The sequence below is a fragment of the Schistocerca nitens genome, chromosome 8, assembly GCF_023898315.1.
Source record: "Schistocerca nitens isolate TAMUIC-IGC-003100 chromosome 8, iqSchNite1.1, whole genome shotgun sequence".
Lineage (NCBI taxonomy): Eukaryota > Metazoa > Arthropoda > Insecta > Orthoptera > Acrididae > Schistocerca > Schistocerca nitens.
The window spans coordinates 398,539,305-398,683,483 of NC_064621.1; the positions used below are offsets into that span (position 1 = coordinate 398,539,305).

Genomic DNA, 144,179 nt, shown 5'->3' on the forward strand with positions numbered 1-144,179 from the left:
CATCATTTTGCAGGAAAATGCTCAAGCACGTACAGTGCAAGCTGTTACTAATTTGTTTGACTGACGCTACTCCACTCCCCTAACTTAAGCCCTAGTAAGTTCAATTCAATTTCTAAACTGAAGGAAACACTTCATGGCAATCACTTCAGAACTGCTACAAATTCGTCAGGCAATAGACCGCACCGCTCGAACTGTCAACACAACTGGCACTGCTAAGAGTATCCTACGACTTCCACATCACTGGCAACGGGTTATACACAATGCTGATGACTACTTTGAAGGTCAGTAAAACTTTAAAACACGTATCTATTTTGTACGAGTTGTAAATAAATAATTGGCACTATTAAAGTTCCAACCCTCGTATAAACTATTTTTGAAGTGCCAAAATGTACTACAATAAATAAAAATCTATAAAATGCTGCACTGTACAATAAACTTGAGGTGAGACTGTTGCATTTCCTGAAATCCATCGCCTGTGGCCTCTAGCCTGACATGGAGCACCTCTGTCCTGGGTCCATGGATAAGCCATGAAAATCCACAGCATTATGCCACACACAAACAGATCCAGCCTGCGGGCAGATCGGTGAGACGAGATTCGATGGGCAGGGCCTGTACATTAGTGACAAATGATGAGCTTCAGATCGGCAGGTCTGATCCATTAGAGAAGCCCGCAGAAATGGCCTGCGGTTTTGGTCCATTGCAGAAATCCCCTTGTGTGGCCAGCTATTCACATGTCACAGACACCATGTTGATGAAGTGAGACTGTGGTGATCAATTCATTCAAAGATAACTTGCACAAATAATCTGAGAATCAATACTAATGAGGATAGGCAGCAACTCATCATAAAGATTATCGCTGAGCAGCTACAGTCAGATATGTAGAAAAGGCAATCAGACTCTCATAATTAAATTTTCAGCCATAGCCTTTGTCAGAAAATGAGGGCGCACACACATTCACACAATCACTCAGACACAGCTCATGCACACGACTGACATCTCAGGCCACAATATCAACAATCACTGAGAATTAGATCCAAACAAACCACTCCTCACACCTCCCTGCCTCTTGTCGGCAGCTGCTAGGCTAGCGGCAAGAAGTGGTGGCTGCACCGACTGCAAGCTGAGGGGAGTGGTAGGAATGTAGCGATAGGGAAGTGGCGCACATTCTCAGCTGCACATAGCCAGTGACAATGCTTGTCATCTCAGTAAAGAAACCATTTCATCTACTGACACAAAACAAGATTTTTTGAGTGTCTTCTTCAAATTTCCCTGACAAGTTTGAAATTCCCTGATTTCCAGAACTTGTGGCAACTCTGGCTCTGGTTAAATATAAATACTACATATGATGGGCAAACCTAGAAGTGAACTTTTACTAATGCTTTTTACACATCAGCGTGCTATTAATTCACAATCATCAGCCATGAGCTTTGGTTGTACCAATTGTCACAAAATCAAATTCTACACCAGAAAGCATTTTACTGCAGCAGTTGTTCACAAGAGGCAATAATGTCAGGAACTCTAGAATCTAGTAACTACTGTATTAAAGCATCTTTAGCAACTCAATATGATCACTTTACTCTTGTTCACCTTACTAGAATACCTGGTTTTCACAACTGGTATTTCAACAATTCACAGAAAGCCCTGGAGGCCATCATTTAACCATCAAGATGAACACATATTTCTGTCAAAACTAGGTTTAATGGTTTGAGATTCAATAGATGTTGATAATGAGGATGAAACAGAAATTTGTACAGCAACTCAGCAATATGATACCTGCAGAGGTATCTGCAATGATATTATTATTTAAATAAATGAGTAATTTATTGATACACATGATCTTTCCCTCAGCTTTTTGATTGATCTGATCCAATCACTTTGTACATTAACTTACCAGGCTTTGCCTTTCATTCTTTCCTTGCTCTTTGCTGGCTCCAACCTCTATCCATAAAGTTCAAGAGTTTCTGCACCCCCCCCCCCCCCCCCCATCATTTCCACATCTCTGACAGCTCTTTTTATTTCATAATACTTAGTGTAAATAAACAGATTTAATTAGAAACGGACAATCTCAATTGTGTTAAGACAGACTACTCGGACAGCAATCTAGTGTAGCTATCAAACTTACTGAAACAGTCAAAAAGCTGATGTCAAGAAGTTCTAATCGATTTTGTCAACTTGCTCTGATTAATTTGTTTGGCATGTTACATGGAAAAGGTTAACATGGAATTGAGGTTTTGGACACCAAAATGGACCTCACCTACTGACTACTTTTTTCAGCTGAAAAATAATGACTTATGAATTTGTAACAAAACATTAACTATTTGAAGCTTTTTTGAGTTTCTTCTAATTCTCATACGTGATTAGCTCTGATGTCATGATGCGTGCGTCATATAATGAGCCCTAAGTGGCAACAGTGAAAATCCTGGAAAACTGAAATGTCTCTACGCTGAAATCAAAATCGTAGCGTAGCTCAGTCAAACAGCAATTCACTATTGCATTTATGTCAAGCAGTCAACTGTTTATTAGAGCAAAAACTGACTTTCTTTGGTACAAAACTGTGTAGTTTTTGCATATTAACAAGCGAAATAAATGGAAAAGTTATTCTCATTAAAATAAAAGATTTCTATGCATTGCCAAAATCATTTTCTATTAAACAATGTCCACAAGCAAGGAGAAACAATGAATGCTGTAAGACATGACCAAACTTGTATCCTGAAAGGGATAGCACAAAGACAGAGAACTTCGTCACTAATGTATTTCTTTTCCATCCATGTCATCTAATTTATGATTCCAGATGAACTACTGCCTCTACTGTTACTTCTCAGTGCTTTTAGGGTCAATCTCATCTATCCTGTTTTAGAAACCCATGCTTCTGAAGGACACAGCTCCAGTACTTTTTTCCAAATGAGTTAAGAGTCCTTATATAAAACGAATCAATACATTAGGCCAGCTCATGATGCAAAAATATAGGCTTCCCATTTGTATTTTCTTGTGTGCATACAAATGTGATGTAAATACAAAATACTGGTATTTACAAAGAATACCTCTGGTTGTATATTTTAAAACTCTGAAACTACTTGAATTCTAGCTTTGTAAAAATGATATGACACCAAATTGCGTATTAGTTATAACTAGAAAATGAAACGCAAGATTGGTGTGAATGCCACAGTACAGTAATGTCTTTTCAACGAGGAATTACTCTCAACACTGATTCAACTTTTGTTCACTTTAGTACTGCTGATACTACATGGAAATGACAGCTGCTTAAATTTTATTCCAGTGTATGAGGATTTCCTTAAACATACAAAGTATATCAAACATACAAAAATTAAAAAAAGAAAGCATTCTCTAGAAATAGAACAGGAATGAAACATAATTTTAATAGCTAAATGAAAGAATTAATTAAATCTGTGAAAGAAACTTAACAACAACAATGGGTTGACCTGTACAACTACTTAAGACTTCATCTGGAAAATAGGTGTAATCATACATTACTATTTACACTAGAACTGTGATGAAGTACAGCTGAGACACAGACATACTGTAATTCAAACTGAGAAACAGTGAGTATTTTTATGGGTGTATTCTTCATTTACCATCCACACCGAAATAGTCTTTGAATACATAGCTGCAGTTATGTTCTGCAAGATACCTATAAAATTCACCCATGTCCATGTGATGTTCCTGAGATTTTCCCTTACCAGATTCAAAAGAAATCTCACGAAAACTGGGAAATTTCCGAAGTTCATCCATTTCTCCTCCATTTAACTTGAATGTTTCCTTCTTCTTACACATGATCTTTTTCCAGTTCATGCTCTTCACCTGGAAATTAATCATACAAAAATTTGATTAAAAACAGAAAAAGTTAGAAATGATGATGTATTTACTGATTTGTATTTCTGTGACTCTAAGATAAAAACACTTATTTAATTACATGGAATAATTTCATCTACATCTACATCTACATGATTATTCTGCAATTAACATTTAAGTGCTTGGCAGAAGGTTCATCGAACCACAATCATACTATCTCTCTACCATTCCACTCCCGAACAGCGTGCGGAAAAAACGAACACCTAAACCTTTCTGTTCGAGCTCTGATTTATCTTATTTTATTTTCATGATCATTCCTACCTATGTAGGTTGGGCTCAACAAAATATTTTCGAATTCGGAAGAGAAAGTTGGTGACTGAAATTTCGTAAATAGATCTCGCCGTGACGAAAAATGTCTTTGCTTTAATGACTTCCATCCCAATTCGCGTATCATATCTGCCACACTCTCTCCCCTATTACGTGATAATACAAAACGAGCTGCCCTTTTTTGCACCCTTTCGATGCCCTCCGTCAATCCCACCTGGTAAGGATCCCACACCGTGCAGCAATATTCTAACAGTGTACGAACAAGTGTAGCGTAAGCTGTCTCTTTAGTGGACTTGTTGCATCTTCTAAGTGTCCTGCCAATGAAACGCAACCTTTGGCTCGCCTTCCCCACAATATTATCTATGTGGTCTTTCCCACTGAAGTTCGTAATTTTAACACCCAGGTACTTAGTTGAATTGACAGCCTTGAGAATTGTACTATTTATCGAGTAATCGAATTCCAACGGATTTCTTTTGGAACTCATGTGGATCACCTCACACTTTTCGTTATTTAGTGTCAACTGCCACCTGCCACACCATACAGCAATCTTTTCTAAATTGCTTTGCAACTGATACCGGTCTTCGGATGACCTTACTAGACGGTAAATTACAGCATCATCTGCGAACAACCTAATAGAACTGCTCAGATTGTCACCCAGGTCATTTATATAGATCACGAACAGCAGAGGTCCCAGGACGCTTCCCTGGGGAACACCTGATATCACTTCAGTTTTACTAGATGATTTGCCTTCTATTACTACGAACTGTGACCTTCCTGACAGGAAATCACGAATCCAGTTGCACAACTGAGACAATACCCCATAGGCCCGCAGCTTGATTAGAAGTCGCTTGTGAGGAACGGTGTCAAAAGCTTTCCGGAAATCTAGAAATACGGAATCAACTTGAGATCCCCTGTCGATAGCGGCCATTACTTCGTGCGAATAAAGAGCTAGCTGCGTTGCACAAGAACGATTTTTTCTGAAACCATGCTGATCATGTATCAATAGATCGTTCCCTTCGAGGTGATTCATAATGTTTGAATACAATATATGCTCCAAAACCCTACTGCAAACCGACGTCAATGATATAGGTCTGTAGTTCGATGGATTACTCCTACTACCCTTCTTAAACACTGGTGCGACCTGCACAATTTTCCAATCTGTAGGTACAGATCTATCGGTGAGCGAGCGGTTGTATATGATTGCTAAGTAGGGAGCTATTGTATCAGCGTAATCTGAAAGGAACCTAATCGGTATACAATCTGGACCTGAAGACTTGCCCGTATCACGTGATTTGAGTTGCTTCGCAACCCCTAAGGTATCTACTTCTAAGAAACTCATGCTAGCAGCTGTTCATGTTTCAATTTCTGGAATATTCCATTTTGAGAAACACATAAATGAATAAGTAATACTCTTAATTCAAACTCCACAGGTTTCAGTACCAATCAGAAAGTATTAATGGTGTCTTTCATTGAAGCTCACTATAGCAAAATCGAGCTGATCACGTATTAAGTCATGGCAGGTCAGTGGGGACAAAATCCGAGGTCCAACAATAATAATACGAAAATATTGCAATCGTAAAGACAACTATTTGCTAGACTGATATCATTAAACAAATCAAAGGTTCTAGTCTAATTATAAAGATGCACAGAATTCATAAATTAAAATTTTAGGAATATAAGGAAATATCACTCCAAGGTTCTGCAAATTTTAGTGAAAAATAACCTGCCAAGAAGCACTGCTGCAAAAATTATATTCACTCCATCAAGGAATTTTACAAGGTCTGTCTGGAAAGTAATGTCACTAAGTCCATAAAAAATAATTTATTGATCAGAACAGTATAATCCATCCAAACAGAACTCTCCTGAGTCAATACATCTCCACCACTGAGAGTTCCAAGTGTAGTAGGTGTCCTGGAAGGTCTGGGTGAGAGTGTACTTATGACACATGTAACAGCAGCTTTCACACTGTCAAAGGCCTCAAAACAGTGTCTTTCGAGGGCACCTTGAGACAGGAAACAAAACCAAGGCTGCCAGAGAGAGATCAGGAGTGTAGGAGGACTGGGCCAGTGTTGCCACATCGGCTTTTGATGACATAATTGCTCACCAAGACGGCGGTGTGGCTGCATGCATTGTCTTGATGGAGCTTCCAGGTAATGGTGATGTGTGGTTTGATGTGCATGACCCTTTTCTTAGCTTCTGAGCACTTCAACATAAAAGGTTGCATTGACAGTCTGTACGGCTGGTACAAACTCAACATAAAATAAGATAAAAGAGATTAAGGCTCGTATGAAGGCATACAGACAGTCATTTTTCCTGTATTCTATTAGCGAGTGGAAAAGGAAAGGAAATGACTAGTAGTGGTATAAGGTACCCTGTGCGACACTTCAAACAGTGCCTTGCAGAATGTATGTGTGTAGATGGTGGACGATACCACTAGCAGAAAAAAATGGAGTTGGAATTATTTCTACACAATTGTGATCATCAGTCAAAATTTTCGAGATCTGTTCTGTCTACATTTTCTTCACCCCCAATTGTTCATTTATAGTTCTGTGGACTTTGGTTTGGCTATATCCAGAGGCTGAGCTATCAGACGAATATTTATTCTTGCCTTCATTCAGAACTCCTTACACACACACACACACACACACACACACACACACACACACACACACACACACACACACAGCTTTCACCTTTTGACACTGAGGGACATCCACAGCACGTTTCATCACTGACATTATTCTGGCTTTGCTAAAAGGCCTTGTGCCACCGAAACACCAGCTGTTGTGACAGACATTAATTCTCAAACATTTGTTCAAAAATTGGAAATGTTTCAGCAGCAGATTTCCCAATTTTCAGGCATAATTTCATTGAGCAGTGTTCTTCCAGTGAGCGCTACATCACGGTTTGAACTGGACCACCAAACAGGAGTTCACATAGGGACTCATCCTGACTCTTCAGGATCCTGGAGGAATTTATGGTTATTTGAGTTGGGAAGATAACTATTGCTACCACCTACACCGGGAGGGTAGACCAAGTACCGATGAATAGGAGTGTCAGATTTATAAGTCAGTGACACTACTTTCTGGACAAATCTTGTAGTATTTACCAACTGATTCTGTCCAGAACACTCAGTGGCTCTTCTTCATTAGTTACATTTCTATTTCAGACAATCAGAGCATAACAGGTAATGGCTCCTACTATGAATATGAGTAGTTGTTGTCGTTGTTGTTGCTGTTGTTGTGGTCTTCAACTGAAGACTGGTTTGATGCAGCTCTACATGCTACTCTATCCTGTGCAAGCCTCTTCATCTCTGAGTAACTATTGCAACCTAAATCGTTCTGAATCTGCTTACTGTATTCATCTCTTGATCTCCCTCTACAATTTTTAACCTCCACACTTCCCTCCAGTACTAAACTGGTGATCTCTTAATGTCTCAGAATGCATCCTGCCAACTGATTCCTTCTTCTAGTCAGGTTATGCCATAAATAATTTCTTTTCTCCCCAATTCTATTTAGTACCTCCTCATTAGTTACATGATCCACCCATCTAATCTTCAGTATTCTTCAGTAGCACCACATTTCTAAAGCATCTAGTCTCTTCTTGTATAAATTGTTTATTGTCCATGTTTCACTTCCATAAATCTATACTCAATGTTAACAAATTTCTCTAATACAGAAACACTTTTCTTGCCATTGCTAGTCTACATTTTATATCATCTCTAGTTCGAACATCATCTGTCAGACTACATTCCACTACACTCATTTTGATTTTTTTGAAGTTCATCTTATATCCGCCTTTCAAGACACTGTTCATTCTAGTCAACTGCTCATCCAAGTCCTAACCCATCCTCTATGAGAAGTCATAGGGTCAGTATTGTGTCGCATGTTCCTACATCCCTCCAAAATCCGAACCGATCACCCCTAAAGTCGACTTTTGCCAGTTTTTCCATTCTTTTGTAAAGAAATCGTGTTAATATTTTGCAACCATGACATACTAAACTGATAGTTCAGTAATTTTCACACCTGTCAGCACTAGCTTTCTTTGGAATTGGAATTACCAAATTCTTCTGGAAGTCTGAGGCTATTTTCTCCTGTCTCATACATCTTGTGCACCAGATGGAAGAATATGAGTACATAGAGTTAATGAGTACTAAAGGATCTGAAGTTCACTGCTATACACTAGATGTCACATGAATACCTGGGTATAAAAAACTAAATAAACCAAGGGATATTCAATTCTTATTCGATTGAGAAAATATCAGCTACATATTAGAAACATTTTGGAATCCACCTGGAAGACCATGAAAGCAAACTATTTTATACCAACCAGCAGGCCAATGCCACTTGCGAAGAGAAAAATCCAATTTCTGAGCACAGCGAGTTCTTATTGTGCATTCAAAGATAACACTCAGAAAAAATTGCACAGTGGCAACCTGGAAAAAATGAATGATGACTAACTGACAACCTCAGCTGCTGACAGGTGTTGTTGTTATACCTCGATGTGGACAGCTGAAAATGTGGGCCCCGACCGGGACTCGAACCCGGGATCTCCTGCTTACATGGCAGACGCTCTATCCATCTGAGCCACCGAGGACACAGATGAATAGCGCGACTGCAGGGACTTATCCCTTGCACGCTTCCCGTGAGACTCACATTCCCAACTGTCCACAATTCTAGATATGTATTGTACCTTATAGACATTTGCCCACCCACTCATTACTCGCGCACGCGCTGGCGATTCCCGTATGAGTTTGGGCAACCTGTGCGCATTCGCACAGACAAAGGTCAATGGCTAGGTAGCCTTTTAACTATATATACAAAGACAGTAACTTGTTCTCGGAAGAACAGTTATTGTTGATGACCGTGCAGCTTTTCCCTGAAATAAATGATGACTAACTGACAACCTCAGCTGCTGACAGGTGTTGTTGTTATACCTCGATGTGGACAGCTGAAAATGTGTGCCCCGACCGGGACTCGAACGGGGCACACATTTTCAGCTGTCCACATCGAGGTATAACAACAACACCTGTCAGCAGCTGAGGTTGTCAGTTAGTCATCATTTATTTCAGGGAAAAGCTGCACGGTCATCAACAATAACTGTTCTTCCGAGAACAAGTTACTGTCTTTGTATATATAGTTAAAAGGCTACCTAGCCATTGACCTTTGTCCCCTGCAGTCGCGCTATTCATCTGTGTCCTCGGTGGCTCAGATGGATAGAGCGTCTGCCATGTAAGCAAGAGATCCCGGGTTCGAGTCCCAGTCGGGGCACACATTTTCAGCTGTCCACATCGAGGTATAACAACAACACCTGTCAGCAGCTGAGGTTGTCAGTTAGTCATCATTTATTTCAGGGAAAAGCTGCACGGTCATCAACAATAACTGTTCTTCCGAGAACAAGTTACTGTCTTTGTATATATAGTTAAAAGGCTACCTAGCCATTGACCTTTGTCTGTGCGAATGCGCACAGGTTGCCCAAACTCATACGGGAATCGCCAGCGCGTGCGCGAGTAATGAGTGGGTGGGCAAATGTCTATAAGGTACAATACATATGTAGAATTGTGGACAGTTGGGAATGTGAGTCTCACGGGAAGCGTGCAAGGGATAAGTCCCTGCAGTCGCGCTATTCATCTGTGTCCTCGGTGGCTCAGATGGATAGAGCGTCTGCCATGTAAGCAGGAGATCCCCGGTTCGAGTCCCGGTCGGGGCACACATTTTCAGCTGTCCACATCGAGGTATAACAACAACACCTGTCAGCAGCTGAGGTTGTCAGTTAGTCATCATTTATTTCAGGGAAAAGCTGCACGGTCATCAACAATAACTGTTCTTCCGAGAACAAGTTACTGTCTTTGTATATATGGAAAAAATGGTTGGTGTGGTTCTCTTTCTGAGCTAGATGTATTAATTGCAGTTTTGTATGTTCATGACTTTTTTGCCCCAGGGGAATTGAAATTTGTGGTGTCATCTGTAATACACAGTGGGAGTTGCAAAGCTGGCACCACCAGAGGAATTATTAAGAGCATCAGACAAGCCCAGCAGCCACTAGTCACAGTGGCCCCTGAAGCCAATGCCTCCAGAAAACTTCATGATGCTGCCAGCACCCCAGGTCACTACTGATGTATTCTCGGCAATTCCTTTTTAGCAGTGTTACTCATGATCTGCGGAGCCTACTACAGAGAGAGAGAGAGAGAGAGAGAGAGAGAGAGAGAGAGAGAGAGTCACAATGTGTTACTACACAAGGACTATTAATGCATTGGGCTCAGAGTACTTTGTCCAATGTTTAGTCACCCTCAAGAATTGAACAGCCTACACACGGGCTTGCTTCTAAACCTCAAAATCAAGTTCTTATCAATAAAGGTATTAACTAAGGAGTGTGTCACAGTTGTTTCTTGTTTTAGGACATAACTTCTCTACTCCAGCATATCCTTGCTTATGACGTTGTTCCTCCTATGAATGGCAATGGATTGGATTGATTGGGTTAAAGGAACCAAACTACCAGGTCATCAGCCCCTCCATCCTATATGCATCAAGCCAGTAGTAATCCTCAGAGGGAAGGACCAGAAGACAAATCCCAATGAACACGGTCATAACCAGAATCAATAAAACTAAGAGATAGAAGCAGGCAGAAGTGAGAAAGGGGTAAAAGGGTGGAGAGAGGGGTGAGTTGCTCCACTCATTGTAGAGATGGGTCGAACACGTTCATTCCCGTGAACTACTTCATTTCACTCTTTCCCGTGAAGTGCTCAAATGAAGTAGTTCATTCATGAAATACGGAAGCCTGGCGAAGTTGCCCAACTGGAGGCCACCAGGACATATTACATGATGAGAAATGCACCCTCTGCATCCAACCAATGTTTCTTCACCATCAACTACCATAAGAAAAGAAGCAACACGCACAAGTTGATAAAATCTCAGGAATGAGATCAACAATGATGCGACAGTAAATAGACTAGAAATGTCACAGAATAAGAAGAGTTAAAAAGGTGGGAAGGCAGGAGCCAGGCTGGACCACCGAGCAATGGCAGCCATGGGGCCCCCAGGTCGGAAACAGGCAGTGGGGCAGCAATCAAATCCCTCAAGTGATCGATGAGGCTACTGTGCCCTACCTCAAAGAGCAGCAGTAAACATTTTCAAGAGTAAAATATAAAACTAGATACGCCAATTTGGTGAAGTTTACTAGCACCAGAGGCAGGGTGTCAGCAAGTTTAAGATTTCATCATATATTGGCCAAATTAGGGTAGTCTAGTAGGATGTGAGCTACTGTCAGGCGGGTACCAGACAGTGGAGTGACTCCTCATAGGACACGAGCATGGGTCAGCCAAGTGTGAACAATGTGAAGCTGACAGAGAATGGTAGAGGAGCATGAAGCCACATAGTCATGGTCCACTTTATTGCTAGCAGTTTGCTCAGAGAAACCAGAGCACTCCAGTCTGTGTTCCAGGCCTCCAAAAACTGATGGTGTAGAGCCACCCGAAGGTCCAGTTGCTGGTACCCCCACCTCCAAAATCGGCATCCTGGTAGCCAACTGACCAGCAAGGTTTGTTCCCTGGGATCCCAACATGACCTGTGGTCCAGATGAAGATGACTGACCTTCCAGGGTGATGGAGGTCAGGAAGAAGGTACTGGATAGACACAACCAATGGTTGTCAAGGGTAGCACTGGTCGATAGCCTGAAGATTACTCAGGGTGTCACAGCCAATTAAGAATGCCTTACTGTTGCAAGAAAGAACATGGCTGAGGCCTCTTTCATGTAACTTAAACTTACCTGTTGTATTAGAAACCTTCAGTAGCTGTGCAGTTTCACTGGATCACTACCTGAGATTGCTGTTGCAGGACTTATCCTTAAAATCAATAGCCAGAAGCTTTTCTTCTAAGTTCAAAATTGCAAGTTCAATAACCTTTAATTACTTCTTTCAGATCCTACCAGTAATGACCAGGTCTCTTACAGTCTATAATAATGTTTAAAAAGAGGTAGTTAGTATGAACATACGCGAAGCTTAATTGTTCTTATCTATTCAGAAAATAAGAGTGCACACAGTACAGAAAAAGTGATTACAAGTTGCTTCACACTCAATCAAGAGAAAAAATACATCACAAATATTATTCAACTGTACCGAAACACACACATTTTGATGTCTACTGCTCTTAACTATAAAATATGTTCTCTCAGCCTGAATTAAATGAACAGAGAGGTAACACAAATAGTTCCTGATGCTGGTCTAAAAAGCTAACTGAAGCTATATCAGACCAAGATTAAGAGCAGAATAAATGAATACGAAAATGAGACTAAATGAAGACTAAGAGCAGACTGACTGAAATGGCAGACTTAGAATTATTCACTCCATGGTATTAATGGACTTGGTTAATTTATAATAGTTCAAAATTTTGTAGGTTAGAATGTTGTCTTTCGTTGTCTACTGACTCTGTATTATTTTTTGTTTGTGTATTTATCAATTTAGTAATTTTAGGTAGGTACTCTTGTTCATGACTATGTGTGTCCCTAGATTCGGAAATCTAGCTATCAAAAGCTTATTAACATATCCCAGAAATGTAAAGCAGTTTGGCTAAAGCTGGCACTGAGAGTTCAGACCATGTGAAATCTTTTACTAACAATACCTTTTGAACTAATTAAGTTTGGGGTAATGTAAATACAGGGCAATTATAATCAAAATTTCAAATCCACTGTAGAAATAACACCATTGGTCAGAATGATGTCAAACTGCAACAGAATATTATCAGAGAAGGGGGAAAACGTATGGCAGAATAAAAGTAAATAGTTACAAACTGTAGCAACAGGTGGCGGTGTAAGCATCATAATCTAATAGTGTTCGACTACAAATGACAAATGAATCATACAGTAACACCTAAGGTGTATGTTTGACGTTAAACAAATGTATGCGTGGGTGTACAGGTGTGATACTGTTAGTTATGTCAGCCCATCCACCACAGCAAGGTCATATCACATCGGATGGGAAAAATTGGTTTTTAATTATCCTGTGGCCAAAAACTACATAAAAAGCATCACATCGGTTTTTAATTGTCTTGAGGCCAAAAACCCCAAAAAAAGCATCAATCAAAATCAAATTGAATTATTAATTTCTGTGTGATTGACACAAAACATGTTCAATATGCTGTCCACCATTTTCTGAAACAAGTTGAAATTGAGATACAGCATGTTCTACAACTGATCAAAGTGTTTCTGGGGTCACATTCAGAATATGTTGCGCAATGCATGCCTTCAATGCAGCTAAGGTTGCAATTGGATCACTGAACACAACATCTTTCAGATAGCCTCAGAACCAGAAGTCACACACATTAAGATCAGGTGATCAGGTTGGCCAGGCTTTAAGGAAATGGCACCTGATAATTGTAGCATTTCCGAAATAGTGCTTCAGCAGCTGCTTAACTGGATTTGCAATGTGCGGAGGTGCCATCTTGTATTAAAATGATCCCATTCACGCTGTTGGAGAGCTGGAATGACGTGGTTGCGCAAAAGACACTCATACGCTTACCAGTGACGGCATAGGTAACAGGACAGGAAGCACCTGTCTCTTCGAAAAAATATGGCCCTATGATAAATGATGCTGTAAACCCGCACCACACAGTGACCTTTTCAGGATGAAGTGGTACTGGTTGATTTGCGGGTGGATTTTCCGTTGCCCATAATCCACAATTCTGTGTATTGTCATATCCTGTCAGATGGAAGTGGGCTTCGTCTGTTCACAAAATCTTCCATGACCAATCATTGTCCACTTCCACACAAGAAAGAAATTCCAGAGCACAGGTCTCTCTTGCTGGCAGGTCAACAGGAAGCAACTCGTGCATAGGGATAATTCTGAATGGATAGCAAAGAAGGAGGTTTCTTAGGACTTTATGCACAGTGCTCATGGGTATGTGCAATGTTCGGGCAATTCTCTGTGCACTACACGTTTGCGCACCACCACTCGTCTCCTCCTTTACTGCTGTGGCCACTGTTTCCATAGACATCAAATCAACTTGTTTCCTCCCTCTACCAGGCTGCACACCAAAAGAACCCATCTTTTCAAATTTTGAATTGTTTTCTCCAAACCCATGGCAGTCATCGGACCAACATCTTTTTTCAAACTCTTCAGTGCCCGGAACTTCTGCAGAGTGACGTGTGCACAGTCATCATTCTTTACAAGCAGAGCACAATCCTGAAAACAGTCATGGCGAAAGTCGCAGACATGAAAGGAGGAAAAGCCATGTACCCAGCGTGTTTATACCAACTTCAATGGGTCGTGAGCATGACAGGTGTTTTTATTTATGTATTCTGACACATACAGTGCCATCTGCCATCTACTGATCAATTATCACACATTTTTTTTTTCTTTTGCCATACCTTTTCCCCCTTCTCTAATAATATTCCACTGCAATTTGACGTCATTCTGACCAGCGGTGTTATTTCTACAGTGTTTTGCAAGTTTAACTTTAATTATAATCACCATGTATGTCACTGAAAAGAGGAAAAATAGCTCTTCAACTTGAAATTAGTCTCTCCTGTTGAATTTATATTTTAGCATATAAGATTTTTCCCACGGTTAGATGTACAAAGTTTTATAATTGCATTAACTTTTGATTGCCATCATTTCTGATAAAACCAACTAACTCATTGCAAACAGAACAACACACTAAATGATCTGAACACCAAAGTTTTGCAGGAGGGGGAGGATGGGGGAACATGCTTACTGTAGGAACTTTAACACCGCAATTTCGAAAAGAAAATTAGCGATAATTTTATATGGCCCGTAATGTTTGATACAGGAGTGTGCTAAAAGCAGGATGGTGTGAGCCAACATGCTTCGTCACAGCTTGAACGATGGCCACCAACTCTGCTGTGAATACACTGCATCCATTTGGCAGGAAGTTTAGGTCACTGCTCCTTGCACGTGTGCAGGGAAAACTGGTTCAGAGGTCAACCATAGAACCGTCAGTGTATACCACACTAGACACCTCGTAGCTTGTGTTGTCAGCTTCCGGACCCAATATTTTTCTGGATTACTTTTATGAGGGGCATTGTCTGTTACTTGTCATGGACCTACAAAAACACATTTGAGCTGGTAAAGTGATGACAGTTCTTGATTTTAACACAGACTGGACATTCACCATTGATGATGGTTGTTATCAGCTGAGGAAGGCTGAGAACTATGCCTAGCCATACCAACTGTTGTTCTGCAGCATTCTGTAACAACTCCCTAAACCATCTGATACAGCATTTATTTACACCAGAAGATGGAAACCGGTTCTGTGCATCTCTAATTGAATTAAATAAATACAGCTACAGTGGACTACTGGACTATTCATTTGGTTTTATATTTTAATAGTTTTAACATCTATCCATAAACACCTGTTAGAATGTATGAATTAGTCAATCAATTATGTGTAACTACTTTGGCTGTGGCTGCCCTAGTTTTTAAATTATCTGTTTAGAGATTCTGACAATAAGAAAGAGGAATGAGTCAAAAACCATTCACAGCTGGATGCACGTTTTATTGCATACAGCATACAAGCTACACAGTGTAGATCTCATTTTATTACAAATGCAGGTGCAAAGATCTCTTGTTTACGTTCAAAGTTACTCCTGGATTTTAAAGCACAGACAAATGTCGCAGCTGCCCATTTTAAGTTTTTTGGATGAGGAAGCAACTGGGTCAAACCAAAAAAGTGACAGTGGTTACCCGAATTGAGGGTTCTTGAAGTGTCCTTGTGGATTTTCACACAGTGATTCTATGCTCTGTGATGCCATTGCTCAAAATGTGTCTGAAACATGCACTTGTGCTGCAATTTTGAAGCTTCCCAACCCCAGTCTTCAACCTGTACTGCCAATAATAGGTTCATAAGACAGTCATGTGTGATACAGATAAGACTTCTGGTCTCTGGCTATATCAGTGGTTCACAGTGCTCACATAGTCAGTCAAATTGTCAATCAGGTGAGGCGCATTAAGCAATGACCATTTAAAATAACAGTCACTCCCAGCTGAGGTGCGCACTGTCGTTTCCCGACTAATGACAGAAAATTTTGCCCACAGTCTTTTAGTGAGCATGATCACCAACAGTATCTGTTCTGGGAGTTCCAAGTGATTTGTGTGTGGCAAGCTGGGACACATTAAATCAATTTGTTTATGATGATGTATTGCCTTGTGGCAGTCAGATTCCCGCTCACAGAGTTCTGAAACAGAAGTTAACACATTATCAGCCAAGCCTTCCGTAAACCACACATGACTAGCCCCTTGAGTAAACAAGAGCATGGTTCCAAGACAGTGGTTGTCGTGCAGGGGGTGAAGCAATTGGCAGTGATTTAATTACAGTCAACAAAGTCTATGTACATTTACTGGAGGCTCAGCATGCTGTTGAACTGCAGCTAGACTCAGATGCTCTGATTACGCTACTGAACATGAGTACTTATGAGTTGTTAGGGAGCCCTCAGATGCAGAAGCCTCATTCCACACTGTCTGCATATAATGGAAATGATATTCCTGTCTTAGGTGCCTGCAGCCTGCTAGCAGCCTTCCAAGGTGTGACAAAAACAGCATCTTTTCAAGTGTTGTTTTCCCAGGACAGTCCAAAAATTTTTGGATTTGATTCCTTTGATTAATTTAGTATTTAAATTCAAGGCAATGTGCTGCAAGTGAATTCTACAGTGCCTCAATTGTGTGACAAGTAAAGTCAGTTGTTTCAGGAAGGACTTAGTAATGATTTGGAGCCTCGTCTTAGTCTTAAGAACAATTCTCAGTCAAGATTTTGACATGCTAGGGGTGTCCCACATGCAGTTCGCATTCACGTCACACAGGAGTTGCTATGCTGGCAGGACAGTGGTGTCATTAAACATGTTTCAGCAAGTTTGTGGCCATCCTCCCTGGCTGATATCAAAACACTGTCAGATGGATTATGGCTCTGCACGGATTTTGAGTCTACAGTCACCCTAAGACAGTGCTGGACTCCTTTCCTCTCCCTAGGCATGATGAACTCACGGACAATTTGGGACAAGGCCAGTTCTCTTTCAAAATAGATTTGCAGAGAGTATATCAGCAATTGCAATTGAATAAGCAGACAAAACATTTTTCTGTAATCAATACTCACATAGAGTTATTCTCGTTACAATGCTATTGTTCAGCACTGTGTCTGTTCCAGCCATTCAATATTTTTTTGGAACACTTGACAGCTAGGTCCCTCAGTGTCAAACTGCGTTGATAACACTGATAACACTGAGGTGTTTGGTCAAATGTCTGGAGAAAATTTGTCAAATTTGGAGCATCTCTTCAATGTACTTTCCGGTGCTGGCTTCGGGCATAACAAGGAAAAGTGTTCAGACAGAGATCGAATGTTTAGGTCATGTCATTAAAGCTCAGGGTATTAACTTTCTGCAGTTGAGTTGTAAGCTACTGATGACTCACCAGCACCTCCAATGTTCACAAGCTGCACACAATGATGGGCAAGTTTACATATTACATATTCACCGCTTTACCTCCGAGGATGTCTCCCGCAGTCGGAGACGAAACGTCAGGAGACAGTTTTATACTTCGACCACGGCCTATCAGCCCGGAAGTTTTAAGTGAAGACAATACCGGCCATGAAAGTTTACATTGTATGATCATATTACATAATGTTCATCCCTAATAAAGCATAGATTGCTATTCTACTGCACAGGAAGAATTTTCCTTTTGTATGGTCCACAGAGTGTCAGCATGCTTTTCAGCACCTCAAGGACGCCCTTCTCTTTGGTCAATGTTTATTCATTTCGATCCAACCAACCCTATCATGCTAGAAGTGGATACATTATGATATGGAATTGGAGCAGTGCTCTGCCAAAGAATAGGGTCTGCAGACAGGGCTGTTACTGTTGCTTTGAAACAAAACTCAGCACAATTATAGCCAGCTAGAGAAAGAGGCACTTGCCATTACTTAAGGGCTTACTAAGTTCCATCAATAGTTGTAAGAGTGAAAATTTTGTATTGTCACAGACCACACATCACTGATGACTCTTTTCAGTCCTTATATGCTTGTTCTGCCAATGACAGCACAAACGTTGCAATGGTAAGAAATTTTGTTGTCCATTTATCAATATGAAATTCCATATGGGCTACAGCTCAGCATTCCAGTGCTGCAATTGCTCCACCTGGGTCATTGTTTGCACGAAACAACCAGCTCAGCACCACTGTATGTCGTTGGGTATGGATGCACAGCCACCGTATGTGGCTGGGTATGGGTGCACAAACTGAAAAATTGACTGCCCACTGTATGGAATATTGGAAGCATCAGATTGCTCAGCTGCCGTGTTTCTCTGACTGACCTGGGCCAAGTGGCCAATGACATAGTCTTCACATATATTTTCTGGGACTAACAGGGGGGGGGGGGGCTGAATGTTTTGTGTGTACATTTAATACTCACATGGGTAAGGTGTGCTCCTCTGACACATGGGACCAAGCCCTCCTGAAGTTTCTGTCGACCTTTCGCTCCTTGCCATGTGCTATTGGTGGAATTATTACACAGTCATGGCATCACACCCTCCTGCACTCTCCGCAGATATCCTATATTCCACCACATTACACCAAGTTTCACCCCCAGGACAACATGTTTCACAGATTGTTCACTAAGGGTCACTGATGGCAGTACCATGAATGTGTTAGGCAGGGCCTCATATACAGTACAAGGATCATCAGGATTGCACCAGAACCAAATATGTCACCCTTGGCTGCATGATTCTTTCACAAACTTTTTGTTTGCAGACTCAGTGACCTACAGAGGCCCGCAGCAGTAGCTGTCTTTGTCTTCCCTTAGCCCAGAACAGTCGCTGCCTCTAGTCGAGGCACTCCTGGAGTACAATGTCGAGCAGCCAGCTCTGATGTCGCTGGAGGTCCAGCAGCCAAATTTGCTGCCTGTTGCAGTGCCATCTAGCCACCTACCAGGGCACCACAGAGGCTCCAGCTGTGTCCTTGGATGCCTATTCAGCAGAGTCAAGAGCCTGTGGATACAGCCGCGCATCCTGTGTTTGGTATCTCTTGACGTCCCTACATGAATGGAGAGGCATCTGTCATTGGCAGCCATGACAGATCCACTCCCCTCATTAACATCTGCATCCAAACAAACCCACTGTCATTGGTACATGCCTCAACAGTACACAATGACAATGCAAAGGTTTGGGGACACCATCAGAGGAATTATTAAGGGCATTGATGCCAGCCCAGCAGCCGCCAACCACAAACCACAATGGGGCCTAGAGCAAAATGCCTCCAGCAAGCTTCATCATCGCCACTGGCCACTATTTACATATGCTCAGCAGTTCGTTAGTGGGTGAAGCAATCTGTGTTCAGCAGTATTAGTCACAATTCACAGAGCCTATTACAGAGAGAGAGAGAGAGAGAGAGAGAGAGAGAGAGAGAGAGAGAGAGTCACAATGTGTTAGGACAAAGACTGTAACTGCATTGGACTCGAGAGTACTTTGTTTGGTGTTCAGTCATCCTCAATAACTGCACAGCCCACACACAGGCTAGTTTCTATACCTCAAAGTTAAGTTCTTATCAATAAAGGCATTAACAACTGATTAAGAACGTTTTTTTTTTTTATTTTTAGTGCAGAACTTCCCTACTCCAGAAAATATGATACAAAGAACTGACCACTTGTTCTCAGAATACTGAGAGAAACATTTTTTGGTAACAGAAAGTCTAGAGACAGATTTAGAGGCATCACGAAATTTTATTCTTTGATACCAGGAAACAAAAGGTCAATAAAAATCCAAAAGAGACACCTCTGCTTTGACGTCAGAAATTTGGAACAGTTTCACTGAAAATTGTTCCTTGTTTTACAGCCTGGGACAAAATATCACAACTGATGAAAGCTCTTTCCCTACTAAGGTCAGATGGATTTAAAGAAAACAGGTCTAACACCCAAACAAGATTGGCATCATATTTTGATCAGCAGAGGATGTAGACAAGTATATGTTCAGTGGTTTTCTGCATCTGGAAAGGATGAACATCAACCAGAGAATCAATTTCAAATATGTCCCACACAAATTTATATAACGACAGTCAATGTTTTCAGAACTGTTGATGTCGACTGACGTTTTATGAACAGGTATTATTTAAGGTCGCACCTTGAAATGCCGATCATGATCTATATAGCAGAGGTATTGGGGTCTCCAAAGGCTCACTTGCTTCAGCCTAGCTGTCCTAGACGTATCTACATCCTACATAAGTCACAAGCAGAACTACGAATATGCCATATTAGGCTTTGCTGAAGTGCATATTTTGTGTGTTTTATCTACATCTACATACATACATCACAAACTCAGGTGCATGGTGGTGGTGGGAGAGGGGGATTACCATGTACCGCTACTAGTCATTCCTATTCCTTTTCCAATTGCAAATAGAGCTAGGGAAGAACGACTGTCTATATGTGTTTGATTGAGCCCTACTTTCTGTCATCTTATCTCCATGGTCCTTATGTGAAACGTGCGTTGAGTGATGTAGAATTTTCCTACAGTTAGCTTCAAATGCCATTTCTCTAAATTGTCCTAGAAAAGAAAATCTCTTTCCCACCTCTCTAATACCAAGGTGTCATTCACACCTACTGGTAACACATCTAGCAACCCGCTTCTGAATTGCTTCTATGTCTTCTTTTGATCTGATCTGAGTGGGATGCCAAACACTCCAGAAGTACTCAAAGAAGAGTTCTATAAGTGGTGTCCTTTACAGATGATCCACACTTCACTCAAATTATCCTGATAAACTGAAGCCAAACATTCGTCTTCCCTACTAGAATCCTTATGTGCTCGTTTCATTTCACATTGCTTTGCAACATTACGCCTATATATTTAATATACATGATTGTGTCACGCAGCAAACTACTAATGTTGTATTCAAACATTATGGGATTGCTTTTCCCACTCACCTGGATTGACTTCCATCTTCTATGTTTACAGCTAGCTGCCATGCTTCACACCTACTAGGTATTTTGTCTAAGTCATCTTGCATCCTCCTATTCCTACACCCCCATCTACATAAATAGCAGCAAACTTCGGTACACTGCATGGCAGAGGGTACCACGTACCACTACGAGTCATTTCTTTCCTATTTCATTCGCAAATAGAACAAAGGAAAAACAACTATCTATTGCCTCTGTACAAGCCCCACTTCTTTGTGGTTCTTACACAGAATTTACCCATTCAAGTTTATGAAGCATTTCCGTAATACTTGCATTCTGATTGAACTTACCAATAACAAATCTAGCAGCATGCCTTTGAATTGCTTTAATGTCTTCCTTTAATCCAATCAGCTGGGGAACCCAAACACACTAGCAGTACTCAAGAATAGGTCGCACTAGCATTCTATGTGCTGTCTTCTATGAGCTACACTTTCCCAGAATACTCTCAATAAAATGAAGTCAAGTGTAGCCTTCCTGAATACCAACCTGACATGTTCATTCCATCTCCTCCCCAACTACCAACCTGACATGTTCATTCCACTTCATATCTCATTGCAGGGTTACACCCAGATATTTAATCGATGTGACTGTGTCAAGTTGTGCATTACTAATACTCCTTGTGAACTTTACAGGATTCTTCTGCATTCATTTAGATTTTTCTACATTTAGAGCATGCTGCCATTCATCATACCAACTAGAAATTCTGTCTAAATTGTCTTGTACCCCCTACAGTCACTCAATGAGGACACTTTCCCATAGACCACAGTATCATAAGCAATCAGCCATAAATTGCTGTTCACCATGTCTGCCAGATCATTTACGTATATAGAGAACAAGAGAGGTCATACCAAACTTCCCTGGGGGCCTCCTGACTATACCCATCTCGATGAACACTTGCCGTTGAGGATAACGTACTGGATTCTATTACTTCGAGATGCTCACATATCTGGAAACCAAATTCGTATGCTTGTACCTTTGTCAACACTCTGCTGTGGGGCACCGTGACAAATCTGTCCACAAAACACAGGAATATGAAATCTGCCTGTTGCCCTCCATCCATGGTTTCTATGATATCAGGTGAGAAAAGGGTAAGCTGAGTTTTGCAGGAGTGATGCTTTCTAAAACCATGCTAATTTGTGGACAGAAGCGTTTCTGTCTCAAGGAAATTTATTATATTTAGACTCAGTATATGTTCAAGAATTCTGAAGAAACCAATGTTAAGGATACTGTTCTGTAATTACGCTGGTCCATTCTTTTACCCTTCTTAAATGAAGGAGTCACCTGCACTTTTTTCCAGTGACTCGGGACTTTGCCCTGGGCAAGAGATTCACAATAAATGCAGGCTAAGTAAGACGTCAATGCCACAGAGTATGCTCTGTAAGAGTGAATTGGGATTCCTTTTAGACGTGGTGACTTACTTGTTTTCAACTCTTTCAGTTGCCAGGGATACCTATTTCTATGACCTCCATGTAGGAGCCTGTGGGACAGTCAATGACGGTACATTTATATGATTCTCATTCATGAACCAGGTCTTAAACGCAGAATTTAAAACTACAGCCTTCCTTTTGCTGTCTTCTATTGCCACACGAGACTAATCGACAAGTGACTTGATAGAAGCCTTTGACCCGCTTAGTGATTTTACGAATGGTCAGAATTTTCTCAGGTTCTCAACAAGATTTTTCACTAAGCTATGATGGTGGAAGTTGCTGTATGTTTCACGCATTGATAATTTTAATGATTCACAAATTTCTACCAACTTTCACCTGTCAACATTTGCGCGTTCTCTTTTGAACCAAGAGGACAACAATTTCTGCTTCCACAGCATTTTTCAGAGGTGATTATTAATTCACAGAGCATCTTTTCCACTGTTCAATCCACTAACTTGGCACATACGTCTTCAGAGTTCGGTTAACGATTACTTTAAACTTCGCCCATAATTTCTTTATGTCCATCGTATTGGAACTAATTAATGTCCATTCACTGTCTAAGTGGTGTAAACAGGCATGGGACTCAATGGCCTGTTGCAAGATTTGAATGTGAGTTCTCTGCTGAGCATGATAAGAGGATGGTGGAGGGTGTGTCCACGGATGGCTCCTGATGACAGAATAACTTCATCAACTGCATACAGTGGTTGTTGGCCCTGTGGCCAGGTTTTGCTTCCACTTGCAACAGTCTCGGCAGCAACGAAGGCGGCCTCACATGTGTCCATTGCTACAACTGTAACTGCGCTGGCATAACTGGAACCTGCTGCAGAGACAGTGGAACTACGGCCTTGCTGGGTCGTACTGCAGCAGCTGGAACCACTCGCCGCAGACCTCTTTTGTGTTCAGGGAGAGGGGGGGGGGGGGGGGGGGCGGCAATGGGAAAGGTCAGTGCACTGTCTCAGCGACCATCCCCAGCAGTGGCTGTCTGGCGTCGGCAGGCCACGGTCCTCCACTCCAATCCCGGCCTTGGTGTTTGTGGAGGCAAGGTCTAGGATGATGGCAACAGTACATTACCACAATGCAACCCAGGTGATGACTCCCATTGCAGACAGCTGCCTGCTGACGGCATTTGACGACAGTGACAGTGATGGTTACAGCGATAGTGTCACTCTGATGCCTCCTAGAAGGGGACATGCATTATGACATGACTGTTATGACGACTGCAATGACAGTGATGAATGAACTGTTGGCAGTGCTGAATGACACTGTCTCTGCATCACTCCAATGCCTCACACAGTCAATGATGAGTTAGCCACTGGTCCTTAAATACGGCTTTCTGGTACTGATGTCTGATTCTTCCTCCCCAGTAGGTTGGAGGAATACTCTGGTGTTGCTCTGCTGACAGAACTGACCCAATTATCAAACTCAATGTTGACGCCCTAGCATGTGGTGCACTACTTCTTGTCACATTCTGCGCTGGTTGGTGACACAGTGTTCTCCTTTGTGTTGTTTAACATGGAGCTCCGCCGACCCACTTGGGTCATGGTACCATACCACTGAGCTGTACAACAGAATGTAAAACACATACAACTTCCGGCTGTCAGTATTCCTTCACGTTTTAACTAACTTCATTACTGTAAAACTCTTGCTACCTTTAACTAACTTAATAGCTCTAACCTTTCAACACTCTACAGTGGGATGCTGACAACTGCTTATCTGATTTTTCTAGCATAAATACTCCCCTAGCTTTCTTGATGGATTTATTAATTTTAGTAACTATCATCACTATGATATGATACCTAATTCCTGCCACTATACTAACACCACCAATAAGGCCAGACCTATTTGAAGCTACCAGGTCTAACATATTTCCATTGTTTGTGAGCTGTCAAGGTAGCTGCAGAAGCAGTTTTTGGAAAACATGTTTAAAAGTACTTTACAGGACTGTCTGTCCGTACTCTCTGAAATGAATCTATTGGTGTCCCAACCTACAATTGGTAGGCTTAAATTGCCTCCAACAAATATTGCACAATTTGGCTATTTTTGCACTACTGAGTGTACACATTCTTTGAATAATTCTAAAACTGTCACAGTGGATTGGGTGGCTGGTAAAAACATCCGATAATTAAACTGAATTCACCAAGACCTGTTACAATGAGTCCAGATAACTTCACAGTCAGACTGAATTTCAAGTAGATACCTGGGTAGCTGCCTCCTTTGTGCAGTGCACTGCTGACCTATCAAGGGGAGTCCTACAATTTTTCACCCCATAACACAGGTCTAGAAATATGCAGCCAAGACCATCACTGAATAGATGCAGCTTTTGCTGAGACCTCCACTTGAGTCCAAACCAAAGGACCCCTCTCAGCTCTGGGTACAATGCTGCAAATTGTGAGCTCTGCTTGTGCACCAGGTATGATGCCAGCAGCCTTCACCATTTCCTACAGCTGCCCGTACAAACTGAGGAAGGCCTCAGAGCCAAGGCAACAGACGTCATTGATGCTGATATGAGCCACAACTTGGAAGACGACTGCACCCTGTATGCTTGATTGCCACCAGCAGGTTGCCCTTCAGATCTCGGATGATGCCCCCCAGCAGAGATACCAAGTGCACACTGGCTTGCTTTCCAGCCTTGGATGTGATTTCCCTAAGGGAAATGTCTAATGTTGGAGTTCCTGATAACTAATAAACTCCTTTCCTTATGTGACAGCTGGGACCTTGCTGAAGGAACGGTGTCTGTAAACTCACAGAATAAATGGGCAAGGCCAGATGACCAGCCTCTACACTGACTTTCTGCATTGAGCAACGCGGACTTGTTACAACCCACAATTGAGTTTGTGGTGAGTGCATATCCCCTTCTATGGATATGTCACAAGGTACCTTATCAGCAGAGCCAGTGGGTGAATCAAGTAACACCTGAGGTGTCCCATGTATCGCGGCAGATGCTTCGCCATCGCTACACTCCGAGGCAGCAACCTGCAGATAGCTGATCATTGCTAAAAGTGTATTCAGCTGCTCGCAAACTGTGCCCATCTTCTCCTGCATTCACACACAGCATGCACATGCCCTACCCATCTTACTAACTTAAGAATTAAACAGAAAAGCTAAATATGTGACTTGCTAGTCTCCTGGTGCTTCACCAATGAAGGATGAATGCTGATGCCTATGGTCAGGATGGCACATTCCCAGACGATGCTGCATCATCACTAAACAGCTGCAGATTACTGTCCACCCTGCCCTTCAGGTCATTTACATATACAAAAAATAACGTGGGCCCGATCACACTTCCCTGGGCCACTCCTGGCAATACCCTCATCTCTGACAAACACTTGCCATCAGAGGCAACATGCTGGGTCCAATTTCTTCAGAAGTCTTACAGCCAATCACATACCAAGGATCCTATTCTGAATGCTATTACCTTCATTAAAAGTCTGCAGTGGGGCACTGTGACAAATGATTTTCAGAAATCCAGGAATATGGAATCTGCCTGTTACCCTTCATCCATAGGCCGCAGGATATCGTGTGAAAAAGACAAGCTGAGTTTCACATGAGTAGCACTTTCTAAAACTGTGCTGATTTGTGCCGCTTTTCTGTCTCAAGGAAATTTATTATATTTGAACTGAGAATATGTTCATGAATTCTGCAGAAAACTGGTATTAAGGATATTGGCCTGTAATTTTTTGAGTCTGTTCTTTTACCTTTCTCATACACAGGAGTCACCTGCACTTTTTTTTCCAGTTGCTTGGGGCTTTGCACTGGGCAAGCAAAGTAAGGGGCCAATGCCAGAGCATACGCTTTGTAAAAATGAACTGGGATTCCATCTGGACCTGGCGACTTATTTGTTTTCAGCTCTATCAGTTGTTTCTCTATGTCAGGGATGCTTATTATGATGTCATTCATATGGAACTCTGTGTGATGGTCAAATGACAGTATGTTTGTACAATTCCCCAATGTGAATAATTTATTATAGGCCTATGTGAAATTTAAAACTCTGGCTTTCCTTTTTCTATCCTCTAAAATCGCAGCAGACTGGTCAATGAGTGGCTGGATAGAAGCCTTCAACCTGTTTATCTGTGTTTATACATTATTATAACTTATGTCCTATGAATAAATGGTGTTTCACTGCACTTGCACATTGAGGATCTTTTAAATGTATCATTATTGGCACAATTTGTTGGAAGAAAATGATGGGGAATCTCCTATCGGTGGTTAAAGAATTTTCATTGTTTTTATACTGTAACTTGCATGTAATGAAAGTACCCCATTTCAAGGCAATGTCGCATTGCAGATGTATTAAAAACTTATTCTTGGTACGCTTTGTTATGACCAAATGACAGTTAATGACATATCGGCATTTGGGCCGTGACATAACCTAAGCTTGTGAAATCACAGTAGTTTAGTGGATTTAGCCGTGGAAGTGTAGACAACCTCCTAGATGGTGTACCCCGGGCAACGCTGTAACATGGCACAGCGGCGAAAAGTCTACACATCCACGGCGGCTGGACGCGACAATGCCTCCCGGCCCACACAGAGGCAAATAGAGCAGAGTATTAGCATGAAGAAGCTGAACGTATGCCAGTTCAACATAGAAGGCTACACGAGGACCAAGGGAGAAATCCTCGAAAAGATCTTAACAAGAGAACGAGTAAGTGTCGTACTCTACAAGAGACCCACCTCACAGATGAAACCATCAATCGACTCAAAATACCATGATTTACAGCTGTGAGCTACACTGGACACGACAAACATGGCATAGCCACCCTAGTGAAGAACGAACTCCTAAGGAATTTGGGCACCAAAGTGGTACCAGCAGAGCATGCGATAGGCATAAAACTGGGAGAGATGACACTGTATAATGTCTACAAACCTCCATCACAGAAATGGCCCACAGGTATCCTACCCGAGGCTAACCACCCAGCAGTTTACGCTGGCGATTTTAACTCTAAGCACACCAGATGGGGATACCCGAGATCCACAGCTGAAGGAACTGGACTAAGTGACTGGGCAGACAACCGGGACCTACACCTCCTTTTCGACCCCAAGGACACAGCGACCTTCAAATCAAAGGCGTGGGGCACAACATCAACACCTGACCTGACCTTCGTCACATGTGGAGCAACAGGTACACCCGTGCGAGCTATAAGAAGGGTCCTCGAGGCGTTCCCCCGAAGCCAGCACAATCCAGTAATAGTGGAGATCGGACTATCAATCCCAGTCATAAAAAGCCCCCCAATCCCCCGGTGGAACCTGAGGAAAGCTGACTGGAATAAATACCAATCCTATGTTGAGAAAACGATAAATCGGATACCACCAAAACCTGAGAACTACAAAAGATTCGTAAACTTAGTACAAAAAGCGGCCCTAAATGCAATTCCACGAGGATCGAGAAAGGAATACACCCCCTGCTGGACGAAAGAGTGTGAAACACTACTGGAGGAATATGAGAAGACTGGGGACGAGGAAACTGCAGACCAACTGATCAATGCCATGAATGAGGAACGTAGGAGTAGATGGAAGGAGGCGATGGAGAATCTAGATTTTACCCACTCCAGCAGGAAGAGCTGGGACCCGCTGAGGAAATTAGGTGGTGCCACAGCGCCTAACAGGCCGACTCTTGGAATCAGCACATCTGAGATTGCAGCTGTCCTGAAACAGACCTCCAAAATCCAGCTAAAAACAGCCGAAAAGAGAGAAATTTCCCAAGAGCTAAGCAGTTTATTGCTTAATAACCCAACCAACATGGGCATTGTAAAAGAAGTGGAGACAGAAGAGATATCCCAGGTCTTGAAGCTAATGAAGACAGGAAAAGCAGCCGGACCTGACAACATCCTACCAGAATTCTTAAAGGAATTGGGAACTTTAGGAAGAAGGTGGCTGGCCAAACTTTGTACGGAATGCATAAGCACGGGGGTTGTGCCTAAGGAATGGAAAGAAGCAAAAGTCATCGCAGTGCTGAAACCCGGAAAGACTGGAGATAAACCTAGGAATTACAGACCAATATCCCTACTATGTACCTCCTATAAATTATTCGAGAGAATATTGATGACTAGATTAACTCCATACATCGAAGCCAACCTCCCAACATACCAAGCGGGTTTCTGAGCAGGTAGAAGCTGCTGCAATCAAGTGCTGTCCCTCACAACCTATATTGAGAAAGGTTTCCAGAACAAGATGAAAACTGGCCTGGTCCTCATAGACCTCACATCAGCTTACGACACAGTATGGATTGAAGGGTTACTGCTTAAGCTAACTAGAATCATAAATTGCAAGCAGACTTACAAACTACTCAAGAACATACTAACGAACAGGAAAATCAAGGTCTCACTCCATGGCACGAACAGTAAGAGCATGGTTCTGAATAATGGTCTGCCACAGGGTTCGGCACTAGCACCCGCTCTCTTCAATCTATATATAGCTGACTTGCCAGAAACTAAATCCCGCAAATTTGCATATGCAGATGACCTGGCCATCGCATATCAGAGTAAAAACTACAACGATCTCGACGAAACACTGAATGCAGACCTTGAAGTCCTGAACACCTATTACTCCAAGTGGCACCTACTTCCCAACCCCAACAAAACAACCAGCACTATAATGCACCTCAACAACAGAGAGACACACAGAAAATTACAGATATTTTCGAATGGCCAAAGCATAAGACATGAGGATAAGCCTAAATATTTGGGAGTGAAACTAGACCGGACCGTAACGTACAGCTCACACCTCGAAGACACAAAGCAAAAACTAAAATCCCGCAATGCTATCCTTTCAAAACTGGCTGGAACAACATGGGGATGTGGAGCGAGTACTTTGAGAACTTCAGCACTAGCCCTTGTCTACAGTGTAGCTGAATACTGTTCACCAGTCTGGAGGAGAAGTGCACACGTATCTAAAGTGGATGTCCAGCTGAGGGAGACAATGCGAATAATCTCGGGAACACTCAGGGCCACCCCCTGTGCATGGCTTCCTGTACTAGCGAACATAGAGCCTCCAGAAATCAGGCGATCGCAGCTAGCCCTAAAAACTACAGGAAAATTATATACAACCCGGACCTCCCTATCCACCAAGATCTGACACCGACAAACAGGCTTAAATTCAGATCACCCTTTTGGAAAATCGGTGAAGAACTACAAGCCTTTGAGCCAAGAACGGCCTGGAATGAAGTATGGTCGGCAAGTGAATTTAAGAACAAAAATTTAGTACACGATCCGAACAAGAAGATTGATGGCTTCAACCTACCAAGAAGAGTGTGGACAGCTCTAAACCGGGTCAGAACGAGTGTTGGGAGATGTAAACACCTGATGAACAAGTGGGGCCTGGCAGACAGCGCTGTATGTGAGTGCGGTGAAATACAGACAATGGACCATCTACTCGTGTGAAAAGTGTATGGCTATGGTGGTGAACTCATGGACATACATAGACTCAGTGACTCAGCCATAGAGTGGCTCAAAAATATATCTAATATAGTGTAGAATTATATTGTTTTCTTTTTTAGTATATAGTGACAAGAATATTGTAAATTATGCCTCTGTGATGCCGAACGAGTAAATCAATAAAATAAATAAATAAGCCGTGGATAACAGAGTTATGGAATTAAAGTTCACGGGTTTGCCTCCTGCTCCCTCTGAATTTATTTTATTCACTTTCGCATTTTTAAAAAGATCCTGATTGATACATTCTTAGTAAGTTAATAAAAGTATGTTCCACAATATTAGATGTTACATACATACAAGAGCTCATTGCTTCATTGTGTCAACATTCTTGAGAATATGGACCAACAAAGATTGTTTTCCGTATCACTGCTTGATTTGATCATAATTGAGGTGGTTAGAAGCAAAGGGGAGTAAATGACAAAATCAAACATATGGAGATATATGTACAATACTGTAGAGGAAGAACCAATCTCTTTGGCACCAAAGGGATATAGCAGCATTGGAAGATCTGAACTGCTTCTTAGCTGTTTTTGAAGAAATGGTTAACAAGACATTTTTCCTTTTTGGATGCAAAGAGATACAAGTGCACATACAGGTCTTTGTTTCCAAATGTTTTGTACACTGTTGTCACCAGATGATTTGATGGATTAGAATCTGGCACACAGAGGTTTTTGCATTCAAACCATTAAATTAGAAGACTGGAAGAAGATGAACATATTAAGAAGAATGGAGATAATAAGCAGATTGGCAGTGAAAATGCCAATACTTACGGTTCCCTGAGGAATTTAAGGTAACTTCCCGTCTGTAATGATCCTTGTTGCCTTTAGTTTATTTTTATTTATTTATTTACACATCAAGTTCTGTAGGACCAAACTGAGGAGCAAATCTCCAAGGTCATGGAACATGTCAGTACATGAAATTACAACAATGGAACAATAAATAAATAAAATAAAAAAGTAATAACTAATAAAAATAAAATGTTTATGAACCCGAAAAAAGTCAAGCCATAAGTAACTCTTTAGTTTCGATTTGAAAGCATGTGGATTACTGCTAAGATTTTTGAATTCTTGTGGTAGCTTATAGAAAATGGACGCAGCAGTATATTGCACACTTTTCTGCACAAGAGTATTAATTGAGTAAAGCTGCTTATTCTTGGGAATAAGCTAATATTGTTAACAAGAGATGACAGTATGGAATATACATATTGAGCGGCCAATGTCAAAATACCCAGACTCGTGAACAGGGGTCGACAAGAGGTTCGCGAACTTACACCACTTATTGCCGTTTATGAGCCAAAAATATCTTTTAGAATGGGAAGAGTTACCCCAAAATATATCACCATATGATATAAACAAATGAAAATAAGCAAAGTAGAAAAATTTAATTTTGTGTCGAATGATCAGTCACTTCAGATACCATTCGAATAGTAAAAATGGCAGCATTAAGTCTTCGAACAAGATCCTGAAGGTGGGCTTTCCATGACTGTTTACTATCACCCCGCAAGGAAATCCTTGAAAAACAGCCAGTTAATCTGTATCCTGGTAAAGGATACAACATCAAGGTTGGAACCAGAAAATAAAAATCATTAAGTTTTGAACATATATTGTAAAGTACACCTCACTGCTGTTGTTGTGGTCTTCAGTCCTGAGACTGGTTTGATGCAGCTCTCCATGCTACTCTATCCTGTGCAAGCTTCATCATCTCCCAGTACCTACTGCAACCTACATCCTTCTGAATCTGCTTAGTGTATTCATCTCTTGGTCTCCCTCTACGATTTTTACCCTCCACGCTGCCCTCCAATGCTAAATTTCTGATCCCTTGATGCCTCAAAACATGTCCTACCAACCGATCCCTTCTTCTAGTCAAGTTGTGCCACGAACTTCTCTTCTCCCCAATCCTATTCAATACCTCCTCATTAGTTACGTGATCTACCCACCTTATCTTCAGCATTCTTCTGTAGCACCACATTTCGAAAGCTTCTATTCTCTTCTTGTCCAAACTGGTTATCGTCCATGTTTCACTTGCATACATGGCTACACTCCATACAAATACTTTCAGAAACGACTTCCTGACACTTAAATCTATACTCGATGTTAACAAATTTCTCTTCTTCAGAAACGATTTCCTTGCCATTGCCAGTCTACATTTTATATCCTCTCTACTTCGACCATCATCAGTTATTTTACTCCCTAAATAGCAAAACTTCTTTACTACTTTAAGTGTCTCATTTCCTAATCTAATCCCCTCAGCATCACCCGATTTAATTTGACTACATTCCATTATCCTCGTTTTGCTTTTGTTGATGTTCATCTTATATCCTCCTTTCAAGACACTGTCCATTCCGTTCAACTGCTCTTCCAAGTCCTTTGCTGTCTCTGACAGAATTACAATGTCATCGGCGAACCTCAAAGTTTTTACTTCTTCTCCATGAATTTTAATACCTACTCCAAATTTTTCTTTTGTTTCCTTTACTGCTTGCTCAATATACAGACTGAATAACATCAGGGAGAGGCTACAACCCTGTCTCACTCCTTTCCCAACCACTGCTTCCCTTTCATGCCCCTCGACTCTTATAACTGCCATCTGGTTTCTGTACAAATTGTAAATAGCCTTTCGCTCCCTGTATTTTACCCCTGCCACCTTCAGAATTTGAAAGAGTATTCCCGTTAACGTTGTCAAAAGCTTTCTCTAAGTCTACAAATGCTAGAAACGTAGGTTTGCCTTTTCTTAATCTTTCTTCTAAGATAAGTCGTAAGGTTAGTATTGCCTCACGTGTTCCAACATTTCTACGGAATCCAAACTGATCTTCCCCGAGGTCCGCTTCTACCAGTTTTTCCATTCGTCTGTAAAGAATCCGCGTTAGTATTTTGCAGCTGTGACTTATTAAACTGATAGTTCGGTAATTTTCACATCTGTTTACACCTGCTTTCTTTGGTATTGGAATTATTATATTCTTCTTGAAGTCTGTGGGTATTTCGCCTGTCTCATACATCTTGCTCACCAGATGGTAGAGTTTTGTCATGACTGGCTCTACCAAGGCCATCAGTAGTTCTAATGGAATGTTGTCTACTCCCGAGGCCTTGTTTCGACTCGGGTCTTTCAGTGCTCTGTCAAACTCTTCACGCAGTATCTTATCTCCCATTTCATCTTCATCTACATCCTCTTCCATTTCCATAATATTGTCCTCAAGTACATTGCCCATGTATAAACCCTCTATATACTCCTTCCACCTTTCTGCCTTCCCTTCTTTGCTTAGAACTGGGTTGCCATCTGAGCTCTTGATATTCATACAAGTGGTTCTCTTCTTTCCAAAGGTCTCTTTAATTTTCCTGTAGACAGTATCTATCTTACCCCTAGTGAGACAAGCCTCTACATCCTTACATTTGTCCTCTAGCCATCCCTGCTTAGCCATTTTGCACTTTCTGTCGATCTCATTTTTGAGACGTTTGTATTCCCTTTTGCCTGCTTCATTTACTGCATTTTTATATTTTCTCCTTTCATCAATTAAATTCAATATTTCTTCTGTTACCCAAGGATTTCTATTAGCCCTCGTCTTTTTACCTACTTGATCCTCTGCTGCCTTCACTACTTCATCCCTCAGAGCTACCCATTCTTCTTCTACTGTATTTCTTTCCGCCATTCCTGTCAATTGTTCCCTTATGCTCTCCCTGAAACTCTCTCCAACCTCTGGTTCTTTCAGTTTATCCAGGTCCCATCTCCTTAAATTCCCACCTTTTTGCAGTTTCTTCAGTTTCAATCTGCAGTTCATAACCAATAGATTGTGGTCAGAATCCACATCTGCCCCTGGAAATGTCTTACAATTTAAAACCTGGTTCCTAAATCTCTGTCTTACCATTATATAATCTATCTGATACCTTCTAGTAGCTCCAGGATTCTTCCATGTGTACACCCTTCTTTTATGATTCTTGAACCAAGTGTTAGCTATAATTAAGTTATGCTCTGTGCAAAATTCTACAAGGCGGCTTCCTCTTTCATTTCTTCCCCCCAATCCATATTCACCTACTATGTTTCCTTCTCTCCCTTTTCCTACTGACGAATTCCAGTCACCCATGACTATTAAATTTTTGTCTCCCTTCACTACCTGAATAATTTCTTTTATCTCGTCATACATTTCATCAATTTCTTCATCATCTGCAGAGCTAGTTGGCATATAAACTTGTACTACTGTAGTAGGCATGGGCTTTGTGTCTATCTTGGCCACAATAATGCGTTCACTATGCTGTTTGTAGTAGCTAACCCGCACTCCTATTTTTTATTCATTATTAAACCTACTCCTGCATTACCCCTATTTGATTTTGTATTTATAACCCTGTAATCACCTGACCAAAAGTCTTGTTCCTCCTGCCACCGAACTTCACTAATTCCCACTATATCTAACTTTAACCTATCCATTTCCCTTTTTAAATTTTCTAACCTACCTGCCCGATTAAGGGATCTGACATTCCACACTCCGATCCGTAGAATGCCAGTTTTCTTTCTCCTGATAACGACGTCCTCTTGAGTAGTCCCCGCCCGGAGATCCGAATGGGGGACTATTTTACCTCCGGAATATTTTACCCTCACAGAAGACCACATATCATGAGTTTCTGATTTCAGATCATTCTTGTATGGAATGTTTTATACTACTGCCCTCAATGACGACATGAATTTTGATTCCATCGACTTAAGATGATTGAACCGACAATTGCGAAGTTCAGCAACAATACAGCTGGATGCATTGTCAACACCTGCTAACAGAGAAATGTTAAAACCTGCAGCAGTTACTTCCATTTGTGCCTCCAATTTACCATCCATTGTATATAAATCTTAAGAACAAACCAAACATATCTGTTTCCCAATCATAAAGATCACCAGCAAGTGGACCACCAAGCACATCGATCTGCAAATGATTTGGTGCCTTCGAATGATGCTATGTGGGGCTTGGAATAGATATTTTCTGCAATAAAGCCAATGGGAATAAATGTATGCATATGTGCTAAGAGCTTGCTCACAATAAATGCCCCAAATGAACACACACAAAATATCAAACTTCTCAGGTTTAGAACTGAAAACATGAAAAACATTAAGCATTCTGTGAAGCTGACATACCCACATTAAACATATCTCCACATTGCACATTTTAGTACAATATGTTGTGATAAACTGTCGGAAAATATGACATTGGTGAATAAATGCGCTACCTATAGAGTTTATCTTAAAGTTAGCTTTTGATGTGATTTAGTAGCTGATTATGAAAAGGAAAGACAATACATGAACAACTTTTGGCTAGGGTGTGATGATGTAGCTCAAGGTCTACGTTAGCCGCGATCAATAAATGTTGCAGCCTTTCCCAGTACAGAAACCATTAGCCAGGCATGGTGACAACCATAATTATTCACATTTTGACACCTGGCTGAAATGTTGGAGAATAAGGGTACCAGCCTAATGGGTATACTTAAGCATTAGAGAAGAGGGAATCCCCATCAATAATAATTTCAAAAGCACCGCTATTATTACTATTATTATTATTATTATTACTACTACTACTACTCTCATATCAGATACATACATAAAACACAATTTCTACAACTGTTTGCAGATCAGCACAGTTTACATAATCTTTGATCAAACTTTGGCCTCTTCCAGTGCATTTCAGTTGCCTGGTGAAGGTCATCATCTATGCAGGTGGCTGGACACAGTAAACACTGATGCATATGTTGGACAGTCTCTTCTTCCCTGCAGTCACATTAGGTTTTGTTTTCTTCAGTGTATCCCTATTTTGCCACATTAGCGAGTGATATGCCCACTCTTGACCTCAGCCTATTCAAGGGCTTCCATACAGGCCACTTCACATCATGACCATGCAGTAAAGAGTCTGAAAATCTTTGCCAGCCAGGAGCCTGGGATGTCTCAGCCCTCCACAGTTGCAGGTGGCTTCTTCATCAATGGTTGTTAGTTTGTCTGATGTTCCGAGGAAACTTTTTCTTGACCTTTGTTGTAGTGGGTAGGCTCATTGCCCAGGCATGAGAAGCATTTTTTTTTTTTTTTTTTTTTTTTTTTTGCTCCAGTTCTATTCTTTCTCTATTTGCTGCTATCTCTCTTCGACCACGAGGTGGTGCAATTCCTGCAAGGTGGTGGAGCCATTCAACTGGAGTTAATTTCAAGCAGCCTATGTGTCGCTTTCGGCATATGTTGACTTGTACCAATCAGGACAGGCATACTCTGCAGCGGAGTAGTATAATGCCATTGCAGAAGTTCGAATGGTTTCAGATTGGCTGCCCCACTCTGATCTGGTCAGATTTCTCAGTAGGTTGTTCCTGGCGGAGACTTTTGATTTGAAATTGATACTGTGGTCTTTGAACATCAGAGATCTGTCAAGTGTTATTTCTAGATACACTCCTGGAAATTGAAATAAGAACACCGTGAATTCATTGTCCCAGGAAGGGGAAACTTTATTGACACATTCCTGGGGTCAGATACATCAAATGATCACACTGACAGAACCACAGGCACATAGACACAGGCAACAGAGCATGCACAATGTCGGCACTAGTACAGTGTATATCCACCTTTCGCAGCAATGCAGGCTGCTATTCTCCCATGGAGACGATCGTAGAGATGCTGGATGTAGTCCTGTGGAACGGCTTGCCATGCCATTTCCACCTGGCGCCTCAGTTGGACCAGCGTTCGTGCCGGACGTGAAGACCGCGTGAGACGACGCTTCATCCAGTCCCAAACATGCTCAATGGGGGACAGATCCGGAGATCTTGCTGGCCAGGGTAGTTGACTTACACCTTCTAGAGCACGTTGGGTGGCACGGGATACATGCGGACGTGCATTGTCCTGTTGGAACAGCAAGTTCCCTTGCCGGTCTAGGAATGGTAGAACGATGGGTTCGATGACGGTTTGGATGTACCGTGCACTATTCAGTGTCCCCTCGACAATCACCAGTGGTGTACGGCCAGTGTAGGAGATCGCTCCCCACACCATGATGCCGGGTGTTGGCCCTGTGTGCCTCGGTCGTATGCAGTCCTGATTGTGGCGCTCACCTGCACGGCGCCAAACACGCATACGACCATCATTGGCACCAAGGCAGAAGCGACTCTCATCGCTGAAGACGACACGTCTCCGTTCGTCCCTCCATTCACGCCTGTCGCGACACCACTGGAGGCGGGCTGCACGATGTTGGGGCGTGAGCGGAAGACGGCCTAACGGTGTGCAGGACCGTAGCCCAGCTTCATGGAGATGGTTGCGAATGGTCCTCGCCGATACCCCAGGAGCAACAGTGTCCCCAATTTGCTGGGAAGTGGCGGTGCGGTCCCCTACGGCACTGCATAGGATCCTACGGTCTTGGCGTGCATCAGTGCGTCGCTGCGGTCCGGTCCCAGGTCGACGGGCACGTGCACCTTCCGCCGACCACTGGCGACAACATCGATGTACTGTGGAGACCTCACGCCCCATGTGTTGAGCAATTCGGCGGTACGTCCACCCGGCCTCCCGCATGCCCACTATACGCCCTCGCTCAAAGTCCGTCAACTGCACACACGGTTCACGTCCACGCTGTCGCGGCATGCTACCAGTGTTAAACACTGCAATGGAGCTCCGTATGCCACGGCAAACTGGCTGACACTGACGGCGGCGGTGCACAAATGCTGCGCAGCTAGCGCCATTCGACGGCCAACACCGCGGTTCCTGGTGTGTCCGCTGTGCCGTGCGTGTGATCATTGCTTGTACAGCCCTCTCGCAGTGTCCGGAGCAAGTATGGTGGGTCTGACACACCGGTGTCAATGTGTTCTTTTTTCCATTTCCAGGAGTGTATTTTGGAGTGCCACAGTGTTCCAATTTAACCCCTGACCATTCTATCTTGAGCTTGTGGGTGGTTACCTTGTTTCTCAGATGGAAAGCACTCTTTTGTGTCTTTGATGGGTTTGGTTTAAGCTGATTTATTCTGAAATATTTTGACGGATCTCCCACGGCACTCTTTCCAGTGATTTCTATTGACTAAAAGTTTGTGCTTTGGGCCGCCAGAGTGAGAACATCAGCACTTAAGAAATTCGTGCAGCTGAGGACTACGGGTTGGTCGTTACGTGTATATACTGAACAAAGCTGGAGCCAACACACTTACCTGGGGAAGGCCATTTCTCTGTAGCCTCCATCGGCTATGCTGTCCAAGTCAACTGATTTATCAGTTTTACTCTGTTTAAGAGCCTTCTGTAATTCATCCATTGTAAATGGGGTGAAAAGCCATTATTTTCCTCTTGCTCAGTTCTTCGTAGTTTTGGTTTTTTGGATTTATGGCTAGGGTTCCCATTTAGCAGTAGCTGGTGTGCTATTTGGTTGGCAGTGATATTTTTGTATGTAGTGGTCGTAAGCACCACTATATGAAACTGCTGTGATGAAGTATGGAGACACAGTCTTGTATGTTTATCAAAAAGCAAAAATAAAAAAAAAATGTTTTATTCTCTGAACACATATTCAAGTGCATAATTAGGAATGATTGGAATATAATTCCAGAAACTGCAGAATTTTATAATGAAACAAAATATGGTGTGTGTGCACTGAATGAGATGGCTAGAAAATATTCAGTGGAAATGTCCTCAGAGAGGAGTACAGTGCAAGTGTTTTACAACATATTAGAGTTTGTCCACCTGTGTGAAGATCAGCTTGGGTTCCAGAGAAATGTAGGATTACATGAGGCAATACTGAGCCTATGATTTATCTTAAAAGATGTAGTCAAGAAAAGCAAACCTACTTTTATAGCATGTGTAGGCTTAGAGAAACCTTAAGTTAATTTCATGTACCATGGATCATATGTCTGATTAATGGTAATGATGTAGAATAAGTCATTTTACATTAACATTACATAAAACGCAGGGAGCAAAAGTTTATTTACAACTTGTACAGCAGCCAGACTACAGTTATAAGAGTCGAAGGACACGGAAGGCAGCAGTGATTATGAAGGGAGTGAGGTAGAGTTGTAGCCTGTCCCTGATATTATTCAATCTACACATTAAGCACAGTAAAGTAAAGCAAAGACAAAATTGGAAAGAGAACTTTAGTTTGGGAAGAAGAAATAAAATCTTTGCGATTTGTTCATGACACTGTAATTCTGTCAGAGAAACAACAGCTGAATGGAATGGATAGTGTCTCAAAAAGAGGTTATAAGATGAGCATCATAAAAGTAATACAAGAATATTAAAACCTAATCAAATTAAATAAGGCAATGCTGGAGGTATTAGATTATTAAATAAGGCACTAAGAGTAGTATATGAATGTTGCCCATAAAATAACTAACGATGACCGAAGTAGAGAAGGTATAAAATGCAATATGGCTACGGCAGGAAAAGCATTTCCGAAAAACAGGAATTTAATAACATATAATACAAATTTAAATGTTGGGAAGCCTCTGCTGAAGTTATTTGCCTAGAGTGTAGTCTTGTACAGGAGTGAAATGTGATACTACAGAAGAATGCTGAAGATCTGATGGGTGGATCAATTAATTAATGAGGAAATACTGAACCAAAATGGGAAGAAAAGAAATTTATGGCACAAATGGACTAAAAGAAGGGATCAGTTGACACGATATGTCCTGAGGCACCATGCAATCATCAATTTTTGTGTGTGTGTGTGTGTGTGTGTGTGTGTGTGTGTGTGTGTGTGTGTGTGTGCACGTGTAATGGAAATATCAAAGATGATGTGACTTACCGAACGAAAGCGCTGGCAGGTCGATAGACACACAAACAAACACAAACACACACACAAAATTCAAGCTTTCACAACAAACTGTTGCCTCTTCAGGAAAGAGGGAAGGAGAGGGAAAGACGAAAGGATGTGGGTTTTAAGGGAGAGTGTAAGGAGTCATTCCAATCCCGGGAGCGGAAAGACTTACCTAAATATCACTTAGACTCAGTCATAGGTAAAGCTGGTGGCAGACTAAGTTCATTGATAGTGTAGTACATCACACCTCTGCCGGCTGTGACATAACTCTTTCTGTTTGGTTTCATGGTTTTATGTGGTGTTTTCACCTTTATTTTTCTCATTAGATATCCTTTACCATTGATTAGGTGCTCACTTGGGCAATTTTATCTATGATGCTGTCTCATTTTCAGCTGTCTTGAAATAATAATGAGAAATACAGAAGCAGATGAATTTTGTCTACTGGTGGATGTTGAGCTGACTGAACACAATTTGTGACACATACTAATTTTTGTAACAATACTAAATAAATTGTAAGCTTCAAAATATACATTAATTAATAATGTATTCACAGGTTATACTTTAAGTTGCGAGAAGGACACACACCCAGAAAGGAACAAAGGCATTTCGTCTACCAGATGCTGCATGGCATAAGAAAGTAGGACACTGGGAGCATGCAATCAGTACAAAGGACATTGCTTTCAAAATGTTCTTAAGACCTGTCCTAGAATATTTCTCAGGAGCACGGGGTCCATACCAAAAACGCCTATAGGGGATAATCCTTAATGTATGCAAAGAAGGGGAGGATGAATTGTCATAGATTTTTGACCCACGGGATATGTCACTGTAACTGGCAGGTGCTTGAAGATTGATGCAAACTATCCCAGGACATACTCCTTATAAAGTGTTGAAGTAGCGCTCTCTCGTCAAACCAACTCAGGTATCTGAGAATGAAGTCTTCTGTGATGGCACTGTTGTATAAAACATTCTCCAACTTCTTACTGCATCAGTTCAGGGTAAAACCTCGAGCTTTCGACAATTTTGCTCACTGTCTTTGTCACGAGCAACTGACTGTCAAAATTGCAGCTGTGGTGACCTTATATAGCCCAAAGATGGCTTCTGACTTATTGGTAGTTACATCATGCTGGCACAGATGGTGTCAATGTCTGCACTGGTGGCGCCACTGTTTCTGCAGTAGCATAAACATTGCAACAAATACCTATGGCTCTTCTCTGCCCCTAGAGCTCCTTTCTGCACTGCTAAGATTATATACGCCACCACGGCTGAAGGTTTTCTTACACATTATCATTTCTACAGTGTCTTTAATTATAGAATTCCAGTGTGTGGAGCCTGGGGCAAAACTTTTGTTTCATCAAACATTATTTTATGTTTATTTATGAGGCTATGCTCAGCTCAGCAACTGCAGATTCCTCCAGTTCTCGATTTTTAATACGCCGCAACTACTTCCGAACACACAAGGGATGTTGCAAATCCTAGGAATCCTGAGGTTGATATTGTCCTTAACAGGGCGTAGCATCTGCTTTATCTTCTCAGGAGTTCGGAAAATAGATCTGATACCTCGTCTTCCCAGGACTCTACCTATTTTGATGGATGTAACACTGCAGAAAGTAACGAGTGCAATCGGTGGCTCATCATTTGAATGTCCAACATTTTTACATTTCCTTTTCTTGGAGAATGCTGACTTGATATCAAGTGATCCATAGCTGTTCTTTCGGAACACATGCTTCAGGTGATTAATTTGGGAATCCAAGTGGTCTTCATCAGAAACGGCTTTTCCTCTGTGTACCAATGTATTTAAAAGCTGCTCTTTTCTGGACTGGGTGGAAATACTCTGGGCACTAAGAGACAAAGCAGTGTGTGTTGACTTGCAGTACAATGAGGGGCTAAGACAGCCATCCCACTTTCGTTGTGCCAATGCATCTAAAAATGGCAGCCTTCTCTCTTTCTCTGACTCGACAGTGAACTGGACATTTGGGTGCACGCTGTTTGTATGCTCGCCCCCGTGGGCCAGACCATAAACATGTCGTCAACATAACGGTAAAATGAAGATGATTGATGGGGCACTAAATTTAATGCATGTTCCTCAAAATGTCCTCTGGATTCCTGGGGTATACAATATCCCATGTGAGTGTGGAAGAAATTACATTGATCAGTCATCTGAACCATTTCAGACAGCTGTGCAGAACATCAACAGCAAATTAAAAATCAAGAAATGAAGAAATCTGCAGCTGCTAAGCACAGCCTCACAAACAAACATAAAATATTGTCTGATGAAACAAAAGTTTTGTCCCCCACTCCCATTCCCTATAATTAAAGAGGTTGTAGAAATGAGAACATGTGAGAAAAATTTCAACCGTGACAGCAGATATAGTCTTAGTGGTGCATGGAAGCGAGTACTCGATGCAGAGAAGAGCTGTAGCTATTGGTTGTGATGTTTACACTAATGCAGGAGCAGCAACACCACCAGCACAGACATTAACCCCATCTGTGGCAGCATGATGTAACTACTGAACAATCAGAAACCGTCTTTGGGCTAAACAAGTCCGCCACACAAGAATTTTGACAGTCAGTTGTACCTGCCACAGACAATCATCGAAAGCTCAAGGTTTTGCCCTCAACTGACACAGCACGAAGTCTGAGAAGTTTCATATATTTCAGGAAGTGGTAAAATCCATTTTTCACCATGTATGCTATTGCTCTAAAATTGAATTACAGATAAAACTCATTGATGATACTCTCAAATCTTATCCCAGGAAACAACCTGGATGCAAAACCAGAAATCCATGCTCTGACATAGCAGAAGATTAAGGACGTGGGAATGAAAGTAACTTAGAGGAAACTGAACAAACTGTTGAACATAACTCTAGAGCTCGTGACTTCAGATGAAGTAAAAAGAGAGAGAGAGAGAAAACAAGCAGCCTCGATGCTTGGAAGATTATACAGTGGTAGTCTTGCCTTGAATGCAGAAGCATTTGTGGAAAACTTACCTCAGAATACTGAAGATGTGAAGTGTTGGCATGATGAAGAAGAATGGACAAACACAACAGAAGAAGAACGCGATCCTCTGTCACATACTGGAATTTTGACTTATGTGTCGGAAATGAGGTCATATTAGGGCACAATGCAAAGTTAAATGATCACAAAAGCATAAATGTAACAATTCTACAAATTTAGCAAAAAATTTGCAAGAAACACATGGAACTGAAAATAGGTTTTTTCTCTCAGCTGTTACAGGAAGTCTTTCAGGTGGCAAAGCAGAGTAGTTTCTAGGCTCCGGGACAACAGAACATTTAGTTAACTCCTATACGAATAAAGGTTGCCATAACAGATACATTTTTGTTTTCCAGAAAGGTTGGAGAAGTTGATGTTGAAAGCACTATTTGTGGAAAGAATTTCAAATAAAAATAAAAGATGTTCTTGTAGTGTCAGGTTTACTAAATAATTTGTCAGTGTGCAAATTAGAAATAGGAGGATACAGCATTGTTTTTGAAAATTCTGTGGGTTCAATTCAAATGTGTGTAAAATTTATAGCTGTAGCTAATAGAAAGGATTCAAGCATGTATACCCTTTCGTTAAAAAGTACTAGGAATACCATGTGTAGCACTTGTGTTTCAGACAGTGATAAAGACTTGTAGCATAAACGCTTACAACATTTGAACCTTGAAAATACAAAGAACCTTCATTATCTAGCAGAAGGCCTGGGCAAAATAAAATTTTATGCACAGGTAAATAAATATCTGACCTACACAGAGACTAAACAAATACAATTACCACATATTCAGACTCATAGTCCAGCCAAGTGTCGACTTGAACTGATACATAGTGATGAGCTTGGTCCTATAACAGCTGTCTCTTTTGATAGAAAGAAATATATAGTGACTTTCACTGATGATAAACTCACTTTATAGCAGCCTACACTCTTCGAACAGTCTGAAGTGTTCCATTATTTTAAAGTATACTATGGAGAGCCTACTGCTCATTTTAGTGGGAAAAATCAGCTGATTTAGATGTGACAGTTGTTGCGAATACATTTCTTAGGAAATTGGGGAATCCCTTCAAGAAAATGGAGTGCAGTCCAAGTTTACCATTAGGTACACACCTCAGCAAAATGGAGTGACAGACGACTAAATTGCACTATAATTGAAAAGGCTCATTTACGAAACTTCCTGGCAGATTAAAACTGTGTGCCGGACCGAGACTCGAACTCTGGACCTTTGCCTTTCGCGGGCAAGTGCTCTACCAACTGAGCAACCCAACCACGACTCATGCCCCGTCCTCACAGCTTTACTTCTGCCCGTACCTCGTCTCCTACCTTTCATTCTAGAGGCTCATTTACGATTCTTGGGCATAGACTTGGAAAGCAGTTATGGTCAGAAGTGGTGTTGGCAGCTCTTTTTTTCATAGTCCAGCTTTAGATAGAGGAATTCCAGCAACAGTGTGGTATGGAAGAAAGCCAAATCTGAAGACACTGCATGTGTTTAAGTGAATCGCATATCTGCTCATTCCCAAGGAACAGTGTCACTACCCAGTCTTTTAGCGAAGTAATATGTGGTAGTGAGAAAGCCACCATGAAATAATTGCATTAACAGATGCAGAGCGGTAGCCACAGTGTGCCAACATGTGGGTCAAAATAACAGGTACGCAAGGGTAGCACAAGCTAAGGCTAGCCGCACTCACTGGACAACTGCACCACACAGAGGGATTAACCACAGCAGGTGGGTCAGTGTAACCACACCAGGGCAAGTCTCTTGTTACAGGTGATGTGATTAAATGCCAGATTTTAGTGAAACAAATGTGCCTCGGAGTGATATAAATATGTCTGAATATTGAGGCAAAAGCAGTCTCATCGCCGGAATCCAGTTCCTTGTGGAACTTAGTGCCACAGCACTGTCAGTTGGCCACCCACACCTGCTGCAACCAGCACCGAGGGGCCATTTCAGGCACCATCACCAATGGAGAAGTATCGTGCCAGTGATATTGCGACCATAGACTGCAGAGGCCACTGGCTGTCCATAGGCCTGCTATCAGCAACACAGAATGCTTAAGTAGCAGAATTTCACTGGGGCAGAAGCTGTTGCCTATACATCAACATCAGCCAGAGTCAACAGAGTGTGAGACATTTTCCCTCACTGAGTCACGACAAAGCATGTACCGAGAATAAATAGAGCCTTCTTTACAGTGTTTCTACTGGGTCCTCCCACCCTCCACCACCACTCACCCCTCCTAGTGCAACTGCACTCTTCAGGAACTACTGACAAGCAAGCTTAACACCAGATCATCAAAATTTTTCATGACTGGATATTACCCCAAACAACAAAACACTCTACTAGGAAGAGGTGTAATTTTTGAAGAAGATAAGTTTTTATTTGAAGATGAAAGTGGTAACAACTGGATATTGAAGGAGACCGTTTAAAATGGACGGCAAAACACAGAACACAGCAGAAGATTGAGGACATCAGAATGAAACTAACATTGAGGAAACTGACAACCCCACTGAAGAGATAACTCAGAGCCCATGACCTCAGAAGAAGTGAAGGACACAGAAAAGCAGTAGATTAACAAGGAAACCTAGATACTTGGACAATTACGCAGTGTTATCTGTGAACGCAGAAGTATTTGTGGGAAACTAACCTCAGAATTTTGAAGATGTGATGGAGTAGCATGATGCAAAAGAGTGGACAAAAACAATACAAAAGAACTGCACTCTCTGTTATCTAATGCAGCTTGAACTTATGCACCACTTTCAGCAAATAAAAGAACCATTGACAGAAAGTGGATGTTCAAACTGAAAAGAGATGCGTCTGGAAATACTGAAACATATAAGGTGCATTTAGTTATTAAAGGATGTGCTCAGGTAAAAGGATATGATCACAAGGAGACAGGCATGTGTTTCACTATCTTCCACAGAAGAAGAATATATTGCTTTGGCAACAGCTACAACATACACCCTGTGGCTGAAGAATTTTCTTGAAGAATTTAAAATACCTGTGAAAACTTCAACAGTTTATGAAGATAATCGGTCATGCGTACGTCTATTACAGCTGCGGGAACATAGATGACTGAAGCATGTGGATATTAAATACAATGTCATACATCAGCAGTGTAACAAAGGACATTTGAATTTTCAGTACATTAGATCTAAGGAATAAGTGGTAGATTTTAACGAAAGCAACTATGAGTGAACAGTTCGATATATTGGACCCAAAGATGGAGACAGTGAAACTTGGAATTAATTACAATTTAATAATTGTGCTTTCATTTCTTTTCTTTCTTTTTTATTTATGTGCTTTTTCTCGGCATGTTTTTTTGCTTCTGTCTGTATCGTGTCTTCATGGTTGTAATTGTGATAACTAATAAATTACTTATCTTAACACTCGGTAATTTCTAGTATTAAAACCACTAAGAGTCATGAACTAGTTTTATGTGAGAAATCTAGGAATTTACATAATCCAAAATGTGTTATTCTAATATAGATTGTGAAGGCAAGATTAGATTAATTAGAGCACACATCACGGCATTTAAGCAAACATACTTCCCATACTCGATATGCAAAGGGAATGGGAAGATGCCCTAATACGTGGTACAAGAGGAAGTACCCTCTGCCCTGTATTTCACAGTGGTTTGCAGAGTAAGAGTACAGATATAGAACAAGAACAAAAGAGAATCAAATACTGACCCCTGTAGTACACCTGCAGTGGTTACTCCCAAGTCTATGTATACATTGCCTGGGTTTTTTAATGCGACACCCAGCATTTGATGGTAAAATTTTCTCTATCAGTAGGCCATGTCATATCCCTCTTAAAACTTTTTCAATGCTTGTCATTTCAGTCCCTCTGCTGTGCCCTGGATGGCTGAGCACTGATTATTCAGCCATCTATGGTCACCTGTGAAGTTGGTTGGTTGGTTGTTGGGATGTTTAAGGGGGACTAAACAGCTAAGGTCATCAGTCCCCCATTCCAAAAACAGGCGAGACAGGGTCACGAAGCAGGTAAAACCCTAGAGGGAAGGAGACTCCCCCCAGGCACTACAAGAACACAAATGCAACAACGAACACTACAGACAAGAAGAGGACAGACAAATACCAGACACTAACATACAGAAGAAAAGAAGATGGCTGGAAACTGGTTGACTGACCGCGAGACAAAAAAAAGGGAAAGAGTCAACCAGCAGACTATACACCAAAACAGCAACAAATGTAAAGAGACGCGAGGACAAAAGACACAGAATGGGAAGGTGCAGGACCTCCCTAAATCGAACCATAAAAAGGACTACCACGGATAAAATGTAAAACATTGTCAGCCATGGAGGCATCGTCAGATAAAACCAAAGCCAAAGTGCCCGGGAGATTAAAAGATTGCCGGAGTGTGCGCAGTCGAGGACACTCCAGCAAAATGTGGCCGACCGTCAGCCGGGACCCACACCGACACAGAGGGGGATCCTCCTGACGCAACAGATGGCCGTGCGTCAGGTATGTATGGCCGATGCGCAGCCGACACAGGACCACCGAGTCCCTGCGAGAAGCCCGCAGGGAGGAACGCCACACATCGGTCGTCTCCTTGACAGCCCGCAGTTTATTCGGGGCTGTCATGCCACGCCACTCAGCAGCCCACATCCCAAGCACCTTACGGTGCAACACCAGCTGCTGGTCGCGAGCCGTAAGGCCGATCTCCAAAACTGGGGCGTCGATCGCCCCTTTGGCCAACCTGTCGACACGTTCGTTCCCTGGGATGCCAACGTGACCCGGCGTCCAAACAAAGACCACCGAACGTCCAGAGCGGGTAATGGTGGAAACAGACTCCCGAATAGAGGACACCAGAGGACATGAGGGATAGCAGCGGTCGATGGCCTGGAGGCTGCTCAGGGAGTCACTGCAGATGACAAGGGACGTACCTGAGCAGGAACGCATATGCTCAAGAGCGCGCAATATGGCCACCAGCTCTGCAGTAAAAATACTGCAGCCAGCCGGCAAGGAGCGCTGTTCAACGTGGGCGGCATGAGCAAAAGCGTAGGCAGTGCGACCATCAACCAGGGAACCATCGGTGTAGACAGGCTCACAGTCCGAAAATGAGGCGAGGAGCGCAAGAAAACGGCGACGGAGGGCCACAGGCGGAACCGAGTCCTTGGGTCCCTGTGCCAAGTCCAGACGGACGGACGGACGGGACAAGCACCAGGGAGGCGTAGGTGCACGGACCCGGAAGGGAGGCAGAAGAGGGAATGATCCCAGTTCGGACAGCAGGGACTGGACACGGACAGCTATGGAAAGCCCAGACCGAGGTCGCCGTTCAGGCAGGTGGAGGACCGAGACAGGGAAAAGCAGGCGACGATTGGGATGGCCCGGCGAGCAATGAACGTGGACAGCATAGTCGGCGAGCAGTCGATGGCGGCGAATCCGCAGCGGGGGAACCCCGGCCTCCACCAGTAGACTATCCACGGGGCTCGTACGAAATGCGCCAGTTGCAAGCCGAACCCCACAGTGATGTATGGGGTCTAACAACTTCAACACTGAGGGTGATGCAGACCCATAGGCCAGGCTCCCATAATCAAGCCTGGACTGCACAAGGGCTTTGTACAGTCGCAACAGCGTGCAGCGATCCGCACCCCAAGATGTGTGGCTGAGGCAGCGGAGGGCGTTGAGATGCCGCCAGCACTTTTGCTTCAGCTGAGTAATATGAGGAACCCATGTGAGCCGGGCATCAAACACGAGTCCTAAGAAGCGGCAAGTGTCCACCACTTCAAGCAGGTGGCCGTCAAGGGAAAGTTCAGGATGAGGGTGGACCGTCCGACGCCTGCAGAAGTGCATAACTCGAGTCTTGGCTGCAGAGAACTGAAAACCGTGAGTCAGAGCCCACGATTCTGCCTTGCGTACGGCTACTTGCAGCCTGCGTTCGGCGACCCCCGTAGTCGTGGAGCTAAATGAGATGCAGAAGTCGTCGGCATACAAAGAAGGAGACACCGACGACCCCACGGCTGCAGCCAGACCATTAATGGCCACTAGAAATAACGAGACGCTCAACACCGAGCCCTGCGGGACCCCATTCTCCTGTGTATAGGATGAACTAGAGGCGGCACCGACTTGTACCCGGAAAGAGCGATGCAATAGAAAGGTCTGAAGAAAAGCCGGGAGTCGACCACGAAGACCCCACTCATGCAACGTAGCAAGGATGTGATGCCTCCATGTGGTGTCATACGCCTTCCGCAGATCGAAGAATACGGCAACGAGATGCTGACGTCGGGCAAAGGCCGTACGGATAGCAGATTCCAGCCGCACCAAATTGTCCGCTGCAGACCGGCCCCGACGGAAGCCACCCTGGGATGGAGCGAGGAGACCGCGCGATTCAAGGACCCAACACAAACGCCGCCCCACCATACGTTCGAGCAATTTGCACAAAACGTTGGTGAGGGTAATGGGACGATAGCTGTCCACCGCCAGTGGGTCCGCATCGGGCTTCAAGATGGGGACAATAACACCCTCACGCCATTGCGACGGGAACACGCCCTCGCTCCAAATGCGGTTAAAGATGGTGAGGACGTGTCGCTGGCAGTCCCTGGAAAGATGCTTCAGCATCTGCGCGTGTATACCGTCTGGTCCTGGTGCCGTATCAGGGCAGTCGGCGAGGGCAGCAAGGAATTCCCGCTCGCTGAAGGGAGCATTGTATTTCTCAGAACGACGCGTGTGGAACGATAACGGCGTCCGCTCGGCTCGCTCCTTTAGAGAGCGAAAGGCGGGGGGATAAGTTGCAGTCGCAGAGCTCTGAGCAAAGTGCGCAGCAAGGTGTTCAGCAATGGCGGCAGCGTCCGTGCAGACAGCGCCGTCCAAGGAGATCCCAGCGACACCCATAGGGGTCTGGTGTCCATAAATCCGCCGTATCCGGGACCACACGAGCGAGGGGGAGACACGAGAGCCCAAGGATGAAACATACCGCTCCCAGCACTCCTGCTTACGCCGTGCAATAAGACGACGGGCGAAGGCACGGAGCCTCTTAAAGGCGATGAGGGTCTCGAGAGACGGGTGCCGCCGATGACGCTGGAGGGCCCGCCGACGGTCGCGAATAGCTTCAGCAATCTCCGGCGACCACCAGGGTACAGCCTTCCTCCGAGGGAGTCCAGAAGAGCGGGGGATGGCAGCCTTGGCCGCCGAAATGATGGACGTGGTTAAGTCACGGACCACATCGTCAATGTCACCCTGCGGGGGAGACTCAACGGTCGCCGCGGAAGTGAAACTCGGCCAGTCAGCCCTGTGGAGAGCCCAGCGGGGCAGGCGCCCAGAAGAATGACACTGGGGCAGTGACAAATAGATGGGAAAATGGTCACTACCACACAGGTCAGGATGCACTCTCCAGTGGAGAGATGGGACAAGGCCGGGGCTGCAAAGAGAGAGATCGATGGCCGAGAACGAGCCGTGGGCCACACTGAAATGTGTGGGAGCACCGGTGTTCAGGAGGCTAAGGTCGAGCTGAGCCAACAAATGCTCCACGGCACGACCGCGGTCATCGGAGACAGTCCCACCCCATAGAGGGTTGTGGGCATTGAAATCGCCCAGCAACAAGAAAGGTGGCGGCAGTTGTGCTATCAGAGCAGCCAGGACATGCTGTGCGACAGCACCATCCGGTGGTAGGTAAATACTGCAGACGGTAACAGCCTGTGGCGTCCACACCCGAACAGCGACAGCCTCTAAAGCTGTTTGTAGAGGTACAAACTCGCTGTGTAGAGTGTTAAGGACATATATGCAGACGCCACCAGACACCCTTTCATAAGCTGCCCGGTTCTTAAAATAACCCCGATAGCCACGGAGGGCGGGGGTTCGCAGTGCTGGAAACCAAGTTTCCTGGAGAGCAATACAGAGGAAAGGGTGAAGGCTGATAAGTTGGCGGAGCTCAGCTAGATGGTGGAAGAAACCGCTGCAGTTCCACTGGAGGATGGTGGTGTCCATGGCTGGGAAAGGCGTGACGGGACTGGGAAGGCAGATTACGCCGACAGGTCACCTGCTGCCTCCGATTGAGCACCCGCGCTAGTGTTATTCATGGCGTCTGAGGGACCGCCGAGCTCGAGGTCCTCAGCGGACGCCAGAATCTCCACCTCGTCCTCCGAGGCGGAGCTTGTAGTAAGCGGTGGGACAGGTGCCACCGCAAAGTTGGTATTCTTGGGGACTTTCTTCTGGTTCTGTTTCTGTTTCGCCCGTTGTGCCTTCGGTGGTTCAGGCTTGGCGGGCTTAGAGGGCTTCACAGGGTCAGTCTCAGGGACAGAGGACGACCGGGAGGCCCTACGACCAGGGGCTGGTGGTTGTTTGAGCCACTTGCCGGTGTCTGCTGTCCCGCTGGTCGGAACTTGTGAAGGGAGGTCCCCAAGGGACCCCTTCCGTACGAGAGTAGCCGAAGAAGTCTTACGCTTCTCCGGCTGGGAAGGGGGGACTGATGTCCCCGATGGTTGGGAGGTTGTTGCTCCTGGAGAGGATGGAGCAGGAGCAACAGGGTGTGAAGTGCCCCCCACGAGCAAGGGGGCTGGTGGATGCTGACCGATCTTAGAGCCGATTCGTGATGATGGCAGAACCGTCGTTGCAGCAGCGGCGTAGGTTGACGTCATTGCCACAGGATGGAGCCTCTCATATTTCCGTCTAGCCTCGGGGTAGGTCAGCCGGTCCAGGGTCTTATATTCCATGATCTTTCTTTCTTTCTGCAATATCCTACAGTCCGGCGAGCAGGGGGAATGGTGTTCTCCGCAGTTAACACAGATAGGAGGCGGGGCACATGGAGTATCGGGATGCGAAGGACGTCCACAATCCCGACACATGAGGCTGGAAGTACAACGAGAGGACATGTGCCCGAACTTCCAGCATTTAAAACACCGCATCGGAGGAGGGATATATGGCTTCACATCACAACGGTAAACCATCACCTTGACCTTTTCGGGTAATACATCACCTTCGAAGGCCAAGATGAAGGCACCGGTGGCTACCTGATTATCCCTCGGACCCCGATGGACGCGCCGGACGAAGTGAACACCTCGTCGTTCGAGGTTGGCGCGTAATTCATCGTCGGACTGCAGAAGAAGATCCCTGTGGAATATAATACCCTGGACCATGTTGAGACTCTTATGCGGCGTGATGCTAACTGAAACATCCCCCAACTTGTCACAATTGAGCAACCTCCGTGACTGGGCAGAGGATGCCGTTTTGATGAGCACAGAACCAGAGCGCATCTTTGACAAGCCCTCCACCTCCCCGAACTTGTCCTCTAAATGCTCCACAAAAAACTGGGGCTTAGTTGACATAAACGATTCTCCATCGACTCGCGTGCACACAAGGAACCGGGGTGAATATTCTCCACCGACTTCTTTTGCCATACGTTCCTCCCATGGAGTGGCCAGGGAGGGAAATGATCGCGGTTCGTATTTCCTGCCGTTGAGGTTAGACCTCGATCGCTTAGAGACTGCTGGTGGAGGCCCACCAGCGAGAGATGATGTACCACGCTTCATTGCGGGTCATCCACCCTGATGCCACCTACTCCGACCAAGGGCCCTCCCCACGGGCGCCACCCAGCCGCAGCAATAGCCACCTGGCAGGATGGCCATTGCCGGGAGTCCCGATGCCCCAGGGAGATGGGCATCTACTCCTTGGCATACGTGGGGAGTTAACGGCGCAGGCATCAGTAGAGCGATCCCTGTGTTGTCAGGGGGCTACAACCAAGAGGGTACATGGCGGCCCCACCACAACGGACTGGCTACCGTGCTGGATCTTAGGTGCAAAACTGACCAAGGTCGTCGTCGCAGATAAAAGAAACACTGCAGAGTGCAGCGTGGTAATTGCTCAAGAGATCGAAAACGAGCGGGACACCATTGCAACGACGAGAAAGCCGGCTAAAGGTCTAATTGCACGACGGATACAGTGCACCATGTAAGGCGCCCTTCCCCAATTGGCTCGCTCTTCGGAATAATTTAGAAATATGGAGGTCAAACCCGAGAGGGGACCATCACGTAAGGCCGAAACATGTGAGACTCCTTTTAGTCGCCTCTTACGACAGGCAGGAATACCGCGGGCCTATTCTAACCCCCGAACCCGCAGGGGGCACCTGTGAAGTCCTGAAGAAGGTGCCAACAGAGGTATCAAAATGTTGACCATGGAATTTGAAGAGGAATACGATACAGCCTACTGATAGAATATTTTACCATAAATGACAACAGCCAAAAAATCTGCAATGCCCGCCAGTTACTACCAAGATTTCTGACAATAATATTTTAATTTCTCTAGAATAAAATGAACTGTGCACAAAATACTTTTTTTTCTAACCCACAAATACTGTAATTCATTGCTCAAACAGTACACACACGTGGAATACAAGGTAAAATACAATTAGCAACACACATTTGACTGGCAAAGCTCTACACTCCAGTGTACATATTCCCTAGTTCCAGAAAGGAGTGCAGCGGGCAGGCTGCACAAGGAACTGCTGTCCTATTAGCAGGATGGATGGCCTCTTGTGACCGAATCAAGCACAAACTTCATGTGAAAACTATGAAGCAGCTCACACACAAAATTGGTAGTTACAGCACTCCTCTTCCTTTGCGAAGAAATGAGCACTGTGCTCATGTCCATTTCTTTCATAGTCGACGTAGGTTGTTGAGACAAGTGACACGCTGCCATCAGTGCGTAGGGTCGGAAGTCGAGCAAGCGCGGACGGGTCGGCTCCTGCACCCCTGTGAGAGGCCATATCGTAGGATGGGTAACGATGGTGCAGCATCCATTTCCATATCTGAGTCCAAACCCAGGGAGAGAGGTTGCAGCGAAGATCATGGAACAGGCGCTGCTGAAAGTGATGGATGCGGCAGCAGCAGAGCCGTTAGCTGCGACAGTGCAGGAGAGGAGTCCCACCGTGGTTCCCAACAGCTGAAGGGGGGCACCCACAGTGGAGCATAGTTCTGAAAACATTGGCGGCAGCAGCAGCAGTGGAGAAGGTCAGGGCACTGTAGGAGACGACAGGGCAGACGGCTGATGTGAGAGTGGCAGAGGCGCACCCTGTGCGCAGCTACTCATGCAAGGCCATAGCTGGTTGACATGTCGCAATGCCTGCCCCTCGGCCATGAGAACAACACAGAGGCTCACCCACAGTTATTCTCGATTACCACCAGCATCCATTTCCACCAGCAGTCAAAGCCGCAAGCTCAAACAGCTGTGCCAAGCTGGAAGTGTTCCGGTGGATGGTTTGGTGCCAGCCAAACCACACATAGCACGGTTGGGGGCTGACAACCGCACAACAACTCTGCCGGACTGTTATCGCCAACAGGGTAGAACCTATACGAACTGAGGAATCAGTCAAGAGCTTCTTCTAGTGGCACATCCAAAATGCATTTTTTCATTACAGTCATAGATGTTCACACTAGTCATTCTGCTTTCCCTTTCAATGGAGGGTGGAAAGGAAGAGCCGTGATATGGCAAATACCATTCCTTTTTAAAAAGTTTTTAAATTCTTCCTGAGATATAAACTGGGGACTGTTGTTGGTAACTAATGTATATGGAACACCTTCCATCACAAAAGTTTTTGACAAAGCAGAAATGGTTGCTGTTGCAGAAATGGGCAGATAACACATCACATATAGAAACTTAGAATATGCACAAATACAACAAGCCAGTAGAAATTTAAAAAAAGGTCTCACAAAAGGTACATGAATTGGTTCCCAAGGCTGCTGTGGATCTGGCCACGGTGACATAGAAGCAGGGGAGCCCACTTATGGGTGGCATACTGTGGGCAGGCTGTAACAACTCACACGATTCCCTTTCAATGCATGGCCAAAGAACGTATCTGTGTGCTAATGCTTTTGCATATGACATACCCTAGTGGTCCACATGCAATACACCCATAACCTCACACCAAAGGGAGGAAGAGGAGGAGGAGGAGGAGGAGGAGGAGGAGGAGGAGGAGGAGGAGGAGATTTCTTTAATGTCCTGTTGAAAACGAGGTCATTAGAGACAGAGCAGAATCTCACATTAAGGAAGGATGGGAAAGGAAATAGGCCATGCCTTTCAAAAGGAACCACCCCAGCATTTGTGTGAACGATCTTGGGAAATAATGGAAAACCTAAATCAGGATAGTCGGACGTGAGTTTGAACTGTCATTGTCCAGTGTGCTAACCATTGAGCCACCTCACTCGGTTCACACCGCAGGGCAGATGGGACTACAACCCGAGGAGTGGTGTCAACTGTAGTTAACAGCAGCATTCTACTGCGAACAGAAATACTATTTTATACGGCAAAATAATTTCTCAAAAGATCGGAAGCATAGCCCAGAGGTTTGTCCAGCCAGCCATGTTGCACAAAACAAACAACTTTTCTTAAAACAGGATCTGCGTCTACTGCAGCTGCAATTTTAGTGCTAGTAATAGGAAAACAATCTGCAACATTTTGAGCCTCCACATCTAAATGAAAACAAAACGATTCCTTTTTATCAAACTCTGGATCCGGACCAATTGGCAACACAACAAGGTGTCAGCATCTGCATGTTGTGCCATAGGTTGAAAATGTATCTCATAATTGTATTGTGACAGGAACAGATCCCGCCACTGTAAGTGACGTGCAGCTTTGTCTGGTAGGCCTAAGGATGCCGAAGAGTTAAAAAGAGACACCATTGGTTTGTGGTCTGTGAACCTGGTGAAACTTAGACTTATACAGAAAAACATGAAATATTTTTAGAGCACATACAACTGCCAAAAAGTGTTGTAAACTAAGAACACTGCAATTAATTGCTAAAACAGTACACACACACATGGAAGACAAAATACAATATAATTAGGAATACACAAGCGGTCAGCGGAGCCTTGCAATTCAGCCTATATTTCCATTAGCTTCAATAGGGGGTGCAGCCAGCAGGCTGTGCACAAATCTGCTGTCATATTAAAAGGCGGGGTGGCCTCTTGTGGCTGAATCAAGCACAGACTTCACGTGTGAACTATGAAGTGGTGCACTCAGAAAATTGGTAGTTACAACACTTTTGGCAAGTCCTGTAAAAAGCCAGTTGACAACAGTTGGTTTCTTTTATAATCTGATTCATGCACAGAAAAAATAACTTTTTGTGGGGAAACATTTTAGAAATAAAAAATGGATCCAAACATCTTATTCTTGGATGTGTGTGATATTGTTCTTGCATAAACAGTATTTTACAGTACAATTACAAAGGAGTTAAGCATTGAGACTGCTTGGTAGTTACTAATATCTGTCTTACTACCTACCTTGTAAAGGCATCTGACAGTAGTATATTTCAGCCTGCCTGAAGATGTATCCTGAGATACTGATCTATTGTACTGTGTGGTGATAGCTGAACTTACAGTGTTCCGAGTGCTGCAGTACAGGCTGTACAAAGTGCAAGATGCTGTATCATCATAAATAAGTTCATTAACTGATGTGCTCACCGAGTGTGCTTGGGAGGGGTGGGGAGTTCCATTTTCTGCCACCAAGTGAAAACATGGTGCTATATGCCATCAGAATGTGAAATGTTTCCTGTTTTGACATCAATATGTTGTTTGTTGCATGGCACTGTGTGTGATTTCTTTTGCGAAGTGACTGTTGGTGTCAAGGTTTAACAATGTTGAAGTTTTCCATACCAAACACAATGGCTACAGAGACAGGCTGTGCTCTGCTTGTAAAGCTGTTTTATCAGAATGGTAGCAAAAGCAGTGCTGTGTTCTGGGAATACTGTCAGAAGAAACAGCTATAAAGAGACCCCACATCAATAAATGGGCTAGAGAAAACGATCAAGAAAGTTGAAGAAACAGGTGAATTTGATGGTGCACCAGGGAGAGGGAGATGGCCCATTCCCATGGCAGTTGTTGATGATGTTGCTGTAGCTATAGCTGACCCTGCAGCACATGCCTCAAATTCTGCAGCCAGTGCTGGAGCAGCGTTATATGAATTGTCTCTCCCCTGGTCAAAAGTGCAAAAGATTTTGCAGCGTATTTTACACTGGTATCACTACAAGACTCAGAATATGCACCAAATAAAGCCCCAAGATGAGTGCAATGGTGTGACTTTGCCCTCTGTTTTTTGGTGCACATGGAAATGGATGACGTGACGCTGGCACACTTTAGTCTGTATGGTGCTGTGAATACACAGAACTGTTACATATGAGGTCCTAGTCTGTCACATGCTGTGCAGGACTATCCAATGCACTCAGGTTATGTGAATGTGTGATGGAGTTTCAAAAGTTCCTTCATTCTCAGTCCTATTTTCTGTGAGGAGTTGACACTTCATGAGGCTGTTAGATGTACAGTGACATCAGCACATTATAAGGACATCGTGTGCAACACATGTTCCCGGCTTTACAAGAACACAACTGTGTCCACACCATTATGTTCATGCAAGACGGGGGGACACATGTTGCTAGCCAAGTGAAAGATGAGAAACATTCAGTAATGACCACACCAGCTCTAGGGAATTTTGTTAACACCTGTGAGCTTGTTGGATTGAGTTTTTTTTTTGGTGCAAGTGCGCCAGATGTTTATGTTCATTCTGTGTGTGGCTGTGTTCTGTGACATTATAAAAATATATTTTTGTTACGGTTATGGTCATGGTGTAACTTTTGGTTGCAATAAAGAAAGGAGCAATAAGTTATTTTTACTCCAATACACCGTATTTCACTCTGATTTTCTGCCAAAACATAATTAAAGACATCAGGTTCTGTGAATTCACTGCTTTTTACCAGAGTTTTATTTGTGTGAACCATGATGCTCAAGTTCTGGAAGCGTCATATTTCACTGGTCTGTTGTGGAAAACCTTTGTTTTCATTTTGATCTGAGTATTATAAGTTTGACTTACATTCAGCCCACACGAATATGGGTAAATTGAAAATGTACAGTATCCAGAAATTTGATGGTAAAAATTTCCAAATGTGGAAATATCAGCTGCAAATTATTTTTTGTGCTGAAAAAGTGCTCGATATTGTCGAGGGGAAACCGAGGCCAAATGAAGCTGGTGAGAGTCAAACTGCTTGGGATGACTTAAATGCAAAGGCGATGCTCATTCTATCTACTGCAATGGAATTTGACCTGTTATGACGTGGACAAATGCAGTGGAAATGTGGGCCAGACTAAAGACTATTCATGAACAGCAATCCACAGTTACTAAAATGAACTTTAAGTAGAAATTTTTTGATTACAGACTGTCACCATCAGACACAATCGCACAACCCATCAGTCAAGTTGAGTCCTTGGCACAAGCATTAGCTGATATTGGGGAACCTGTTACAGAAGCTGACAAAATGGCTAAAATTTTGGGAAGTCTGCCAGCAAAGCTGCCCGGGCTCATGCGCTGATGATCAACAAACGTTCAATAATTTGACTTTAAGGTTATTCAAAGAAGAACAAAAACTTTTACAATGTGATGAAAACTCAACGGCCTTTGCAGTAGTTAATGTGGACAAATCACGCAAGTTCAATTCAACTACCGGCAACAACAGTGCGTCTAACATAGTAGAAAAGACATTGAATGTTGTTATTGTCACAACAAGGGACATTGTAAACCTGAGGGCATAAAACTTTTAGCAAAACTTAATACGAAAACTGATACGCCTGAGCACCAAGCTTTGAGTGCAGAACATGCGTACGTTTTTGCTCCAGGTTGCGAAAACATTTGGTTAGCTGACAGTGCTGCAGAATGGCTGAATTGAATGAGAAAACATGTCCATTCCTGAGTGTGCATGCACTATGTTATTAAGTGCTGACTTGTCTCACGAATTGTGGGCAGAGGCAGTAAACTGTGGAGCATATATATATCTTACATGGCCAGCCATGTAAAGCAAACAACAATGTTGCGCCGTATTCTTTAGGACACATGAGAAAGTTTGGATCAGCAGCATACGTATACATTCCTGATAAATTTAGATCAAAATGGGATAGTAAATCAAAGAAACCAATCATGGTTGGCTATGAAGGGTACATTACTAATTATTACCTCTACAATCCTGAGTCAAAGAATATTACAATCTCCTGCAATGTCTCTTTTAATGAACAAACACATAGCTTAAACAAGAAAAAAGATGTACTGAATTTTACCTGGGAGACCATGCTACAGAAGATGTTCAAGAGGAATCTGAATAGTATGATCCTGGTGAACAAATGAAAGAAAATCGAAGGATGAATCTGAGAGATCAGGCTAATCTGCAAGCTCCTGCTCACTTTTGGGACCAAGATATAGCTTGTTCAGCCATTATCTTTGAACCTCAAACTTTTGAAGAAGCAATGGCATCGAAAAGGTCATCAAATTGGAAACAAGCAATGGAAGTGAAATGACATCCTTGAAGAAGAACAAAACTTGGGATGTAGTACCATTACCTCACAACTGCAAGGCAGTTGGACGTAAGTGGGTCTATCGTGTGAAGTAGAATTCTGAGGGAAAAAACTGACCGCTTTAAAGCTAAATAATGTGCAAAAGGTTATTCACAACAAGAAGGCATTTATTATGAAGAGACATTCTGTCCTATGGTCCAATATGATTCAATAAGAGTTTTATTAGTCATAGCAGCTCCACAAGATATGGAAATTAGGCAGTTTGATGTTAAGACTGCATTCTTGAATGAGGATTTGAAAGAAGAAGTTTCCATGGAGCAAACAAAAAGTTTTGTTGTAGAAGGCCCAAATAATGTTTGCAAACTGAGGAAGAGTCTACATGGACTCAAACAATCATCACATTGTTGGAATCAAAATTATTTGGCTTTATGCAAATGAATGCAGATAAATATGTTTTCCATGCTGTAACAGATGGCACTGATGCTTACCTGGTACTTTATGTGGATGATGGCTTGTTTATTTGTAAGTCTCCAAAAATACTGGAAAATGTTTTGACAGCACTGGGATCAATGTTTGAAATTACTGTGGACAATGGAAGATACTTCTGTGGACTGGAAATTGAACTCAGCCCTTCTACAAAAGAAATCTATATAGGCCAGCAGAGATTCATCAATTATTTACTTCAGAGGTTCAACATGGATGATTCAAAACCGAACTCCACTTCTTTTGATGTTGGAACCATGTTGCACAGTGGTAAAGGAGACGGAAAGCAAACCTTATAGGCAGGCAGTCAGCAGCTTAATGTTTGCAGCAACTGTCTCACGGTCAGACATTATGTTCGCTGTGAGTAGGTCTTTACATAATCCGGATCTCGATCATTGGCATGCTGTTAAAAGGACTGTGAAGTATCTACAGGGGACCAGGGACCTGACCATAAGGTACGAAGATGACTCTACTGGAATGGAGGTCTAACTCAGATGCCGACTTTGCTTGTGACTGTGACACTTGTTGGTCAATAACAGGCTATGTGAGCTTGTTAGCAGGTGGGCCTTTGACATCGTGTTCACGTCGGCAGAAATGTGTAAGCAGATCAACAACAGAGGCCGAATACATAGCAGCTTCAGACGCTGCTACTTAAGTAGTTTGGTTGTGCGGTTTTCTCAGTGAACTTGGTTTTCAGTTAGACAAACCTATAACACTCCATGTTGACAAAGTGTTATTCGCCTGATTAAAAACACAGAACATCACAAACACACCAAGTGCAGTGACATTAAATACCATTATATATGTAAAAATGTTGAAAATAATGAGATTGATGTCTGTTACGTTTATTCTGATAAACAGTTGGCAGACTTACTCACAAAACCTCTAATTAAAGTGCGGAGCCCCAGGGATATCTTGATACTTGAATTTTATTCGACGTCCAGCTCTGGTGTGCGTCGGGTGTCTCGGGGATTACCGAGCATTAAACTCAAGAACCATTCCAGATAGATACGCAGTACCTAATATACAGGACTTCACATGTGCTTTGGCCATCGCGAAAATTTTTAGCGTCCTCGATTGCAAGAAAGCATACAACCAGATACCGGTGGCTCCAAGAGATGTTCAGAAGACAGTAGTGATTACACCATTTGGATTATTCGAGTTTTTATTTATGCCTTTTGGCCTTAAGAACGCAGCACAGACTTGGCAGCGATTTATCGACAAGGTGATAAAGGGATTAACATTTTGCTTTGCTTATCTTGATGACATCTTGGTTTTCTCTCCGGATAGTCAAACACATGAACAGCATCTGTGTCAACTTCGCAAGCGTCTATCTGACATTATAGTGAACCCGCCTACTGTAGACTGAAAGAAGAATTAATTTCTCGGTGTGTGAAGTCAGTCGACATCAGAGTCAAACAAGTACTGTACCAAGAGAAATGGGGAGATAGGACCCCGTCAGAATACTGGCGTCATTTACACAGCCTGGTAGATAGATCGACAGTCTCTGATAGACTGTTACTCCACGTATGGCAACAACAGCTACCAATGCAAGTAAGAACTACACTAGCTATATACGACGAAAGATCAGTTGACAAACTGCTGCTCGCTGCAGACAGAATCTACGAGACGCACGAGCCTACTGCAACAGTCGCAATGACGTCAACAGATGCCAAGTACGGTAACTACCATTACCAGCAAGACCAAACTGACGATATAACAGTAAACTCGGCCGCGGTCACAACGCGACAAACAACAAAAAGTTCAAACGAAGTTAGAGATTTAAAAACTGCAATAGAGGATTTGCGAGCGCAACTACGCACGCTACAGCGACCACAAGTTATCTTTAAGCGCACGACAGACCGGGCTGGGCGTGAAACACGAAGTCAACAAGAGGACAAGCGTAAGGTGTGTTGGTACCATAAACGTTTAGGGAGAGATGCTACAAGATGTACTTCACCATGCGCCTACTCAGACAACCAAGTTATGCACAGAAACAGTGCAGTGTTTTCATGTCAGCGACAACAGTCGTCAATACATATGCCTCCTGCTTCGAAAAGATTGTATGTATCAGACGTACTTACGGGTACAAGGTTTTTGGTGGATACCGGGTCAGACATTAGTTCGCTTCCTGTCAGCCATGCGCCACACAACAAAAAAGACATACAGCCACGTTTGAAGGCAGTGAATAACTCGGTGATTAACACGTACGGATGTAAAGTGTGCAAGATTGATGTGGGTTTTTCCAAACAGTTTACCTGGTCTTTTGTGATAGCTGGTATATCAGAACCTATTTTGGGCACTGATTTTCTGGCACATTTTGAGTTGTCGGTCGACTTACAAGGAAAACGTTTGTTAAATCTGACAGACAACAGTGCAATATCAAGCACTAAAGGGCATACAACTTGTGAGAAGCTACAGGCGATTGGCAACTCTGTAGCCGAAGAGCTACATGACGAAGAGAAGATTTGGAGATGTTCTGACTCCAGATCAGTAGGTTGCGTGTTCATATCACGTCGGGGTCACCAATTATGTAGGCGACTTGCCTACAACAAATAATTGCATAGCCGTCCGGTATCATGAGTTAACGAAAACATATTTATTCGTGAAAACTCACACTGAGAAGAAACTAGAAAAACAACAGAGAAGTAACAAAAACTAGGAGATCCTATAGTCTTACGGCAAAGATAAAAAACAACACATGACCAAAAAAAAAACTCTCTCGCACTTTTGATATCACTTTGCACCAGACATGAAAAATATCACTGCCACAATATCAAATAGAAAAGCTCTGTCAATGATCTCAAAACAAACTCAATAAAACAAGAGTGGGTGTGTCAACAGCAGTGAGTTTGTTGTATTGAGGGTTTTTCTTGTTTTGGCTTCATTTTCAGTTTTCATGGTGGGAGTGCGCCAGAATATTTATGTTCATCCTGTGAGTGGCTGTGTTCAATGACATTCTAAAATTATATCTTTGTTTTGTTTTGTTGTTACGGTGTAACTTTTAGTTGCAATAAAGAATGGAGCAATAAGTTATTTTTACTCCAATATACTGTATTTCGCTCAGTGATTTTCTACCAAACATAATTAAAGACATCAAATTTCAAGATGTGTGGACTTCCAGGTCCATTACCTAAATCCACGTGACTTCTGGTTGTGTGGATACTTGAAACACTGTATCTTTTAGGGATGTGCCCAGGCTCTTCCTGATTTGAAGGACAACATGGCATTTTTTTTAGGACAACATGGCATTGTAACTGCACTGGATACACTGAAAGCAACTGTCAAGCATGCCATGTTAAGGAAAAGGATGTTGCTGAGTCAAGAGACCATATTGAACACATGTTGTCACTTGTGACTGTATCCTAATAAATGTACTGAAACTACCATTAAGTGTTTGATTGTTCCTCCCCTTTTCCTGCACCTATACCACATTCTAATTGCTTACAGTACCATATTTTCAACCAGTGTCAGAAAGTGAATCTACTATGCTTTTCAGCATACTCTTCGAGTGCAACAATAAATGAACATACCTATCCTGCAATGTATATGGGCAGCACTGCAGCACACTGAGCACTGTCCATTTAATTATAATAATCTAATATGTGACTGAATACATGAATACAGAATAGGACTTTGGTAATTTACTCAAGGCATCAAGCCTGTGGAAGTTTTTGTTATTGAGAGAATTAAGCACAATCTTAATTTTTGTGGCAGAGCATGAAGTAAAACTTACTACAAGAAGCGGATAGGGCATATTTGACAAAATTTGAAAATTTCCTTTATTTGCATAAACTTGTAGCTGAGTTCAACTCTTTGCACTATGTAAAACTGTCAAACATATACTCATTGGGACATGATTTCACTGGTTGTTAATTATCATAAAAGATGCAGAATGGACATATCTAGCACAGCTGTTCCCTTTCTGCAAAGTAGAAAATGTTGTCGTGGTTCACTTGAATCCATGTACATCATTTTTTCCCCTTCTTGCTGTTACTATTGTGTAAAGTGTAATATTAAATTTATTAAAATGTTATCCAATGGAGAATAACTGGTGTGTGGTAAGAGAAAGAATAATAAACAGATGAACTGAAGAAATGTTATTAAAAATAACGGGGAAAGATTATATAACATGGAAGGGAAAGGAATTATAAAATAGGCATCACACGTGATTCATTTTCTGCTTAGTGTGGCTGACAACAGTACATCATGAACTGCAAAATACTGAGAGCACTCGTTTCAGCCAATTTAAGGGGCTTTGGAGCTATTAAACGGCTCTCCAGGAAGAGTAATATAATATATACAGTGGAAGGACACTGTGAGTTTATGAAAAAAGAGTGTCTGGAAATTTCTACATCATAATGACGAATTCAGGCAATGATCTAGCTTTCAAGAAATGGTGGCTCAGGTGCTACAAAAAGGTGTGCATCAGATAATATAGCAGGATAAGGTATTCGTAAGGAAAATAAAATTACAAAAGAATCAAGGCTTTCGTGGTCACTTGTTGACAAATTGCCTGTAGGCTTCTTTCTTGGGTTCTTTGGCTGACATTTGTTTGATGATTCTTCTGATGTTTCACCAACTGAGTGGAAGGTATTATCAAAGCTGTTGTTCTTGAGTACACTGGTGGATTACCCAAGGACGCATTTTCTCTGAACTGCTACAATATCCCTCTGAGTCTACCTCATGAGAAATCTTTTGTAACTGGTAGTGTTCCACTACTGAAAAAATGGTGAAGAACGTGCAAAAACTTGCACAACTTATTCCTGTATAATACAGTGAGTTTAATGAGACACTTTTCAAATGCTCCACTGCATTCACAGAAGAAGAGGACTGTGAACGAGGAGAAAAACTGCCCACAATTGCCATATTCATAAGTTTTTTTCTGAAGATTCTTATTAGTTTTGATCACTTCCTAATTATATCATTTGAAATAATATTATAAATGCTTTTTCTGATAGTTTATTTCATCACACACACTATAAACTGCAAAATGGTTATAGGTACAATACAAGTAATACACAATAATTGTCTGATACATCACATGTCGGAGTAGTTTTCCTTCAATTATTGTGACAAAGCGTGACTGAAAAGCTGCAAAAAAGTTTCACATGCAAACTTTGTGTATCAAACTATGCACGGCTTTTTTCGTGCCCACTGAAAAAAAAATGGCTCTGAGCACTATGGGACTTAATATCTATGGGCATCAGTCCCATAGAACTTAGAACTACTTAAACCTAACTAACCTAAGGACATCACACAACACCCAGCCATCATGAGGCAGAGAAAATCCCTGACCCCGCCGGGAATCGAACCCCGGAACCTGGGCGCGGGAAGCGAGAACGCTACCACACGACCACGAGCTGCGGGCTGTGCCCACTGAAAAGTTTTGCTTTAATCAGATATGTCATTTCTGCATCTTTTAGTTCAAAGGTTTTAAATGTTTTGCTAATGGCTTTCGTTAACAAGTGGAAGTGAAGAACAATAGGCTACACATAATACACTAGTCAGCACTTGAGAACTGTGGGTAAAGGAAAACAGTTCACCACTTCAAATTGTTTCAAACATGACATGAACTAAAATATCTACTTTTTACAAATTACCTTTTGCCACCATTCACCACAATTCATAGAGGAACCTTCAGCGCAAATAATTCCAGGTTTTCCAGGAAGGCAAAATCCTGTGATGTTAAATTCATGAGCAAGATCCAATACTTCTCTCCTTTTTATTTTACTGTAAATGTGATGAGAATATATCCAGTACCGGGTAAACAAATCTTCATCTTCGCATATTTTCACTTGTGGTTCTGGTTTAATTGCAACGTAATAATGAGTAGCATTTTCTTGAAGCCAAGAAATTGCGGAGCAGATACAGATTTCACCTCGATCAAGATCAGCAATAAATTTGCTAAGGTCAATATTTAAACTGTGTTGCTGGTTTCTGCTGAGTTTGTCACTTCTCACAAAAATATCTGGCTCAGTAGCTGGATAATCGTGTGGGAGGTTCACACAGACTTCGAACTTGGCCTTAAAGAAAGAAACGTAACAATAAATAATATGGTTACATCCTTCTAGCTGGCTAAGAACTAACGTTTTTAAATGCGGGTACGTACCATATCTATAAATAAATTTATACTAAAATCTAAACGAGGTGGAATGATAGAACACCTTCCGTCCACAAACTCATTTATATCGGCTATAACGCTTGGGTCATCCACACAAAATTCTCCTGGATTTGAAAACATGGACTGTAACATTTCAAACTCCGACAATTGTATGCGAAGCATTTCCTCGAGGTTTCCATTGTCTACTATCTGAGTTATCTGTTCTTCCAATTCTTTAAAGTCCAAGAACTCGCTGTCATCGTAATCACAAGACATAGTTATACCGAATAAATTTCGCAAGCCGCAACTTGTAAACAAATCTGAGGTTAACGATAGGGCCACGTGGAGAGCATATATCCATTTACGGTCTCTTAATTACCTGGCAAGTACTAAACAAATAGAATGCGATAGCTTAAACCCAGTAACTGACAACACAATGTATACACTGCCACTACATTTATCAGCCGCGCGACAACATACGCCTGTCGCACTTCAACCCACGCACAACTCCTCCCAAAGCGAATAACAATATTTACACCTGCTCTGAAAGATATTCACAGGATGCAGTTGACGCCCACTCTTTCCGATAGCAAAGCAGTTAGTTTGTGGATTATGATTCGACCAGTTACCCTGCAATTCTGGGAGAGGTAATGTACTCAAGCACAGACATGTATATCTTCCAAAATACTAGCCTACAAGGTTTTCATCCAATGAACGTTTCATTTATTTATTTATCAATTCATGAGAGCTTTCCCCCTCTGACAGATATTGTTCTGCATGATTCGTCCCGACGCTACTAATCGTGAAATGTTCAGTTCTAATTGCATTGTGTCCCTAACAGTAATAGACGTGATGTTTCCACAATCCCATTGATGGAATAATAATAATAAACTTAATAATAATAACAATAATAATTATGCATTGAGATACGTAGTAGGCTAAACAGCATGCGGTTATCAGACTCATTGTTGAAAGGCATAATTAGTGGGACCATGGTGATAACACATACAAATGATAACCGATTTTGGATATTATTCGCGAAGCACGTTGCTAGTCCTACTGGCAACGTAAGGCCTTAACGAAATATGATGGACCTGAACGAGGCAGAATAATAGTTGATACTACTCTATGGGACCATTAGAGCAGGGTACAAATAAAACAGGTTTCGCATCTAGTAGATGAAGTTGTGAGAATATATTCACGCCCATCATGTGGAAGGGATTTCTTTCAAAGCTGACCAATCTTCCATTTTTACGATTGTAATACATAAGTGCAAATATTTTCTAGAGGACCTGTTGCAATTGCTGTTGATGATTAAGATGCCAGATACTGTACCACCTGGACTACATTTACCAAATAAAAAACGTATGCCTCTAACCAGGATCGAACCATCAACCTCCTGTATGCTAACCCAACTGTATAGAATGACTAATATCTGCTGACAGATGAAGTTACCATACATGTGGTTACAGCATTTCCAGATAGTGACACTTTAACGTCCTTTTCCTGCGAGATGTACTCGCTGGATGAAATTTTGTGAGAGATTTTTTTTTTTCGTTGCTGGCATTCGAGAAATCGCGCTGCGAAGCCTGAGTGTGTGGATTTCGCTTCACCCCGTATAAAAACTTTTCTGGCTCCAGCAGAGTAAATCCAACCTCATTACGCCATAATTTACATGTGTGAAAAAAGGCATAGTATACAAGAAGTTGCTGTTTTGCACTAAGATGTGTTTTTCATTTCCAGTTTAGTTACAGCACACAGAATAGTTTTCTGCATAAATCAGCCCCCTTTCTCTCTTCTCTCTCTCTCTCTCTCTCTCTGTGTGTGTGTGTGGTCCAGTTCAAACTGATGTCAAAGTGAGTACTCAGTAATTTCATAGTCTTTGCCAAGGCATTTATTACCTCTAGGGAGAATACTATACTCCCAGTTTTGGTATTGTTTAATGTTAATTCATTTGCCTTAAGCTTGAAAGATGTCTTCTCCATCATAGGTTAATTCATTCCCTCTGTAGCATATGTGACACTATGGGAAGTGATAAAAGTGATATTATTTGCGTATATTACTATTTAGAATGGTAGCAGGCTAGGCAGAACATTAAAATAGACAGTGAACAAAAACGGGCCAAGCACGATCCCAAAGGTACTCTTCTTATTAAATTATATTGGACGTGACTTAAGAGGTGTTGTTATCAAAATATTAAGTTAGGTGCTTGTTCAATATTGCCTCAAAGATTTAAAATATTATTGGAACTATAGGTATGGGTCTATAATTTTGTGGAGATCCCTTTTTATGCAAAAGTGTAATTGAAATTAGCTCGAAACAGTCAGTAAAGGCACTTTCCTGAAACATCCATTATATAAGGTAAGACAGGAGATGACATACTATTTCTGTTATTTTGTTGTACAGTATAATGGAAAGGTCATAACAGCCTTCAGTTTGCGAGTTAATGTATTTTGTTACTTCATCTACTATACCGTTAGGGGAAACAGATTTCCATTCAAAATCATTATTATTGTGGTGGCTGACTTCAGATTCTGCTCCCAGTGAGATTGTTAAGGCTGTTACACTGTTATTATTGGCTACTGTCTCATCATGTACAGTATATTTCCCTGAATAGACAATGCATTTCACTAATCGTAGAAAGAAATATCATAGACTTGTAACTTGTATTAACCATTTGAATGTGATGTTACAACATTCTTATGAAGAAACTTGAATGAAATGAAACTGAAGACACAATTAGAAAATGATAATGTATAACACAAAACACAGAAGTCAGGCAGTTTCATTTATTTATTCACACGTAAATCCATTCCTGAAGGACAGACATCAGTGATGCAGAACGAGTTAATTATAGATTAATAAACTGATGTAGCAGCTGTAGACCACTTTTGTCAAGTAAACCAGCAACAAATTGCGACTTGTGCTAATTTAGTGAAACTGATAATTACAAGAAATGCTTGTAAAATACTATATGAGAACTGCAGCTGGTTTCAGAAAAGACACTGATGCCCCTCTTACACTACTGAGCGGTTGTTTTTCAATAACACTTCAAATGAAATATTTACATAGTTTTTCACAGGGCAACATCAACTGTTTACAGTATACCAGAGTCAACGCCTTTTAATTTAGTGTTCAAATACAAGCGAAATTTAAATCCCTATGACCAAGTTATAGGAGAACTTATAAGGCATGCTTTTAAGCTGTTTCTTGACCTATGTTTATGAATAACTTGGATACCTTTTCTTGCGAGAATATAAAATTCCATTCAGAACCCTTGATAAGAAAGCATAGACTATATGAATATCAGTTTTTGTTGCTGAATTGTAAGTTGTCAACTTTACACTTTTTTCCTTATTAAGTATGTTATAGAACAAATCCTCTTTTGGCCTTATCTCCATTCCTCACAAGAATACAATGTGGGACAGTATCGAGTGAAAGTATTCTAACAATCCTGTATGTGAGTCGACAGAAGGAGAGACATTTTTAAGCATAAAAATCAGACAGAACTAAGCTTTGTGGTGCTATTGTACCTCAGTTTATTATCGTTCTGGATTCATAGGAATTTCATAAATAGATCCTTTCTCTGTAGGTGAGTACTGATCTCTGCTTCTGGAATCTGCAGCAATTTTTATTTCTTTGTTGGGATCAATGTATTTAGAACTGATCAACTTAATACTGATTGATTCGAAGCCAAAGGATTACACTTGACTGAAAACTCTTTATTCAATGAGAGTAGGAGGCTAGCTGAACTGTAACCCAGAGCGACATTGCAGAATATAAAAAACAAGGAACATAAAAACACAGGAATAAACATTGCACATGGAGAAGGCACAAGCACACGCGAAAAATAAAAAACCGACGTCCCTATCGACCGGGCGTGGAATTCTTTTAACAACCGCAGTTCACTTACTACACATGAAAACACAGCGCCTCTGGCGCCTGGCGTGGAACTACCTTGACAGCTACGATTAAGCTGTTACACCACATGACACTCCACACACACACACATTCACACACACACACACACACACACACACTTCACTTCCCTGTACTAACACATAACTGCTGTCATTTCAGACGTTATGTCAGCCCTCTCAGCGGAAGTTGAGCGTCGGTATCTAGGAAATGGGCAGGGAAGTGGACTTGCGTCTGGAGCAGGTCGTCCACGTCGCTCGATGTTCTGTGGGCGGCTGCGGCGGTGGCGGCGCTTGCGGCTGGGCGTCTAGTTCATGAAGGTTCTGAGGACTCCACTCGGTAGTGGACGGTGATGCCTCTTGAAAAATATACACAAGTTTGACTCAGTTCAGACAAACGATTGTTGGCTTGCTATTCACCAATATGTCTGATGTCTGCATTCTTCTTTGCAACCCGCGGTATGGGTCAGTGTATGGAAGTAGTAACGGTGATTTTACGTCGTCGGTGTGGAGCATGACATGCTAGCAGTGATCCAGGTTCTGATACACACAACAAAGAGGCGTGCCATGATGTGAAATCTTTGGAGGATAAATCTGTGCAACGTGGTCCCACAGGAGATGTAAGAAATCTGGCTGATCTAGCGAGGAAGTTTACAGTGTATCAGTGTCGACGATTCGCCAGACAGGTTTATAAGTTGTTCGTAGCCCAAGTAGAATCGTTGGAATACCCAAAGTCCATGTGTTTTCGTGGTACATGGGCGCCGCCTTCAAAGAACAATGCCAGTGTTTGACCATGCCATTGCTAGCGTGATAAAGACTGGTGGTGGTGGAATACCCAAAGTCCATGTGTTTTCGTGGCACATGAGCGCCGCCTTCAAAGAACAATACCAGTGTTTGACCATGCCATTGCTAGCGAGATAATGACTGGTGGTCTTATTGTGGGCATACCCACAAAACAGCGAGCTGCGGCAACAAGTCCGACTCAAACTGGTCGTTAGTGATATGCTGCAGGCACCCAAACTTCGATGACACAAAGGTAGAGGCTGACGTTTCGGCCGTAAAGTTAGTGGTTGGCACAACCTACGGCCAGTGGCTAAAACAATCGATGATTTTGAAATGGTAGCGTTGACTTTCCGATGGAGGAAGCGGTTCCACAACATCTAGGTGTCCAAGGGCGATATATACAGTTATATCTGGAAAGTCACCTTTCAGGGCATGTACATGGCGAGACATCTTACATCTTTGGCACTGAAAACATGTCCTTGATCATTCTCGACCTTTTCCATGCCCGACCACACAAGACGTTTGGAGACGAGTCGAAAAGTGGGACGTACTCCTGGATGACACAAGTTATGGATGCTGTCGAAAGCTTGTCTTCTGAATGCTGGTAGAAAAAAAACGGGAGAGGTCGCAGTAGAGCTTGACATCTTCTCCTGGATCATCGGCGAGCTGCAGTTGTAATGCTGATGCAGCTTCGTCAACAAACGTTCAGAGTTCCTTGTCTTCTTTTTGTGCTCGGGCCAGTGCAGAAAAGTTAGTAGCACTCGTCACACTGCTGACGCTTGGAAGACAGTCAGCCACAACCTTATCGATTCCCGAAATGTGCCTGATGTCAGTAGTGAACTGAGGGACAAACTCCTGACGGTTGAATTGGAGAGGAGAGCAGTTGGCACTGTTCCTGTTGAACGCAAAAGTCAATGGTTTATGGCCCATGAACATCGTAAACATTCACACTTCGACTTGAGGGTGGAAGTATTTCACAGCTTCATAGAATTCCAGGAGCTAGCAATCGTAGGCGCTCCACTTTCTCTGACATGGTGAGAGTTTTCGGGAAAAGTATGCCATTGGTTGCCATGAACCGGCTGACCACTGCTGTAGCGCCACGTCGATAGCCGTCTGGCTTGCTTCTACCACTATTGCAATAGCTGCGTTGAGCTTAGGATGAGCTAGAAGCTCGGTTGCAGCCGTGCTGTGTTCCATGGCCTTGAATGCAGAACACATAGTTTCAGTCCACTGCCCTGGGGAGTTTCCTTTCGTCTTAGGACCAGTCAGCGCTGCAATCAATGCTTCCTGAAATTCTGCTGTGCTAAAAAATTTAGCTTATCAGGAAACCGAGGCAATTTCTTGATTGTGGTTGGCCTAGGTAACTATAAAATTGCGTCTACCTTCTTTGCCAGAGGTAGGGAGTCCGCAGCAGAGATTCTATGTCTCAAAAAGGTCACTGCATGTTGTTTAAAAACGGACTTGGTGACGTTCAGCACGACTCCATAATTCTTCAAACGCTTAAACATCTCCAGTAGATGTTGGAGGTGTTGTTCCTCAGCCTCTGAGAACTTGAGCACATCATTCAGGCATGCAAAACAGAATGGAAGGCCTCGAAGAACATCTCAATGGATCTTTGTCACGTGTGCATTGCGTTTCATAATTTGAAGGTAATATATAAACACTCAAAAAGGCTGAACGGTATTATTATTGTGGTCTTCTGAATGTCCTCTTTAGCCACAGGTATCTGAGTACAGGCTTCAGCGCAGTCTAAGATGCTGAATATAGTCGCACCATGTGACACACAGTTGTGGTCTCTTAGTAATAGTACAGGATGTTGGTCCAACACTGTCCTCGCATTTAGTGCATGATAGTCTCTGCGAGGGCGCCAGGCCCCACCTTTTTTTAGGTACCAGATATAAGGCAGAGGACCATAGACTGTTTGACAGTCTAATAATGCCCTCTCGCAGCATGGTGTCGAATTCAGTATTTGCGACTGCAAGGCAGTCCAGTGCTAAAAGTCTAGGTCAGCACGCCACTAGTGGTCCATCTGTCGTCTTGACGTGATGCACTGTATTACGTGGAATCTGTTTAGGTGCACTGGATGGCTTAGTCAGATTTGGAAACCGCTTTAAAAGCGAAGCGTATTCGCCCTCAGATGCCTGCACGAACTTGGCGCTGTGGAGGGTTGCACTGTGAAGAAAACCGATGACACTTAAACCAACAACGCTGTCCAACAATTGAGCGTTTGCCACGTCTGGCAAGAGGTTATAATGTGCCAGGAGATCTGCACTGATGATCGTTTCCGTGACGTCTGCAACAGTGAACTTCCATGTTAACTGACGATGTAGATATAAGTTCAGAGCCAGTCGCTGGGTTCCATTGGTTGCAACAGTCGACTTATTGGCAGCTGCTAGATGGAAGGTAGTTGGTGGCCTACAGCAACGCAACGAAGACTGTGGTGACATGATGCAGAGGTCCGAACCAGTGTCTACGAGAAATTTCAGGCCAGAGCCTCTATCGCTGTTGAACAGGAGACTGGATGTGTGACGGGCAGTCGGTTGCGCCTTTGCGGTAACAATCGACCGCCACCGACATTTTGGTGGAAGCATTGTCGCTAAATATGTGGTGGTACCAACACACAGGCTGATCGCCTTGCGAAGACGTAGCATTGCTCAAAGACCGCCTCCTCCAACGTCTGTGGTAACGCCCTATGCCTCTGTTGTTTCCGGCGCCGGCTTGCGACGACAAGGCGCTCACTTGCGACATACCAAGTCTTCTTTTGCTGAGAGAGAGTCGTAAACAGGGCACGCGACTATAGCTGACGCTGTCGTATTGCTGCTGCTAATGTGCCGCGACCACGTTAATCTGGACAGGTGTGATAGCTTCCTGTACGCAGTCTGCCAACGCTATAGCGGTGACCAATGACATATTAGAATTATATATTAATACCTTCAGCTGCTGACGGGCGTTGATATATATCAACGGGGACAGGTGAAAATGTGTGCCCTGTCCGGGACTCGAACCCGGGATCTCCTGCTTACATGGCAGACGCTTTCTCCATCTGAGCCACTGAGGGCACAGAGGATAATGTGACTGCAGGGACTATGTCGCGCACGCCTTCCGCGAGACCCACATTCTAATCTTATATGTCCACACACTACATTCGTAGTGTCCCTACCCAACACACTCATTACTCGTGAAAGACATTCTTACCAAGTTCCGTAAGAGTTCGGGTAATATGTATGCATCCGCACAGAAGAAGAAGGTCATGGTCGGTACTGTCAGTACTATATCCATATAAGTATAATGACATATTAGTTTGTGATACCACTATTGCCTTAATCTGCGGTGGTAATCTATTACTCCACAATTGACAAAATTAGTTGTGTGGCACCGTGTCGGTGTCCACTTTATTGCACAGATGCCTCAGATTTTGTGACGGCTTATGATAACCGGTGTCTTCTTGCGTAAGAACTAGGCGAATTCGATCTTCCTGCGAAACAGTGACACTCTGTCTCCGTCTTGGATTTCTCGTAGGAATCCGCCGCCGGGACTGCAGTGACGAAGTCTTGCACCCTTGCCGCGAAATAGTGGTGCAACTGGCTTACAACGAGTATGAACTTCGTGGCATCGGCCGAAATTCCAGAACAACAAAAACTTACTTCCACCTAAGCAAACCGTAAGACTGCGTTATCGGGTCAAAACTGCGGCAAACGGATTGCTAGTCTCGATACGGTGCGTTCTTCAGATATCTTCTGAGCTCACTAGAAAAAAATGGCTTTAATTCAGTATCTTCAGCTCGGGGATCACATGCACGTCACTGCTTGTCAGAATCGATGTAACTGAAACCGATCGATTTAATAGCACTGATTAATCCAACGCCAAAGGATTTCAGTTGACAGGAATTTTTAGTCAATGAGAGCTACAATCCGTTCATCATAAGAATTAACCTGCTGTAAACATTGCACTATGTATTCTTCCACGTTTTCTGGAACCTTATTAGATTTACGTTTCACGGAGGACTACAGCCAAGCTGTCTCGAGTACTGTCAAGTACAATAATAAGGGTACGTTTTGTGCTGTGCGTTACACGCACATCTACTTTCGATAGTACGGGACAACAGATTTACCGGCGCATTTAACTTGGACAGCACTGGCCGGTCAGCTGGTACAGCTAGCCTGCAGTGACGTGGCCAGCTGCAGTTCACACGTAAAAAGAGACGAGCAGAGGAGCAATACAGCTTCGAATGTCACTTAATTTTTAAGCAGAATGAAATAATATGCTGCAGATCTCCTACAATACGCTCCTTTGACGACTAGACGAAAACCACAACAAGGTATCGTTTTTAGCTAACTTACTATTGTAATTAAAAACAAGAATGATGAAAATTAATGATTTAACCACAGGGTAATTTTTCTGCATAAGCTGTGTAAGTATTGAAGGATTTCACCGTGCCGGCCGCTGTGGTCGAGCGGTTCTAGGCGCTTCAGTCCGGAGCCACGCGGCTGCTATGTTTGCAGGTTCGAATCCTGCCTCGGGTATGGATGTGTGTGATGTCCTTAGGTTAGTTAGATTTAAGTAGTTCTAAGTCTAGGGGACTGATGACCTCAGATGTTAAGTCCCATAGTGCCTAGAGCCATTTGAACCATTTTTGGGATTTCATTGTATAATTAAATATTGAAGCCACTGAAGGTACGAGTATTACTTACAGTCAGTCGTTTGGTAATCTCTTAGCACCTTCCTTATCCGAATCCGAGAAATACATTTCAGTTCTGGAAGTGCCACCTATTACGTTGATAAACGAGCCTATCAACAACAGAATCCACGAAGCTAACCAGGCGCAGCATTTTATCGTCTTCTTTCATGACGAACCGTTCTATAACCCGCCAGCATTGTCGTGTTGGGGGTCACAACATGGAGGAGGAACCGAAACGAGATGAGCGCTTCGGCGAGACGCAGGGTGTGGCAGATGCGGTCCAAGGGAGGTTTCCCGGACGACGGCAGCGTCTGACCTCCCACCATCGACGAAGAAGACGAGCGAGAGTGATGCTCGCGGCCGCCGGATGGACGTGGAAATTTCCGCGAATGTTCGGCGCCGCGTCCGCACACTCTCAGGACGGAGACGACGTACCGGGCCGCCGATGCCCCTGACCAAGGAGGAAATTGCCGCCGCCATCGCCAGACTGACCCCCGAGGGGAGCTGCATCTAGATGCAACGTTTGGCCGTGGGTACAGAAGAGGATCGGAAGGAGGTACTCTCGAGACACCAGTCCTTGCTACCTGTGGGTTGCGACATCCAAGCGCATGTCGCAGCCGCCACGACAGCTGCCGCGCCAGCAGTCGCACCAGCCACACCGGTTACAGAAGCCGCCACGCCCGGACAAGCCTGCAGAGGTCGAGCAAACATCGCGGAAGCGCCCAGCCGCGGCCGTAGAGGACACTCCCTAGTACCTCCCCCAGGCAAGTTGCGGTCGCGCCAGGCGGAAGAAGAGGAGGATGCGTCGCAGGACGACCGCATCGCCGAGGAAACGCGTTGAAGAAGGCTCCCGGCGCCACACAGCGAGAGGTACGGCGTTCGAACTGGTGACGCCGGAACAGGTCCAGGGTGCAAACCGGTATGCAGATCTGCAGGAAGTATCTGAGACTGACGGGGTCGGGACCTCACCGCCTACAGCGACGAAACCGCCTCGTCGCCCGCCGCTGACCACCATCCATTGGCATGAGGGCTACGGTGAGCTGAGAGAGAAGCTCTACTCGGTAGTAAAACCGCGAAAGATGATCGCGGGGACCGTCACCTACAAGGTTAGAGCAGAATGCATAGAGGACCATGCGAAACTCGTGCAGCTCTGCGAAACCGAGAAGTGGAACTGCTTCACGCAGAGCACTGAATAGCTGAAGCAGCTGAAGATCGTCTTTCGCCACCTGCCACTGAAGATGGAACCGGCGTTCCTACAGCGGCAACTGGAGGATATCGGCATCCAGACCCGCCACGTCAGCCTGGTTCGGTCGCCCACGACCCACAGGGACATGCCCCTGTTCCTAGTGGTATTGGTTGACAATGTTGACAACCGGAAAATTTTTGAGGTTGACAACATCGTCGACTTCGACGTAAAAGTCAAACCACTCCGTGCGAAAGGCAGGCGAGCCCAGTGCTTCAATTGCCAGCGCATGGATTAAGGGGAAGCCGGCCGCCCCCTTCGAGAAGCCAGAGCCGCTCGCAGGGGAGGCCGCACCGGCACCGCAGCCGTCGCAGCTGCCTTCGGCCGCGGCACCGCCTGCAGTTGGGGGAGCCGGCTTGCCGGCGCCCGCGGCTGCTAGGAGGGTTGCCGCCCGCGCAGGGCGTTCCCAGCACGCCGCTCTGCTGCCGACTACGGGAAACGTCGCGGTGGAGTCAAACCTTCCCGTAAGAGCGAAGGAAGACACCACCGAGCTGCCAGCGCTTCTGCGGTCGCTCAACCAGCTGATGATGCAGCTACCGGTCCTCGTGGGAGCAGTGACGGCGGCCCTCCAGGCCACCGCCGGGAGAAGCCAGCCTTAAAACGGATAACGACCATATTTACAGGTTAAACATCTGCACGTTCAACGCTAGGGGCCTCCACCCCCAGCAGGGCGAATTTCTCCAATTCCTACGAGACATCTGCCTTGATCAGGAGACCTTCCTCAAACCCGGGGTCGACGTGTGAGCAGCAAATTTTTGCTGCTACCGAGATAACAGAGCCACCCACAGGGGTGGCACTGCCATCTATGTGAAGAAGTCACTGCGTCACCACCGGGTTCAACTGCCGGCGTTCAATGCGCTTGAGGCCACAGGAGTGGCCGTCAACACCACCGCCGGAAAGATTCTTTTCGTGTCGGTGTACCGGCAGCCTGGCATACCGCTAGACGAAGCCGACTTCGACGCCCTGCTGTAGTTGGAGGGGAGAGCTTTCACTGCCGGGGGATTTCAATGCGAAACACACCGAATGGAACTCGCGAACTGTCAACCGCAGCGGGCGCCGCCTCTCCCGCGCTGTTCACCGTAATGGTGCGATCACCGTGGGGCCGTTTGACCCCACAATCTTCCCTGTACGGGGACAACCGGACGTGCTCGATACTGCTCTTCTCAAGGGCATCGGGCAATTCTTGACCGCCGAGACGCGAAACTTCGTGTCCTCCGACCACGCACCGGTCGTTTTTGGCCTCGACGTGGTCAGAACAGTTGCAGTTGCAGCCGTCCGAGCTATCGCAGGCTGGAGGCCGAGCGCTTTCTGACGAAAGCCCTCGAACTGCTCGAGGACGTGCCAAACCCCGCAGAGGTAGGGGCAGACGCCGCCCTAGCATTCTTCACCCGAAGAATACTCCGAGCAGCAGATGAAGCCACGCCGAGACATCGCCAAGGGCCACGAGACATCTCGCGACAGCTACCGCGCCCTATTCTGGACGCGATCACCGAGAAGAACCGACTGTTTCGTGAATGGCAGCTCACTCTCCAACCAGACACGAAGCGCCACTTAAGCCGCATGGGACGGGAAATTAATGCAGCAGTCGAGCAACACCGGAACCAGGAATAGGCAGATCTTGTGTCTACCCTCAGTCCTGAGGAAGGCAGTGCATGAAGGATGGTAAAATCCTTCCTGCACCGGCGACAGCGAATGCCGCCCTTACAGATCGGGAACGACTTCGCCAGCGACCCGAACGCGAAGCCAGCACTCTGACTGACGCATTCGCAGCGAACTTCACACCGGTGGCCGACGTCATCGACTTGGAGCACATACGGCTGGTCCACGAGCAACTACCAACCTTCCGCGCCGCAAGGGAGGAAGGCGACGTTATCGAGCCGATAACAGAGGAAGAAGTTGATGTGCAGCTTCACTCGCTAAACCCCAAGAAGGCGGGAGGCAGCGATGGCGTCACAAACCTCCTGCTGAAGAACCTTCCGCCGGGATTACACCGGCAACTTGCCGATGTTTTCAACGAGATCCTCCGATCAGGTGTCTACCTCTCTGCGTGAAAACACGCGGAGGTTGTGGCCATTCTGAAATCCGCTAAGGACCCACGCCAGGCATCCAGCTACCGACCCATCAGCCTACTTCCGTCTCTCTCGAAGGTTTTCGAGAGGCTGTACGCGAGAAGACTGATGCGACACGTCACCCAGGAGGGCATCATCCCGGACGAGCAGTTCGGGTTTCGAGAAGAACATGCCACTTCCCACCAGCTCCTGCGGGCGGTAGAACCCGCGATGAGGGCTCTGGAAACAGGGAATACCTTGACTCGGCATGGCACGACGGTCTCGAGTTCAAACTCTTTGAACAAGCGGTACCGACGTCCCACATGACGCTACTGCGGTCGTACCTGTCTGAACGAACCTTCTACGTTAGGGCCGACGACGGTGCGTCCACAGACCGACAGATACGTGCAGGACTGCCGCAGGGGTCGGTACTCGACCCCGCGCTGTACTCCCTGTACACTGCCGACGCCCCGAAAGTCAGATGAAGCCACGCCGAGACATCGCCAAGGGCCACGAGACTTCTCGCGACAGCTACCGCTCCCTATTTTGGACGCGATCACCGAGAAGAACCGACTGTTTTGTGAATGGCACCTCACTCGCCAACCAGACACGAAGCGCCGCTTAAACCGCGTGAGGCGGGAAAGTGGCGGGAGTTGAACTGGCGCTGTACGTGGATACAGCCCTGTTCACTAGCAGCATGAACGCCCAAGAGCCAGGTAGTTGTCTTCACCCGAAGACTTCTGCCGCCAGGGCTTACGCCAGTCGAAATCCTGGAGGAACCTATCCCATGGAGTGGGACGCGAAATACACAGGGGTCACCCTAGACCGCAGGCTCACCTGGAAGCACCACATCCGTGATGTCAAAGGGAGAGCAATAGGACGCCTTCGCGCCCTGTATCCGCTGCTAAACCTGCAGTCGTCATTGCCACCGCAACACGGCACACGCTGTACCTAACATTGGTCCGCCCACTGTAAGAGTATGTGGCAGTGGCCTGAGGGAAAGCCGCAGATGTTCACATTGTGACTCTGCAGCGGATCCAGAATCGCATCCTGAAGACTGCCATGCATCTTCCGAGGCGCTGCTCGACGCGCCAACTCCACAAGGACACCGGGATCCTACCTCTCCGAGATAGGATTCGCGCCATCGCCAAGAAGTTATACGAGAAAGAGGGACACTCTCGCAATCGGCTCAACCGAGGACTGGGCCAACAACCTCACCACAGGACGACCACGCGTTGACCTGACAAGCTGAGGGAATAAGTTTTACTAATCCCCCATCAGAGTGTGTTTGCCTCTTTTACAGGCTCCACCAGCAAGGACAAATCAACTAGAATGGTAATATCTATTCTTTCCTCCCTAGGAACCGCAGGAATGAAAATTTTGTCTAAACTACATCTCGAGCCAAGGACAGGCTCGTCTTTTCAGCGTCAGCGTCAGCGTTCGGCAGTGACGTGTGAAAATCTGCTTGCGTTTAGTTCCAGTACGTATGGCAGCCCAACATTCTTGTTACTTATCGGGCCAAATCCCGCAGCTTGGCTCCAGAACAGTTCTGTTGGACTCATACTGTAATGGTACAGTAGCAAATGTAAAAATGCAGCATTTGTATGATGTGCTCGATGCTGTGAAAATGCGTTTTTGTTTGTTTACATCAGGTTTATTCTTATGATGAACGGATTATAGAAGCTATTCGAACTGTAACCCGAGGCGACAATATCGAACATAAAAAGCATAAAAAACATGGAACATAAAAACACAGGAAGAAACATTGCGCATGGAGGAGGTGCAAGTACACGCGAAAAATAAAAAAAAAAAAAAAAAACGGCGCCTCTGGGGCCCAGCGTGGAACTACCTTGACAGCCGCTATTCAGCTATTACACCACACAACACTGCATGAACACACACTGCGTGAAAGCTTCGCATCTTCAGACTAGTGCATAACAGCCATCGTGTCAGAGCTATACTTTACAGTCATGTAATATGTATCTGTGTAAGATTAATGGATGTTTTCTAAAACCAGATTAAGTTTTTCCATTGTTGTAATCGCTATGTCTGATATGGATGTGTTTGGGTCGTTCACCAGCATATTTGTGTCATCAGCTAACATCACAGTTTTTGAAGAATCCTAGAATGTCCTAAGTAAATCATATATGTAAATCAAGGAAAGAAACAAATCAACCATCAAACATTTCAGAATGCTATATGCACTATTACATCAGTCCAGATGTACTCTACCTCTATGTGATACCATTTGTTAAAGTGAACACCGGTTTTCGTTTCTTAAAATATAAACCCATCCAAGGAAGAAGAATGCCATGAACACATACATTTTAATATCCTGTGTAGAATTTTACAATCTACACCAGTGGTTGTCAACACGCAATTTTGCCCATGAAGCTGTCATTGCTGTGGTCATGGTATATGGAACAAAATAACTAGAGTTACTACGCATCCGTCTCACAAGAAAATACAATAACAATAATTCAATTCTCATTACAGCAATACACAATGTCAAACAGATAGTACAACACAGTTGGTAACTTAAAAGAACAACAGGCTAGTTATGAACATTACAGTGCTGTATTACAGTTGTTAAATTCCTTTACTTACAGCGTGGTTGGGAAAATAACCAACCATGCAGTGTTTGTTTGCACACTTGTTCTGGTAAATCTTGTATAGTTTGTGAATTCTAATTAAATAATTTGTGCCCCATGAAGTCATAACTGTTAAGTGGTTTTGACAGTCAGTGATATAGAGTACAAGTTCATCTATGGGTTCTTGTGTTGTAACAATACACATTTTTCTTCTGTGTATAAATTAAAACTTAATAAAGTTTTCTCCATAAAAAAGCAGTAATAATTCAGTAATATACACGTAACCACATAAAATGATTTTATTCTTACAGTTATGAAAACACACCTTGAGAGCAGAGGGTCAATAATGAACTTCAGACACTAAAAAACAAAGAACAATATATAAACTTTTAGTCATTATCCAAAGTGAATGCTTCCCACACCCCACACAGTTCATCCCTGCATCTCCCTCTTCCAGCAGCAGAGTGGAGCTTCCAGAACATGTGGGTATTATAGCGAAACCTTCAGCCTGATTTAGTGTAAACTGCTTTTGTCTCTGGTGCTTCCTGTGGGCCTGTTTGCTGAGTTGAGGGGGACAATAGGGTTAGTGACCAGTCCAGCTACTGGGCTGGTTTGCAGTTGATGATGTGGAGTCCGACTTTTCCTGTTGTTGTGTGGGGCAGATTGTGTTAGCAGACATGTTGGTTTGACTCATTCAAGTGATATTGTCAGTGGCTTATAGCACATTATCTGCATATGTTCACCATGTTTATGTGCTTAGAAAGGTTCAGAGCCGGCCGTGGTGGCCGAGCGGTTCTAAGCGCTACAGTCTGGAACCGTGCGACCGTTACGGCCGCAGGTTCGAATCCAGCGTCGGGCATGGATGTGTGTGCTGTCCTTAGGTTAGTTAGGTTTAAGTAGTTCTAAGTTCTAGGGGACTGATGAGCTCAGAAGTTAAGTCTCATAGTGCTCAGAGCCAAAGATTCAGAGTATGGCGGTTGTATTGGTGGGTGCACAGCGTTTGTCCTTAGCAACAGATGCGAGCTCCTTACAAGATCCTCATGAACGAAAACTTTCTGGTTTTCATGGTAGAATCCTGGAAATGCGTAGCTTAGAGATTTGTGTCTTGTCTTTTTGCAGAAAAAATGGCAGGTGAGGTTGAAGTGACAGTTGTTGTGGAGAAAAAAACTGATGTGGCAGATGTGATGTGTCCCCATAGACCATTTCCACTGTCGATGCTCCAATGTTTGGTTTGAAAACTGTGTGGAGACCTATTACACCAGTGGCAGTGTGGCGATCCTGCTGTCCTCATGGCACATAAGTTCAGTTTTTTAATGTCCTTGGCCAGCACTCCACCAACCTGTTCCTTCCAGCATGGTAGCTGATCGTATGAGATGTTGGAATGCACACAACTTGGACAATTTGAGGAATAACGTCAACTCAGAACCACTCACACTCATAGAAATGATGTGGAGAAACACAGACGTGTTTTAGATTTCAAACTGCATTTTTGTTTGTTAAAATTATCAGTCTGCAGCAGTGGCATTGATAAGCAATAACTTATTTATTATTGTATTTTGATCTTCTGTCATAAATATCTTCTAGGATCCAAGTCAGCAGTACGCAATGGCAAAAGCGGTGTGACCATTGCTCACTCAGCATATGAAACAAGGAATATTCAAGTACTTAACCTATTATCAGCCACAAATTCTATCTGCAATTAAAAAAAATGATGCATAAGTTAGTGGCGTTTTTGTTTGGCGTGGTGTAACTCTGTTTGCTAGGTGTGTATTTACCAACTGTCGTTTTTTATTTGAGGTTATACCACTGTTATTTTGATTACATATTGAATTTTGAATATCTGAAAGTTATGATGGTAATTTTTAAACGTTAGAAAGGAGAATGTCAAATGGAAACAGTCTAATATTTTTGACATTTTATTCACTTTTTTATACTGATAGGTTAGAGGGTGTAACATCATAGATTAACGGTCGACCTGCGGCAGCAATCGCACAACTTGCGTACGGGCTGCTAGACGCCGCCGCGAGCGCTAAGAGTGCGTTGCGGTCGCAGGCGCGCATGTTGCGTAGGGGCCACGAGGTGCCGCCACGAGCGCAACCGTATATAAGTGCCGACGGAGTTCGGCCAGATCTCATTTTGTTGGCATCTCATTCTTGCCTATTCTCTTATTTGCTTAGTTGCTTAGCCCTTATTCGTTTATTCTGCTCTCTTTCAGCTATTCTGATTGTTTTGATTTACTTCCAATTGAGAAGTGCTCATTTTGGCATTTCACTTTTGCATATTTCTCATTTTGTTAATAATATGCTCCTTATCTTTTTACAGTTAAATTGATTAACGAAGTCTTATGTACTGTTTGTTCATTTCAGCCTGTTCATATTTTGATGTTCTTTAAATACTGTAATAATTATCGGAAGCATTTCTTCCCTTAAACTTGTGTAAAGTATTCTCGATGTAGAATTTGTTCTGTGACACAGGTGTAAGGTTTTGAATATAAATTATATACGAAACTGTGCTTTAAAAGGAATTTATTTTCTCAGTTTGTACTACATAGACGACAATTTTATTACATGAGGGAGGAATTTGAGGGGCGAACCCATGGAAATAGTCTTAAGTGATCCACTTTAAAAATAAAAATTTGTGTGACACTGAAAGACGTGACACTGTAGGCACCGAAAATTTTTATCCGTCACAAGGGGTGATGGGGGGATACAGTGCATATGGTACCATACAGAGATTGTAGCGCCACACCAAAGATGGCAACTAACATTGATACCACAGACATAGCGATGTCTCGCTGCAATCCACAACGACGAATGGGAGAGGCTGAAGAAAAGATGCTCTCTGCTCTCTCTCAGCATAACGGCGCCTTCGCACAGATGTGAATATAGAACCACCCATGGAAGCACTCTGCCCCAGTTCGTGAACTCAGCTGAAGCAGTCAGCATCATTGAGTAGGATTAAAGAGTTATTCAAGTTTTTGGTGGAAATGTACTTTTGCAAATGTTGAACATTATATTTCAAGAGAACAGTTTGTAATTGTATGCATCAAGTGGTGCTTTAATAGTCAATGTCAGTTGTAAATTATCAACCACACATGTGACAAGGATTGTATCAAGTTAAGTAAATAGTTTTATCCTTCATGTAATGAAGTGAACTAATATTTCTCATGTTGTAGATCTAATGGGTCAGCTCCCAGAGCAATGAAAGAACCCACTGATATGGATGGACGATTGTAGTCTAGTCTGGTCATAACAAATGCGCCAAGAATTGGTACTTAACCTGCTCGTCTTTCATGCCCTGTGAGCGAGTTGCACATGTTTTTCTGGCTGTTGTTCTGTGCTTGTTCTGTTGTCCTGTGCTTGTTCTGTTGTGTTAATGTGTGTGCAGTTACATCTCAATATGAAATTACAGTAATCTAGCCCTTTGTGGCTGTTTACACGCGTTGATAATATCAACAGGGACAGTTGAAAATGTATGCCCTGACCGTTACTCGAACCCAGATCTCCTGCTTATATGGCAGATGCTCTATCCGATTAAGCCATCGAGGACACAGAGGATATGCGACTGCAGGGACTTATCCCTGGCACGCTCCCCATGAGACCCACATTTACAACTTACTGTTCATACACTACATTTGTACTGCCCCTGTGAGTCTCACGCAGAGTGTGACAGGGATAAATCTCTGCAGTCGTACTATCCTCTGTGTCCTCGATAGCTCAGTCGGATAGAGCGTCTGCCAAGGTAAATGGGAGATCTCGGGTTCGAGTCCTGGTCAGGGCACACCTTTTCAACTGTCTTTTATTTATTTATTTATTTATTTATTGTTCCGTGGGACCACATTAAGAAGAAGTCTCCATGGTCATGGAACGAGTCAATAAATGAAATTATAACACGATTGTAGAAACAGATAAAATGAAATATAAGAAACATATTCAGGCGACACATCATTAGTTTAAATAAAGAAATCAAGAATGTAACACTGGAATTTGCTTAATTTTGTAGCTCTTCCAGGAGCTCATCGACAGAATAGAAGGAGAGAGCCATGAGGAAACTCTTCAGTTTAGACTTAAAAGAGTTTGGGCTACTGCTAAGATTTTTGAGTTCTTGTGGTAGCTTATTGAAAATGGATGCAGCAGAATACTGCACTCCTTTCTGCACAAGAGTCAAGGAAGTGCATTCCACATGCAGATTTGATTTCTGCCTAGTATTAACTGAGTGAAAGCTGCTAACTCTTGGGAATAAGCTAATATTGCTAACAGCAAACGACATTAAAGAAAATATATACTGTGAGGGCAATGTCAGAATTCCCAGACTATTGAATAGGGGTCGACAAGAGGTTCTCGAACTTACACCACACATAGCTCGAACAGCCCGTTTTTGAGCCAAAAATACCCTTTTTGAATCAGAAGAATTACCCCAAAAAAATAATACCATATGACATAAGCGTATGAAAATATGCGAAGTAGACTACTTTGCATGTTGAAATGTCACTTATTTCAGATACTGTTCTAATGGTAAATAAAGCGGCATTTAGTTTCTGAACTAGATCCTGAACATGGGCTTTCCAATACAGCTTACTATCTATCCGTATGCCTAGGAACTTGAACTGTTCCGTCTCGCTTATAACATGCCCATTCTGTCTGATTAAAATATCAGTTCTTGTTGAATTGTGAGTTAGAAACTGTAAAAATTGAGTCTTACTGTGATTTAGCATCAAATTATTTTCCACAAGCCATGAACTTATTTCATGAACTACATTATTTGATAATGTTTCAATATTACACACAAGATCCTTCACTACCAAGCTGGTGTCATCAGCAAACAGAAATATTTTTGAATCACCTGTAATACTAGAAGGCATATCATTTATATAAATAAGAAACAGCAGTGGCCCCAGCACCGATCCTTGGGGAACGCCCCATTTAACAGTGCCCCATTGGGACTGAACATCATTACCACTCTCAATATTGCGGAGAATTACCTTCTGCTTTCTGTTCTTAAAGTAAGAGGCGAACCAATTGTAAGCTACTCCCCTTACTCCATAATGTTCCAACTTCTGCAGTAATATTTTGTGGTCAACACAGTCAAAAGCCTTCGTTAAATCAAAGAAAACACCTAACGTTCGCAACCTTTTATTTAATCCGTCCAAAACCTCACAGAGAAAAGAGACTATAGCATTTTCAGTTTTTAAGCCATTTCTAAAACCAAACTGTACATTTGACAGCAAATTATGTGAATTTGAATGCTGCAGTAACCTTGTATATACAACCCTCTCGATAACTTTAGCAAACACCGATGGCATAGAAATAGGTCTATAATTATCAACATTATCCCTGTCTCCCTTTTTATAAAGTGGCTTCACTACCGAGTACTTTAATTGGTCAGGAAACCGACCACTCCTAAAGGAAAAGTTACAGATATGGCTAAGTACTGGGCTAACATACATGGAACAATACTTCAATATTCTGCTAGATACCCCATCATATCCATGAGAGTTCTTGGTCTTTAGTGATTTAATTATTAGCTCAATCTCCCTCTTGTCAGTATCATGGAGGAGCATTTCAGGTAACAGTCTCGGAACACTTTTTTCTACGAGCACTATATGATTCCCTGTTGGGACTAGGTTTCTATTTCGTTCACCTGCTGTATTAAGAAAGTGATTATTAAATACTGTACATATATGCGACTTATCAGTTACACGGACGTTCCCACTACGCACTGATTTTATATCCTCGACCTGTCTCTGCAGACCAGCCACTTCCTTTACGACTGACCATATGGTTTTAATTTTATCCTGAGACTTAGCTATTCTATCTGCATATCACATACTTTTTGCCTTCCTAATAACTTTTTTTAGCACCTTACAATACTGTTTGTAATGGGCTACTTCATTTAGATTGTGACTGTTTCTAACGTTTTGATATAATTGCCACTTTGTTCTACAAGATATTCTTATACCTTTAGTCAGCCACCCAGGCTGCCTGTTTGTGCTAGTACCCTGTTTTGAACGTTCTAACGGAAAAAAATGGTTCAAATGGCTCTGAGCACTGTGGGACTTAACTGCTGTGGTCATCAGTCCCCTAGAACTTAGAACTACTGAAACCTAACTAACCTAAGGACATCACATACATCAATGCCCGAGGCAGGATTCGAACCTTCGACCGTAGCGGTCGCGCGGTTCCAGACTGTAGCGCCTAGAAGCGCTCGGCTACTTCTAACGGAAAGCAACTTTCAAAGAGCACGAGAAAAGTCTTGAGGAAAGCATTATATTTATCGTCTACTGTATCAGCACTATAAACATCTTGCCACTCTTGTTCCTTGATAAGGTTTACAAAAGTCTCTACAGCAACTGGATCAGCTTTCCTAAAAAGTTGGTAACTATATTTAACCTGTGTTGCAGCACAAAAATCTTTTAGACTTAAAATTTGTGAATCATGATCTGAAAGGTCATTCACCATTTTGCTAACAGAATGCCCTTCTAGTAATGACGAATGAACAAAAATATTGTCTATGGTTGTTCTACTGTTCCCTTACACTCTCGTCGGAAAGAATACGTTAGCATAAGATTATATGAATTAAGGAGGTCTACCAGCATCCTTTTCCTTGCACAATCACTTATACAATTTATATTGAAGTCACCACATACAACTAACTTTTTGTATTTCCTATAAAGTGAACCAAGAACCTCCTCTAGCTTTAGCAAAAATGTTGTGAAATCGGAGTCTGGGGATCTATAAATAACACCAGTAAGAAGTTTAGCTCCACTAAATTTAACCACACCTGCACAACATTCAAACACCTTTTCAGTGCAGTACTTTGAAACATCAATTGACTCAAATGGGATACCGTTTTTCACATACATGGCTACTCCCCCACACCGCAAAGAGCTCCTAGAAAAGCTGCCAACCAACCTGTATCCTGGTAAAGGAAGCCTCTGAATTATCTCCTTATTTAAGAAGTGTTCAGATATACCAATAATTTCAGAGCCAACATCTATAAGTAGTTCACTAACTTTATCTCTAATGCCATGTATGTTTTGATGAAATATACTAATTCCCTCATTACTCGGATACCTAAGCTTTGTCAAAAGTGATTCCCTTGTTAGAGAGACTTCCCTTAAGCAGGAATACCTATCAGCTGACTTCAATCTAAAAAAGGTGCAGCTCTAACACACACTACTGCAGGAATTTTCCCATGAGTGATCCCACCAACCCCACCTATGCTGTCACCTATAAGCTTTGCCAACCTCCCCTTCCCATACCTGTTGAGGTGCAGGCCGTGTCTAGTGAAACCCGTCCTGCTGATAGACTCCACCGACACCACTGAAATGTGACTCATGCCTTCTGTCATTAGCGCACCCCCAAGTCTCATGTTATTACGCCTGACGGCTGTATTAAGATGAGGCCGATCGTGACGCTGAAACAGTTCCACGAAATGCACATTCGTGTTGCCAGTCTGAGTGGCTATCTTTTCCAGGTCACCATCTATGTCATACTCCCCATCCCTATCAATACTATTACCAGCCCCACCCACAATCACTACCTGATCCTCTTTTGTAAAATCCCTACTTAACCCCCCTATGTTAAAAGTCACCTGAGCCAATCCTGCATTAGGCTTCACAATGCTGGTGACCTGGTACTCACTCCCCAAAACTTCCTGCAACTGCTGGCAACCACCTCTACCATGAGAACTACCTAACAGCAGAACCTTCTTCTTTCTCTTAGACTTTGCAACTGTCCTAGCCACCGTAACTGCTGAGTCTACTGCATACTTCCTACATCTACAGCTACTAGAGATTCCTCTCCAATAGACTCTGACAGTTGGTCAAATCTATTACAAACACCAATAGTAAAACTATCTGAAAATCTCCTTCTCCTAGCAGATCTCTTGCCAACAGCCAGCTCCCATTCCCCAACCCCCTTTTCCCTCCTCATCCTATCTAGCTCCTCCTGTGCGTTTTTCAACTGCACCTGAAGGGCACAGATCTTACGCTCCTGCTCCTCTATCAACTTACTCTTGCTACATAACCTGCAGTTTGTAATGGTCGCCTAGTCGTAGATATTGCTAATTGCTATAATCGCACTATTTCACTCCAATTTACGGAACTTGTTAGCACTTGATGTTAGGTTGGCGCCATTAAAATGCATTGTAGTAATCGCTGCTGCTTGCTGGATCGCTGCTGTGTCTCGATGCTGATGCTGGCTCTAAATCTGGTTGTCTAGGGTAAAAACATGAGGTTCCGTGTTTTTTATGTGCTGTTGATGATAAAGAACGAGCGAAACCAACAAATATGTAAACATCAAATATTTATTACTCTGGTGGCCATCTTAATTCCACTGTCCACCAAAGACCATGACACAAAACAAAGTAGTACTTCCTTTACATGTTCTTTGCATTGTTTATCCACCTCAAACAATAACACACAAACACACTTTACCAAAGTGATGTTCCGACTGCCTCCCCAACCCTTCTTGCTGCTTGTATTTATAACCTTGTCAAAGAACTACTAAAAAGAGATATAGTTTATAAGTCACATGTACATCTGTTATCATAATTTGTGCAGAAAAGTTATTAATTTGCATCGAGTGACATAATTTAACATGTTATTAAAATGACAGACAGATTTGTTGACTTAGAATAATTCTTTGTTACAAAAAGGCCGTTTTTTAGAATTTTGTCAATTGACTTCTCTAATTTGCATAAATAAGTAAGTAACATGAATTATTAAGAATTACATTGGTTTTCGTCTAAAACAGGATTGATTACGTGAATACTGAGTAAAAACGCTCCTAGTGAACAAATAGGTTTCACTGGGTGATTTTTATTTAAGGAGATCCAAAATACCTAAGTTGGCCACTATTTTTCGTACTTCATATTAATTATTTAAGATGAACTTAGTGTTTTTACATGACGACATTTGCTGAATCAGTGATCAAGTGATATTTACTTTTGTGTGGGTCAGTTATTCAGTATAATTTAATGGGTTGACTGTTTATGGAAACATGTTATGCAATCATTGTTAACATACACAATAACTTTTCTATAATCATAAATACTCGTTAAACTGGTTGAATTTTGAGGGTATCGCATACTTCGGTAAAGTAAAGCCTTTAATATGTTCCGTTACAAGTTCCAGGAGAGAATCTCACCAGAATGCCCACTGGCTTCCCCACTGCATTCCCCCCAGTGAAAATACTTCGAACAAGTCTCACACCGCAATCCACTACTCACGAACCTACGGCACAGCCCACACTTCTCACTCATGGTAAAATTTTACAGTTATTGAAACAAGAAAACAACTTTATCTAAGTTCCGCTACTACAATAAGAAGATGTTAAAAACTGACTACAATAATCACAAACTTGCTCCACAAGGAAAGTAACTACTATTATTGACAGTATTGATCAACAACAAATGAGAATATAACAAAATACTAACACAGAAAGAAAATCAAACGTCTAATGACAGTAACGAAACAGAAAGCAGTTCGCAAAAATTTCTTCTGAAGTTATTTCACCGGAAAACACCAAGAACACCGGTTGAAGACTACTAAAGTTCCTAAATAAACTACTATACACAAACAATTAATTAGTACTTAGCTATCGATGCGCCGCTACAGCTGCAACTGGTCAGCGCGGAATGTAAACACGGGTAAGAGGTTAAGTTGCTCGATACGAAACACTCACAAATATCAGGTCACAACACAAGAAAGGCAGAGGTGAATGAAGAAACCACTAATAAGTCACTTATATAGTAAATATTATCACAAAAACCGTTAAAATATATATCTGCAACCTAAAAATGGACGAAAACTTAGAGAGCGATCTCACACGCAGTCACGCTTTTATCAACGCCTGTAAGTGGCTACAAAGATCTGGACTACTGCAATTTCATTAGAGAGCTGCAAGATCACCGCTGATCTCTGTTCTTTTGAACACCATAGTCATATATCTCACTATGTCTGAGCTGTCACAAGAAATTTCTCTAGCTGAGCTTGCACAGTTTCAGGAGCAGCAGACTGAACTCCTGTTGTTCACTGTTAGCTAGTTGATGTCTTTACTGGACAAGCAAGCAGCACCATTGCCAATAATGGCTCCAGAATTTCTCCCATATCACAGCCAAGATGAAGAATATTCAGGCTGTAGAGCACAAACGGTGGCAAATTTTGGCGCCTACAAAATAACATGTACGAAGCATAGACCTTACTTTTTGTCCAGTATTAGTTCCAACGTGTATCGCTTCTGTGGAAAATTGTGTGCCTAGGCTGTTCTTGAGAAAGTCACATATGACAATTTTGTGAAATTGTTGGATGAACTTTTTGATTGCCTGATCCATGTAGCAACTGCATGTTTTAATTTTTTTTCATCTGAAGCAGCAGCCTGTTCAGCCAGTCAAACAATGGAAAGCAGCACTAAGGGGACTCACTAGTTATGTGGAATTAACTATAGTGGAGCCATGTTACATGATGCACAGAATGTGTCCGATATGTGGTTTTGTGATGCAGTTATAAAACTGCCAGGCTCTGATTTAAAAACGTTCCCATCTTTAGTGGAAGCTAAAACAACTGTGGTCTCAACAGAGGTTGATTTAGAAGCTTCATGCGTTTCATTTGTTTGGAGTGCATCGGACACTCAGTCTCATGTACGGAATAGAGTTCCTGTGGGACCAAACTGCTGAGATCATTGATCCCTAGGCTTACAAACTACTTAATCTAATTTAAACTAACTTACGCTAAGGACAACACACACACCCATGCCCGAGGGAAGACTCGAACCTCCGACGGGGATAGCCGCGAGAACCGTGGCAAGGCGCTCCAGATCACGCAGCCACCCCTCGCGGCAATTAATTAGGAATAGCTGTCAGACAAGCAGTGAGAAGAGTAACAACAGTACAAGTAAAAACTGTCAGTCTTATGGCATGCAGTGTGTATTACAAATCTGGTAGAAAATCACGTCCTCAGTGTTTTCGAGGTATGATCGGAAAGACAGTCCTTGTAATAATGCTAGTTGCTTTCAATGCGGGCGTGAAGGTCACATTCAACCAGTGTGCGTACGCGGCAAGCTATGCCAAGTCGACAGCCGCCGTCGTAAGAGTGCACGGCGACCGCTGCTACGCTGTTAACAGGTGTATACAATATGGGCCACTCCACTCACTTAGGTGTGAGCCGAACCAGGCACTTCCGCTTTGCAGAGATCTTCCGCTGTGATACGCTGGCAGGTGAACAAACTTTTTGTTCAGTTAAAAGTGGAACAAAAGACAATTAAGTTACAGTTGCAAACTGGTGCTTCTGTTTCCGTGATAAATAAAAACACTTACGACAGAATCAGTTGACCATTGCTACAGTAGCTTACTTCTATTTTGTCTACCTACAATCGACATGAAATTCCACTCCTTGGCATATGCAGTTTGCCAGCAACTTTTCAGCGTGTGAAAAAGTGTATTTCCTTTCTTCTACTTAATTCTAAGAAAAGAGCAAACATTTTTGGGTTAGATTTATTTGATTTGTTCAGTTTGTGCCTTCAGAACAATGTGTTGCAAATTGGTGTTTCTGTGCCTCACTCTAACGTTTCTGATTTGTATAGTAAGTACAAGGAATTATTTGAACAAGCTATAGGAAGAGCTATACACCTTGAAGCACACATAACTGTGAAGGTCAATGCACAGCCGCGATTTTTTCGCACCGAGTCCGTCCCACGTGCAATGCGTGAGCAAGTTGCTCAGGAATTGCGAAGATGGCAAGACAATGGGATTATCCATCCCGTTTCTGCAAGCCAATTAACATCACCCTTGGTCATTCTGAAAAACCCTTCAGATGGTTTACGTTTGTGAGCAGATTTTAAGTCAACAGTCAACCTCAAACTTTAGTGGATTCTTTTCCTCTTCCATGTCCCGAGGAATTAATGAACTGACTATGACAGGGCAGATACTTTTCAAAGATAGATTTGCGAGATACATACGAGGGGCGTTTGAAAAGTCCATGCAAAGTCCAAGAAATGGCACCACCGGCGCGTATCAAGGTTATTTTTAGTTAGTAGCATCTTTGGAAAGGACACACACCAAGTTTCAGCCATATTGGTCTATTTCTTTGTGTTTGGCATTCGTGTATATCAAGGAAGTCGAGTGATTGTCAAAAAATGGACGAAGAAGAATTTCGTGTGGTGATTAAACATTACTTTACGAAATGCAAAACGCCTCAGGAGACTAAAGAGAAGCTTGATAAACATTACGGTGACTCTGCACCTTCGATTAGAACAGTTTATAAGTGGTTTCAAAATTTTCGGAGTGGTCATATGGGCCCTTGCCCCCTCCAGCTGTCATTGTTTGCATCCACTGTATACGATCATGGTGTGGAGGTTTTTGGGGGCTGGAGTATGCTATGAACCAGAGATCGCAGCAACACAGCACACTCGGCAGCGCACATAGATACCACCGACATCAGCTATGTCTCAGTGCAATCCGCAGTGACGAATGGAAGAGACTGAAGAAGAGATGTCCTATCTCTCAGTACAGCAGCACAATCACATGGAGGTCACTACAGAGCTGAGCATGGGAGTGCTGCGGACAAGTTTGTGCCCTCAGCTGAAACAGCCAGCATCGCTGAGTGGGGCTAAAGAGTTATTCTAGTATTGGATAGAAATGTACTTTTGTAAATGTTGAGCATTGTACTAGAAAAGAGAATAGTTTGTAACTCTATGTATCAAGTGATATTTTAATAGTCAACGCTGAGTTGTTCCTATCTCGCTTCTGGTGTGGCATAGCTCTAGATTTATAGTCTTCTGCCTATGTTTTCTTCTTCTTCGCATAGCTTCTCTGTTCTGAAGTGCCATGATACATCAAACTTTTTCTTCTGGTAGTTTAGGCTGCCCTCTAAAACTAAAAGAAAAGGGTTTTCATCCTCTGCTACCTTTCTTTAGTTAACTGTACATATATTTTCTCTTCTCATTACATAGGTTATCTTATTTCACAAGGCAAGATTTCATTCACATTATAAAATTCATTAATAATAATGAAGTAACATAATTTCCACTATTTTTATAACTTCTCATAGATTATTCGTTTCTGACATCCCATGGCCATAGCACATCTTTGGGCTGCATGTTCTGAAAATAGGTGGCCCCCACCCTTCAGCAAGTGGTACTGCTCAGTTCGTCATTTTGCGCGGCCGATATGCTGAGCCCATGAAACCCACGATGTCTGCACATTACAGAATACCATTTTCTACAGAGTGAGCTGTTCTTGTCTTAATTCTAAATAAAACAGTGATTTAACGTCACGATCAACTTCCCTCATCTAGAAGGACGTAGGTGTGACCTATAATTTTCCCTGAACTGATGTGTCACATCTCAGATTCCTCCACTGAGAGGAAAGACCTCGTGGAAGTTAATTGTCTACAGTAACTAAACACTCGTGGTATTCTGAGCAACTTTCAACCCAAGAGGAAAACTTTCTCCAAATATGTTTAAATTACATGAACTTAACTGTCTTTTCAAAATTAATTTCAGTTAATGTTTACCACTACAAAATTTATGACAGTATATCTTTTTCAATTTGAACCTAATTTAATTTTAATCTCCAACCATTATGAAATCATTCTCTAGCAACTGAGTTGAGTTTTTCAATCATCTTAACCAAGTAGTCTAAATGTCTTTGCATTATTACTTTATTAAATTATATTATAGTCTATAATGTTTCTTAGCCCCAGAAAATCATATTTCAGGAGAAATTGAGATGCACACTTCATTGTACTTTTAGAACATTTAGTATCTTTTCGTTTCTATAACCCATTCACCCTTTCTCTAACTATAAGTCTTCACTGCTCTCTGTTATCACAAAACTAGGTTTTGTAGTTCAGGAAAGGCTTTTTTGTTATCTCCTCTCTTCTAAGCTAACTTCCCTTACAAAAACTCTTATAAACCCAACCATACACTAGAAGTTATTACAAAAATACAAATATCCCTGCTATAAATATTTAACAAACTTAACAACTTTACTCTTTTAATCCTTTTACCGTCACCAGAGGAGTAGCTTAAGACTTAAATTTCACAGCTTCTTGCTGTATCTCATTTTATATTTATCATTTTACATTTATTTAATGACTGGTTACTAGATTACAAAGCCCAGATACTTGCTTCTTTAATATCCTTTTAATGAAATAATACATACATAATAAATACATAACTTTATCTACTTTGTCACTTTGAAGTAAGCCTCAAATCTCAAATTTAACTGCATGTGTAGGAATCATCAGATACGCCGTTTTCCTCAGAGATAGAAACCATGTCCTTTCACTTACAACTCTATACAGGGTGGTCCATTGATCGTGACTGGGACAAATATATCCGAAATAAGCGTCAAACGAAGAAACTACAAAGATCGAAACTTGTCTAGCTTGAAGGGGGAAACCAGATGGTGCTATGGTTGGCCCGCTAGATGGCGCTTCCATAGGTCAAACGGATATCAACTGCGTTTTTTAAAAAATAGGAACCCCCATTTTTTATTACTTATTCGTGTAGTATGTAAAGAAATATGAATGTTTTAGTTGGACCGCTTTTTTGGCTTTGTGATAGATGGCGCTGTAATAGTCACAAACATATGGCTCACAATTTTAGACGAACAGTTCGTAACAGGTAGGTTTTTTAAATTAAAATACAGAATGTAGGTACGTTTGAACATTTCATTTAGGTTGTTCCAATGTAGTACATGTACCTTTGTGAACTTATTTCTGAGAACGCACGCTGTTTCAGCGTGATTACCTGTAAATACCACATTAATGCAATAAATGCTCAAAATGATGTCCGTCAACCTCAATGCATTTGGCAATAGGTGTAACGATATTCCTCTCAACAGCGAGTAGTTCGCCTTCCGTAACGTTCGCACATGCATTGGCAATGCGCTGACGCATGTTGTCAGGCGTTTTCGGTGGATCACGATAGCAAATATCCTTCAACTTTCCCCACAGAAAGAAATCCCGGGACGTCAGATCCGATGAACGTGCGGGCCATGGTATGGTGCTTCGACGACCAGTCAACCTGTCATGAAATATGCTTATTCAATACCGCTTCAACCCCACGCGAGCTATGTGCCGGCCATCCGTCATGTTGGAAGTACATCGCTATTCTTTCATGCAGTGAAACATCTTGTAGTAAGATCGGTAGAACATTACGTAGGAAATCAGCATACATTGGACCATTTAGATTGCCATCGATAAAATGGCGGCCAATTATCCTTCCTTCCATAATGCCCCACCATATATTAACCCACCAAGGTCACTGATGTTCCACTTGTCGCAGCCATCGTGGATTTTCCGTTGCCCAATAGTACACATTATGCCGGTTTACGTTACCGCTCTTTGTGAATGATGCTTCGTCTCTAAATAGAACGCGTGCAAAAAATCTGTCATCGTCCCGTAATTTCTCTTGTGCCCATTGGCAGAACTGTTCACGACGTACAGAGTCGTCACCATGCAATTCATAGTGCGTAGAAATATGGTACGGGTGCAATCGATGTTGATGTAGCATTCTCAGCACAGACGTTTCCCGATTCTCGCGCAATTTGTCTGCTACTGATGTGCGGATTAGCCGCGACAGCAGCTAAAACACCTACTTGGGCATCATCATTTGTTGCAGATCGTGGTTGACGTTTCACATGTGGCTGAACACTTCCTGTTTCCTTAAGTAACGTAACTATCCGGCGAACGGTCCGGACACTTGGATGATGTCCTCCAGGATACCGTGCAGCATACATAGTACACGCCCGTTGGGCATTTTGATCAAAATAGCCATACACCAACACGATATCGACCTTTTCCGCAATTGGTAAACGGTCCATTTTACACGGGTAATGTATCACGAAGCAAATACCGTCCGCAGTGACGGAATGTTACGTGATACCACGTATTTCTACATTTGTGACTATTACAGCGCCATCTATAACAAAGCGAAAAAAGTGGTCCAACTAAAACATTCATATTTCTTTACATACTACAAGAATATGTAATAAAAATGGGACTCCTATTTTAAAAAACGCAGTTGATATCCGTTTGACCTATGGGAGCGCCATCTAGCGGGCCAACCATAGCGCCATCTGGTTTCCCCCTTCAACTTAGACGAGTTTCGTTCTTTGTAGTTTTTCGTTTGATGCTTATATCGTGAGATATTTGGCCCGGTCACTATCAATGGACCACCCTGTATATACCTTGGATACAGTATCCTTTTTTCATATTAATCTTTCCTAATTATCTTCCTTTTCTATTCCTTTCTGGCTGGCTCACACGTTACTGCTGTAAACTCCTTTCCTTGATTGCTGAGCTCATTCATTCTTTCACATCTCCTGGGTACTCCTCTGTGTGGGTCTTCTTATTACAATAAAGTATCTACAAATATACAGGGTGACAATTATTGAACTATATGAAAGAAGATATGATACTGCGTGAAGAGTTTGACAGAGCACTGAAAGACCTAAGTCGTAACATGGCCCCGGGAGTATACAGCATTCCATTAGAACTATTGACAGCCTTGGGAGAGCCAGTCCTGACAAAACTGTACCATCTGGTAAGCAACATGTATGTGACAGGCAAAATACCCTCAGACTTCAAGAAGAATATAATAATTCAAATCCCAAAGAAAGCAGGTGTTGACAGGTGTGAAAATTACCGAACTATCAGTTTAATAAGTCACAGCTGCAAAATACTAACGCGAATTCTTTACAGACGAATGGAAAAACTAGTAGAAGCCGACCTCGGGGAAGATCAGTTTGGATTCCATAGAAATACTTGAACACGTGAGGCAATACTGACCCTACGACTTATCTTAGAAGATAGATTAAGAAAAGGCAAACTTTCGTTTATAGAATTTGTAGACTTAGAGAAAGCTTTTGACAATGTTGACTGGAATACTCTCTTTCAAATTCTAAAGGTGGCAGGGGTAAAATACAGGGAGCGAAAGGCTATTTACAATTTGTACAGAAACCAGATGGCAGTTATAAGAGTCGAGGGGCATGAAAGGGAAGCAGTGGTTGGGAAGGGAGTGAGAGAGGGTTGTAGCCTCTCCCAAATGTTATTCAATCTGTACATTGAGCAAGCAGTAAAGGAAACAAAAGAAAAATTCGGAGTAGGTATTAAAATCCATGGAGAAGAAATAAAAACTTTGAGGTTCGCCGATGACATTGTAATTCTGTCAGAGACAACAAAGGACTTGGAAGAGCAGTTGACCGGAATGGACAGTGTCTTGAAAGGAGGGTATAAGATGAACATCAACAAAAGCAATACGAGGATAATGGAATGTAGTCGAATTAAATCGGGTGATGCTGAGGGAATTAGTTTAGGAAATGAGACAAAGTAGAAAAGCAGTTTTGCTTTTTGGGGAGCAAAATAACTGATGAAGGTTGAAGCAGGGAGGATACAAAATGTAGACTGGCAATGGCAAGGAAATGTTTCTGAAGAAGAGAAATTTGTTCACATCGAGTATTGATTCAAGTGTCAGGAAGTCGTTTCTGAAAGTATTTGTATGGAGTGTAGCCATTTATGGAAGTGAAACATGGACGATAAATAGTTTGGACAAGAAGAGAATGGAAGCTTTCGAAATGTGGTGCTACAGAAGAATGCTGAAGATTAGATGGGTAGATCACGTAACTACTGAGGAGGTATTGAATAGAATAGGGGAGAAAAGGAGTTTGTGGCACAACTTGACTACAGGAAGAGATCGGTTGGTAGGACATGTTCTGAGGCATCAAGGGATCAGAAATTTAGCATTGGAGGGCAGCGTGGAGGGTAAAAATCGTAGAGGGAGACCTAGAGATGAATACACTAAGCAGATTCAGAAGGATGTAGGCTGCAATAGGTACTGGGAGATGAAGCAGCTTGCACAGGATAGAGTAGCATGGAGAGCTACATCAAACCAGTCTCAGGACTGAAGACCACAACAATAACAACACGAAAAAAAGTAAATTAATTACAAATTACAGAGTGCACACACTTTATTCAACATATGAACGTCACTACAGATATTCAGATTTAGGTTATGACATGTTCAATATGCCTGCCATCATTGGCGATGATATGGCACAGACGAATAGCGAAATTCCGCATGACCCGTGTTGGAACACCAATGCTATTGATGACCTCCTGAGTGGCTGTTTTCAGCTCAGCAATAGTTTTAGGCTATTGCTGTACATGTTGTCTTTAATATAGTCCTCAAAAAGGAATCACATGTGTTCAGAACTGGAAAATATGGCAGTCAATCGAGGCCCATGCCAATGGCCTCTGGGTACCCTAGAGTTATAATACGGTCCCCAAAGTGCTCCTCCAGTACACCAAACACTCTCCTCCTTCGATGGGATCGAGCTCTATCTTGCATGACCCACATCTTGTCGAAATCAGGGTCACGTTGGATAATGGGGATGAAATCATATTCCAAAACCTTCACATATTGTTTGGTAGTCACTGTGCCATCAAGGAATATCGCACCGGTTATTCCGTGACTGGACATTGCACATGACATAGCCAACTGTTGAGGGAGAAGAGACTTCTCGATCGCGAAATGCGGATTCTCAATCCCCCAAATGGGCCAATTTCGCTTATTGACAAAACCCATCCAAATGAAAGTGGGCTTCATCGCTAAACTAAACCATGCATGCACATACTAATTCCCATCATGCACCACAGCCAACTGTTCAGTTTGAATGTCCTAACGTAAACCGTTTAGAAGTTATGACGATTTTATTTCATATAGTTCAGTAATTGTGACCATGTAGGTAGTATCTGCAAGTATAGCTATTACCATTTTGTCCAACTGGAAGTTGTTGTTGTTATGGTCTTCAGTCCAGAGACTGGTTTGATGCACCTCTCCATGCTACTCTATCCTGTGCAAGCTTTTCTCATCTCTGAATAACTACTGCAACCTGCATCCTTCTGAATCTGCTTAGTGTATTCATCTCTTGGTCTCCCTCTATAATTTTTGCCCTCCACGATACTGTCCTGATCCTTTGATGCCTCAGAACGTGTCCTACCAACCGGTCGCTTCTTTTAGTCAGATTGTGCCACAATTTCCTCTTCTCCCCAATTCTATTCAATAACTTATCATTACAATTTCAGCATTTTTTTGTAGCACCACATTTCGAAATCTTCTATTCTCTTCTTGTCTACACTATTTATCGTCCGTGGTTCACTTCCGTACATGGCGATACTTCCTGACAAGTAAATCTATACTCGATGTTAACAAATTTCTCTTCTTCAGAAACGTTTTTCTTACCATTGCTAGTCTTCATATTATATCCTCTGTGGTTCGACTATCATTAGTTATTTTGCTCCCCAAATAGCAAAGCTCATCTACTACTTCAAGTGTCTCATTTAATAATATAATTCCCTCAGCGTCACCCGACTTCATTCGGCTACATTCTATTATTCTCGTTTTGCTTTTATTGATGTTCATCTTGTATCCTCCTTTCAAGACACTGTCCATTCTGTTCAAATGCTCTTCCAGATCCTTTTTTGTCTCTGACAGAATTACAATGTCATCGGCGAACCTCAAAGGTTTTGTTTCTTCTCTGTGGATTTTAATTCCTGCTTCAAATTTTTCTTTTGTTTCCTTTACTGCTTGCTCAATATACAGATTGAATAACGTCAGGGATAGGCTACAGCCCGGTCTCCTTCCCTTCCCAACCACTGCTTCCCTTTCATGCCCCACTACTCTTATAACTGCCATCTGGTTTCTGTATAAATTGTAAATAGCCTTTCACTCCCTGTATATTATCCATGCCACCTTTAGAATTTGAAAGAGAGTATTCTAGTCAACATTGTCAAAAGCTTTCTCTAAGTCTACAAATGCTAGAAACGTAGGTTTGCCTTTCCTTAATCTATCTTCTAAGATAAGTCGTAGGGTCAGTATTGCCTCACGTGTTCCAATATTTCTACGGAATCCAAACTGATCTTCCCCGAGGTCAGCTTCTACTAGTTTTTCCATTTGTCTGTAAAGAATTCATGTTAGTATTTTGCAGCTGTGACTAATTAAACTGATAGTTTGGTAGTTTTCACACCTGTCGACACCTGCTTTCTTTGGTATTGGATTTATTATATTCTTCTTGAAGGATGAAGGTATTTCGCCTGTCTCATACATCTTGCTCGCCAGATGGTAGAGTTTTCTCATGGCTGGCTCTCCCAAGCCTATCAGTAGCTCTAATGGAATGTTTTCTATTCCTGGGGCCTTTTTTTGACTTAGGTCTTTCAGTGCTCTGTCAAATTCTTCATGAGGTATCATACCTCCCATTTCCTCTTCCGTTTACATAATATTGCCCTCAAGTACATCGACCTTGTATAGACCCTCTATATACTCCTTCCATCTGTCTGCTTTACCGTCTTTGTTAGTACTGGTTATCCATCTCAGCTCTTGATGTTCATACAGGTGATGCGCTTTTCTCTAGGCAGTATCTACCTTACCCGTAGTGATATATGCCTCTACCTCCTAACATTTGTCCTTGATTAGCCATTTTGCACTTCCTGTCGATCTCATTTTTAAGATTTTTTAAGATATTTGTATTCCTTTTTGCCTGCTTCATTTACTGCATTTGTATATTTTCTCCTTTCATCAGTTAAATTCAATATCTCTTCTGTTACCCAAGGATTTCTACTAGCCCACATCTTTTTACCTACTTGATTCTCTGCTGTCTTCATTATTTCATATCTGAAAGCTACCCATATTTCGTCCACTGCATTTCTTTCCCCTGTATTTTTCCATCGTTCCCTAATGCTCTCTCTGAAACTCTCTACAACCTTTGGTTCTTTCATTTCATCCAGGCCCCATCTCTTTAAATTCCTACCTTTTTGCAATTCCTTCAGATTTAATCTATATTCATAACCAATAAATTGTGGTCAGAGTCCACATCTGCCCCTGGAAATGTCTTACAATTTAAAACCTGCTCCCTAAATCTCTGTCTTACCATTATATAGTCTATCTGAAATCTTCCAGTTCTCCAGGCCTCTTCCCTGTATACAACCTTCTTTCATGATTCTATGATTAAGTTATGCTTTGTGCAAAATTCTACCAGTAGGCTTCCTCTTTCATTTCTTACTCCCAATCCACATTCACGTTCTACTTTTCCTTCTCTTCCTTTCCCTACAATCGAATTCCAGTCCACCATCACTATTAAAGTTTCATCTTCCTTAACTATCTGAACAATTTCTTTAATCACATCATACATTTCTTCAATACCTTCATCATCTGCAGAGCTAGTTGGTATATAAACTTGTACTACTGTGGTGGGCGTGGACTTCGTGTCCATCTTTGCTACAATAATGTGTTCATTATGCTGTTTGTAGTAGCTTGTCCTTGCTCCTAATTTTTATTCATTACTAAACCTGCTTCTGCATTACCTCTATTTGATTCGGTATTTATAACCCTTTATTCACCTTACCAGAAGTCTTGTTCCACCTACCACCAAGCTTCACTAATTCCCACTATATCTAGCTTTAACCTGTCCATTTCCCTATTTAAATTTTCTAACCTACCTGCCCAATTAAGGGAGCTGACGTTACGTACTCTGATCCGTAGAACGCCAGTTTTCTTTCTCCTCATAATGATTTCCTCCTAAGGAGTCCCCACCCAGAGATCTGAATGGGGGATTATTTTTCGTCTGGAATATTTTACCCAAGAGGACACCATCGTTATTTAACCATTCAGTTAAGCTGGAAGTTAGCAGTTCAAATTTCATGTACTTCGACCTATCTTCACTACTCCTTCCCCTGTTAAATGTGACAACATTGCTAATGTTCAATATAATCTTTATCATAATCGCCTCTGTGGTTTTTGTTTGCTAATGTATATGGTGTATTTCTGAATGAAGCATAGTAAGGATAACTTTGTCGTGCACTGTCAGAGTAATGTAGATGAAAGAAAACACACCATGTCGTTAATATGTTAAAAGCACACCTGACTGTTCTGTAACATACAGTGCAAATTAAAATTCCAATATTCAAAAAAATCAGAAATTTATACAGATTATCTATTGGTAACCACGTTATTTTTTTCTCTCAATTTTCTTTGTGCATAATTATGTACATATGTGTACGTTTGTAACTGATTGCCTCATTTTTATCAGACTTTTCATCAATGTAGAACTATGGTAATATAGTAGGTGGAATATTTCAACACAGAAGATGGTGTAGTAAAAAGGAGAAGAACCAATGCATGTAATACAAAGTAGGAAGCATCTTTTAATGATATCGACATTAATGACTCTTTTTCCTGGATCTACCGGAAATACTGCTTTAGGGTGAGGAATGTCAACTAGTTTATAAGGTCCAGCACAGTAATGAAAAATTTTCCCTTTTCCTATTTTCCAGTTTTAACTCTGATGGTATGCTGTTACTATACTACATCACCTATGTTGAAACTAGGTTTAGCTACCTTTTCATTATGTGCTCTCAATATAATTTCAAAATGCTTCTCTAATTTTCCTTTTACACACTTTTGTATATCATTAAAGGTTATGTTTATAGTGTCAGGCCAGGTAAAATACTATAATAAAGGTTCTCCAATTAATTTCTTGCTAATTTCCTCTATACCTACTGGTAAATACCTTTTGGTCACTATATTTTTGTTTAATATGTGAATATTCAACACCAAGCAAACACCACCAGTACATTTATTTTCTACTAATAATGGATTATTGTAAATGCTTAGAATTTTGTTCAATGATCCCATTTTCTACCTTCTTGCGTATTTTTTCGTGTACTTCTGCTCACTGAAATAGCTTATGGCTTAAAAAAGAATGTCCTATTGTCCTTTATTTTAAACATGCAAACATAATCTGCAAGCACTTCTGGCTTGTCAGAGAAAACTTCCTTATACTCGAGCAAAATATCATATAATTCCAGATTCTGTTTTTCTGTTTATGTGGTTGATTCATGAGACTTCAACTATATAATTTTGTGCATTTCAGCCTTTGCTTCCAAAATATTATCTACTATTACTGTTTTGGAGGTAGCTACTAAATGTATCTAGCTACACCACTCAAATCTTGGTTAAATACAACTGGATTAGTCTTGAATTATAACCCATTAGTACCTGTTAAAGTAAAAAAAAACCAGAACTATGTGTTTCCTGTTCTCTCCTACAGTGGTGCTTGGTTTTGTGTTGAGTGAAATTCTTTGCTCCTGAGCTCAGCTGTTTTCGATATCTCACATCATGCTCTCACACTTATTATCGTTGGCCAGTGAAGACAGTGCAAGGCATGGTGGGAGTGAGTCGAGAGAGTGAGATCGACTTGGGCAGTGACCGACGTGGTTCATGGAGAGAGAGAGGAAGTGGCTTAACAGAAACAGTAATGGTCGACTCGGTCAGTGCTGTGGCCATGTGGGCCTATTCTACAGATCTGTGGATTCGTTGCCTGTGTTGTTCATTCCCACTGTCACCTTTCTGTATTATGGCATGTGAGCAACTCAAAGAACCGCCTTCCTTATAAATGTTCATGTTCAGCGTTAACCTGTCTGTTACAATATTATTTTGCACTTGTGTCTATTCCTTTGCAAGTGATTGTTTGCAGCACCATCATCACAACCTATCTTCCCTTTAATTCTGAAATTGTTTGTTTTGTGTTACTTGGAGTTTGAGAGTAACAACATTAATGGTCGAATTGCAATCACTGCTCAGCCTTCCTAATTTGATGTGCTACTAAGTACACATTTGCAGAGTATAAGTTTTAGAGATTCCTTTTTTAAAAGAGTAACCATTGATAGATGGATTGCATATTTTGGCTGATTGTTTGATCTCAGGAAGTGTTTCTGTGTACCTTAAGTTTTGTGAGCTCTTTCTGGCAATTATATTTTGCTAATGGTCCCGTAAACATGGTTTGGTCTTAAAGGCACATTGCATGTGGCTACTCGAGCTCTGTTTGCTCGTGGCAGACCCCAAGTTTTGTAACTGTTTGGTTGTCACGCATGCTGCCTTACGCGGATTTGTACAAAGTATTTAACAGATGCTCTAAGCCTTCGAGTAAATCATTTCCTTGTGCTGCCTTGTTGGTTGGTCATCGCTTATGTCGCCATTTAAGACTGTAAACTTTGGCAAGAATTAATAACAGCGTCTGGCCTGGCCTGGCCAATTCTCAGCTATTAAAATTGCGAAACGAAGTGCTCCTTCTCCATGCTTAAGTTAATTATTAATGCCGTGATCTCATCTTTTGGGCGCATGTGGCTCTAATCTTTAAGCTGGCGTTTGTTTAATAAGTTATTTCATTTTGAAATAGTTATTATTTTACCTTAATCCTGTGTGAGTGTTACGTTAATTCTGTCATTGTGGGGTCCAGTAATGTTTAGAGTCGAAGTCTTGTCGTAAATATATTCAACACATTTAATTAGGTCGGAAACAATTGCTTTGTTCCGGTCTGGAGCTTAAGAACTTTGGGCTTTCATTGCTAGTTCTGCCACACAAAGCTAATTGGACCTCAGGACCAGTTCCACAGTGGCTGTAAATGTTCATGTATGTGGTCTGTTGGTATTTACACTTTAGAGAGGGGGATCCTGGGTACGGAGGGTAACTGTTTGTAAGAGGTCCTGAAAGTCTGGGCAACATCGGGGAACATTATTAGCCACTGAGTGTGGCTAACTTGCAAGCAGAGTTTACTTATATATATATTTTACTGTTCTTGCTATTTTCTTTGCTGAGCTGAATACCCTGTTTTGACCAGCAACGTTTTCAGTGATTTTCCATAAGCAAATGTCAAGAACACTGGTTCCTCATGAAAATGTTAACCTTTCGAATAATTTTCCTTTAATTGTTCTTTTGAATGAAAGCACTGGTTTTGTGATTTGATGTGAAACACATTTCTATCATTCTGTATCTGAGATCTGTATTGTGTCAATCCTTTATTCATTGTGGTGGAAAGCATAGTGTCTCAACTGATTTGGTTGATGTATGTTCAATAAATGTATTTCAAAACTTGTTAGTGCCACGAATGATGTTCAGTATGCTTTGGTGTAGTCCTTCCAAGCCCAAGGCAACCAGGCCTGTAAGCCATGTATCAGCTATTAAGTGTTTCTTTTACATGCATTTATGAAGTTTTGTTGTGTGTATCATCTTTTTAGATATTAATGGGAGAGACCACTGTTTCTAAAAGTGTTGTGTTCTTCCTATAAAAATATGTCCTACGTTCACCACAACAGGTTATGGGCCCATATTTGAACGCTTAAAGTTGTGAGAATTATAGTATTCGTTCACTAGACCATTTTTCCGTTTACTAGGACATTCGTGAGACTACTAGATTTGTGGAATAGCGGACACAGCACTTCAGTTGAATGATGACAGTAGTCGTACAAATATTCGCAAGTTGTCAGGTGAAAATCAGTGGTGGTACAGGTCAGTGTCCGTCATTAGCAGGAGGAGTCGAATCGTCAGATGCATATCGGCGCTGGCAATAGGACAATGCTCAGATACCTTGTCTCATTGAAATGTCACTTGAAGAGAAACCTGTTATTCATGTACAAAACAAGACTGATGTAAAAGAAATTTGGGATACTGTAACTTCAGTATATGAGCAGTTTTCATTGCAGCAGCAATATACATTGCTCGATTGATTCTTTGAAACATCAAAAGATGACATCACGTTTATAACAAAACACACATTGCTTCTTGGGAAATTTTCTCCGAGAATTATGCAGTGAAATGAACAAAATTAATCCAAATGCAAATTTGCCACTTTCGGTGCTTCACAATCGTATTTTCGAAACATTAGGACCTGAATATCAGTTTTAAAAGTCGAGCTAGCATCGTTTTCTCAAATCTGAGAAAACGACAAAGCTTCTTATTGAAAGTTTGCGTTCGATTGAGAAATCGCTAGCATCATGGGCAGCTGGTGCTTTCTGAGCAAAATCAAAATCGGATGAGCAATATCAAAAACAGAAGAAATTTACAACACAGCAGAATAAGCCAAAAAATAAAGAAAGTCGTAATAACTGTATCGCAAGAAAGCCAGATATACAGGGTGAGCCACTAACTATTGCCACCAAGAATAACTCCGAAAGTATGATAGGAGCTGAGAAATTTGTAGGACAAAAGTTGCATGGGACGATGGGGACCATAATATGACGTTGGTTTTTTGTTGCTAGGTGCGGTCGCTTCAGAGATATGAAGGTCAACTTTGTTTTCTTAAATGGGATGCTATAGTGTGGTACTTATTTTCTGATAGTGGCTTTTGAGACGAATCCAATTATGTGTAACAGTAAGGTCTTTGAAGGTCAACGAAGGCCAAAAAAGTGGCATGAACGTCCATTTACAGAAGGTGTTCGAATTCATGTGTACACTCAATTCTTAGCTATGTAAGAAAATGCAAAAAATATTAACACAATTTTCAAACTCCAGAAAAGAGCCGTAGGAATAATAACCAAAAATACTAGTCAAGCTCATTGTAAAGATCTGTTCAGAACACTAGGGATTTTAACTGCTCCATGTGAATACATTTACCAGTCAGTTGTACACATCCATGACCTTGCAACAAGAGATAGACTCAACTTACATTTACCAAGAAAAAATAAACATAAAACTCAAAGCAGCATTTTCTACCAAGGAATAAACTGTACAATAAATTACCAAAAGCGGTTAAAGAAATTGCCAAAATGCACTTATTTAAAAAGGCAGCTAAAAAGGACCTGTTATGCATTACATTTTATACCTTGTAGGATTACTTAGCTAAAACAGAGTAGGGCTTTGATAAAAAATGTTATACAAATAAATAATAATAATAATAATAATAATGATTATAAAATATCCAACATTCCACATAACACCTTCACTTTGTGTTTTTTCCTTCTTTTTTCCTTTCTAGAAATACTTACCCCCAAGCTACGCACAGCACAATACTAACACCTCTTCCTCTTTCTGACCTCAACATCTCACTCATTATGGAGGGATGTAGATTCAGTTTTTCAGGATATCAAATGGAAAATTGCGGTACCAAAAATGGCCCAGATATCACCAGTGAGTGTGTGTGTGTGTGTGTGTGTGTGTGTGTGTGTAGTGACTGAAGTGTTATGAAACAATGTGTGTATAGTGTGTGCAGTGACTGATAGTGAGATATGAGTGAAAAATGTGACATTACATTATTTAATAAGTTATTTGTAAAAAAATTATTGTATACCAGGAGTAAATCTAATGATTGTCTCCAACTAGCAGTCTGTAAATATATGTGTATATGAATTAGCTTATTTTCAATTGATCTAAATATGTAAATACTTTGACATGTCCTATATCCTTGTAAAAAGAGATCTATGGATGAATAAAGCTACTACTACCACTACTACTACGTGATGACCATTGGTATCCATGCATTCAGTTCTTATCATGGATTGAGCGGTATTCCTTATCATATCAGCACTTATCAAAGCAAATGCTCTGACAATTCTCTCACACATATCTTCAGGTGTAGCTGGAATGTCTTATAAACAATGTCTTTAACGAATCCCTACAAGAAAAAATCCAGAGGTATCAAGTCTGGCGAACGAGCCAGTTACGACACATCTCCTCTGCGTCCAATCCAACAATTTGTGAATTGTCTCTGCGACTCGTTTCTAGCCATCAGCGAAAAATGTGTCGAACACCCATTGTGTTGATACCACATTCTGTTCCTTGTTCCTAAGGATATTTCTTCCAACAACAGACCTAATGTTTCTTGCTGGAATGTGGTGTACTTCCTACCATTAAGATATCCTTCGTTGAATTAGGGGCCTATAATTCTGTCCTCCAGAATCCCATACCATACATCACCGACCACGGTTTTTGGTGTGCAGCTTGCCGCAGCCAACATGGATTTTCAGTTGCCAATAATGCATGTTATGCAAATTAACATTTCCATGGTTTGCGAATGTAGCCTCATCAGTAAATAAAATCAAATTAATAAATGTGTCATCCCCCCTTTGAAACTGAAGTTGAGCCAATCGGCAGCATTCAATGCGATGCATGCAATCCGTACCAGTTAATTCTTGGTGGAGACTGATACGGTAAGGACGATATTTATGGCGATGCAGAACACAAACAACACTTCTCTGGATAATGCCAGATTCCCTTGCAATTTGACGTAAACTAACACAAGGATCTCGAACCACAGTGGCAACAGTACCTATTTCGTTTCCTCGTTTGTAACTTTCCTTTGCGGGATATGTTTCCGATGGGCTAAACATACGGTTGTTCTCAATTTATCATACACATTTTTAAATGTACGACGTGTAGGGTGAATATGTTGAGGATATCTTTCAGCGTGTAAGTCTCTATCTCTCACTGAATTTCGTTGGCATTCTCCATAAATGAGAAGCATATCGACTTGTTCTTCGAAGGAATTCATCATTTACATTCTCGTGATTGGACGATACTAGTGTTACCATTCCTATTAGTGTTGTATCGCGAAACCGTCGAATGGTGTTTACATATCAATGGCACGTTAGATGGATACGCCATATTTGGCGAATATTTACTGTTTGCACGATATACGAGAGAGGATTGTCAGAGCATGCCCAGGCGATAAGGAATACCACTCAAACCATGACAAGAAGATTGCAGCACTGCATTGATACCAACGGTCATCAATTCGAACACCTTCTGTAAATGGACGTCCATGCCACCTTTTTGACCTTCGTTGACCTCCAAACACCTTACTGTTATGCATAATTGGATTCGTCTCGATAGCCGCTATCAGAAAATAAATACCAAACTATAGCATCCCATAAAAGAAGTTGACCTTCATATCTCTGACGCGATCCCACCTAGCAACAACAAACCAACGTCATATTATGGCCCCCATTGTCCCATGCAACGTTTGTTCCACAAACTTCTCAGATACTACCATACTTTCGAAGTTATTCTAGGTGGCAATAGGTAGTGACACCTTGTATTATCGCGAACTGCCGAAAGCCCATGGCCGAAGAAGAAGTAAATGCGACAGCTTACAACGGTAATAATTCATATTCCAGTTTAAAAGTGAGCAGCAAACCGAATACATTTCTAGCTTGTTGTTTCATGTAAGTTTTGATAGTGCAGACTCTTGGATTTTGGACTCTGACATGAAACATCATATTTCACCAAATAAACGGCTTTTCGCTACATTCTAAAAGTTCCGATTCCACATTGTGTATGGACAGTTATAAACTAAATTATGGGACTCGCAATATTTGTACAGAAATGTTCATTAAGAAGAATTAGATATCTGCTTTGCTTTTAAGTCTCTGACATGTACCTGAAGTGAGAAACCAACTTTTCTGTGTCCGTCAAGCTGCACAACGTGAATACTGTGGTGTCACCGCAAGGCACCACACTTGATAGGTTGGAGGCTTCAAATCGGCCGCGGTCCGTCAATACACATATGACTCGCGAGTCGTCACTGTCGACGCTAGCAGACCGAGCGCCGCCACTCGGCTGGTCTTGGGAGACAAGCTAGCGCACTGGCCAGTTCTACAGCCAACTTTAATAGGAATGGTTCACTCGTTATAGCTTCAGAGATCTCATTTGCAGAGACGCTAGTTAGCATAGCCTCCAGCTAAGTCAGTAGCTACGACCTAGCCAGGCGCCACATACAGTTTATGCATTGACAATTGAGCTATACATGTGAAGCAATCAGAATTGTAAAGAAGTATTCGCGGTTCAGTCTATAACTGTGTAAAGTCAAGATCGACGTTCACCTCTGATGCTGAATTAAAGTATTTAATCGTATTCCTGTCTACTAACTTTCTAATCACCTAAGCTGTTCCAGATACAGCCCGTCAAGTATAGTTCATTGATCCTACGCCAGCCTACGTGATAAACGCGTGCAATTAATGGCCACACCTCATGATCAGACTAAGAGTCAAATTGCGTGACTCAGCTGGGTCACTCCTTTCCCATGAGGCCCATAGTTCCGCCTCATACATAACAAATGGCGACGAGTCTTCTGCTAATGGGTTTGCTGTGATACAAAGATAAAAAGTGTTGTCTTCTAACGAACTATACTGTTGCGCGGATGTTAGACTCAGGACAGACGAGTGAATGTGTGTGACAGTGGTTTGCGTAGCTCCCATATTGCCCAGTTGAGTTTGCCCTGAGTTTATTTGTATAATGGCTACGCCACAATCACCAGATGTACTGTCAGAATTTTACCGCTTGAAGAATCAGCAAACGCAGGCGTTACTTGATGCACTTGGACAGCTCGTTCAAGGTCAGCATGTGGTACAACAAGATGCGGCCGCCAGCGCGCCACCGCTATTGCAGCCCCAGCACGCAGTAGCACCTCCGTATCGAGCCTTTGATTCTGCATTGGAAAGCTGGACGGAGTGGTCGCGACAATTCGGCTTTCATCTCGCCGCCTACAGGATTCAAGGTAACGAGCGGCAGCCTTTTGTCTCAGTGTGTGTCGGAGTGTCCACATCTCCTGTGATAGTCAAGTTGTTTCCCCGACGAGAAATAGCTACTTTGTTATACGAAGAGATTCTGTCGGCATTGGATGCCTATTACAAACAGACTATTAAGGTTGTGGCAAGGAGGTACCAATTTTTCCGGACAAGGTGTGCGATGGGACAGACTAATCGGGAGTGGGTGGCAAATTGAAAAGGCCTCTCTCGCGATTGCAACTTGGAATGTCGATGTAGCCTCACGTACTCGGATACCATGGTATGTGACGCCATTGCACAGAACGTTTCTGATACACGTATCAGGGAACAGATTCTGAAACTTGTCAGTCCCTCCCTTGCCCAAGTGATCGACATATTGGATCGACAAGACACACTGGATTTTGCTCAGGAGTCGTTTGAAACTTCCTCAGCTGTGTGTCAGATTAGCAAGCCTGCAGCGCACGCTGTGCAGCGCCGTAAACGGCCCTCGTGCCCGGCAGCGCCTGTGCCGTCGGCTGCGTTCACACTGCCGGCCGGGCTCAGGACGACGTGTAGTGCATTCACATTGCGCGCCGCGCCGCGCCCAGCCGGGAAGGCGAAATGGGGGAAAATCCACTTCTCCGATTTTCATGTTTTAAAAATTCTTAGCGGTATATAAGACTTCGCCACATCGTTTTATGAACTTATTTTTTCCTTAAAAGCGTTACTTACGTCGTGAAAAAAGAAAAAGTCTACTTTTCGTTTCGCGTGATTTCTTAGTTTCGTAACGCTTCCCAACCGATTTTGAAGAAAGTATACGGCTAAAAAATCTGATTTTTGTACACGTGGTAGTGTAACATCTTAGCTTCGTATTGAATCATTTATCTTTCCATATTTCGTAACAGTCATTGTGAAATGATGCTATTTGTCAAAGTTGTGCACTTGATTTACAAATCTTGTAGTGAAAAAGTTATCTAGCGGGTAACTTACTGTTAGATCCGTTTTAGACCATACAGTGTTGGGGATGAAATGTAGCTAAAAGTACCAAAAAGTTTTTAAAATGATAATGATACTGATATCTGTCTCTGGTCACAAGTAATGCGAGCTATTCAGTGGCGTCAGTGCCGTGTCCGCAAGGCACAGAGTTCGCGCCGTTACAGCTTGGTTTAGTGTAGTCATATAATGCAGGACAGAAAAAAAACTGATTACTAGTGATCAGCGCAGACCTAGTGTCGGTCCCTCATATTATTTTAATGGTCTCATTGTCTAGATAAATCCAAATGTATAAGAATTTTTCCCTCGGCTACTGGACAATCATCTGCTATGCTTCTATAATTGGCCACACGTTGCATCACAATAACAAACTGGAGATTTGTGAAACGTTTACTGCAGAAACTGAAGCGCAATTCTGTAGTCTCGTTGTCTACTTTGACAGAAAAAATAATGGAGAGTTAATGAAAACTACTGTAGATCGACACAGAAGTGCGTTTCATTGTTCTTCATTGTTTTTTTCCTTCCTTGGCGGGCTGCGCTGCACTGTCAAGGTAATCCCCACTCTTTGGCTAAATGGATTTTAGCTGCCGGAGGCCAAATAAATAAATTTCAAAAAATCCCCACCCTTCGACAGCTGACAAGCAAGTCAGTACAAAACGCAGCTGCAGTCAACAGTTGCTCGCCTTTAGCTAGTCTGTGCTGTCGTGTAAAACAATGTCTTCACTCTTTTATTGGTATTGTTTTGACTCTGCAGTAACTCGTCGAGTTTTGAAGTACAGAAGAACTAGGTCATGGATTCATCCCATAAATAGCGACAGACATTTAGGAGAGTTTTTTTCTTTACATGAAGAACTTAAAAACTATCCCGAAAAATTTTATTCATATTACAGAATGAATCATAATACATTTCAGTATGTGCTGCAAAACATTCAAGACACAATTTCGAAACAGAACACAAATTTTCGCAGAAGTATAACAGCAGAAAAAAATTGTGTATAACGATAAGGTAAGATTCGTTAGCACACACTTTTTGGTTTGCAGTAGAACTTTGTACAGCATTCACTACCTCCAATTAATTGTAGTCATGCTTTTGTATTTTAAATTTCACAAACGCTTACCTCTGAGGGGAAGAGAGTTTATGGGACTCCTGAGAATCATTAGGAAGTAATTAGCTTCGTCATTTTGGGTAATGTCTTGCTGTGCCGTCAACGAAGAATAGCAGAAATACTCCTTCAGAATTTTCCAACTTTTTTCTTCATGATGCAGCGCTTGGCAGTGGTGATGGTTCATCATGTGGAGCCACTGATGACCTCACAGAATTCTTTTCATTACCTTGTAAGATAGGCTAAGAGTTTTGAGATAATGCCCTTTGACTCAGTGGTTCTATTTCCACTGATAAGGAACTGTGCATAGCTCTTGGAACTTAGGAAAATCATATAACAGAACAAAGCCCGAGTGGAATTACATTTTAATATACTATTCCCTGGATCACATGACCTTATTTTGCCAAGTTATACAAGTTATTCTCTGTAACTGTCTCTCAGGTCTTTGCATTTCGATTTAAAAAAAAAATGGTTCAAATGGCTCTGAGCACTATGGGACTCAACTGCTGTGGTCATAAGTCCCCTAGAACTTGGAACTACTTAAACCTAACTAACCTAAGGACAGCACAAAACACCCAGCCATCACGAGGCAGAGAAAATCCCTGACCCCGCCGGGAATCGAACCCGGGAACCCGGGCGTGGGAAGCGAGAACGCTACCGCACGACCACGAGATGCGGGCTTTCGATTTCATTATTTTAATTGAAAGAATATAGAAGGGTGCAAGAAAATGTCTCTTTAATTATTTATTGTTGTATAACTGTGAAATGACATGGACTAAGTAAATATCTACTGTGCAAACAAAACTGTAAAAACTTCGCCCAAGACCACACTTGAGTAACACATTTTACGATTTTTTTTCTCAGGTATCTGTCCACTGGCATCGCCTTTCATGCACTAGTATCGTCGTTCCGATTATGAGTGTACACCGTATCAGTGGTGGTGAAAGACGTTTGTATGGCCATATGGGAGTCACTTGCTCCCATTCATTTACCAACGCCAACCATTTTTTCGATTTAAAGAAATTGCCAGTGAAATGCATACGAGATGGGGATTTCCAAACTGTGTTGGATGTATAGACGCGAAGCACATACGTGTCCAATGTCCTAAACTTTCTGGCAGCGTGTTTTACAATTACAAACAGTATTATTCGATTGTACCCCAAGCAGTTGCTGATGCAAATTACAAATTTATAGCTGTAGATGTTGGTGCCTACGGTAAACAGTCTGATGCAGGCGTGTTTAAAGAAAATATGTTATATAAGAATCTTACAAATGGGTAGCTGTTATTACCGCCACCTACAAGACTTGAAGGAATGTGTCAGGAACTACCGTACGTCATTTTGGGAGATGAAGCTTACCTCTTATTAGAGAATTTGATGAGACCTTTTCCTCGCAGAAATTTGGACAAGGAGAAGATTCTATACAATGATATGCATTCCAGAGCAAGAAAAGTTGTTGAATGTGCATTTGGTATAATGACCATTAAATGGAGACTACTGAGGAAGGAAACTGAAACATCCATTGACGTAGCTGATCACATAGTCAAGTGCATTTGTCTAAAACTTCCTGGCAGATTAAAACTGTGTGCCAGACCGAGATTCGAGTTCGAGTCTCGGTCCGGCACACAGTTTTAATCTGCCAGGAAGTTTCATATCAGCGCACACTCCGCTGCAGAGTGAAAATCTCATTCTGCATTTGTCTACTTCATAATATTGTCATTGACAGAGAAGGATGCAATGTTGAAGCTGAAGAGTTTTGTAACAATGCTGATATACAGACAGCTGGTGCCACATTCAACAGAAATTCCACATTACGTTCGAAAACTGTCAGGAACACTTTTGTTGAATATTTCGTTAAAAATGCAACTTAAAATAATTAAAAAACCTTTCAAAAATAAATTTTGGAATTGAAAGTACTTAGCTATTTATTGTATTTTTGTGTATCTCATTTCATTGTAAGGAAAACAAATAAAATTATAAAGGAAAATAATTTATATTTGTGTGTACTATCTGAAACACACTCCTTGGTTACTTCGTTCCATAATCTGGAAACTGCATCATTACTGTCATACTAGCCGAATTTCTGATACCAAATTGATGGACACAAGTTAATGTCATGTATATGTTATTCTGCATTCATTATAGTAAGAACATCGCAAAAAGATGTCACAGACAACAGCTTATAGTAACGTGCCACAGCATGACTTTACAATGCATTGTCAGCTGGTAGGGACATATTTCCGTCCCTCAGTGACACTCATATCTGTCTCCGTTTACAAGTAAATGCGAACTATTCAGTGGCGGCAATGCCGCGATCGCTGGCAAGCTATTGTTGTAAATTCATGTAAATAGGATAGATTAAATAAATGAAATAAATGTAATTTCGCATGTATCATTATAATAAATGTAATTTTTCCTCACTGATTGTGAAATGTGAAAAAATTCGCATGTATCATTATAATAAATGTAATTTTTCCTCACTGATTGTGAAATGTGAGGTAACATCTTAAAATAAAAGACGTGTTCAGTCACACTTGTGAGGAAAGCAGAAGGGAGACGTGTGATGCGTGTACTGCAGAAGCTGTAGTGCTGCTCCACAGGCTCGCGCCTGCGGTCGGCTCGCGCCGGCAATATTTAAACACTCGGGACGTCGCCGGCTCGGCTCCGGGAGGCTCACGCCGTGTCGGCGCGGCCCGGCCGCCTGTGTGAACACCGCAATTCAAAACGATGTGCTTGATATCAAAGCGGGCGGCGGCCCGGCCAGGCTCGCCTCGGCCCGGCCGGCAGTGTGAACGCAGCCTTACTCTACGCCAGGTGTGCCGCGCCGGCAGGCAAATGCTGTTTTGAAATCACGCCCATGCTGTGTCACTAAGCACACGCGCAACTTGACCGTCACGTCAGGCTGTTTGCTATTTTTGCAACAAAAAGGGACATGTTCAGTCTGTTTGTCAAAGAAAGCCCTAATCGGAAATTCAAAATCATTCCAGGCACGTTGCTTCTCGCCGGAATCCGAATCGAATTAAGACTGCTGTAGCTCGAGAGCATTCTCCAACGGAAATTCTTAGTGTACATTCCACACCGACCAATGACACTCTACCGGATAGTGACTGTGTTCATTCTACCAATAGTGCGCGTAGACAGAGACGGAAGTCCCACCCCACTGCTTCTGATTTCGTGCCTGTTTCTGTCAATTTTGCACGTGACAGTAGATTATGTCGTAGGAAAGACAATAAACTTTTAGTGGACTTGGACATTCACCGCAAAGTGATTCCATTCCAGCTCGATACGGGAGTTGCAGTTTCTTTAATAAATCAAGACACTTACAAACTATTCGGCAAACACCCTTTGCGTGACGCAAACGTTACGCTGACTAGCCATTCAGGACATAACCTCCCTGTATTAGGTCAGTGCAGCCTTCTTGCCACGTACAGAGGACAAACAAAACGTGTGTCTTTTTACGTACTTCGTTCTACTTCTTCAGTGAACTTGTTTGGGTTGGATTCTTTTCATTTGTTTAGCTTGTACGTTTCGGATAATGTCCTATTAGTGAACCAGACTGTGCCTTTGGACATTGTTGCTCGTCTCTGTGCTGAATTTGCCGACATTTTTGCATCGAACCTGGGTTACGCCAAGAATTATCGAGCACATTTGGAACTTAAAGCAAACGCGCAACCGAAATTTTTCAGAGGACGCACGTTTCCCCACGTATTGCGTGATGAGGTCGCAAAAACATTACACGCTTTGGAAGCCCAAGGTGTAATTGAAGGTATTCAGGTTTCCCTCTGGGCATCGCCCTTAGTCATTTTGCCGAAACCTTCAGGAAAATTGATACTTTGTGTGGACTTCAAGGCAACTGTGAATCCACAGCTAGTGATAGCGACATTTCCTTTGCCACGTCCTGAAGATCTTTTTGATAAACTATGTCCGGGCATATATTTTTCGAAGTTGGACCTGCCCGATGCGTACTTGCAAATAACGGTGGACGAAGAATCCCAAAGCGTTTTGGTAGTTAACACGCATCTGGGTTTGTACAAGTTTCGACGTCTGCCATTCGGATGCGCGTCAGCCCCTGCATTGTTCCAACAATACCTTCAAACTGTTTGTGCGTCGGTCCCTACAGCCGTCAATTATCTTGAGGATATAGTGATCTCAGGAAGGACGGAGGAAGAATATTTAGCTAATCTCTGGACCTTATTTCTGGTTCTGCGACAGAACGGTCTTCGCTTACGGAAGGACAAATGTGTGTATTCTTTGCCGGTGACTTGCCATACCTGGGACATGTACTTAATGCCCAAGGCATACATCCCAGTCCCACGCACCTCCGTGCCATACGAGACTTAAGCCGCGGGCACACGGACCGTGCATCCGAACGTTGAGCGTCGAGCGTGCCGAGTTTCTGACGTCATAGCGTGGAATAGCACGTTCGGGAGTCTTTCCGAACGTGCAGAACAATATCTGGCCTGTCAGATATTCTGAGCGTGCGTCTGAGCGTTGACCAATGAGATGGCCACACGCACGCCGTCTCCGTTCAGTACAGAGTTGTGAGGCGCCATATTGGCATTCATTTCAAGCCTATATGTATATATGCCGTTTCTGAGCACCAGCAAATTGAGAATCACTGGAAAACCCGTTGTTAACTTTGTGATTCGTTCCAATAAAATAATGAGAAAGATCATATTCGTGGCAAAGGAATTGTTGTAACTTGCGTATTATGAGAGTAGGCTATTTGAAGGCAGCGACACACGGAAGATCCACCCAAAACGCATTGTTCTTGGTACAATTTGTTATAATTAAATTTCAATTAGTAAGATATCTTCGACTAAGGTTTTCAGCATGTGGTAATATAGTATGATTATGAGTGAAGACTATGTCATTGGTTTAGCGTATCCAATGGCGTCACTGTCCTATATAGGTTGGTTTGTTGGGGCAGTGGTTCGCGTCTTGACACTTCTAAATTTTTTTTCCTAACATTCACGTTTTTAATTAGGTTCTCATACTTTATTATTAGTTTGATGTAAGTATATACTATAATATTTGATGTTGTGTAAATATAAGTTCACCTTTTTTTTGAGGGGTGACTTCGTTCGATTGGCTTAATCTACAGGACAGCTTGCGCTACTTGTATAAAGATATTTTGCTCCTTTTTCTTTTACCCTTCGTAATTCACATGTTGCAAAGATTATACTACTGGGTAGGAACAGTGATCAAGTAAGACTGACCTTGGGGTTTTACTAAAATGTGGGAATGATGAAATAATGTTTATCTTATGCAGAGAAGTATTCCAAATTTGTACCGCACTGTTTGTAATGGAACTTTTATAAGCCTATGTCCTTACTGATTGGACATGGTACTTTCCTTTTCATGGGCGATGGAGGAAATGTGCGTTTTAATGGAGCTAACGCGGGAATTTTACGCGCGCCCGTTGAGTAAACTGTGTTATTTACGAACTAGAAACATCCCTCAACTGCCGCTGGAGTGCGTTGCGATCGCGTATACCACGTTGAGGCCCACGTACCGTATGCACAAGTCGCATCGCTCCTGAGCGCTCAGCAGCACGTTGAACTTGGCACGCTCAACGTTAACGTCCGACAGCACGGTCCGTGTGCCGACGGCTTTACCATCGCCGACGAACGTGAAGCAGCTGCAGAGCATCCTCGGCAGGATAAACTATTATCATAGATATATACCGCATGCGTCTTCCATTTCCGCTCCGCTTCATCGGTTGAGGCGTAAAAGTGTTCCATTTGTCTGGTCGGCGGAATGCGAACGCGCCTTTCGCCGGTTGAAATCGGCGTTGCTTTCTCATACTTGCCTCAGGCCATTCTATGCCAAGAAACCTCTTTTGTTAATGGTGGACGCATCTGATTTCGGGATCGGTGCTGTGCTTGCGCATAAAGATGGTTTGCGCGATAGACCCATTGCCTTTGCGTCAAAATTGCTCTCCTCTGCGCAAAGAAATTATTCGCAGATCGAGAAAGAAGCGTTAGTTGCCATATTTGGTGTGTCGAAGATTCATGACTTCTTATATGGTCGTCACTTTACAATAATCACCGACCACCAACCATTGACATCGCTATTTCATCCGAACAAGCCTGTACCTCCACGTACGGCGCAGAAACTTATCAGGTGGTCTATTTTCCTCTCGCAGTACCGCTGCGATATTTTATATCGGTCCACTGCTAAGCACTGAAACGTCGATGCGTTGTCTCGTTTACCTGTTGCTGAGAAAGCACCGAAGCTGAAATCGTTATAGGTACAGAAAGCTGGCTGAAGCCAGAGATAAATTCTGCCGAAATTTTTACAAAGGTACAGACGGTGTTTAGGAAGGATAGATTGCATGCAACCGGTGGTGGAGTATTCGTCGCTGTTAGTAGTAGTTTATCCTGTACTGAAGTAGAAGTGGATAGTTCCTGTGAATTATTATGGGTGGAGGTTACACTCAACAACCGAGCTAGGCTAATAATTGGCTCCTGTTACCGACCTCCCGACTCAGCAGCGTTAGTGGCAGAACAACTGAGAGAAAATTTGGAATACATTTCACATAAATTTCCTCAGCATGTTATAGTCTTAGGTGGAGATTTCAATTTACCAGATATAGACTGGGACACTCAGATGTTTAGGACGGGTGGTAGGGACAGAGCATCGAGTGACATTATACTGAGTGCACTATCCGAAAATTACCTCGAGCAATTAAACAGAGAACCGACTCGTGGAGATAACATCTTGGACCTACTGATAACAAACAGACCCGAACTTTTCGACTCTGTAAGTGCAGAACAGGGAATCAGTGATCATAAGGCCGTTGCAGCATCCCTGAATATGGAAGTTAATAGGAATATAAAAAAGGGAGGAAGGTTTATCTGTTTAGCAAGAGTAATAGAAGGCAGATTTCAGACTACCTAACAGATCAAAACGAAAATTTCTGTTCCGACACTGAAAATGTTGAGTGTTTATGGAAAAAGTTCAAGGCAATCGTAAAATGCGTTTTAGACAGGCACGTGCCGAGTAAAACTGTGAGGGACGGGAAAAACCCACCGTGGTACAACAACGAAGTTAGGAAACTACTGCGAAAGCAAAGAGAGCTTCACTCCAAGTTTAAACGCAGCCAAACCCTCTCAGACAAACAGAAGCTAAGCGATGTCAAAGTTAGCGTAAGAAGGGCTAGGCGAGAAGCGTTCAGTGAATTCGAAAGTAAAATTCTATGTACCGACTTGACAGAAAATCCTAGGAAGTTCTGGTCTTACGTTAAATAAGTAAGTGGCTCGAAACAGCATATCCACACACTCCGGGATGATGATGGCATTGAAACAGAGGATGACACGCGTATAAGCTGAAATACTAAACACCTTTTTCCAAAGCTGTTTCACAGAGGAAGACCGCACTGCAGTTCCTTCTCTAAATCCTCGCACAAACGAAAAAATGGCTGACATCGAAATAAGTGTCCAAGGAATAGAAAAGCAACTGGAATCACTCAACAGAGGAAAGTCCACTGGACCTGACGGGATACCAATTCGATTCTACACAGAGTACGCGAAAGAACTTGCCCCCCTTCTAACAGCCGTGTACCGCAAGTCTCTAGAGGAACGGAGGGTTCCAAATGATTGGAAAAGAGCACAGGTAGTCCCAGTCTTCAAGAAGGGTCGTCGAGCAGATGCGCAAAACTATAGACCTATATCTCTGACGTCGATCTGTTGTAGAATTTTAGAACATGTTTTTTGCTCGAGTATCATGTCGTTTTTGGAAACCCAGAATCTGCTATGTAGGAATCAACATGGATTCCGGAAACAGCGATCGTGTGAGACCCAACTCGCGTTATTTGTTCATGAGACCCAGAAAATATTAGATACAGGCTCCCAGGTAGATGCTATTTTTCTTGACTTCCGGAAGGCGTTCGATACAGTTCCGCACTGTCGCCTGATAAACAAAGTAAGAGCCTACGGAATATCAGACCAGCTGTGTGGCTGGATTGAAGAGTTTTTAGCAAACAGAACACAGCATGTTGTTATCAATGGAGAGACGTCTACAGACGTTAAAGTAACCTCTGGCGTGCCACAGGGGAGTGTTATGGGACCATTGCTTTTCACAATATATATAAATGACCTAGTAGATAGTGTCGGAAGTTCCATGCGGCTTTTCGCGGATGATGCTGTAGTATACAGAGAAGTTGCAGCATTAGAAAATTGTAGCGAAATGCAGGAAGATCTGCAGCGGATAGGCACTTGGTGCAGGGAGTGGCAACTGTCCCTTAACATAGACAAATGTAATGTATTGCGAATACATAGAAAGAAGGATCCTTTATTGTATGATTATATGATAGCGGAACAAACACTGGTAGCAGTTACTTCTGTAAAATATCTGGGAGTATGCGTGCGGAACGATTTGAAGTGGAATGATCATATAAAATTAATTGTTGGTAAGGCGGGTACCAGGTTGAGATTCATTGGGAGAGTGCTTAGAAAATGTAGTCCATCAACAAAGGAGGTGGCTTACAAAACACTCGTTCGACCTATACTTGAGTATTGCTCATCAGTGTGGGATCCGTACCAGATCGGGTTGACGGAGGAAATAGAGAAGATCCAAAGAAGAGCGGCGCGTTTCATCACAGGGTTATTTGGTAACCGTGATAGCGTTACGGAGATGTTTAATAAACTCAAGTGGCAGACTCTGCAAGAGAGGCGCTCTGCATCGCGGTGTAGCTTTCTCGCCAGGTTTCGAGAGGGTGCGTTTCTGGATGAGGTATCGAATATATTGCTTCCCCCTACTTATACCTCCCGAGGAGATCACGAATGTAAAATTAGAGAGATTAGAGCGCGCACGGAGGCTTTCAGACAGTCGTTCTTCCCGCGAACCATACGCGACTGGAACAGGAAAGGGAGGTAATGACAGTGGCACGTAAAGTGCCCTCCGCCACACACCGTTGGGTGGCTTGCGGAGTATAAATGTAGATGTAGATGTAGAATAAAGCATTCGATTCTTCCGAACTTGCTTGTATGTTCATCGACACTGAAACCGATGACGTGGTCGAATCTTTTCCGATAGATTTTCGTCATGCAGTCACAGCCAAGGCTGCCGACCCTGTCCTTTCTATTGTTCTGCAATATGTTACGACGCAATGGCCGTTGTCAAAGTCACGGATCTTGGACCCGTTGGTTCGCCGATTTTTTGCTCACAAACAGACTTTTTGTTCGGCGTGGTATGTTGTTGTTGCGTACTGATGATGATCAGTCCAGATTGGTAGTGCCCCGTGCTTTACAGTCCTTTGTTTTAAATCTTCTCCATCAAGGACATTGGAGTATAGTGCGCACGAAACAACTTGCTCGCCGACACGGTACTTGGTTCGGAATCGATGCAGCGATTACAAAGATTTGCTCTTCTTGCACGGTTTGTGCAGTTCAACAGTCAGCACCACCGCAGAAATTCGTTCCATGGCCGAAAGTCACATTCCCTTGGCAGCGCCTACACATCGAGTTTGCTGGCCCATTCTGGAATGTTCGATGGTTGGTTGTGATTGATTCTTACAGTAATTTTCTTTTTGTTGTCCAGATGTCTTCCACGACATTATCGGCCACCATCCAAGCATTATCTGCTATTTTTTGTATTGAAGGTCTTCCACAGACCGTTTTCTCCGACAATGGGCCATAATTCATGTCCGTAGAGTTTCAATCATTTTGCAAAACCAATGGCATTCAACATCTGACGTCAGCGCCGTTTTCGCCACAGTCCAACGGTGCAGCTGAAAGGTTGGTCAGGACTTTCAAGTCACAGATGTTAAAGTTACGAGACTCACATTCTCAGGAGGACGCATCGTTCTTCTTATCCTCATATCGTTCTCAGCCACGAGATGGCCGCTCACCGGCTGAATAGCTCCATGGCCGTCCTCATCGGACTTTGATGACGTTGTTACATCCACGGCATCGTGTTACTTTGCTACGGCAGACTCCTACTTTTGCTCCTGGTGACGTTGTTTATTATCGCCAATATCGTGGGCCCAAGCGTTGGCTTCGAGGGCACATTCTTCGCTGCATCGGCCGCGCTATGTATGTGGTTTTGGATGCCTCTGGTGAGGCGCGCAGGCATCTCAATCAGTTGCGCCTCTGTAGTCGCAAGGAATCTACCGCTCGCCCTCTGCTTTCAGCTACGGTGCCGTTTGGCCAGCGCCCCTGGGAACTATCTACTGGCTCGCCTCATCCCCCGGTGCTACCGACGATTCCTGACATTTTGCCGCACGACGACTCGCTGGCACAGACGCATGGTAGCGCGCCGCAGTGGAGGCATCGCTGCGGCAGCCGGGCGCCTCTCTGGGTCCACGTGAACACTTGTCCTCCGAAGTGGTGGAACTCTTGCACAATCCAGAAATGATGTCGTCTTCGCCCGTCGGGTGCCCTGACCCGACGGAGGTCGACCCTTCGGCCCCTCCCATAGCTATAAGGGCGCCGACACTTCATGTTGGCATGCACCCTGGGGGAGGTTTACAGGCGTTTCCTATCTCCCCGCGGTCCGAATGGCGGCGTGCGGGTGGTACAGCCTCGCCTGAAGTTCGGCTCCTCACCTCCTCACATACGTCAGCATGGGAGCCTCTCCCGGGCGGTCGCAAGCCGTATTCCACAGCCGTTCGCCGATTTGCGGGGGAGGAATGTGGTGTCACCGCAAGGCACCACACTTGCTAGGTTGGAGGCTTCAAATCGACCGCGGTCCGTCAATACACATATGACTCGCGAGTCGTCACTGTCGACGCTAGCAGACCGAGTGCCGCCACTCGACTGGTCTTACGAGACAAGCTAGCGCACTGGCCAGTTCTACAGCCGACTTTAATAGGAATGGTTCACTCGTTATAGCTTCAGAGATCTCATTTGCAGAGACGCTAGTTAGCATGGCCTCCAGCTAAGTCAGTAGCTACGACCTAGCCAGGCGCCACATACAGTTTATGCATTGACAATTGAGCTATACATGTGAAGCAATCAGAATTGTAAAGAAGTATTCGCGGTTCAGTCTATAACTGTGTAAAGTCAAGATCGACGTTCACCTCTGATGCTGAATTAAAGTATTTAATCGTATTCCTGTCTACTAACTTTCTAATCACCTAAGCTGTTCCAGATACAGCCCGTCAAGTATAGTTCATTGATCCTACGCCAGCCTACGTGATAAACGCGTGCAATTAATGGCCACACCTCATGACCAGACTAAGAGTCAAATTGCGTGACTCAGCTGGGTCACCCTTTTTCTATGAGACCCATAGTTCCGTCTCATACATAACAAACACAATGTGACTTGTGATAACAAAGGTGTTATCATTTGGTGACATAGTCACAACAGGAAGACGAGATGGTTCAGTATATATTATGAACATGTGAATTTGTCCTCCAGATTCACATGTAATGATTAATTTAGCGACTTCAGAAGAACAAGTGCAATGTTGGCATGAGAGATTTGGTCATCAAGATAGACATCATGTATGTAATGTGCTCTCTCACTTCAGTATATCAGTTAAGTGCCCTGAGAGCACATCGTTTTATGAGGGATGTATTCATGGGAAATCCCACCACAAACCATTTAGTCACCGCAGAGGTCTTCCACAAACTGTCAGTGAGTTGAGCAGCGCAGATGTTGATGGACCAAAGTCTGGTGACCTTATAAATGGTTTTCGTTACTACGTGATTTTCAAAGATGATTCTTCTCGTTTCGTTTGTGTATATTTCATGAGAAATAAATCTGAAGTGGCTGACAGTTGGAAAACAGTTTTGAATGAGTGCAGTGCTGTTGGTCATAAGGTAAGTGTTTCGGTATGATAGTGAGGAGAGTTTAATTGTAACATGGTAGCTGCAATGTCACGAGAACATGGTATTGAGTTTCGCCTTATGTGTCGAGACACTCCTGAGCAAAATGGTTTATGAGCAAGCAAATCGGCCTATAGTTGAATTAGCTTGCTCAGTATTAACATCTAGCAACTTACCTAAATCATTTTGTTCTCATGCATGTGCCACAGCCATTTTTCCACTCGACCTTACTTGGAAGTCAAATGTTGAAGGTAACACCTTTCCAAAGTGTTTGACAGTTTCAGCTATCTACGTATCTTTGGATCAAAATGCTATGTTTATTTGCCAAAGAAATTTCGTTATAAGTTCGATGACAAAGCTATATCTGGCCATTTCATTGGCTACATGAACGACAAAGTTGGTTACAAAGTGTGGATTCCATCAAAACATCTTGTGATGAAACCAAACAATGTTTATTTTTAATCATGAAAGCTATGTAAAACTAGAAATTCGACTGAATTGGAATTTAACTCCATACCTGAAGAAATAGGAGATAAAAGTGAATCTACTGCTGATTAAACTGACACTAGTGACCAAGAATACTCGAATGAGTTACCAAATTGACATCCAGTTTGTGAAATACGTCCTCCCATGAAATTTAGTGACTACAGATTAGGATACCAGCCTCACCAGTCTCAAGAGGTAAATGCGTTAGTTTGCCTGGCAAACGCAAAACATGAAAAGCTTGCACCAACAAACTTCAGTGGAACAATGGACAGTAGTTATTCAATAAACGGTTTAATATGATGAAAGAAGAAATGAAGGCATTTGATTAAAATGATTGCTGTGACTTGGTTGAACTGCCTAAAGGTGAATGTGTTATCGATAATCGATGCGTACTTTGTGTTAAATATAGACCTGATGGATTGATTGATTGATGCCATGCTCGCTTGGTTGTGCACAGTATGTTTCAACGTGCCAGATTTGATTATGATGAAACCCCAAGTAAGTTGCTTGTTATGACACAAAAAATGGTGGTGTGAAAAATAGACATAGTGATAGACAAGGGTATCCCTTACCTTCAATTTTTCTTCCATGATGTATTACTTCTTCCTTATACCACACAAGAGCTCGGTATAAGGAAGCTCGGTGGAGAAAGGACACTCTGCAGCTAGTGGTTGGTGAGTACAATTCATAGCTCCTAGAGAAGGTTTTTGCTGATAGGATGTAGGTCGAATTAGGACTTCTCTATATTAAACTCATGGAATATTTAAGTACTCCAGCTTACCTGAAGCATTTTCGGAATGTGGAATAACTATTTTGTTAAAAAAAATTGGCGACGATGGTGGTTGAAATTAAAAGTGTGGAAGTTGCTGTGTTCCTTTCAGACATCATGGTGTGGAATTTCTAGCAGTAAATATGTTTATGTAAAGCTAGTCTGTATAACTTCAGGTGAATGTGAGAATAATAGTGTTTTCGAGCGAATGTGATTTTTATTGTTCTTATTTTCTATGTTTTCGTGGAAGATGTTATTGTCTCTTTGTGTTCGTCATGTACCTTATGTTTGGTAACTGATGATCCTTCTGGTCTACTACTGCACTGCAATAGATTTTCATATTACTAGCTTAATTGTTCCATGTGTTACAGTTTCAGTAATATATCAGTTTTTCTTGCACATAGAGGAAATGTTTGTAACAGTTTGTTTCTGAATGGACCACGTGTAAGTTGAAACGGTTGGGAGGGGGGAGGGTGTTTTTGCCTTGCCGAGTTAATTTTATTTCATGGTGGCAAAATCATTCTCGTATTGCACCACTAAAGTTTCTTACATTTGTGCTTGATTTAGTGTCTAATTTCTGAACAGTTAACTCTTAATCAAGTTTACCACGTGCTGAAGTTCGGCCGTTCGTAAGCAGCAGGCGCGGTTTCCATGTTGTATATCTACTCTACAAAACCTTGCAGATCGGATAAACCTCTTTCCAAGCTAGTGCATGAGCCTAATGGTGATAGGTATATCTCTGAACTATTTCTGTCGATGCTATGTAGATGGAATGATTGAATTATTTGTGTTCCACTTCCCTTTTCTGTGTTTTTTCTTTTTTAATTGTGCTATTCTACCTTTTTTGGCGAATTATTTAGTTAAATATTTTTAATCAGGCACCAGTTTTGTGTATTCGTAGGATGTGCATCAAAATCAGTCATGAAATAAATAGCTACGTAAAAGATAAATTCTGCGTCCTTTATCTTTCTCGTTGATGCCACTTTTCAAATTAATATTCTATTCCCTGATTTTTAAAAGTTAATCTACTTGCTTGTAATGAACAAAAATGGGAGGAGAAATCAAAATGAACGTGTGTACTGTCTCAACATTAAGGAATTCACATTTAATTAAACAAGTTCAATGATCCCAGAATGAGATTTTCACTCTGCAGCGGAGTGTGCGCTGATATGAAACTTCCTGGCAGATTAAAACTGTGTGCCCGACCGAGACTCGAACTCGGGACCTTTGCCTTTCGCAGGCAAGTGCTCTACCATCTGAGCTACCGAAGCACGACTCACGCCCGGTCCTCACAGCTTCACTTCTGCCAGTATCTCGTCTCCTACCTTCCAAACTTTACAGAAGCTCTCCTGCGAACCTTGCAGAACTAGCACTCCTGAAAGAAAGGATACTGCGGAGACATGGCTTAGCCACAGCCTGGGGGACGTTTCCAGAATGAGATTTTCACTCTGCAGCGGAGTGTGCGCTGATATGAAACTTCCTGGCAGATTAAAACTGTGTGCCCAACCGAGACTCGAACTCGGGACCTTTGCCTTTCGCGGTCAAGTGCTCTACCATCTGAGCTACCCAAGCACGACTCACGCCCCGTCCTCACAACTCTACTTCTGCCAGTAAATCGTCTCCTACCTTCCAAACTTTACAGAAGCTCTCCTGCGAACCTTTCTTTCAGGAGTGCTAGTTCTGCAGGTTCGCAGGAGAGCTTCTGTAAAGTTTGGAAGGTAGGAGACGAGATACTGGCAGAAGTAAGGCTGTGAGGACCGGGCGTGAGTTGTGCTTCGGTAGCTCAGATGGTAGAGCACTTGCCCGCGAAAGGCAAAGGTCCCGAGTTCGAGTCTCGGTCGGGCACACAGTTTTAATCTGCCAGGAAGTTTCAAGTTCAATGATGTACAACATACAATGCTGTTCATCTTGTTAGTTACTTTTAAAAATTTGCATTCTTGTAATTAAATTCTTAATTTTATGTAACTGATAATTTCCAGTTCTGTCTGTTCTTAATTGTGAGGAAGGGCTTGGGCTGGTGGCGACCCTGTAATTTTTAAATTTATAATTGTCCTCGTGAGGTGGCTTAATCAGAAATTGCACACAAGGCTTACATCGCCATTATTCTTGGTACGTAGCATATGCAAGCCTTGGTTAGGATCCATTTACAGTTCTACATACATATTTTACATATCCTTGCAGGGTCACCTAACTACCAGTGCAACGGAAGCCACCAGAGTGGTAGGCTTTCGCCCTCTACCTGACAGACAAACCAACCTCAGACTAAAAGGGGTAAACCTCTCTGTCCAGGTACTGGGATCCTAAGTTGATCATCCTGTGCTACCCTCCAAACGAGAAGCAAAGATCACCTGCTCCTAGCAGATGACAACCAGCTCAGCATCCCCCACAAAAGAAACCTGAGACCAAATGTAAAAATACTCATTCACTGACATTCATGCACACATAAGGTAAGGTGAAGAGAAAGCGTATTAAATACAAGTCATGATTTCCTATGGAACATAAAAAAATCAAACACAATATCATTTAATAAGCTTTAGTTTGATTGCTCAGACTTTCTGGGAGAGTTAATAAATTAAACCACAATCAGGCGGTGGCCAGAATAGGATGCACAGAATCCAGTGAGAGAAGCGTCTTATGAAACAACTCCACAGAGACGTTTCACTATTTGCATGCTTTAAAACGAGCCTAAAGATCCCACTGTTATTTTGAATTCTGATTTTAATGTATCTAAAAATGAATTCACTGCACTTTGAGCTGTTCTGCGATAAGTCCATCATCGATAGAAATAGTAGTCAGTCATTTTTCTATTTGCTTTGTCGAATGTAACTGCAGGGATCTGCTGTCAAACTAATGAAGCCATTCTTTCATGAATGAGTGAAACATTATTCCAGCAACGAGGTGATTGTTTAAGTGCATACAATGATTTCTTGAAGCGACAAACATAGCCTGACCAGTCATCAAAACCTGGTTGAATCAAGTATATATAAGTGTAGTATATATTAGTCATCATAGTATATAGTATATATAATTCATCATACAAAAATGCAATTCTAACGTCGAATTTACAATACTTCAAATTTTCTTTTCTCTGCAAACTCTATTACAGCAAGAAGTTTTTCAGATATGTCATTGAGAATTTCGTAACTCAAATTAAATTATTATAAGTTCTATTTTGATAGACATTAAATCCTCTTAATTGCATTGTTGTGAAAGATCGCCACCAAGATGGCAGCTATTATGCAGCATGCACATAAGATGGGCCATATACGACTTTCTAGTATTTTAAAATGTCGAATCCATCTTGTTTAACAACAGTTAAAATTAGTTTCAAATAACATTGATTACGTAATCTGTAGTAAGACCAAAATAAGAGAAGTACTAGTGGATCCAATCAATCAAATGAATGTTTAATCTGATGTCACTGTTGTCAGTAATACTGATATGGCAACAGAGTAAATGAACTCCACCATTTCTGTAATACAGTTAAACATGCAATGAGTATCTAATAAAGAAATTTCCATAAGCAGTAAAAATGCAGATACATTTTTATTATTTATGAAAATTTTATTGTTTAAGAAAACTGCAGTAATGATGAATAAGTGTCACCAAGAAACACCCATGCAAATTTCCGCTCATATAAATAGCACTTGGCACTTGGCCACATGAATGTCAGTGCAGTTAGACAGAACTCTAGCAGAACATGACAAACAATTTGCTGCACAAATTAATACCACTCTTTCAGAATGTGACAAAAAACTGGCCACATGAATGAATATGCGTGAAAAACAGTCTGCCATTCAAATATGTATGATACTTGCTGTTCGAGATAAAGAATTAGTTGTCCAAATTGATACCAGTTCGTCTATCATTTCTACCAAATTTTCAGAACTGAAGAAAAGTTACAAAGGCAGACTGGAAGTAGTAAGGAAGTTCGCAAATGATGAACAGACACAGCAGACAAGGCAGTCTACAATAGAAACACGGTAGAGCCGTTGTCTGAAAGGGTTTTGAGTTTAGTACTTGATCCTGTAAAAGTAGCAAACAGGTGCTCGGACACCGAAAGCCAAAGATTTTCCAACGAATTCATCAAATGGTTAGACGGAAAAACAATCAGGTTAATAAACAGTTAAATACCAAATGTTGAGATACCATACAGTGATTTAATGCTGAAGCAACAAACGAATCGGGGCTGTAGTTAAATACCGAATGGGGAGAACCCGTACAGCGACTTAATGTTGAAGCAACAATGTTCAGAATAAGTTAGCAGATATAAAAGTGTGCTGAATCGCGACCTTCCCGAGCAGCGCGATCATATGTCCACTCAAGTTACGAACTTACACTGGAAGGTTTTGGAAAATAAGGCACCGCCACGTGGCAGTGCACCTGCAGCAGCTTTCCCTTACGAAGTGTATAAGTTGGGTGATCCTTACCGCCGAACTAACCCCGATGAAACGATATCAGTTAGTCCCCATGCAGAGTATGTGAATGAATTGGTGGGAGCAGCACTCGCCTTAGTGGTGATACTCTTAGAAGAAAGCTTACTTAAGCTTTTTCAGTTTAAGGTATTTTCACCTGAAATCTCCACCCCCCATTGTCTCCATAAGACCTGTAACAGGCATGAAAGGCAGATAATTCAGTTTGTGACAGCATATATTCAAGGTGAAGGGCCCCTAGGGGGAAAGGATGCTGCTGATCAATGTACCGCATATGACAAATTTGAGAAGGCCTTGCTGGTCAAGTGTGGGTCAGAAGCTGTCAGGAATGTTTTAGGGAGGAGGTTTGTTGTCTCGAAGTTTCCAATCCAAACAGGGTACTTCGAATGCTACAGTAATAAAACAAGATATTGGGATAATCCTGTCACACATAGAGATGTGCCATGGATTTTAGAGGCCAAATTGTCTATTAACATACGTCAGAGGTTAATCGCCATACCAGACTATAATTTGGAATACTTCATCTCGGTTCTGGACTTGATCGACTTAATCCACAAAGATTTTAAATTTGCTAATGGCAACGGTGGTATGCAGCCTATGAATCCAGACTCGCATGCCAACAATCACGGGCGCGGGAACGGATGCTCTGGTAATGGCACAGCGCCGCAAACCGCGCCGTCGAATCGAAACAGTCACGTAAAAAAACAGAGCTCACCACCCTTTTACAGTCGTCCTGGGAGACCATGCAAACCGTAATTGGACCCCACAGGACCAATGGCGTTCAAATTTCGGAAAACGGTGGCACCAAGAGAAAGGAAATCAGCCACAGCCTCGAAATTATAATTATTATAACAGTCCGGTGACCAAATTAGCAGTCATCTCAAAACTTTAATTTTGACTACACACATGCAAACAACATGAAACATCCATCGGCTGTGATCTGAGAATCATGCCATTCATATCATTGAGTGACAGGCGAGCCAACCTCGACAACGAATGATGCGTCAATCTAGGTACTACTTCATTATGCTACCTGCTGACAGTCAAGGGTCAGGAAGGGGGCACTGTTTCCACCGAGAAATTATGTATGTTGCGGTACAATGATCACATAATCGTTAGGAAAGAGCTCTGTGACGACTCTGAGTTGTCTAGCAAACCTGCACAAGAACATGTCCAGGTCACAGTTAATGCGGTTGTGGGAGGAATTCCGACCATAGTTATATTTGACACCAGTGCCAAAATGAACATTGTTGCGGACAGTTTCCTTTAAAGGATTAACGATATTATGAATGTGTCCACTCTACCAGTACAGATTTGTTTGGTATCTGGTGATTCTTGTACCAGAAACCAGAGGGTAAATAAGCAAGTGCAGATTGACGTTAAATCCGAGAACGAAGTAATTAGCTGCACGTTTCTTGTGGTGAAGGGTTAAGAATCAATTGTTTATCGGACATGTAATTCTTGAGAGAAAGGAACACAAGAATCAACCTTCCAAGCGACCAATACCATTAAATACTCAATGGTAGAGAGTTTTCTTAAATTAAATTAAAACAAAGGCATGTCATGATAAATTTTGTCTGGGAGTTCCGCCAGTACCATTAAATAGTCAATGGTAGAGACGTTTTCTTAAATTTAATTAAAACAAAGGCATATCATGGTAAATTTTGTCTGGGAGTTAAAACAAGAGTAATAAGATATTGGGTGTTGTACACACACAATTATCTTGATCATGCTTATGCCACACTGGTTTTATCAAATTATGAAGATGCAATGGGTGACCCTACCCACATGTACAGGAAAGTAGAACAATCTGAATGTTTGTCAGAGGACAGGGACTCTACTTAGCAAAACTGTTGATGTGTTATGCTAAAGTTTTCTCCAGTAAACCTGATGTGATTAAAATCTGTCAGTATCATATGGAGGTGGTCGATGCACAAAACAATTGCCACAAATCCTATTCCAGAACTTGGGTTAGAGAGAAGACTGTGAAGTACGAAATTCAGAAGATGATACAGTGGGGCATAATAGAAACATCCTTGGCCCTTACAGTAGCCCACTTTTAGCCATACCGAAGTGTGGAGGCATATGTCTCGTCTTGGATGGAAGATCCATTAATAAAGTCACAGAACCAAACCAGACATACTAAAGGAACAAATCCGAAAATTCTATGGAATACAGTATCCACAATAGAGCTCCACTCCTCCTATTGCCAAGTGCACTTAACGAAGGAATCACACAAATACACTGCTTTTATTTTCTGGGGAATGGGGGGGGGGGGAGAGCTCACACCACTGATTTAAAGTAAGAATATGACTTGAAGGATTCTGCCTGTCTCATTGCCTATCCAGATTCCAACAAGATTAAAGGAGAGCTATTTAAAAATATATGCAATAGAGATTTTGTACATAGTACTAGGGGTCTTATTTGTAAATATGTTCCTTATGGTTATTTATTTTATTTATATATCTTTAGTACTGTTAGTCACGTTTGCTGACTGAATATGATAAATATGGCTCACTGCAAGTGTATAAGTACTAAGCGTTCATGACACTCTTATCTATTTGTACATAGTAGTGATTATTACCAGAAGATTAAGAACCCATCTATGCAGGATGTAAATAGTTCACGGCTGATTAGATAGAATTCTGATTTACCTAATACCTTGTAAGGTGGCTATAATTTCGCATCTTACAAGTACTCATCTACATACTTCACTGTGACTTACAACTGGAATTAGGCATCATTTGATAGGTTGTACATCGTATACATGAATATTTAAAGAAGACTGACATTGTCACATACACCTTGTAAATAGTTGTTAACGCTTATTGCTTGAAAGGTGATGGAGTGTCTTTATTATCAAAACGCTGTAATGAATGATTGCCTATACTATTAGAGTTTGGAACCCCAGTGGAAATGAAACGGCAGGCGTAACTCAGGCCCTGGGTGGAAAAGCCCGCACAGGTGTGTTGGTCCTGCTTAGAGGAAGTAGCCCTAGCGGGATGGTCAGGGCATCTGAGCATTGAAGCACTGAACCACGATAGAGTGGCGGCTGGCTGGAATTGTAGCTAGGCCAGAAGGATAACCAGAAACTCTGAAAATCTTGGACACACAGAGAGGAACAAGGAAGTGTTACCTTGGGAATCATGCAGGCTGGGCTATTTCTGAGGAATTTTTCTCTGAGAAGCGTACCATTGTAGGAATTCCTAATTGACACATATAGGCTTTTCCTCACAAACTTCCCGTGCTGGACGACAAAAGACTAAAATAAGGTTGGTTGGCGTCCGCGAGAATCTGTAGAGAGGGAGAATATTCCCTGGGTCTGAGAATGATTCGCCTTCTGCAGTTACGAGGGAGGGGAGCCGAGCTTTGCTGGGAATCCATTGGTGAAGAGAAAGAGTACTTCCGTTTTTAGCGTCCGTGTTTGACGGTCGCTTAGTATCAGCTTTTGTTGGTAGAGACGGACTTGCTGTCTTTGCTCTCAGGAGATTTTATAGTTAGAACGGTTAAGCACTGTACTGATGCGAACTTATAGGAACCTGTACTTCGCCTCTGGGTACGGAGTCGTCGTTGAGTACGCAGCATTCAGTGATTGGGAACACTTCTTCTGCCTATACTCACATTAGGCGTTTTCTGAACTCTGTCCTTGTGGCTGGGAGTTCGCGTTTCTCGTCTGTAGAACACAGAGAGGAGAAGACAGTATTAGATTATATTAGTCAGAGGACTGTCTTCTGCCGTCCTAGTGTTTGAATGATATTTTGTGGGTGGAGTTCTCCGGTACTCACACACGTGTACGAGAACCATCACTCCAATGCACTGGACACAGTAAGTATGGTGAAATTGCTAATTGCTTCGGCTTATTAGGACTGTAAAGCTTAACAGCTGTGATCAAGTAACTTTTATTTCCACTAAGGTTGCGCACCATAGATGATGTCAGTCATCTCGCGTTATTTATATTACATTGCGTAGCTTTAAAAATGGCAAATTTGGGCAGTTGATCACTGATATTAGTTAGGAAATTCATTTGTGTCTCTTTATGTACATTGAACACTAATATATAAACATTTGCAATATACAAAGGGATTTTAATCTAGTGTAGTTACTACTACCCTTAAGCATTCATTTATGTTTATCTTGTAATTTATATGTTAAAGAGCAAGGAGGCGATAGTATCACCCTTAAGAAAATCTAATATCTGCTTCACGGGCTAGTCAGTCTGGGCCAAATCTTCATTTTCACATTCAGTATTTTCCGTTGCACACATTCATTTTACACCCGCCTGGAGTAGCATCTTGGAACCTTTAACGTTATGGACATTTCCATAAAGGATGGACAGTGTATTTAATACAAAAAGATCATTTGTAAATAGTTGCATAAATCCTAAATGGGAGGAGACATGCTTCTGTGGAAAACAGATTTATTTCATGGGCGATATTAGTGAAACATGAGAAATGAATTTTGCATACTACAGTGATGTGATGAGTAGTGACTACATTAAGTGCACGATTTTCCTTAGTGGCCACGATGAGGTTGTATACATGGATATATAGTATAGGCTATGTATCATCTGTATATATTTGAACAGTGGGATTAAAATATACACTGGAACCTACTCATCTGTATCATGTGTAATACCGAAAAATAAGAAACCTATCACACTACTTATAAGTCAAGCTGCTGTTTGCAAGATATATTTCAACATACTGTAAAGTAAGAAATATGCTATGTAATATTTTTCCCTAGAGTGTTAGCGATCATACAAGAAAATTTTCAATTTCATAGTATATAGGTGGCACAGTGCCATAGTACTCAATGTAATAGAAGCTATGCATTTTTAATGAGTGTTTCACTCTTATTTTGAGTCCTTCTTTTGAGATCATGATTTTTTCTTTGTTTTGGTTTGCTTGTCATTAAGTTTATAATAAATATAGAAAAGGAGACCGTTATTTGTGAGACACAGATGAACTATTGTAAATATTCTTTGACCTGACTAACATAGAGAATTTTTGTGATCTGTGGGATGACTAAAAAAAGAGAATTTGTGTGAGAGCCTACGTCAAGTAATTAAACTCAGAACTGTGTCTAAACCTGGCATTCTCTCACTTAAATTTTAAATAATAAAGTACCATAAGTAGGATGCACAAGCAAGTGAAAGGTGCTGTGTGATACACGCAATCAGATACTTAAAAAGACATTTGAATATGCACAGGGCCTGTATACTCACTTCTAATAATCTAGAAGAGACGTGGAATTGAGTGATGAATCTAAGGATGCTCCTCATCTTCTCTATATCCTGCAATTGTTGATAAACACTTGTGCTTACAAGAACACATGATACTGCAAACTTAGGTTACGAGCTAACCTCCTGCACAAATGCCGCCTGCAATGGCTGAGTAAAGTAAGTTGTGTGTAAACATATTAAATGTGAATCACAACCCATTACACTACACTGGCATTTCATTGTCATGAATGATGAACACTTAAATGACTTCTAGGTAACAAAATGTTTCTTGTTTTGAATATCTGAGGAGGACAGTCGATTTCTTAAATATGTTAAATGTTGAATCTAGCAAACAGGGCTACCTCTTTATAAAATGAATGTACTAACCAACTTTATCATAGAACAGCACAGTATGTCAAGACTTAATGTAAGATTGATACTGCCCCTATAACTGTTTCATGAAGTCATGGCGAGTGGTTAGCAGAACATCATGCCAGCCAACTTGGGTGGTGATTTGCGGCTGTCCTTCACAGCAGAGGTTCCTGCTCAAGCCTCCGCATCTCAGCTGTCATGGCGCCGCCGACCTATCGTCACCTGGCAACCCTGGATGCCTGATCCAGTCACTTGCCACTGTGCAATGATGCAGCAGCCTCTCCAGAATTAAATGTACATACAGAAATTCTGTATTGAATAAATGCAAAGATTTAATCATTTCATTGATCTGTTTATGTGTGAAAAAGAACTATGATGTCGAACACTCCATGTAAATAACCAATTTATGTGTGAATAATGAAAAGGATGTAAAATCTGAGATAAGATAAACATTAGACATGACAGTAACTAATGAACATGGTACTGAGTACACACTTATAAGTCAGAGCACTAACTGCAGAAAATGCATGGCAGAGTCCCTCCTTGGCTCCTTCTTGTCACAAGCTGCTTCCAGATGGAGAGGGATGGAGAACTTAAAACGATAAATGAACTGAGAACATCAAACTAACTTTTGAGTTCCAATCAGTTGCTGTAAACTTAAAATTAAATTTGTTATCATTAGCATAATTTTCGCCTGAGCACTAATCCTGAATGTCTTTCAATAATTTACTATTTCTGTAAAATTTTCTTAACATATGATTAGTGGAATATGTTAATTTATCACACTCTGTGTTTCTTTCCTAAAAGTCAACATAAATATGTAAGATTGAAAGATAACTCACAACCCCACTGTAGGTGAATGGTTGTAGTACATATTCTCAACACAATAGTTACCAGCATTCAAAGAGGGTATGAAGTATTTCATGTTCTATTTATTTTTTTCTGTTCTAATTTGTACTCTGGAAGTTGATAGTGCAACGATGTGTGATAAGAAAAAGATTATTCATTTGTGAAAGACCACTTTGTGATAAACATGTTTGCGAAATGTTCAAAGATTGCACTGAACACAGCGAAACTTCGAGCAGTTGTAAAGGTGGCGAATGCAAAGCCATTAAGAATAAACGAAGGAGCGCTCCTCTGTTATTTTCTTCCTCTAAAATCATCCCTCTCTTGATCTGTGCGGGCCTGTGTTTAAACAGTTACTGTTTGCTGGATAAATGTTATATATCGATTGTGTAATTAATATGAGCTCTTAAATATATATTCTCTTACATAATGATTTTAATATGTTTCTGGAAAAAAGAAGTAAGGTTAACAGAGGACTGTTGGAACACAGACACACAATTTGTGGTCCTTTCATTAAATACTTTTCATTTAACTGCCCAAACCCTCCTGAAATAATTTATATGATCATATCACGCCTATATGGAATATTTTGCGATTAAAACTTCACAGGTCTGATCGGTTTCCATTTCTAAACAATGATATCTGCCAGCCTACCTAGTGGTTTAATATCAAGCTATCTGTGAATAAAAAAACGAGTGGATTTCTGTAAGGTAAATTACGATATAAAACCACAGAACTTTCCTATGATTCTCTGTATTATGTGCATCTTAGTAACACCTTCGATATGGGTTGTCTCCCTGCTGTAGCCATCCTACTGTTCTAACAGTTTGGAAATTCTGAAATTATTGTTGCCTCTCTCAGACACCTTTAACTTTTAACTCTCACTTCAGGACATGGAGTGTACACTACAGACTGTTACAATTGAAAATCGTATTATTAGTAAATACACCTGGAATTCGCTTCACATATTAACAATACCTAAAACTTCAAGCTCATAACTGCTGTATCTCTCCTTTTGAGTTGTTTTTTACTCATATATGAGACTTGAAAGAACTTTTCATCACTTGGAGGTTTTTTTAATAACATGGCTATAAAATATACTTTGCTTGCGTCATGTGTGGTTCAGTTTCACATTTTGGGTTGTAAATTTTTCAAACTAGATCCAACGAAAGATTATCTTTCAGCATCTTGATTGGTAGCCTCTGCTTTTCTTCAAATTTGGTTGTTTCTCAGTAAATCGCTCAGACGTTTGAGAATGGCAGAGTAAACTGAGACAAACTTCCTAAAGTATCCAGTTAGATGTAGAAAACTTTGGACTGACACAATAGATTTCGGTTCTGGAAAGTTTTTAACTGGTATTGTCTTCTCAGAACAAGGTCAGATTTGTCCACACTGTATAATATGCCCAATAAACTTAACATTTCTCTTCAAAAACTTGCATTTTACAGTATTAATTTCCAACTCGTATTCTGTTACAGTTTTTAACACTAAACCCAGCCATTCAAGTGGCCCATCATCACTCGTTGTTGGTATTACAATATCGTCCATGCAAATTAATACGACGTTCTCTCAAACAATGCCGAAAAGACAGTGTTTATAAAACGTTGGAACACTGAAGGTGAATTTGATAATCCAAATGAAAGTTTCCTGAACTTAAACTGCCCTGAATGTATCACAAACGACTTTTATTTTCAGTCTATACAGCCGTCATGTTCTCCATTTCTCTATTTTACATCTACAACTGACTACCATATTCAGATGAACTTTGTTCTATTATACCTTGAACAAGTCACATCTGGACTTGATTGTTAACAATATCTTTCTCTGCTGGTGAAAATCTTATGGGCCTACTGAATATCAGTTGCTCTTCTCTCACAGTAATTTTCATTCTGACATCATTGAACTTTGTCTTTGTTGGAGGGTAATTACTCAATAAACCTTCCATACATCTAATTCTGGTTTGTCTGCTATATCATTCCATATAATTAACTTCCGGATACCTAATGGTAGCTCTGCCCTTGTTTAATTAAACTTACATTCCTAAATTCATGGAGTCTCTTGACACAACATAAACATATGTTAAAATTATATCGTCAATCTCAATCTGAGAGACAAAGTTTTTCCTAAATCCTGTTGAGATTATACCTGTTTATTTCAAACTTGGAGGTTCCATAACATCATAAACATCCTGTTGTAATAAATTAAGTCGAAAACCACAGTCAAGTAGCATCCTTGATGTCACGATATGACAGACAATTGACGTTGATCTTATGAATATAATTAGAATCGTATTTCACTTTTATCACCTGTTTCTAAATAGGACCTTTTTCCATCTTCCTTTATCGCTACCTGTTTGAATAGCATCCTCTTCTTCACCATCAGCATAATCTCCATCATCTTCATATTCTATGTCATTGTTGATTTTTACTGCAAAATTGTCAATGTTGGATAAATAGTAACAAATATCTGTAGTCATTTCATTTTTACTATATATGACGGTAGTATCTGTTCCCGGAAGAACAGTTACTGTGGATGACCATGCAGCTTTGCTAGAAATGAAATGATAATTAAATGGACACCCTAGCTGCAAACAGGCGCTGATGTACTTCATTGGGGACATGTTGAAAATGTGTGCCCCGACCGGGACTCGAACCCGGGATCTCCTGCTTACATGGCAGACGCTCTATCCATCTGAGCCACCGCGGGCACAGAGGATAGTGCGTCTGCAGGGACTTATCCCTTGCACGCTCCCCGTAAGATCCACATTCCCAACATGTCCACACCACTACATTCGTAGTGCGCCTAATAGATGTTAGCCCATCATACTCATTACTCATGGCAGATTAATCTACCAAGTCCCGTACGAGTTCGGGCATAGCGTGTGCGTTCACACAATAAGGTCAATGGCCGGGAAGCCAGAACAGATACTACCGCCATATATACACTCCTGGAAATTGAAATAAGAACACCGTGAATTCATTGTCCCAGGAAGGGGAAACTTTATTGACACATTCCTGGGGTCAGATACATCACATGATCACACTGAAAGAACCACAGGCACATAGACACAGGCAATGGAGCATGCACAATGTCGGCACTAGTACAGTGTATATCCACCTTTCGCAGCAATGCAGGCTGCTATTCTCCCATGGAGACGATCGTAGAGATGCTGGATGTAGTCCTGTGGAACGGCTTGCCATGCCATTTCCACCTGGCGCCTCAGTTGGACCAGCGTTCGTGCTGGACGTGCAGACCGCGTGAGACGACGCTTCATCCAGTCCCAAACATGCTCAATGGGGGACAGATCCGGAGATCTTGCTGGCCAGGGTAGTTGACTTACACCTTCTAGAGCACGTTGGGTGGCACGGGATACATGCAGACGTGCATTGTCCTGTTGGAACAGCAAGTTCCCTTGCCGGTCTAGGAATGGTAGAACGATGGGTTCGATGACGGTTTGGATGTACCGTGCACTATTCAGTGTCCCCTCGACGATCACCAGTGGTGTACGGCCAGTGTAGGAGATTGCTCCCCACACCATGATGCCGGGTGTTGGCCCTGTGTGCCTCGGTCGTATGCAGTCCTGATTGTGGCGCTCACCTGCATGGCGCCAAACACGCATACGACCATCATTGGCACCAAGGCAGAAGCGACTCTCATCGCTGATGACGACACGTCTCCATTCGTCCCTCCATTCACGCCTGTCGCGACACCACTGGAGGCGGGCTGCACGATGTTGGGGCGTGAGCGGAAGACGGCCTGACGGTGTGCGGGACCGTAGCCCAGCTTCATGGAGACGGTTGCGAATGGTCCTCGCCGATACCCCAGGAGCAACAGTGTCCCTAATTTGCTGGGAAGTGGCGGTGCGGTCCCCTACGGCACTGCGTAGGATCCTACGGTCTTGGCGTGCATCCGTGCGTCGCTGCGGTCCGGTCCCAGGTCGACGGGCACGTGCACCTTCCGCCGACCACTGGCGACAACATCGATGTACTGTGGAGACCTCACGCCCCACGTGTTGAGCAATTCAGCGGTACGTCCACCCGGCCTCCCGCATGCCCACTATACGCCCTCACTCAAAGTCCGTAAACTGCACATACGGTTCACGTCCACGCTGTCGCGGCATGCTACCAGTGTTAAAGACTGTGATGGAGCTCCGTATGCCACGGCAAACAGGCTGACACTGACGGCGGCGGTGCACAAATGCTGCGCAGCTAGCACCATTCGACGGCCAACACCGCGGTTCCTGGTGTGTCCGCTGTGCCATGCGTGTGATCATTGCTTGTACAGCCCTCTCGCAGTGTCCGGAGCAAGTATGGTGGGTCTGACACACTGGTGTCAATGTGTTCTTTTTTCCATTTCCAGGAGTGTAGTTAAAATATGGCTTCCCGGCCATTGACCTTCTTGTGTGAACGCACACGCTATGCCCGAACTCGTACGGGACTTGGTAGATTAATCTGCCACGAGTAGTGAGTATGATGGGCAAACACCTTTAAGGGCACTACGAATGTAGTGGTGTGGACATGTTGGGAATGTGGATCTCACGGGGAGCGTGCAAGGGATAAGTCCCTGCAGATGCACTATCCTCTGTGCCCGCGGTGGCTCAGATGGATAGAGCGTCTGCCATGTAAGCAGGAGATCCCGGGTTCGAGTCCCGGTCGGGGCACACATTTTCAAAATGTCCCCAATGAAGTACATCAACGACTGTTTGCAGCTAGGGTGTCCATTTAATTATCATTTCATTTCTAGCAAAGCTGCATGGTCATCCACGGTAACTGTTCTTCCGGGAACAGGTACTACCATCATATGTAGTTAAAATATGGCTTCCCGGCCATTGACCGTCTTGTGTGAACGCACACGCTATGCCAGAACTCGTACGGGACTTGGTAGATTAACCTGCCACGAGTAATGAGTATGATGGGCTAACATCTATTAGGCGCACTACGAATGTAGTGGTGTGGACATGTTGGGAATTTGGATCTCACGGGGAGCGTGCAAGGGATAAGTCCCTGCAGACGCACTATCCTCTGTGCCCGCGGTGGCTCAGATGGATCGAGCGTCTGCCATGTAAGCAGGAGATCCCGGGTTCGAGTCCCGGTCGGGGCACACATTTTCAACATGTCCCCAATGAATTACATCAACGCCTGTTTGCAGCTAGGGTGTCCATTTAATTATCATTTCATTTCATTTTTCATCCCACTGTCTAAACATAATGTGCAATAGATTCCTTCTTACTTCACTTCTAAAAATGATGCTTCAATGTACAACTTCTCAGCTTCAAGTTCACCCCCTGTTAATTGAGAATTAAAATCAGAAAATTCTCTCAAGCATTTCTGATATCTTCTATAATCTGAAACTGTTCCTATAATTAACTTATGTGGAGATTTAATGGTTTCAACTGGGACAGAGGTTATATTTTTATTTACTTTTCTATTACATGTGACATTATCATTTTTAAAGCTTCTGTTTCTTTTTTCCGCTATTTCTTCTTGCTTCATGTTTAAAATTTCTCCTTGTGTCGTTAAGCTACTGCTAATCGTCGCTGAAATGTAAATACTCATTGTAGATACAAAATCAACCCTTGGGTTCTAAGTGGTCTACAGCTAGTCATATTCTGTAGTTAAGTATATATATGTCACACAGTTATACATAGTTTTTCAATTGAATCTGTGTTTAAATCTCAAAAATAGGTACATACATGGATAATCTTCATAAGAACACAAAAAAAGGAATACTACATTTGCCACTCATACACAACTGTGTGCTCATAGTTTACGACATCATCTTTTCAGTACAAAATATAGAAATGTACCCTAAAACATCACACTCTGCTTATGAATTTAGAACAACTAATCTAGTTAAACATTTTTGGAGTATATTTGTGACCTTAGTTTAAACTGGATCTTTTGGATAGAAGGAACAAATTTGAGAATTAAGATATTTACAAATTACATGATCTCATGATTAAAATCTGTTGTTTGATATTCTACAACGTTATGCTAATAAATATTTCTATATACTGTAAGAACGTTTCCTGAGGAGACAGGTTTGCACAGATGCTTTGAATTGTGCGGTCTGTTTTATTGTTTTGCACTTAACAAAACTGTACATAAATTTTCTGCTATTACTATTTATTTCAATAATAATGTATCGATTTCGGTTTTAACCTCATAGAGAGACAGCTACACCATAATAATACTTCTGCAGTATGCAGGCATGAACAGAAGTTTTAAATGCAGAATCTTCGACCATCTTGATGTCATAATTAAGTTTGTTATTCAACTTGTTTCCTGCCTAGAGTGATCCATTTTGTTTCATTGTAGTATATGAAGCCTGGACATGGTTGGCTGACTGATTTTGGGGAGAGGACCAAACAGTGAGGTCAATGGTTCCATTGGACTGGGGAAGGAAGTCGGCCATGCTCTGTCAAAGTAACTGTCCTGCCATTTGCCTGAAGCGATTTAGGTAAATCATGGAAAACCTAAATCAGGGTGGACAGACGTGGGTTTGAACCGTCGTCCTCCCGAATGTGAGTCCAGTGTGCTAACCACTGCACCACCTCACTTGGTACTGGACATGTATATGGTTTCTTCTTGTGTTGTTTGAGTGCATACCTTGGTTTTTGACTACAAGCTGATTATTATCAGAGGAATTTCCTAAAAAGTAGTATTCCTTGCAAAACATATAAACAAGGCAATGGAAAGAGTTAAGGCTTTTGATTAATGGCTTGTATGACCTTGTGGGAGCTGTCACCTCTTTGGATTTTACAAATATCTTTTGGGCTGTGAAACAACTTTAGCAGCACTCGAGTTTCCCAGAACAAAATTTTCTCCCGGATTTTGTCACCTGGCATCCTTGGGCATAATTAAGTTGTTAATGTCTGCATCATACTGATGCTTTGCTGCTAACTGGAAGGCTAACTGTTTTTGAACGCCAGTGCTAGTAGATGCTGATTCTTTGTGAAGCTACCAATGCTTCTGACAAGTGCTGCATTTTCCTGAGTATTTTGGGTATCTCTAAAGCACCACGATTTTTTATTTTTACCTTTCATCTAGAAATTTATTCAGGCATTAAAGGCTTAACCTCAGCTGTTTCGAAGGTTAACATAACTTA

General features: G+C 42.4%; 1 protein-coding gene and 2 non-coding genes across 3 annotated transcripts; 1 reads left to right on the forward strand and 2 right to left on the reverse strand.

Annotated features, from left to right (window-relative positions):
- Positions 1-3,146: 3,146 nt before the first annotated feature.
- Positions 3,147-66,036, reverse strand: LOC126198613 (RWD domain-containing protein 2A-like). Its single transcript, XM_049935065.1, has 3 exons — positions 65,510-66,036; positions 65,001-65,423; positions 3,147-3,819 (listed from the first exon to the last, which is right to left on the reverse strand). Exons 1-3 carry the CDS (start codon positions 65,774-65,776, stop codon positions 3,586-3,588), a joined length of 924 nt encoding a protein of 307 aa, XP_049791022.1. The 5' UTR covers positions 65,777-66,036; the 3' UTR covers positions 3,147-3,585.
- Positions 66,037-139,704: 73,668 nt separating this feature from the next.
- Trnat-ugu (transfer RNA threonine (anticodon UGU)) lies at positions 139,705-139,779 on the reverse strand. Its single transcript has one exon. It is a non-coding gene; the product is annotated as a tRNA-Thr (tRNA).
- A 1,878-nt stretch (positions 139,780-141,657) lies between these two features.
- Trnat-ugu (transfer RNA threonine (anticodon UGU)) lies at positions 141,658-141,732 on the forward strand. The gene has a single exon. It is a non-coding gene; the product is annotated as a tRNA-Thr (tRNA).
- Positions 141,733-144,179: the final 2,447 nt, after the last annotated feature.

Coding starts and splice junctions, on each gene's coding strand:
- LOC126198613 (XM_049935065.1), bottom strand. CDS start 65,776: ATGTCTTGTGATTACGATGACAGCGAGTTCTTGGACTTTAAAGAATTG. Junction 65,424..65,509: donor TAAATTTATTTATAGATATG/GTACGTACCCGC, acceptor TCTTTCTTTAAG/GCCAAGTTCGAAGTCTGTGT. Junction 3,820..65,000: donor GTGGTGAATGGTGGCAAAAG/GTAATTTGTAAA, acceptor ATTAATTTCCAG/GTGAAGAGCATGAACTGGAA.